Source organism: Aythya fuligula, chromosome 9 (genome assembly GCF_009819795.1).
Source record: "Aythya fuligula isolate bAytFul2 chromosome 9, bAytFul2.pri, whole genome shotgun sequence".
Classification (NCBI taxonomy): Eukaryota; Metazoa; Chordata; class Aves; order Anseriformes; family Anatidae; genus Aythya; species Aythya fuligula.
In genome coordinates this window covers 19584074-19728252 of record NC_045567.1, presented here as the reverse complement: position 1 = coordinate 19728252, position 144179 = coordinate 19584074, and the positions used below count along the sequence as shown (strand labels likewise).

The 144179-nt window shown below is 41.9% G+C and overlaps 1 protein-coding gene across 2 annotated transcripts; it reads right to left on the bottom strand.

Annotated features, from left to right (window-relative positions):
• Window positions 1-36528: 36528 nt before the first annotated feature.
• On the bottom strand, window positions 36529-140449 carry TBL1XR1 (TBL1X receptor 1). Of its 2 annotated transcripts, XM_032192939.1 has the most exons (17): window positions 140225-140449; window positions 94027-94091; window positions 69131-69198; window positions 52215-52317; window positions 49332-49477; window positions 47671-47890; window positions 45383-45515; window positions 45039-45180; window positions 44677-44740; window positions 44478-44575; window positions 42646-42706; window positions 41365-41486; window positions 40787-40861; window positions 39544-39671; window positions 39195-39360; window positions 38250-38351; window positions 36529-37125 (listed from the first exon to the last, which is right to left on the bottom strand). In XM_032192939.1, exons 4-17 carry the CDS (start codon window positions 52270-52272, stop codon window positions 37099-37101), a joined length of 1542 nt encoding a protein of 513 aa, XP_032048830.1. In that variant the 5' UTR covers window positions 52273-52317; window positions 69131-69198; window positions 94027-94091; window positions 140225-140449; the 3' UTR covers window positions 36529-37098. The 2 variants fall into 2 exon arrangements, with proteins under 2 accessions (XP_032048830.1, XP_032048831.1); XM_032192940.1 differs by lacking the exon at window positions 69131-69198.
• Window positions 140450-144179: the final 3730 nt, after the last annotated feature.

Genomic DNA, 144179 nt, shown 5'->3' with positions numbered 1-144179 from the left:
AACTTGGGAGGAATTTATCAACTGCTGAATTCATTTATGAAACTCTTTAAAGAAATAAAGTGAATCCGAGGGTTGTGGAATACTAGCTGAAGATGGGCAATGAAAAAGGCAAGCACCTTGTTGGAAGAGTTTAATGGGAGAATGGATTACAGACTATATCCCACGTAATCCTTCCTCTCAGTACCTTGCTCAGCATTAATAAGGTCTCAGCTAGGGCACTGTGTCCAGAATTTTGCAATACAGGTACCAAAGGTCAGAGGAAGGACAGAATGACCAAGAGTCAAATAAAAACGTTTCACAAGGAATGCACTACCTATTTTTCCTCCCATTAGAAGAGCCTGCACTGTGGTGGATAGATCTGGAGGTAACAGGTTTAAATCACAGTGAAGCAGGTTCATGTTGAATGTTAAGAGTCTCTCCAGTGGGAAAAATAAAATATTGATACAGGCTGCCAGGAGAATTGTAGTCTTATCACTGGTTATCTTTAAGGATGTTAAACAAACTCTGTAAGAAGCAGCACTGATGGAGCCCATTGGCCTTAGGACACAGGACATTGGACTAGCTGACCTTCTGAGCCATCCTCCCGATTCACTTGCCAAAAACCCCGACTCCAGAAGATTTTCTGTCTGAACACACATGTGCAATGAGAAGAGGAAAGCAGAGCCATACTGGCATCCTCTGAGCTGCGTGCTGCAGGTAATGCAGAAGCTCAGGGCTGTTTCCCCTTCTTCAGGTTGACATTTTGGGCCAGTCAGGCTGTTCTCCACTCCTTTCTTCATTTAAATAATCAAAGTCGCCTGTTACATTAACCAAATAGAACCCAGAAAAGGTAATTTTTTTCAGAAGCTCCTAGATGAGAACATAACACAGAGGGTTGCACTTTGATTGCCGTCTCCAGGTATTAGGAAATGCATACAAAATTTGTGCCTAAGGCTTTGGAATACTATCTAGGGAAACTATTTATAGTAGGTAAGGATGTCTCAGGATCAGGCCTGTAAACCAAGCAGCAACTCCTCTGAACGCCGTGAGCACCATGTTCATTTCATGTCCCATGCCGAGTTTGGAAATAAGGGTCCCTCACTGTGTCTGTGAGAGGACACGTCACCTTCCCCTGCTCTCAGCTGCTGTTATCTGAGAGGCTGTAAACAAATCCTCACAAAAAAACAAATCCTCCAGATTTGTTTTTAGCACAGGAAAAGAATAAAACAATATTGACCTGGGAGCAAATCATTTCTCTTTCTCCCTTTGCTCGAGTACCAGCCACTTCTCCGTATCTGTTGTTGCTGTGGTGCCCGAACCACTCATTGCAGCAATCCTCGGCTCCCTCTCGGGTGGCTGCTAGAGCCCAAGGACAATTTGTCTTCTGGGAGTGTTTGTTGTTACTCCAAACTGACAGAAAATGGATGGGTTGACTGAAAACAAATGCAAGCAAAGGACTGTTGGAAGACAGCAAAAGAATTTTCAAGAATTCAGAAAATTTGATAAAGCCAAGAGTCCAGATACAAACCAATGCTCACATTCAGAAGAGGCCCAAACTCAGCATGGGACTTGAGCTACTAAATGAAGCACACTCAGGGCAAACAAATTATTCAGTTCTGTCGGGTTTTGAAAGCAACTAAGAACTGCCTAACACCTTATTCTGTGTCTTATTATTCCAAGTCCAGTGTAAATCACTGGAGCAGTAGAGCAGCATACTAATCCTCCCTTTTGGACGCACACAGATCAACTCCTGAAAGCAAAGTCAATGGCATAGATTTATCACAGGGATACATGCTATCCTGTGGCATAATCAGGAGCTAAAGGGAATCAGCACCACGTACAGCCCTGTCCTTGCTGGAGACACCAGGCTCCCATCCTTACGAACACTCTCTCACATGGATGATGCCACTTTTCTCCTCCAAGGATTTTTTTTTTTTGTCTTTTACTTCAAAGTATTTAGGCTTTTCTCTCTGCAAGCTGTGCCAGAGCAGTGCTGTCCTGGCTGGTGTGCCTGTAAAATATGTGTTTAGCATGTGTCCAAACCAACCTGAGCTTGTAGGCAGAGACAGACAGAGCAGCTTCTCTGTGGATCCAAATTTTACATAAGAATGATTAAGCTGAAAGAATGAATCCTTTCCAAGCTGAGAGATATCTGTGGTTATTAATAGAGATTTTCAGCATCTTGAATACAACCTTGCAATATCCAAGCCCCGATTTAAGCATTTATGGCTCTACCTAGATATGAAAAATATCCAGACACGTTTTCAACAGCTGCAGTTCTACCACATCTAACTCAAACACAGACCACACTGTTTTCTACGTAAGCAAGTGCTCCAGCCCTGGCACACACTTTAATTCTTCCCCGACAGCCAAGAGCCCTTCTTAGTGCTGCTGTCCCAGCTATCACACAGTCACAGACAATTTAACAGGGCATGCCTACCGAAACCAGTAATAAACCCAAACATAGGCGAATAAAACAGCTGTGTGCGTGTTACAGCTCGGCACTGCCCGGAGTTAAGGAGTTGATTTTTCACAGACCCCTGTCTCTGAAATCAGGCCACCAGGCTCAGCAACTGTGTACCACAAACCTTCGCTGTCTCAGCTACCAGAGGTTCTCCTTGATTTACTGCTAGAGGCTCAAGGATCTGGAGCACAAAACTTCACTTGCTGCCACAGCAAAACTCAAAGTGTCAGGGAGCAAATAACAGGACCAATGGCAGCAAAATTACATTGTATTTATGATTTGCTGTGCAAAGCAGTAACTCTAACCAAGCACAAGCACTCCTATTTTCCTTTATGGTCTAATCTATACGTTCTTGCACACGAACATCACCTCAGTAACTAAAAGGTATTTGAAAACAACGACAGTGTATTTGGCTCCAAACAGAAATCTCTCTCTTATTTTATTGAAGTCTCCAGCTTGGGAATTCAGTCGTGAGAAAAAAGCTTTTAAGACAAGTGATTTCTCCTGACAATAAGGCTACAATGAACACCACTGTGCTGCCTGCTGTTGCCAACTGGAAGACCGGCTCAAAAGGCAGAAAATGCAGGGCTTCAGAAGCCAGTGCCTCAGAAATGATTCCATGCTCAGCCTAGTCACACTGAGGGGCAGATCTTCAAACACATTTGAAAGAGCCCATGAGAGAAACCACATGTGAGAAAACACAGGACAATAAGAAACATCAAAAGTTGTCCTACGGATTTAAAAGAAACCAAAACAATGCTCCCTGCCACTCACCAGGTCGGGTTGCCCAGGGCCTTGAACGCCTCCAGGGATGGGGCATCCACAGCTCCCCTGGGCAACCTGTGCCAGTGCCTCACCTCCCTCTGAGTGAAAAACTCTGTGTTGGAAAAGAAATTCAAGCTTATGAGTTAAATTTTCACATCCCTAAATTTAGAGGGGGTACAGAAATTAATATTCACTGAAAATCTGGCCACAAGGTGTGCAGATAATCAGCTTCTGTGGAGAGCACCATATGCTCAGTCTAACAAGCTGCATCTCCTTTTCAGGATCTTTGACTTACCACCAAAAGTAGAATTAAATGAGGTGCAGCAGAGCACGGGGCACACAGAACAGTACATACCTGCAGCCCCCAAGCCAGCCTGCAGTTTAAACAAGCACCATTTTAGGTCCCAGGAATGCCTGATCAGACAGGTCTGCCTCCTCTTTGTGTGGGTTTCTTACAAAGAGCCCCAGCCAGTGCTAAATAAAGCAGGCTTGCAGCTGTGAGCTCTTTCCTCGTCAGCACAGCGAGCAGGGTGAGGGAGGCACCATGAATTTCACAATACCTTTCTATGCAAAATGCTGAGCTTGTATGCATGGCCCCTCCTTGCTTTGGATGTTTCCTTCTCCTCCACAGCACGACTCCAAGAGGCCTCTCGGTGGCCTTTCCAAGCCTTAATATCAACATAGCAGTTATCTCGTTACACCTGAAGGATAATGCTATAATAGGGACTTGGGCTTAAAGGAAATTAAATGCAAGTCTTATGTGTGTGAAAGAGACAGGCTTTTGTTTGGTAAGATGCACGCTGCACTTAGCATTGTTAGCGAGCAATTACTTTAGAGGCTTCAGCAGCCTCGTTTATCCTTGGATGACACAACTCAGGCTTAGTGCTCAGTGCTAGGCTCACATTTAATAGCAGGATTTTTACTTCTCCCTTCCAAGATTTTGCCAGTGCTGAAAGTGAGAAACCCTGTGAACTTCCCTAGGCAAACAGATGCCATCCCGTGCTCCTTGCCCCGGGGCTTTTACAAGTGCCAAATCCCAGCAGTACTAAAACCAAGACACAGTTACCCTTGTTACCAAACTGGCCTCGTTTAGACCAGAATGATCCCACAACCAGCACGTTGCTCTCTATACTGAGAGATTTGTTTTCAGGTCTCTCTCTCCTGCAGACATCTCGTGCAGTTTGGGGCCAGTCACTTAGGATGACGAGCACATGTAGCCCATCCATAAAACAACAAGAATTACACCTTTTTCCCCAGGAGATTTATCCTCCTAAGATACTCCAAATTATGAGCTGATCTGGTGACCTAAGAAGGATCCCAGTCAGCCAGAAGAGTTTTGTTTTTAACACTGATCAGGGGCCAATTACAGTGAAGCGTTAAAAAGCAAGACCTACCTTGTAGTTGTGCTTTTCTCTCTGTAAATATCTCTACTATCTATGAGATTTGTTACACGGGAAATCATTCCCCTCCCTTTCTTATTCTGAGATGCAATTATCTTCCGATATTAAGATCACGTCAGCACACACTCCTGCCCTGCTCCTCTCCTTGCTTCCCGGAGCGCGGCACCTATAAACAGTCATTTCCTTGTCACTGGGGCCTGATAAGAGCTATTTTAAATGCTGAAGACTTCAGCTTACTCTCAAACAAAGGTTTCTGCGCCAACACGAGCGAGTTAGCCAGACTGCTCGAATCCCCTATTCCCATCTCATGAGACCCGTGTGTCTTTTATCATCTCAGAAGTGCCAATCCGATGCACCTAAAGCTGGCAGGCGCCTGCACCGCTGCCTGCTGGCATCCCCCTCCCAAGGGAGCCACCTGGAACAGCATCCAGAGGCAGGCAGGGTTTAACACAGCATCCCTGGTGAAGGGCCATGCACTTAGGGTGACATTTGGCCCTCAGAGTTTCACGCTGACAGCTCAGCTTGATTTATTTTGCCATCCTTCCACTCTCCTCCTGGTTGTGAGCACTTGTGTGGTTTCCCCAGCAAAGGAGCACCTGGCCTTTGGTTTTACCAGGGACCAGAAATTCAGCGCTTGCCCTGGCTGCTCAGCTCTGTCATCGAAGTATTGGGAGAATATTAACCTTCTCCAACCCTCCTGCAAACAGAATCCTCGCTAGGCAGTAGAAAAGCTATGATTTGATTAATGCTAAGCATGGGGTGGTTGTGGAAGGAGCGCTTCTTGTAAAGAAAATCAGCTCTTTCTTGTCAGTAAATGAATGCTAATGCTCTCTCCCTATTAAGGCAGACTACCTCTTTAAAACTTTTATGTCTTCTATATATCATGTTTTTGGAAGAAAGTTTTGCTATTTAAATAGCTGCCAGAGTGTTACGGGCTTATATGATTCCAATTTTCAGTACTTCATAAATCAGCAGACCTAAGATACATGGGACAGCTGAGGCTTTAAATTGACGTCCTGTCTTTTTATGAACATTAAAATGCTTGAACTCATGACATATTTACACAGAAGTATCCCTGCTGCCTTGGCCAAATTGTTCCCGAAGCATAAAGTACTTTACAGGAGTGAACATAATGACGACAACCTGCAGACGTGTCCATTAAATTACCAAAGTGTCACAGCCAGGCCAGAGGGGTCACCTTAGGATCAGGAGAGAGCTCTGCAGCGCCTGTTGCTGCCACATGAAAATGGTGGAAGTGGGCAAACCATCAGTAAGACCACAAAATAAGAACGACACACAGCAAACCCACGGGCAGAGGTGACCTTGGAGATGGGGTATAATACGTCCATCTTCATGTAAACGAGCTTGCAGAAGGCTGGGGCATCCCATGGCCCAAATCAACACGTGTTGGCATGGTGCTGTTGCCGTCACTAGATTCACTCACGTCAGAAACATCCGAGAGCCTGTATCAAGCCTCTTCCTCGGCTCCCTTGAGTAGACGGAAGAAATCTCACCCCAATGACATCCTGGGTGGGTTTTGCCACTGCCTCCAGCAGATCCTTGGCACTACCAGCCTCTTGGAAGCACCTGATAGCATATTCCCTTCTGAGTGGCTAAAGGTGACTATGGAAAATACTGAACTGAGAAGGTTTGTTGTTGTTGTTGTTGTTTAAGATGGAGAGAAAAGGAAAATGTAGAAGTGTTCACCTTCAAGAAGCTGAAGGATTTGGTATCTCTTACTGAAGAGTGAATAAATCAAGAAGCAGTGGAATATGCCCTGAGAGAAAACACCATCAGACACTGAAATCCAACTTGTTCTTACCCAAAATGTTTCAAATGATCAGGCTTATTTTCCATGATAAAGTTTTGGTTTGTTTTGTTTTAAATATACAAACACACATATATATACAAATACCCCAGAAATATCTGTACAGAGAGATACATATAAGAGCAAACACTGAGTGCTGGGGAATCCCAGTTCAGGTTCCCTCAACTTTTCCATCCTGCATTATTTTGAATGAAGATGAAATCGGTGCAATTGCAGGGACCTCTGAACAAAACGGAGTGACATCAACACCACAGAGCAGGACCCAACAAATGTGAGCTATCTTCAAGGGCCAGGTACACGTGTTCTTCTTCTAATTTACTTGTATCCTCCTGCATCTCTCTGCAATGGCAAATGCCTTTTCTGCCTCTAGCTGTCAGGATAACCTGTGCAAGCATCCCAAGTAATTGGAAACGCACAAACCTCTGAAGATTTGAAGAGCACATCTGAGTGCAGAGACACAACCCAGAGCTGGATGCAATCAACCCCATTTCTAGAAGAGACAAGAGACTTTCTTGTAAAACTCACTATTCTGAGAACACAGCTTCAGTCAGTGCTCTGGCCCACAACCTCCACATACATACGTACACAAGTAACTTCATCAAGCTCAGGAGCTTTGCTAAAGAAAATGGGATTGCTTACATGCATACAGCAGTGGACATTTCTTAAAACTGCTAGTATAAATGTTCTGGAAAAAGGGGAGGGTGACTAGCACATGACAAACTTTCATGAATCAGAGCACCTTTTGAGGTTCATGGACACTGTAACTTCCTTTCAGGAGCACAGTTTATTGCATGCAACTGCAGTGAGTCAGATCTTTTCAAGCTTTTGCCTCAAAGTCCCTTTTTTGGGCAGCTCTTTTTGCACAGCCAGTGATTAAACATTTATAGATGGGGATCTACCAGTTACCTCAGCAGAAACACGATCTTCAGCACCTCACAGTTCAGTTCAGCCACAAATCAATCTGATACATTTCAAGAAGAATCAGAGCTGAACATTTACATATATTACCTAACTGGGCTGGCCAGCTTTTAATTACTACGTACCTCCTAGAGAGGCTGGAGCCAGGTATTTCAGAGCTACTTTCCAATCAGAGGGCATCAGTCCACTTCTCACCATGAAAAAAAATAAGCAAATAAGCCAGGAAAAAAATCATCACAGCATTGGAAACAACCCCAGGAGGCAGATGACAGCCTTAAATGATGTGACTCCTACTGGCTGTCTGTGAAACGATACCAAAGAAATTATTTGGTTATTAAAAAACACCAAGTGAAAGCAAGCACCCTCTGGACTTAGTTGCTGGCTCTAATCAAATAAATATTGAGGCACATCCCTTATCACTCAGCCACACACTCTAAAACCTGAAAGAACAAAACTAATCAGCATTAATAATAAACTCTAACTTGCTCCTGGTAAGCCTCACTCACTTTTTAGTTATAGTTCCCCACTTAATAAGGTATTGCTTAAAGAAATCATACCCTCCCTCTCTCCTCCTGCCAACAAGCACTGCTAACAGAAGACATGTAAAATATTATGGCTATCATTATTGTCCTTGTATGAGCCAGCCATCCTGAATAGCTTCCCTTCCCTACAGCAACAGAGCTGAGTGGTTACAGCCAAGAGAAGAGGGAAGAGCAAGCTCTGCTATTAGTTACGCTCGTGCAAATGCCAGCAGAAGCCGAGCTTGTCGTTACATCGGTGGAATTACTGTTACAACCAATTCATCTGCTGGTCAGGGTGTGAGTTCATTTTTCTAAGCACCACCTGCTCACAGCCTCCTCGTGGACTGGGAAGCGCAGAAGTTGCACGGGACCGCGGCGTGCCCGAGCCTCCGAACACATCTGGATTATGAATGAGGGAACTCAGGCGCAGAGAGATGCTGAAAGGCGTTAGGTGCCCACATGTGCAAGGAAATGAGACTCTTAAATATGAATGGAATTAACTTCCCTGCTTGCCAGCCAGGCAGGTACATCTGCACTGCCTTCATTACACAGAGAAATAACAGCGTAGACAAGAAGCGCCTGCTTTTAAGGGTATTTTTGGCACTTCAGCCTGGGTCCGCCTATCTCAGGCGCTTGATTGAGGCTGTTAAATAGTGGCCATTTGGCAAGCCAAGCCCCTCTAGAGAAGCCCATCACCCTCTATTGACTACAGCACTCCTGACCACGGTCACCTCAGCTACGTGTCAGCAGTCTGATGGCAGAATTTCATCGCTGACTTCCCAAAACGTTAATTACCCAGAGCCGAGCCAGGCAGCTGTGCCAGGACGGAGGGGAGCCAGGGCTGCCCCTGCCCGCTGCAGGCTGCCCACCTGCCCCAACACCTCCCGCTCCTGGCCTGCCCCACAGGCAAAGCTGGCTCATGGCGTGTCTCACTCATTTGCTGCTCAATGAAGATAATAATTGCAATCACGGTTAAGTAATCTCCAGATAGGGCACTGGATGTATAAATTCTAACACCAAAACAGCCGCAGACACACCCACGCCATCATGTTCTCACTCATGTCCCCAGAAGAGGCTTTTTAGAAAATTAAACTTGGTAGAGGCATGTAAGAACCTTTCATCTCTATGAATATAAGTTCAGACTGCAAGCATAAGGAAATATAATAATTTGCATAACAAATATACACCACAAGAAAATGCATAATCAGCACACACTCAGTGGGTATTTTTGAAATGCAGGAGTGCAGAGGTAGCAAGCAGAACAGTAAAAAAAAATAAAATAAAATCTCGGTATATCAGTGCGCTTTCTCCTGATCTAGATTGGGAAATTTAGCAAGGCATTCTGTGCATGTGCTTTTTGTATTTAGCGCTAATTAGCAAGGTTAATCCAAGATCTGTCTGGATCTTCCCAGCTGCTGTGAAGCACCTTCACTGACTACACAACACTTTGCAAAGCACTGCCAATTTTTAGTGATCAAAATCTTAACTGCCGTTTTGTCTGCAGTTTTTGTAACGACACAGCACTGTCTTTAAAATCATAAAGTTTAAAAAAAATCCATAAATAATAATAGCATTTAACAATCATTTGCGGATGGTGTTTGCTCTTCTGGGTAGGAAATGACTTCTGATCTCTGAAATCCAGGGTCATATTTGGTTAACATTTTAAACTTTTCTCTGGATCAGGAAGATAAGTGCCTAACCTTTTCTTTTCATTTTTCTTCTCTTTCTTCTTTTCTTCTTTCTTTCTTTCTTCCTTCCTTTCTTCCTTTCTCTTTTCTTCTTTCCTTCCATCCATCATGTCTTTCTTTCTTTCTTTTTCTTTCTATTTTTTTTTTAATGAAGCTGAGATTTGCCTAAAATAATGTGATTACAGCAACGGGACTGTTGGACTGTTGTTTTTTTTACTTGCTAGACTGGTGATATAACTGCAGCAGAGCAATCTAACCACTTTGATGGCACCTTTGATAGCCTACACAACAAAAACTCTGCTATTGCCTATTTGCACTAAAGTAAGCCCAGTGTCCCATGGCTGATATCAGGTCCCTCTTCTGCTGCAGCTGAGTTTTTGCCTGATAGAATAGAATGCAACAGAATGGAGAGATCGAGAAAAGACATTTTATTGCCCCTTTGTTCCTGGGAAACTAAGGCACAGCAAAAAAATGTACGGTATGTCATTATAAATCTTTCCTATCAAGCAAAATGTGTTTCAGTGTTACCACAGGAATATTTTGCCCAGCTTCTCAAGAGAGTGTTGCTGTGGCTCTGCATCAAGCCCAGCCTCCCCTCATTCCTGGGGCCGTGCTGTGTGTGCCTTCCCACAGCCACCTGCTGCACATCACCACCAGGTCCACGCGTCGCATCCCAAGTGAGCACTGACGCCTCGCCGACCGGAAATATCTTGTGCTGATCTTCTCAGGCCTCTCTCATGGAGAAAACATCTTGAGGTCAGGAAAGCAAATGTTTCCAGGGTGCCCCCTCTGCAGCTGTCCTGATGAGGTTCAGGGAGAGATGCGAGGAGAATGCACTGTTTTTCCCCTCTGAGCTGTCCCTGTGGTAACAACAGTAACTGGTAGGGTCCTTGCCCCAGCACCACCAACCTTTATGCATTGTTCCACATCAAGACAGAGATAAGGGATGGCAGAAGCCTACACAAATCCTGGAGAAGGCTGTGTTATCTGTATGTGCATTGCCATGAAATGAATTCATACCGAGTGCGCTCACAAGCAGTCATTAAAGAACACTTCACTGAGCTGTTTTGCTCTTCCTCCCCATGCTGAAAGCTTACATCCTTCTGACAAGCGGAACATACAAACCTTCTGTCATTCCAGTGCAAACTTCATGAAATTAAGTGGTTTACATAGCTACAGCCAAAGGTTAAATTCACATATTTTCCTGCTGACTTCACTGGTTTTAACCTTTGAAGTTTGGTTGTGAAAATCCCTCGCCCTCCCACGTAAAACAAACAGAAAAACTCAGAGAGCAGTTCTGTATGGGATTACACCGGGATGTTTGAGAAGGTATTATCTTTGTTTCTCTCAAAGTGCTGCAAAAATGGTTTGCATCCCTGTAAAAACCCAAGACGTGCCTTTCCTACGCACACTTGTGTACACATCTGCACAGGGGCAGGGCGGAGGGACAAAGTGCAGACCCCCCAGTTCTAAGATACACTTGTGCCATTCCTCTGCCAGCCTACGTGATACACCGCCTCTCACAGCCACAGCTACTTATTTGTATCCAAAAATGCCTCTTGAGCAGGGAAGGCTCCCAGCAGGTCAAGGACAGGACCGGGATGTGCTGGCACACCAGGACCAGTGGCAGTCCTACACAGACCGGTGAGAGCAGCACCGGTATGGGGAGCTGCTGCACACCTCAGGGGCACAGCCCCGCAGAGGAGTCGTCCTGGTCACAGCTACCTGGAGGAGGGATGGCAAGATGCAAAGGGAAGGAAGTTTGAAGGTGTCTTCAATAGGTGAAAGGTTTGTTCTTGAATCAGGTTAAATAAACAGACAAGAGCCTTACGCCTAAACTAAAGTGTTTAATTCATGTGGCTAAACTCGAGACTGGGAAGGCACTGAGCACTCACAGCTGTTGAGAGTTCCTTGTCAAAACCCAGCACTGCCCATCTCTCATTAAGGGTCTCCTCTCACTCTAGAACATGTTTGTGCTAATAAAGACAAGGTTTTGTATGCCACATAGGCTGAGCAACACAGAGGGGCAGAGCTCTACAGAAAGGGCTTCTTGGAGATTATCTCCCAGAGGAGGGATGTTGGAGCAGGCAGGGGTTGTTTTCCAGGAATGTGGTACAGAAAATGGCATTCAGTGTTCTCCAGTGAGGGCTGCTGTTCGGAACAACAAACATATTTTTGCTCAGTTTAGGTGCATCCACCTCCTTAATCTTTAGCATTCTCCTGACAGGAACACGAAATGCCTATAAAATCAAATGTATCTAAATTCTGCCAAGATCTGCAGCATCTGGAGCTGAACACAATGTGCCCTGCGGCCTGGATCTGTTGGAGTTCCAGGCCCACTCTGATGCCTGCTCTGAGCTTGAGCAGCTCATTGAGAAGAGCTGAGAGCACAAGTGCCACTGCCTCCTGCTCAGAAAACATCCTCATTACAGAAAACATTAATATTGGTAGCAAACAGTCAATTAGAAGAACAAAGGAAGAGTTCAGAGCCAAGACTAGAAATGCAGCTGCATCTGTTCCTGGTTTGTCATGAGTGTCACTTTGTGTTTCTTGAAGGTCAGATCCTGCTCTCAATGCATAGGCATCGGTGAGAGCTGCATGCATGCAGCAAGAAGAGAGTGAGATCCTGTAGCAAAATCATTTCTGGGCACTTCTCGGGCCTGATGACAACGCTTCTGACAAGGGAAGAGATGCAGAAGCACATCCATCGATGCAGTAGATAGCATATGTCAACATCAGCTCTTCCCGTGTTTATGAAGAATTTGATTGAATAAAAGGCTTGGCAATAAACTACATGAGTGATTCCAGATTGCAGCACACATATCCATCACATGCCTTTTCTCCCCCAGAGGATTATATTTCACCAAATTGGTGACACGTGCTAAGTGCCGCAGACTGCCGACCACACACGCAGCACAACGGTTCCCTCACTGCTCCTTCCCAAGAGCAGAAATCCTCTGGGTTCCCCAAAGCCACTGCATTTCACGTAAGTACCTTCCTCTGCCTTCTGTGGGAACTCGGCAGGGATATATGAACTTGTGATAGTAAAACGTAATTTGTTCAGATCCTTGCCTTCAGGGTGAACACTAAGATGCTGCCATCAGCCAGAAAATTTGTGATCTAATCTAGAGGCAGCGAGGCATGCCTTTTCTCTGAGGCTTTTGGAAAACAGAGCTGGGTTCCCACTTTTACATGAGCTAGCAATTTTATTTTATTTTTTGAAGAGCTAAACACTGTTCATCTTTGCTCCACGGGGCAACGGGCTGAGACAGAAAATCAGGCACATTACAGAGGGCTCTTGGCCTCTCTATTGGCAGTTCCATGCTCCAGATGGAAAAGCAGGTCCCATGGGGACACCCAGTTTGGTGCTGGGGTCCTGCCAGCCCTGTACCTCAGCTGCTGCATGTGATGGTCAGTCACAGCCACCAGAAAGGGGGAAAAGTGCATTTTTGCAATTCATTTTTGTCATAGCTGCCACATTACATGTTTAGATGGCTGTTCTACAATTTTCCGTGCACTTTCTCCTTAGCTCTCCATTGTCAGGAGTGGTGCAGAATAATACAGCTATAATGAGTGATAGGAGGTTTCAGCTGCAATTTTAATGCACAGCATCCCATTTCACCTGTTTAACCCTGCCTCCTGTGGAGCGTTAGAAATGGGCTTAGATATCTCACGCAAACAGGCCAGGGATCTTTTTTTTTTTTTTTTTTTTTTTTTTTTTTTTTTTTTTTTTTCCCCTTTTTTAGAAGATTTCTGGATAAAGTCTGCTTCTTCTAGCAGAAAGAATCTTTCACTGCGAGGCAGCACTTGGAAAGGTTTCCTAAAGGTCACAGAATGGAACCGAGAGTTTGAGCTCCTGAGATTTACACTTAGCTCTTGCCCTGAGCAGCGATGTGTTACAGGGCTTTGCTCTCCTTTGCCCTGGTGTACAGGGACGAGTGAGAACCATGGGGTTGGAGGTGGCAGTCCGTCCAGGTTGTCCTTGCCTGTCCAGCTGCAGCCAGGACACAAGCCCCACCACACAGCCCTGGGATGATGGTTTTGTGAGGGAGGCACCACCCCAGACCCTGGCAGTTTGGATGAGGAGCTCCTTGGTAGAGGGGTTTTCAGAGATAGCACTGCCCTGTCCCCAGCTCATCTCCCACATAATTTCCTGTGGTGATTTTGTCCCTAGGAGATCACCCAGAAGATGAGCACTACAGAATTATGGCCTTCATCAGTAAGCACTGGATTTGGGGCAAACAAATTAGAAACATCCCACGCTTTGACAGATCCATCCCTTCTCCTAAGGGCAAAAGTTTCCCCTTTCCACCTTTTTTTTCCCCTAGGGGCTACAGGAGACTCAACAGCGAGGTGATGCATGACATCTTTGCTCACTAAGGTGGGCATATTTGCTCAATGCTGTACTTTTGGCCACAGGGAGCTCCCAGCTGTGCCAGTCACCACAAGATGGGAGTTTCACTTAAAATCATCACCATTCCTCCTTGCTCCCTGGGGTTTCTCCTGTGCAGGGTGGGGACACAGAGACCCAAACCTGAGGCACGGAGAGGAAACGGAGCTGGTCTGTGGCAGGAGCTCAGCACTAACTGAGGAGGAAGCGTTGTGGGTAGAGGGGGATAACGCTTCAGAGATGGAGGTGTCCTACAGCAGCTCCCTGCTGCTCGGAACCTGCACCCGTCCCCTGCAACTGCTTCAGTGGGCCTTCGGGACACTCTGGACTTAGAAAGAAAACAAAACAGACTATCCCTTGTGGATCCCAATTGCCAGAGAGTTTCTTAGCCACACCATAAAAACATTTTCCAAGCGTTTTTACATTCTTCCCTGCCATTCACCACACGAACACGAATTTCAGCAGGCATCGCGTGGTGGCCAACAAACAAGAAGCTACGGGGGGCCCCGCTCGGCAGCCGCCTCCTGCGCCCCAAGACCACCTCGAGGACCACCGGGACCCCCGGGGGGCGGCAGGGACCCGGGGACAGGGGGCCCGGGGACAGCGGGGCCCGGGTCTCGGCTGCCCTGAGGCGGGCGGCGGCCGCGGCGCCTCAGCGGGGGCCGGGCGCCACCTGGCGGCGGCTGCGGCGCGGGGCCCGCTGCCAGGTTGGGGTCTGTGAGGTGATTTTTTTTATTATTTTTTTTTTCCAGCCCTTTTTTCCCCTCGTTTTCAGTCAGCTGCCACCTCTGCCTCGCTCCTCTGGGAGCACGGTAGATGGGAGGCGAGGCTGCGAGGGGATTAAAGGGGTGGGGAGTGGGAGATGACCACACGCCACACTACAAGCACCAGGCATTGCGAGGTGCCACCATGGCAAGGCAAGGCCATGGCCAAGGGTGGCGATGGCAGCTGTGTGACCTCTCACAGGCACTGTTGTCTCCTCAGCACCCCCAGGGCCTCAGCTTTGGCACAGGTTGGGCAAAATTAGGCTGAGGTTTCTCCTCATGGCCACTGGGGAAGGAGAAAAGCTTCCCTTGGGCTGTGACCACCAGCACCCTGCTTAAGCCTTCCACTGCCAGCTTCACCTAATGAAAAACATAGACAGACCCCGTAGTACCGTTTTTATGGCCTCAGCACCTGAAGCACCATCCGTGGGCCTCCTGGCACTCCTCCACAACTTTGTGAAATGGGGGGAGAGGAGAGGATTCATACTAAATTAACAAACCCTCTCCACCTGAACTTCTCACCTTCCACAGCAGCACTGCCTCACTCTGATGAGCTGCTCGGCTGCCAGACGAGTAACCCTGATGATTTCCACAGCCCCATGGCCACTGCTGGCCTGGTGAGGTCTCGGTGGGCTCCACATAGCCCTCGTCCCGTGCCTGGGCAGGTGGCAGCAGCACGGGGCAGGGGCAGTGCCTGAGGCGCAGTCCTGGGCGCAGTGAGGTCAGGGAGAAATTTCACCACTGGCTTCAGTGAGCAGGATTTCACTCCTGGAATTGTACGTCTGGAACAGGAGAGACCGCTTGGGTTGTGTTTGTAAGACACTTTGCTCGGTGGCTGAAGAGCTTTTGCCAATACCAGGCTGGGACCACTCCTGGAGCACCCTCAGGCAGGGGGAGGTCAGCTCACAGGCATGGAGATGGGTTTGGACACTGAGACCTTAAACACCTCTGCATAACCAGCTGTAAGCCCAGCGGACAGAGGGGAGAGAGCTGCGTGATGCCCATTCCTCGTTTCCAATGGACCTTGTGCGTCTCATTCAGAAAGCGGTGGAATAAGAGCTGGCAGAAAGGACTTACAGGCGTTTATGTTCAGTTCCTGCTCTGAAGGAAATAAACTCTTCTGGCAATTAGAGGGAGTCAGCAGTATCCTGGAGAGCGTAAACACTTGCAACCAGTAATTACAGATACCACTTCCCCATCTGAGCTGCTGAATGACTGCTGCCATCTGATACCCCTCCACCCCCTCCACTTTTCTACTTATTCAAAAAACAAAAGAAAAAAAAACACACACACACACGTTATGCATTGCCTGAGCAATCACAACCCACCATCTGAGACACATTGGACTGTATCACTGTTTATATCATGTCAGTAAAGATGGTGTGAAATATACTGATTTAAGCCATTCACATGGAATTGTGTCATCCAACTCCACAGGCTAAGGGACCTAAGAATATGTTAGGCCCTAAACTGACGTTACTGAGGACTCATGACTATGCAGCACTGTTGGCTTTCAAGGTGAGAAAAGCTGGAATGTAGAAATGGAAATTTGGATTCAACTCTCTGCCATTCCCTGAGGCACCCATGGTTGATTTTGGAGACTCTTCCCAGCACCACAGCCTGAACATACAGACTAGATAGTCCACGGGGTCTAGAGTGAATATTTGTGATTTTGGGAGGGTTGCTCAGCCTCCTAACTGTGACAAGGGAATGCAGACAACTGCTGCAGAGGCTTTTGTGGGGCTCTCAGATAAATGAATTAAACCAACTGCAAAGTTTCCCCCACCACTTTTCAGACATCTCAGGGAACAAATCTGTCACCACAGCGCCTTGCTGCCAGCCCAGGAGAGCACAGATAAGATGCGGGATATGCCCAGAAGTAGCCTGCTTCCCTTATTGGCATGAGCTGGCCTGCAGCTGGGAAGCTATCAACTGACTTTTGCGGATGCCTTGTACAAACATTCACATTTCTCTGCTGACCCCATTCATATTTGTCTGTGTGTTTAAGCTGCTATAGCTGGTTGAGAGGGAAGGGGGTGATCCCAGACCACACAGTGCAATGCTACCGATGCTCTGAGCTCATGACCCCAAGGAGGATCACAGCTGGTGCAGGGCTGGGGCACTCAGCATGAACAGGGACTATAGCAAGCATGAAGCTTACCAGGTTCTACACTACATTGTGATCAGTGCTGTACACCTGAACAGTGTCTTATCTCAGAAGTGCTTTTTGGAGAGTGTTAGCACAATCTCAGCCCCTTCTGAGGATGCACTAAACAAAGAGCGCTGTTCCCATATAACAGGTGAGTGAGATGCAGACAAATGGACTCATTTGCCCAAATGTCACTCCACATGTCCCACCAGCAAACTCAGCACCAGCAGTTACACCCAGCCCCTATGACTTTGATTCTAGCTGTTTTCCACCAGATGGAAGTGGCTTAAGGGTTGAAATCTCACCAAAGTTGCGTGATAGAGGGTCTTTCCAGTACGGGAAAGTTTTCGTAAGATATAAAATTACAGCTTCCCAGAAAGCTGAATTTCCCTGAATTTTCAGAGGAAATACAGACATCCTTTTTTTTTTTTTTTTTTTTTTTTTTTTTTTTTTTTTCTCACAGTTAAGAGAAAAGTAAACTTCACAAGACAGAAACATGAAATTATTCTGTTTCCATACAGTTGAACCACTTCATTTTGATGATGTCAAAACAGCCTAAAATATTTATACGCAAAAGAGTAAACAGATTGACCATTTTAATAAGCCAGAATGAAATTAATTTGCACAAGGAAGTCAGAATGATTTGTTTTGACTTTCTCCTTTAAAAATTGTCAAATCACCAGAAACCTGAGATTTCAACACTAACAAAACTGTCTTTCCCCAAAGGTAATTCTTCCAGCCTGTGTTTTAGACCGGCTCTTCATAGAACAACCAGACTGACTTCAGCCCCATAAATACCCATTGCTTCGTGGATATACAGAATCATAGAATCACAGAATGGGTTGGGTTGGAAGGGACATTAAAGATCATCTCATTCCAACCTGCTGCCATGGGCAGGGACACCACCACACCCCCTGACAAAAAGTCCCTCCCCAGCTTTCCTGTAGACCCTCTTTGGGAACTGGAAGGCCACTGTAAGTTCTCCCAAGAGCCTCCTCTTCCCCAGGCTGAACAACCCCAAATCTGCCTGTCTTCATAGGAGAGGCCCTTCAGCCCCTTGACCATCTTTGTCTCTGCTGGACTCTGCAGTATGGCTTTTTCCCACTTTAGCACCATATTTTATGTTTCACAAAATTTCTTCCTCATCCTATCAAGTTATGCTCTGAAATATGAAAATAGATCAATTCAGAGAGGACAATTTTATTTCAAACCGTGTTTTTTGTTTTCATAAATGTCTCCTGTTTAAGGTTCTTAGCTGTTTGCATACTAAATAGCCTGCCTTGTTTCCATTTTGCCACATCTTTGTATTATATTACTTTTACAGCTGACAACCGCTTTTATACTGTGGGAACACTGTAGTGTCAAAAGCAGATTGAATTTGCTGATTGTTGGAGTTCTTTGTGCTGCTCGCACAAAATTCCTTTCCCCTATAATACATCTGTTGTTTGTATATTCGATAAAGTTAATATCTGTGAAATCAGTCATTTCCCCTAGGTCTAAATTATACTGCAACAGACAGAAGATTGACTTCATTGTATTGACAAGAGAGAACTCTCGATGCTTATTATTTGTGGTGACTTGGAGAGATTACAAAAAGCACACATAATGGCTTTATCAGGGGAGTATATTTCTATAAAAGCTGATAAGGTGATGTGTGCACAAACTTCAACTTTTCTTGAATTTTGCTGAGGAAGAACTAAAGGAATAGCATAAATCAATGTATCATACCCTTCCTCTCTTCATGCCAGTATCCTGTTTAACACTGATCTTGTGCAATATTTATGTCTACATAAATAATTCAGGAACTAATTAATCCAATTCTTTTATAATTGCCTCTTATAATGGCATACAGCCCAAATCCCAGCAGCTTAATTGCTACTTAATGGAGATATTTATGACACCAACACTAGTAAAGAGTATAGGCGCTCTCAGTTATTTCAATTAGGAATGAGGCTTAAGCTACTAAACTCTTTGGATTTCAAACACCTCTGAAGTTCTGATGTTTGGCGATGCACAGGTTTTTCATTTCAAAGCAGGAGGTTTTAGCTCTTGTATTTCATGTGACCATATTATCGGGGCACAGGACTCAGCACTCATTTCTTGCAAGATAACAAAACTTCAGTACCATTTCTCTGCTGCTTGGACCCTAGCAGGAGGGCTATGTGTAATTTTGGTCTGATACTGCAAGGTACAACCAGGTTCATCCAGAACACCTCGTGGACATAACCAGAGCACAGATCACCCCAAGCTCAATCTGTAAGCCTTGCTCAGCGCGTGGGAGCAGCTTGAACATTAAGGACATCTCAGATGGGAACAGGATGGCATACACCACCAATCCTGTCTTAATGAACCTCTTGACAACCCAATTAGATGCTTAGATGGAGAAAATCATTAAAATGGGGCTAAGTGCCTGCAGCAGGGTTCTCCTACAGGAATGGGAGCCCTGTGCCCAGTGGTTCTGCACCGCCCTGGCTGGTCCTGCAGAAGGGAGGATGAAGGTCTGGGATTTTTCTAGGCTGGACAAGTTTAGGAATTGGTTGTGTTTATTTGCCACATGCAAATACGAGGTTTAATAAAGCACAACCTTGCTGTAGATGCAGATAGAGGCTTAGCGAGTATTTATAATAGTTACCTGCAAGGATTGGATAACCAACTCTGTCAACTAACAGTAGATTAGAAAACACTTGGAAAGGTCAATCAAGTATAAAGGAAGCCTCCAGGGCATAGCATGGAGCTTTTGCCATTGTCACGTCTGTTGACATTCTGCTGTCTTATTTTATGGGGCCATTTAATTAGGGAATTAAGATCACAAGCAGTCATGAATAATCAGGGATCACTGGTCACAACCTTTTTTCTGCAGTCTATGTCTCCATAGTGGAACACTGCCTTGATTTTAGAAATAAGGGAAAATTAGCTCGCCGCTGTTTCAGCTCATCCCCATTTCAGTGTAGCAGGCTCATGATTTTCCCATCATCCCTTCAGAGGAAAAAGCAAGAGAAACCTCACAAAAAGAACAAATGTTTAACGGGCCTATCTAATTTGATAGTTGTTCTCTTAAACACGCTTTCAAGCGAGTAGGATATTTCCAGAGCACAGTTGGACACACACTGCCTGCTATACGAGCATCTCGCGAGGTTGTCTCGCACAACACTTAAAATAAACCTCCCTGAAAATATGTGAGTATTCCTCGGAGCGCCGTATAATTAAACTGGTGGCGTCTTCCCCTTGCGTACATCGCTCAGCTCTCGGGGTAGCAGCACACGTGCTCGCATGGCTCAGCTTCGAGAGTAAGGGAAGGGGGACAGCCTGGAGCAGCACCCCATGCCCTCCAGCTCAGGGTGCTCACGGCCTCTTTTAGGACTGTGTCACGCCACCAGCCTGGGAGAGGTGCATTTGGGGGTGATTGGGGCGATTCTGCCCTGGGTGGTTGCATCGGTTCAGCTTGCTTCAGCCTCAGAAACAATGAAGCTCAGGCAGTACCAACAGCTACGTGGTTGTACGCATTTTGGATTCCAAGGGCTGCATTTAGTTCGACTTGAATGCATTCTCAATTGATTTAAATTAAGGGAAAACAAACAGTTCTTAAATGAAAAATGAACACCCACATTGGCTGGCACAGGTTTAACTGTGCTCGCAGAAAATCACTCCTATACCAGTGCAATTTTCCCGTTATAAAGAAGTTCTAGAATGGTAATGGCTTTCAACTTGCAAAAACACAACACCCTGAAACTTTGCCCTGTTGCTTGCAAAGCGTGCTGTACCAAAAAGCACTTGGTAATTAGAGGGATGTGCCAGTATGAACACAGAAATCTCATTTTAAAACATTTAAAAGCTTAAGAATAGAGCATCAAACTGCAAGTTACTTATTTTTTATGATTGCTTTCATCTTTACTAGCAGCTAAAGACACCCTCTGATGCCTTAAACTAGTCGTAATCAAGTGGCTTAGTCAGTGTGTTGTCATGAGACCTGGCAAATTTATTCTATTATGCTGCTGTACCTGCTGGATATTTGTGTCAGGGTCCTACAGCCACCATTTCACGAGGGAAGGCTCCATAATCACACCAAGAGACTGGGAATTTGGATTTCTCTGTGTCTTCTGAGCTGTAGGCCAGACACGATGTGCTGTCCCCAGAGTGAGTCACCAAATCCCTCACCCACTGAAAGCCCAACGGCATTGCTAAGAAATTGCTGCGAAATACGTCCACAAGTGCTCAATAAAAGGGTGACTTTGGGGCATTTATCCCCTCACCTGCCTGCTCTCCCTAGGGCATTTTGCTGCTGATAAGGTTCTCTGAGGTTCACAGTGAAATGCACTGTTAAGAGTGTTTTTATTGGTGTTTACACGTGGTTAAAGATTTAATCCATTCCTCCCTGACCCCAGTCACAAAAATGGGAAGCTGAATTTGAACTAACAATGCTGGATAAGAGGTAGAACAGAGACATTTATGAGGAAATTCAAGATAACGATGAGTTGTTACTAAAGATGTTTTCAAATACACCCTTTTTATTCGGGGAGAGGATTTCATCTCTCTGGAACTATCCAGCTTTTCAGGAAGACAATGAAACAACCTGCACCCCCACCCCAGGACCCAAAGGCTGCAAACACCTCCATTTCTAATAATATTCCAGCTTTTTTTTTTCAATAAAAAAGGAATTTGACCTTCTACGTGCGTGGTCCTAGATCTTCCCCTTCCAGCCCCAGGTGAAGAGACAGGGCAGACAAGCATTGCAGATCACCTGGACAGGCATCACGCAGCCGTCAGGAGAGATCCCAGGGGACACCTCTTAGCCCAAATCCCAAAGGGAGCCTGGAGGGAGCCGGAGGGAGCATCAGGCTTCCTCTCCCATACCTGCAGAGCGCTGGGGAGACAACTCCTGCATGATTTTATTCTACTCTCAGTCTCTTTTTCTTCTTCTGTTTCTTAATGAAATTCTTCCCAGGGAAAAGGACATGAATAAGCCCTCAGAGAATCCCATCTTTTTTAGGATTATAGATCTTGTTCCTTTCTTTTTTTCTAACTTCTTCACCACTAGCTGCCATACCAGTGCTGTAGCATACCAGGACAGTCTTGGGGAGCTGATCTCCAGTGTCCTGACATATTCTGGGTACTAAATATCCACACTATACAAATTCAAGATATGGGAACAAAACTGAGCCCTGTACAAGCCCTCTCATGAAAAATGGGAAGAACCCCACGGCAGGGGAGCTCCCATGCCTGGAGAGCTCTCAGCTGGTATCCTCTCTGCTGCATCCCAGGTGGGCAACCTAGCCCGTGGCTGCTGCACGTAGCACCGAGTGCAAGAAGCTGTTGGGATGAAATTTTCATCAGAACAGCTCTATATGGCTGCAGTGTTGAACAAAGCACTTTGCAGAGACAGGTATTTTATCCCCCAAAATGCTGTGAGTTTAGTAACTCCACTAACTTGGGTGGGAGACGTCAGCTTTTGGAGCTGACGGTGATTTATCCGCTCTATTAAGCCCAATAACAAAGTGCGCTGTGCTTTCAGGGAGGCCAGAAATTAGGCTTTTTGTGAAAAGGCAATGGAAGGATAGAGGTTCCACCTCAGTTACTCTGATTTAAATGCAGAGGAGCTCCTGTGACGACTTTTGTGTTATTTCAGCTCCAAAGGAATGAAACAGAGCAGCGCTGTGCCAGCGCACAGCAGTGCTGCGCCTGCTTGTGCTGGAAATTGGAAATGGTTAAAACAAAAGCATTTTCTTTTGATCACGGAATTGCTAAGTATATCTTAGAAATTGCTTGTTCATTTATCAAAAATAACCAGTATTCCTTTTTGTCATTTAATAAAAAGGAAAACAACACGTGAATATACAAAAGCCTTTGGCACTCCTCACCTTAAGAATATGCTCACCTGGACGCGTGTGCCTTTTGTTTCTGCAACTCGCTCCAGGTACACTGCAGCTACCACTAAATAGCAATATCCTGCCCCCAATACTGAACAACCCAAATTCCCTGGTAATTTCACAATCAACAATGCCTGGCGTTAAGGATTTCATTATTAAATCTGATTGAATATGATTAAATATGGCTCATGCTTTCCAAAATGGGTTGCATGATAGATTTAAATGAACTCATTAGTGGTTAATGCAGCAAAGCGCTTTCTAAATGCTAATGTTTGGCTGCCTTTGGCTCGTTAATTAATTTGAAGATTGTGTAATTATCAGAGCTTTCAATTAGCATACGTCTACTTCTTTTTATTCCCAGATGACAGTTGTTTGCGTGTAACTATTGGAAATTCAATTATATTTATAATAAAAATAGGACATCAAACTGCCCAAACAAGCACACTCTGCATGGGAACAGCATCTTTTCCTTTAAAGTCCTTTTTTATTACTGTTATTTGCAAAAAGAACACAGGCTCAGCAGCTTTGTCTCAGCACAGAGAGGGGATAGGAAAGTACACGGCTTTGCCAGATAATTGCATACCTCTGAAGAGCCGGGTAAGGCGAGTAAGGGCTGAATAGTGCTCAGAGAGCAGCAACAGAGCCCGGCTTGTTTTTTCTCTCTTCTTTTCTTTCACCCCCTACTCTCTTTTATTTTATTTTTTTTTAATTCTTTCTTTTGGTACTTCACCTTTTGCTTTTAAAGACCAGCAGCAATGAAAGGCAGCACTAAGGCACAAACATCCCGTCCAGAGCTGATGAGCTCGGGTGTAAGGACGTGGCACAAAGTGGGCACGCGCCTTCAGTGCAGGCTGCGAAGGTGAAACAAGCAATAGATTTACTGGTAGCTCTACTGTAAATGACACCAAAGCATGGAAATGAAGCAAAAATAGTCTCTTAAGCAGATATTAGGCACAGCGGTGGGGCATAAACGCAATAGAAAATGAGAATCAACCCAATTGTCAACCAAAGCTTGTGCCTGTAAGTGAAAGGCACGGATGAGGAGATGCAAGCACTTCGTAAACACCAGCATGCAGTCAGGAGGATGTCACAGGGAGAACTTCTGTCTGAGTTTCTTGGAGCTGTAAGGCCCTTGGGTGGAAGGAGAACAGCTTTATCTCCTACAGGCATTTTGACTGACAATAGCTAAAAAATCAGATGGGTGCCTGAATCATTTCTCCCACCTTTTTTAAGAGGCTGTCTGATTTCTCTAACAAGCCTCTGTGGTTGTCTTCACAGCATGCACTGAATTTGCATCAATCCTTACAGCTTTAAAGAGGAAACTCATTTGTCATGGGTAGTTTTGTTTCTGCTAAGTAAGGGATTCTCTGCTGTTATTATCTGGGGCCACAACCAGCTGGAGCAGCAGCACTACAGCCGGCCCTGGGGGTTCGTTAGCATGCCTGCGAGTCCCTGAAAGGAGGGAGCCCTTCTCTGCCAACAGCTGCAAGAGCAGCCACGCAGTAACACATGGAATAATTAATTCCAGTAAGCAACTATTACATTTTCTAGAGAAACAGAACAACTTCATTTTTTCAAATTGTCTATTTGTATCTCAAAAAAAAAAAAAAAGAAAAAAAATAATAAAAATCCAACATACATAACTTACATAAATCATCAAATTAGTGGTGGGTTGTTTTTTTGTTTGTTTTGTTTTGTTTTTGTTTTGTTTTTGTTTTTGTTTTTTTTTTTTTAATTGCTATTAATCATGGCTGTTTTACCTATGTGCTTTTATATGAATAGCGATGATTTCAGAATGGGCAACTAGGAACCAGGCATGATTAAGTAGATAACTCCTTTTATAACTCCCCCAAAAACTCAACCTCCCAAATCTTGATTCAAATGAAAAAGGTAAAGGATGATTTCAAAGCAAGATGCATCACCTTTAAGTTCTAAGCTATTTGTTTTGATGCAGAACAGTGCTTAATTCTTTGGTTTTCACTAAAACAGGATGGGCAATGAACACAAAAACCACCAGGGCTTTAGCTGGGAAGAGAGAGGGAAGGAGCAGGGCTCCTGACACCCGCGGAGACTCTCTTGGGCTGATGAAAAATAGAAACAAAACTGACTGCTTGGATTAGTTAGTGTGAGGCTGCTGACATGGAGAGACTCAAACAACAGGCCATTCCTGGAAGATATCAGCATCTTATCTCCATGTTTGCCAGATGACAGCCTCTTGCTGCACTGCGATCCCTGTAAACTTCTCTAGCTCAGCTTTCAGCTCCAGCATTTCTTTCTCCTTCACGACCCTTTTGTGACATTTTCTCCCTGCTCCACCATTCATCCTCACCCCCATTCCCTTGCTGGGATCTGCTTCCCTTACCCTACACCTCCATCCTTCCTTTCCCCACCTGCCTGCCTGCTTCCCTCTCGGGCTGTTTTTGGGGTGTCCCTGCAGGACCATCGCCCCGAGTTGTGGCACGTGGGGTCCTTTTGCTCTGTGGGGACACAGCTGACGTGCAGAGTCACTCACTGCCAGGCCTGGGGGGCTGAGGTCTCCCCCCTAAGTATGAAAAAGATGCACCGTCCTTACTGAGCGGCTTCAGGGAAAGGTGCAGCACGGCTTAGCAGGACACCGCTGAAAAATGCCAGCAAAGCAGCAAATCTTAATGGAGAACAGGCATCGCTTTAAATCCTGCATTTAATGCTAATGGCCGAGGGCTGTGCCCCGGGGAGCAGGGGAGCGGAGCAGGCAGCGCTCCTGCAGGACAGGCCAACATATGGAAAGGTCTTCAGCACATGCAGCTGATCCCAAATCCCTGGTGACAGCTCTGCCTGGGGAAGTTTCCCTGATGTCCTGCAAAGGTGACAGCCTGGTGCTCTTCACAAAATTCTCCCCTGTCCACCTTACATCTACATCCACACCGATGCACCTGCAGTAGCAGCAAACGGGATTTCTGAGGAGCCCTCCACCCCCCAGCAGTTGCAGGGACCGCAGTCCCAACACATCAGCTGTTGTATCTGCCTCTCCATCTCCTTTTTTTTCTGTGCTTGCAGCACACTTCGGCATCTTCACTTCTGCAGGCCTGCACACTATCATTTACTCAGCAGCCGATGGATCTGACAGGCTAATCTTAACTTCTTAACAGCTGTGTTTATTTACTAAAGTAGTAAATTGTTTCCTCCAAAGCACAGAGGGGTTGGTTTGAACAAACTAACATCTCTGCAATTTGGTGAGATTTGGTGCTTGCACATGCTTTCTCTTGAAACTATACATTTTTCTATCACTGAAGTATCTGAATTATAGGCAATCTTGGGATCCAATCTTTGTTTTAATGACTCCTCCGGCTGCTGTTTTGTGTAGAGAAGAAGGCAGGCTGGAAGTACAGCAAATTGGCTCACAGGAAATGGGAAATAATAACGCCACTTATGCTCTGAATCTGACTGACTACATTTGCTCCCGTTCCGAGGCACTTTTCTGTTTGCGTGGCGCAGTTTAGCTCAGACTGCCCAACGCACCGCAACGCTGCAGTTCGTTTTATCTTTTTCCATGCTTACAGAAGCTGGACACCGCATCGCTGGGTGCCAGGGGCAGCACGATGGCTCAGAAGGGGCAGTCGGAGGCCTTGGGAGAGCCACCCCAGCCCAAATTGTTACCCATTTTGCTGACTGTGGCCTTCCAGGCACGGGGAGGCCTGGCAGCGGTACCAGAAGCACAGGGAGCCCAGGCACAGCATGACTGCCTCAGCACCAGGGGCAGGAAAAGACATAAGAAGGGCAGGGACCTGTTGGATCGAGTCCAGAGGAGGCCACAAAGGTGGGATAGGGGCTGGAGCACCTCTCCTGTAAGGACGGGCTGAGGGAGCTGGGGCTGGTCAGCCCAGGGAGGAGAAGACTCCGGGGAGGCCTCGCAGCGGCCTGCCAGGGCCTGAAGGGGGCTGCAGGAGAACTGGAGAGGGACTTGTCAGGGGTTGTGGTGATAAGGCAAGGGGAAATGGCTTTAAACTGACAAACGCAGCAGCAGCAGCCACACTTGGACCCGAGAGGATGGGTTCAGGTCGCTCTCCCAGTACAGGCAGGGGGGAACCTGGAGCTGGAAGCGATCTGCATGCCCAAGGCGCAGCACATGCAGCAGCACAGCTTCAGTCGTTCCCACATCCCTCAGACAGAGAGACACAAGAGCACCCTCAGGTGCCCGTTTGCTGGAGAATACCTCCAGAAACCTCAGCACGCCTCAGCTTGGAAACAGCAGCACTTTCCCTGCGTAAGTATGAGAACATCTCCACTCGAGCACATCCACGTGTGCTGCCGAGCAGCTCGAGCAGGGAGGACGCTCAGTTTGCTCTGATCCCGCTGCAACTGCTAAGGGGAACACTTGAGAGAAGTTTCATAGATTTCGTTTTTACAACTTGCTGTTTTTCCCTCAAAATCCCCATTTGGATTGAAATTATCTGTTTGCGATCTGAGGTGAGAAACATCATCTTGGTTAGTCTGCGGGTATCTGGAGTTCTCCACTTCTACAAAGTGGTATGCTTTTAGAGCTGCATGTTTACAGATTTGGTTATTTTTGTGACATTGGTCTGTTTAAAGGCAGCTGTTTGGAAGACAAAATAGCTGTGTGGGCAGAGATGAGGGACATGCAGGTCTCCCTCATTCCACCATGAGATAGAAGCAGCTTTGACTGAAAGATATTTTTATCACATTAGAAAATGTTTACTGCCTGAAAGCATGTTTATTAAAAAGCAGCAAAATTCTCCTTCTTAGTACTCTGACCAAGTACATTAGCATATCACAGGAGCATTTTATGAATTCATTTTTCCATTTTGTTTAAATGTTGGCATTGTGTACAACTTCTGTGGCAGGGCTGGTGTGGGAGGGTGGTCCCAAGTGGAAGCTGCAGGCAGCTGCAACCCTCAGCAGATCCTCGGTCCTGCTTTGTGGGAGATGCCTTCAGAGTAGAGATTTGAGCTTTATTCCTCACTTCACAGACTTGCTGGTGACTCTGGACAAAGCCTATCACTGCCTGAAAGTCAGGAGGAGTAACAGTGCAAACTAACCCTTGCAGAAGGGAAAAAAAAAAGAAGATGCATATGTAAAACTTCCAAAGAACAATTGGGCCCATCTTTGCTGGAACACCAGTAATACAAACCCACAAATTATTGAGCCATTGTTCACATTTATTACAGCAGAATTTCAAAACTGGGGATTTTACTTCATTTTCAGTCCCATCCCTCCCGCCTCCTTCCTCACTAATGCCAGAGACCGAATTTCTTACAAACAAGATTCTTATTTCAGCAGTCATTAGATTGTTTGTCAAGAAGAGCAGCTGGTGTTGATGAATTGATTAAGATGCACTGGGGATGGTTCAGCCTAAAAAAGAAAAGACACAATAAGAGATTTCAAATAAGTAAAAGGCTGCTACAAACAATAAAGAAACAGCTTCCCCCCCCCTCCGTCCTCCCATTCCGGGTGGACAAAATGGTAAGTTTTTAATTGCAACAAGGAAGGTGCAGATTAGACAGAAATGTGCTTTATCAGTACCACTATCCCAATGGTGCAATAGGTTGCCCAGGAAAGCCTCTGAGACCAGACCAGCAGCTGTCAAAGGTGGGCACGAGCACCCTGCCCAACTGCTGAGCTCTCTTCCAGGCTTACGAGCGCAGCCATCTCCACTTGCCTTCCTGATCAATTGATGACCCAGTTATTTTCAAACAGAACTCCCCAAAGCAACAGTATTCAATTTGATCTTGCTTATTAACAGTTCTTGTAAATAAACTGAAATAAAATGACTGAAAAGCTGGAGACAGGACTCTGACAATTCCTGTATCCACACACACAAGAACAACACAGAAAGCCACATAACACTGCGATGCTCGCGTACCAGAGCACTGTCAGCACAGATTTCTTAGCTCAGTTCAGAGGCATGACTTACCTGCAGCGGGAAAAGCATTTGATGGAAATAGTAAGTTGATCTATCCACCCTGCCAAGTAACAAGAACAGTAACAAGCCAGAACATAGATAAATAAATGGGTCAGTAGGTATTTCACATTTGGATGCTCTAGATCAGAAATCATATACCTGAAACTCAAACTGACCAGCAGAGCTGCTGTCCCAGAAACAACAAACTGCACCTCTGTTTGGCTGACATTTCAAAAGGGTCCCAAACAGGAAATTTCCTTGTTTTAAAAGCACACAGTGCAAAGCTGCTATTTCTTTTTTTATGGAAACTCTATTGAATGATTTCCTGGAAGATTAGCAGCGGAAACTGAACTCTCTTTTGAAATAGAATATTTAACAGAATACAATAATAGAGTGTTTAATCCACCACAAGCAGCAAAATGTACAGAATTGAGCATGAAATTGTAAGCAACGCAATTGCAATGAACTACACATACTTCTGCTGCTTTGCCTTGGGAATTGGCTTCTGGCCTCCCGTTACTGCTAGAACACAGTTTGCTCCCACCCACCTCATCAGCATCCGACTTTGCTGCACTAATCAGGCAAACCAAAGATAGATGAGATGTGGCAATAGGAAGTGAAAGAACTGTAAGCCTTTCAGCTAACAATTTAAAAAGTAAATTAAGCATCAGTAATTTCAATTCTTCACTGTTTTCCTGAAGCAGGAACTTCCTACCTTTTAAAATCATTCACTTACCAGAACTTAGGGGACACGTCAGGTCAAGTGCAGCTCCCAACTTAAGCATTAGGAATGCAGTTATTGTAGAGTTAAAAAGTCTTTTTCCATAATTATAAAATGTAAAGCCACAATGCAGTTTCAGTGTAACAGCTAGCAGGCATTACTCTCCTAGAAGTGTTTGTAATTACAACCCATCACCCCAACGCTGTCAGGAAGGACTGTAAGACCCAACACGGTTTTGGAGAACCAAAAGCCATACTCAGGTGGCTTACGTCCTACCTATTCCTCCGTGCCTAGTGGTTTATAGAGGCTGACCCTGTGCCTGTTTTTGTCAGTAGAAAACACTTGAAGTGGGGACAGAGGTAGAAATTAAACTGCCCAAATGGAGCCTGCAAATGTAATTTTGTCTATCAAGGCTAGGACAGCATGTGAGAACAACTGGTGCTTGAGACCTGTTGATGGGGTCTCCAGTACAGCAGAATGGAGAACACAGTATTTAACATACAGATTGTTAATGCTTGTCTGGAGGAGGAAAAAGAAAAAAAACACACCTCCTTCTTTACCTGACATACCTTTTTAGAAGTGCTGCCCCAAGTCTGCTTGCACTGAAATCACTGAAACTTGCCCTTAACATTGCTGTGGGCAGGGACCTGACTTTTTAACACCAAAGGGAAAAAACTCAATCTGAGCTGTCACAAGCCCACAAAGAAGTCTTGAAAGGTTAAAAAAACAAATAATCCAGAAAGCTCAGAATGCAGTGCTCCTCAGGTAACAAATCAGCATCCCCAGCATCTAGAACGAATGAAAAAAGTCTTGGTGGAAACAAGAGAAGAGTCTGTTGAAAGTACTTCACCTCCACACATTGACATCTTCTTGAATCCAAAATCTTGGCTTGGGATCTGAAGAATGAATCTGGGAGCTGAACATTTACACATTAAGTCTACTATGAAAACCTTTTTTTTTTTTTTTAATCCTTCAAACTACCCTCCTTTATGGTACCAATTTGCAGTTAGGGATATAAATAAGAAAGCCTCTGTACTGCAGATCTCCCAGGTCAGGTAAGGACAAGTTGTACTAACTGGGGCATCACCAATCTCTACACAATCATCATCAAATTTCTCGTAAATTATTGTTCTGTTACAGCTGCCCTGCCATCAGAGAAACAAAAGCATTGCTTAGACTTCCATTAAATCATTTCCCTGTGAAGCAGGGAACACGCATTTTATGAATACCCACGATCACAAGTTCCTAAAGAACTGCACACAGATTATTACAGAATAACTCAAACAGAAAATTCAAGCAGCAATGGCGTAATGAACCTACCTGGAGCAGGCTCCTCCGTGCAGGACAGAGGCAGGCATTGCTCCCATGTAAGCACTGCTTCGTACCACAACGCTCCTCTGCATTCCTCAGCCCGGGATGGCCACACTCAAGCATGGAGCATTTAGGCTAATGAAACTCCAAGATACCCAAACTTTCTGTATTATGACATGAATCAGTTAAAGTCTGTCTGAAAAGACACGAACTTGCCTCAGCACTGCTCTCTCAAAATTCAAACAATGGCAGAGAAATCCTGAAGCACGCTCAGACTCCAGATGAACAAAACCCATAGTTTTACCCCTTAAAAAATACAGTCCCTCCTCCTCCACCTTCAATCCAGCAGGGATGCTTTTCAGAAACAAGTTTCAGCACATTAAAATAAATTGATTTTGATAATGTACTCGCATTAACTTCAACAGTAAAACAAGGACTGAAAGCTATTACTTTTGAACTTAGGATAGCAAATAAGTGCATTATACGACAAAGCACTAATTCCACCATGAAGCTCTGAACACTGCCTGGGCTCGCTCTCCTCATTATGACACGATTCACAGTTCTAGAGGAATTAAATCATCATTGTGTATAGCTGGATGGATGTTATTTAATGTGCAAATATGAACGGTTTCAAATACCTGAAACACAGTAATAGCATTCTTTGGCATAGTGCTATTGAGTTACTCCATAAGAATGGATCTCTCTAGATGAGAATGCACAACTGTACAGCAACCTGCTCCCACCTGCCAAAATCCTTTAAGCAGCTGGAGTGGAGCTGTGAGCATCACCAGGCTCGGTTTCTCTTCCACAAGAGGATGAGTAGTGAAAAGGTGAAGTCCTTGAAGCACACATGTGAGAAAGCAGTTCCTCAAATTCAAAGGCAGAGCAGTGAAGGGATGCTGTGAACAGCCTCGCTGCTGTCAGAGGATCTGTTTGTTCACCCGGACTGTGTAACTGTATAACACGTTATTTCCATGGCCTCTTGCCTATTGTCTTACACGAAAGCGTGCCAAGATAAGCGTTAGAAGTGTTTAAATCTGTTAGTTTTCCAACTCAATCATCTGTAAGTTTTCCATACCAAGCTTTTAAAATTGTTATATAACATTCAGCCAAGGTAATATCAAAATATATTTTATTCTGGACCTCTTTCAGATCTGATTCAAATTACAGTTGTCAAAGCAATACAATGCAAAGGGAAACTGCAACAGAAAATGTGCCTAGAAGGGATATAAGGGCCTTGGGGACAAATCATTGTGATGTAGAACCAAAATACATCATAAAGTGTAATTAACATGGTCCAGGACAGTATAGAACATCTATATCAGTCTTCTTTAGACAATAATCATGAAAACTGAACAATAAAAGTCCTTTAAACAAGTACAAAAAACTGTCATGGGCTGGTTTACACTTTTACAACAGTTGTAATTTAACTGGATAACTGAAGAAATGATGCAGACATTTTAATCCAGTGCTATAGGTAGGCTCACAGAATTAGACCCAAAGGATTTGTAACTCCAAATGAAACCATTACAACTACAATGTCAATGTCAGGAGAGAGAGAAAATTACTTCTGTATTCTAGAATTACTGTTCTGCACACTGCAGTCTGTTGAGGACAAGATTGCAAAGTACACTGGACTAGCAACAACATGCAGACTGTTTTCTTGTATTTACCCACAAATGTCAAAAACATCATGAAGTAAAAATGAATGATTATTAAAAAAAAAAAAAAAAAAAAAAAGAGAAAACAAAAAGAAAACATGCCTTAAAGTTATTGTCAAGCTTCAAACTTAAAGGCAGAGAAAGAGAGTATGTACTCAAAGCTACTGATCTGAAGCACTATTAACACTAAATCTGCAATCCGTAGGAAACGGCAGATTTTCCTGTTTTGTCTGCCTTCGACCAGACTGACAGCGAAGGCAGCCACACTTTCACAGACCGTGGTTATTTCAGAGCTTTCTCTAGAGGGAGGAGTGAAGGCTGCTCCACGGCTCTCTCCCTACGGAAAATGTCAGGGATCTCGATGGAGATTTACTGCTGCCTCCCGAAGCCTTATCTGCTTCTAACATGCCACAATGTTGCTTCTGCTTTCTTCAGACTTCTGGAGAGTGTGAAACCGACCCCGCAGGGGAACGGCTCTGCAGGGCTTTGTGAAGGTGGAAGATACGGCTCGTCAATGGGAAGGAGCGCTGGGCCGAAGCCGGCAGCCCTGCTCCGGCAAAGCCCCTGCCGAAGCCCCGGGGAGCCGAGGCTCGCTCGCCCTGAGCAGCATGCTGTACGTACGGTGTGACACGGACCCCGAGCCTCCAGTGCTTACTCTGGCAAGGTTTTCTCACGAAGTGAAAGACAATGGGATTTCTGATTGAGTCAAGATTGGAAAATTGGGTCCCAAGGCTCCTCTTTGCTAAACAGACAAAAACACACAACCTTTATTTACACGCTGAAAAGCCCAGTTTGCGGTTTTAATGAAACTCCTTCATTCGGCAGAACTAAACGTGGCAGCTGCTAAAGCTGCTCTGTGGGCAAACTGGCACAGCCACCCTATTCCCCCTACTAGTCCTCCTAAACACAAAGAACATCTCAAAGGTACAACGTCCCGTTAAATACACCCTAGCATGAGGTAAGCAGTGTAAGGAAAAAGGAGTGCTTTTAAAATGAAAATTAATTAAAATTGGTAGAAATCTTTGGCCTTTCTCTCAAGATGCATTAAAGTGTCATGAAATCAAGAAACATGCTTCAAAATGCCATGTCATTCTGACTCTGGTAACTATTACCTCCCTCCACCCAACCCAGAAAAAGAGGCACTTTTAGTGTTTCATATAAGATCTCCAATCATCTAGTAGACACGCTAAATAACCCTGCACAATTGTAGTCCCAGAATAAACTGAGTTTATCAACATTACAAAGAATCCAAAAAAAGCTTTTATGAGGACCTAGATATTCTCTTAACTACACCAGCAAGTTCACTGGTCGGGAATCTTTACATCAATTTAAAAACGCAGAAAAAGTAAAGTAGAAAAAGAGGAACTCCACAGAAACCTGGACCTCATTATGCAGAAATGAGAAACGGCATTGAGATTGATGCACGGACAGACAGCAAACCCGAGAGCAGTTCCTTTCTTATTCCTTCATTAACTCTGAGCCCAGCTTTTCCCCTCCCGTTTATCCTCTATCTGGATATTTGCCCGTTAACGTGTTGAACTGGAAAAGATACTAACTTCAATGTGTGCCAAGGCTTATGCACACATTTGCCTTTACACTCAGAAAACAGGCGCAACAGAATTAACCAGGAGGTAAGGTTAAGCATGTGCATACATCTATACAAAATTAGGGTCTTACTGACATTTGGCGTACTCAATTTAGGGGAACAATTTGGATAGTCTACCTCACTATCGAATACGAGGTCTTTGTGCTATAAAATATAATAATGTCGTGGTTTTCTTTTTTTTTGTTTTTCTTTTGCTTCACAGAATCACAGAACCTAGCACACCTGGCATGCATGCATTTAACAGTGTATAAAACAAGAGGCGAGAAGAGGTGTGAGCAGGAGCAGCACTGTGGCATGCTAGTAAAGGACAACAATAAAATACCGAGTGGCCAGACCCGTCGCTACTGGGAACTGGCAGAATTCCACTACAGTGGGGCACTGCTGAATAACACTGGGTTGGGGGTGTTAGCCTGCGCGTCCAGAGCACTCACGTCAACAGATCTGGCATCGCTGGACTATGCTTCAAGCACTTGAAAACCCTAGACCTCTGATACTGAAGCTCTGTTTTATCTATTTATGAATATGTGATACTATGCTTAAGCAACTAGAATTACAACCAAAACAGCTGATGATTGAGAAAGAGGAAAATGGCAATACCCTAAAACATGGCTGTGTGATTTTGCAGCTATGTCACAGAATTCCACCACAATTGTTTAGATTGGCTGAAAGAATCATTGGATAACTTTTATGAAAATGAATAAACTGTCCATATTAAAATACAAAAGTACTATCAAGAATCACTTCTGACTTTCAGGTTTAAATTCAGTGCAATTGACAAATGCATTGCTAAATGAAAAATGCAGCTTAAACATACTCAAAACATTTGTGTCTATTCCTGGGAGCACAGTTTAAAATTATTGCACAGAATTTTTTTTTTATTTTTATTTTTTTCATTAATGACAGAGGTCAGCCACAGTCATGGACCTCCAGCAATAAAAGCAATATTTCAAGTGCCAGACACTCAATATATTAGGTTTCCTACATACTGTAACTCACAGGGTATGCTCTAAACATTCGTAATATGTTCCAAAACCCTAAAAACAGCTGGCACCAAACCATCATGGATGACTGCCTTTATGGATATGATTTTTTGTTATTTTAAATGCTGTATATGATAGTATTATATTCCTGGGGTATATATAAAGAATGTATTGACGACTTCTCTTTACCACTGGCAAATTGCTACCCTACCTTAGCCAAACTCAGACTTGCTTCAAGTCGTGTTTACTCCATGGAAATAGCAGAAATGAATGCCTAAAGAACGATTGTTAAAATGTCAAAGCTGCATTACCTTGATTAAATCAATTTATATGTAACTTAGGGGTGGGGGCGGGGAGGGAGAAAAAAATTAGACTACCAATCATAAGCCACAAAATTATTTGTGATTGAAATAGTGTTCTAAAACTGATAACTTTGTAAAGCTCTGTAATATAAACCATTCCTTAAGTAAAATGCCTGTGACATAAATTTGACAACCTCTCTTTTTATAAATTTACACTCTTGGAATCTTATGCAAGACATGATGCAACCTTTTCAACTACACAGACGCGTAAACACAACCTCATGCTATCATTTACAAATAAAATCACTATCAGTATACTTTTAATCACATGAGCAGAAAAAGGTTTGCCATATACATCTGTCATTGTAAGAAAAATACTTGATATTGTAAACAGAGTAAAAGACACTATATAGTAGTGATTATTAAAAAAATAGCAGCTTACATCTACCCTATATTTGGAAAAAAATGTAGTCACAAGATACAATAAACTGCAGGGCTGGAGCAGCAGGGGAATTAGTGCAAGTATTCATCTTTTAAATAAGCTGAATCACTGCTATTAAAATAAACTTGAAGCAAGTCTTCTGTTTAAGATTTTTTTTTAAATCTAAGGTAGTAAACATTTTGCCTCTTAATGGCAGTGTTATCAAATATATGCCAAAGATTTTATTTTAATAAAGAAAAATTACATGAGATACTTTTAATACTGGAGTTTGGTTACAATTATACATCTAAGCTCCTACAAATAACGATGGCCAACTCTCAGAGAAGCTGTGGCATGAACCCTTGTCCAGAAAGATCTTAACCTCTTAAAAGAACAAATCCCCCAGCTATATTTTGCTCCTTTTCACAATAGTGCACAATTTAACCATATTTTAGCTATGGTCTTAAAGCAACAGAAGATGCATTTTTTTCTCCTCCTTTTTGTCTTTTTTTTTTTTTTGCGCATCCCTGTATTTTTCTTTTCTGTGTATTTGTGCCCTTTTATTCTTAAGTTTGGCAGAATTATGTCCCAAATAAGAAACTACTGCATTTCAGCCATGTCACCAGAAAATAAAACATAGCATTATACCCATTACTGTCATACTTCGTAGATTAGTGGGATGTGAAGTATCATGCCTCAAAGAAGGCTTTTTTCTTCTCTCTCCATAATCCCTTTTCCACCCTCCCTCTGTTCACACAATTGTGCTCTGGGAGCCACAAAATGTACCAAACATTATCAGGTTCAGTCTACCTCTTCAAAGAATGCATTAAAATACGTTTCAAAGAAACATTTTTTTCAAGGTGAAAAAAAAAAAAAAAACATAAACAAGAAACTAATTCACTCCCTTACTTCATGCATCCGTAAACTTAACCAAAACAAAACAGAAAACCCAATGTTTAAAAGCAAAGAAAAAACTACTGCTGCAGATTTCTGTAAGTCCATTTTCTCTGTACACACAAACTGCTCAACTACTGAGAAGGAAAGAAAAAAAATTACCCCACAATCCATTGTCATAATGGATTTAGAGGGGAAAAGGGGTAATGAAGGCTGCCATTAGTATCTTCTGAATTTGGTATGTATATGGGTCTGCTCTTGTATACGGTATATTTCTCTCTCTCTCGCTCTCTCTTCTGTTTTTCATATCCAAAACATTTAAATGTTATTTTGGGGCACAGCAGATTCCAGCACTTGGTGAACAGGATTCACAAGCTGTGACAAAACTCTGTCATCCTCTTCAGGGTGTAATTTTTTTTTGTTGTTATATACAGTATATGTATATATTTCTTTTTGTTTGGCTGTAGTGGACTGGCCATGGTTCAATTGGGACTATAGCAGTACATGGGTCAGGGACAGTCATTTTGGCTATGTACACATTCATAGTCGGTCCATGGCTTCCAACTAGTAGCGCTATTTCCGTAGGTCTAATACACAAACCTGTAAGGGAAAGAAAAATACACATATGGAAATTGCACTTTGCACAGCATGACACGTTTATACAATTCTGTGTAAAATATCTAAGCAAAACCCATGAAACAGATTGTTCAAGCTTAATCTAAAGTCTATTAGCGACTTCGGGGGGAAAAAGTCACCAGGTGAGCACTTTTATGAGCACGCAGCCAGACCTGCTGCCTAATGAATTATGATTGGGACATTAAAAACATCTTATGTAAGCTGTTTGCTTGTTATTTAATATTAGAAAGCTAGGAACTTACTTGAATCTAATTTACAAAATTACAGTAAGATGAATTTAAACATACTTTGTGGGGAAATACTAGAACTGATCAGAATGATCTCAAAAAGACATTTAACATTGTAACATTATAAATTCCAGTTTTAAGCTTTCAAAAATCTTCACTAAATAGTGCTCCTAGTTCTGTCAGATACAGAAATCTACACATATAACAATCATAAACAAACTATGTTTTTAGTCATCAAGCAGTTCAAAAGTTCTCCCCTGCTTAGTTATTACCAGCATTATCTAAAACAGAGGTGCTGAGGCAAGCTTTTGCTAACAAGCTGCGTAAAACAAAACAAAGAAACCCACATATTTTAAAAAGAGTTGAAACTATATGAAAACCACACATATATCTGTTGCAAGTACAACCAGTCTCTTGGGTCAAATTAACTGGAAGACTGGAAAGGTTAGGCCACACGTATATAAAAGGGTAATTTAGGGTAGAATGATAATTTCTACTTAGGATATGCCTTGAGCTATTGTTGCTTCCACAATACTTTCAATAATTACATGACAAAAATGATATAAATAACATTCCAGGAACACTGAACAGATTTCCGTAATAAGCACCAATAAAGACAGAAAATTTAAATTTAATGCTTTTTCATCTTCTAACTTTGGAGGGTTTAAAACAGTGCCACATCAAGTTGGAATAAAGGCATCCTACTTTCAATATTACAGCACCTTTACATGAAAAAAATCTCCATGTAAGCTGGCTGTATTCAGCACCTGGTACATATGGAAATATTGTCGTCATTGTTAGCCAAAAGATTTCCAAACAATGTTTGTCATCAGACTGCCAAACAAGTCAAGCTACACTTACTGAACCATCTGAAGCACTTGCTCCAACTTTGTCTCCTGCTGCATTCCAGCAAACCTCAAAAATCCCTCCTGTTCCCCGATAACTGTGAACTAGGGCACCTGTCTACAAAGGGACAAAACACATAATTAATATAATAAAGTACACGCAAACAAGTAAATTTCCACAACATGCAAAACTTCCCCACTGTAAGCTGAAATTCTCAGAGGAAATGATGCAGATGAGCCTCATGGACAACCTAAGAACTGTGTGAAAAGACTTACCTAAAAATTATTGCATCTTGGTATCCTGTGTTTCAAATACGAAACCGTAGATGGCCATGACCACTTTCAATGACTAAAACAAGCCCTTCAAAAATTAATATCCAATCCCCAATAGCCAGAGATCATATATTGCCTTACAATAAGGTCTTTACACTTTCATTTGCATTCCACCCCTTTTTTTGCCAGAGAAACAAAAACAGTAGTAGTGTTCTTTCTAAGAAAAAGTTCTGTAGAAAGATCTGTCATCATCATCATGTCTTATTTTACATTCTCTTGCTTTTCAGTGAAATTTAATAGAATAGCTATCAGGTATCAGATTTGTGCATCTATATTCAGTCAACATTTTTCACAGCAAACCTGTTTTATCAGGAGTTTCAGAGTTAACAATTTTTGGAAGGAACATGCTATAAAAGACACTTTGTTGAATGTGTTTTGGGGTGTGGGGATTTTTGGTAATAACATAAAGACAATTATATACCCTTCACCACAGGCAGGCAAATTTCTCTGAGAGAAATTAAATATACATTCATTAATAAAAGAAACCTTAGGGTAAAGAGAAAGTGAATCAGCATGGTATCAAAGGCCAAGTTCTTTGCAGCCAAAACACGACAGAGCAGCAAAGGTTAGAAGAGCACAATGGAAAAGACTGAAAAACAAACTTTCTGAACAGGTAGAAGAGCTGTACCTGCGTATTCCAGATGTGTACACATTTATCAAAGGAGCCGCTGGCCAGGTACCTGCCATCAGGACTGAAAGCTACACTGTACACAGGTTCTTGATGTTTTGTCAGAGTATGAATACAAATTCCTCTGTCAACATCCCATAACCTAACAGTAGAATCAAAGGATGCACTATCAAGAGAGAAAAAAAAACAGATTATTACTTCTCAGTTATACACAATTTTGTGTTAAATACAAATATGATAAAGTATCCTATGTTCTTGGAAACATTTCACAAACATACATATGTAAAAAGTGAAGCAAACGTAATGCTCAATTTTTTAAAATGAATTTAAAAACAGGATTAAATAGTACCTTGCTAACATAAGATTGGCATTTGGATTATTTGTTCCTGGTCCTGTAGGACTCCATTTGATAGTATAAATTTCTTTGTTGTGTGCTTGCAAGTCATGGACACAACTGTCTTGTTTCATACTCCAGATCTACGATAAAATGGAAGACAACACAAAGACATTTAGCACGGTATTGTACCAAAATACTTTTTTTTTTTTTTTTTTTTTGTACATCTTTCTTCATCATTTGCAGCCTGACTGTTCCCTTTTACGCTACTCAAAACATTTGCTATGACTACTGGGTTTCTAGAGTAATTATTAGAAGTATTAAAAGTATTTCAGCTCCCTCCACTCTTTGATGGGGTTAATAAGTAATAAAGGTATTGTCTATCGAAACCAGTCTGCATGTGCTAACTACAAGCCACTTGAAAAATACAGGGATAATAACAGACGCTAAAATGAGAAGAGCAGTTTGTGTATGTTCATGTCTGAGTTGACAAAATATCCCGGTCTTATTTTTAAATGAACTCCTTGCTACACAGATTGAGTAAAATAAAGGGACAGTAAAGAAAAATGCTGTTTTTGTACAAAGCGGTAGATGCATACTGCAAAAACCATTATGGCATTTTCTTGGCTTATAACGATTTGCACTGGCAGGTGTTTGTTCATTACTTTGCACAGAGGAGGACTTAGGACTCCAACTCCTCCAAGCTAGCCTTCAACAAACACAGTAACTTAATTTAATTAAGATTTACATGTTAATTATTTTGGGGAAAACACGTTGGGGCAATTAAAACTGTAGAATGACTCTGGCTGAATCGGAAAAACAAGGGAGTACGCACAGACTTAAAAGAAACAATATGCTACAGCTTTTGACTAGAAAGAAAGGGAAAACAGAAGAAAACTAGGAAAGGACCTAGTCACCCATTCCTGTGTGTGTTACACATTAGATGCATTCCAACTATTCCTGTTAACCAAAAGCAACCAACAAGTGTGACAGCTTAATGATTAACAACCTAATTTTGTAAACAGCTAAAAGCACCTAATAAATCACGCTTCAAGTCTCAGGGTGGCAGCTTGTAACAAGTTCTCTGGAACAAAGCTTGGCTCTGATTAACAAAGATTTGTTGGGATTGCCTGTTCTTGTTATATTAAAAAAGAATACATATTAGACGATATGGAAAGTACAATGATGTCACTGGACTGCCCAAGCTAATGTGCATATTGCAGGACCCTAAAACAGCCGTTACCAAAACTCCCATTACCTTTAGAGTCATATCATCAGAACAGGATGCCAGAAGATTACCAGTTGGATCCCATTTGATTGCGTTTACTTCATTCTAAAATTGAACAGTGAGAATAAGTTGAAGTCTTCACTTCCATTACAAATGACAGCACACAAAAGACAAAGTTAGGCAGCAGTTGTATTTGCATAATACAACTATTAGTAGTATTTTAGTAGTTCATTTTCATTCCTAGCCTCCCCTTCAAGCACAACAACTTTTTGCTGCCTGTTCACCACATTTTCTCATGCATGCTCTTACACAACATGCACAACACACAGTAAAACCTAAAGTTAACGTGTTTCTTTTTCTAAAGCTCACTTTTAGTATGCAATCCTGGTAAAAGAGGCTGCACACAGGACTAAGTATTGTTCTAATGACACTACACTTCCCCATATGATGTTAACTACAGTTACCTGCAGATATATCCATCACTTGTTGCCAAAGACCAGCCATTGTGCAAGTGCTGTATACTTGCAAAATATTGACACTCCCCCCCTCCCACCAACTTCTAATTAATAAAAATACCATGCAGTAATCTGCCATTTTCCAGTACTTACTGTGTGACCCTGGAAGGTTTTGATGGGCCTATCTTGTCCTAGTTTACAGACATGAATACACATGTCTGTACTGCAAGAAGCAAATGTGTTGTTGCTCTGCCAATCAACATCTAATGCTGGTGCTAAAAGAACAAGATACATAAAACCATGACATGTATTCTGCAGAAATTTGCTTTACAAATTCAGCATGCACTACTACAAATGTCAACAGGAAGCAACTATTGATTGCATAGAAGTTCTTAAAGACAGTCAAACACTCAGAACAATGTGAAATGCAGCCAAAACCAATCTTCCAAAGAAAAATGAGACAAAATTTGATAGTCACTAAAACTATTTATCTGAAATGAAGCTCTTATGCAGAAGACAACAGCAAGACAATAAGCGATAGTTATCTACAAATAAATCTCCGGAGTCCACATCAGAAACAGGTTCCCTCAGCTTAGCACAGTCACACATAAGCTCATCTGCACCAACAGTGCATGGTTGTGCTCACAGATGGCAGACAATGAAAGGTGGTATGAGTTTTTTTTAACTTCAACATATTTAGGTGTTTTAACAGGAGGCTTAATTATAGTCCACATATACCACTTGGCCAGGCTGCGATATTTACAACAGACACACTCCAAACAATTCTGTGTGCTACCAAGAACTGATTTTCTTGATTGTTGTCATGCCACCAAAAACACGGGACAAGTAGAATAAAAAGTAGAAACGAGACACATTTCTTAAAGGCCTTTCAGTAACTTGTTTGTTGTTCGCTCTATTTTCCAGCTGATTCCGGCAGGCTTGCACAGCATGCAGCCCACAGAGCAATCTGTCTGACCTCCCCGAATGGCAGCACTCTCATCCCAGCTGGCCGGTGAACAGCCTTTAGCTGGTTTGTGTCCAAACAAATTGGGGATGGCACAGCGGGAAGTAAAGAACAATGGGATGTGGAGATGGGATTACTGTAGCAGGAAGGTGATGAATAGAGTCCTTGGCTGATAAACATAAATCCTCTGAGGCACAACCAATTGATATCTGCCCCTGTACTGCAGCAAGTTGCTAAAACCTGGACTGTCTCTTACGATTTCCATGTAACTGCAATAAAATTATGAGTTATAAAGTTCTAAAACTAGATGAGACTACAAATAAGGGAGTCAGTATCCAAAGGCTGCCTGTAAGACTTTAAAACTGTGCACATAAGCTCCATAAACTTCAGGTACTTCATTTTTTAATAAATACCTTTTTTTTTTTTTTCCCCCCAGATGACAAACCTGAATAAGCAAAATCTATACTTACCAGAATGAAATGGAAATTGCTGCTTGGCTTCACCAGTGTGGGCATCCCAAATAATTGTGGTCTGTATTAAACAGATAAATTAACAATAAACGAAGTTGTACAACTTTCTAATTTTCCACAACTTCCACCATTCACATGTATAAAATTACCTAGCCTACTCCCCACTGCCCTCACCTACACAATTAAATGTTTCTAGTGTTTTATCCACTACTGAAGGAAATAGTGGTAGATCTACAGACAACAGAAGAGAACCTTAACACCTAAACAGGTGTTTTATCATAACATCTTAGGGTCTACAGGGAAGAAGGGGTTTGTGGTTTTTTGTTTTGTTTTTTTAAATAAATATCTCCCTTCAGTTCTACTTATGTTCTTCTAATCCACTCCACACAGTTAATTTAATTTCAGATACTTGCATATTCAAATTGTCATTTCAAATCCTTATTTGTCCCTATGGAGCTCTTTATACAAACACAGCCTCATAAACCAAATCTTTCAGATTCTTTCAGATTTTGCAGTGTAATTTTGTTCTTGTTCTGAGTCCTTCTCTGCCAATACTCCTGCTATCTTTCTGATAAAAGAAAACTTTGTAGTATAATTGGTATTTCATAATCAATATATTACATACCAATATTCCTGATCTACCTTATCAATGAAAATTTTGAGACTGAAGTCAGCAGAAGCATGAACTGACCACGAGTTATTTATGAAAAAGAAACATAATGTTGAGCCAATCTTTCTGCTAACGCAGAGTATTTTTCAAAGCAACATCTCAGCTGCTTTGTCCAATGAGTCTTAGTGACTGAAACAATTAGGCTTTTATCTCCTCCAGCATATTTTTCTGCAAATTAAAGCTGAAGCCCCACAAAGGTACAGGTTTACGTCTTTTACATCCCCACAAAAAATGTAAAAACTGGCATGAGCCAGCAGAGCTGTCAAAAGAAGAAACCCATCCTTTCCATGCTTTGAAACATTTACTTTTTTCATTCCTTTGTGCCAGCACAAGCATTTATAAAGCTGGGCACTAAGGCAAACCAGGTTAAGTCAATGTGGGGAAAAAAGGCCATATAAAGAGAGGAAAATATATGAGAGTCTGTTACTACTTTAAAGGGTACTGCCAGTTTCAAGTATTGCAGAACTGTGGTCCTACTTCTGCACCCTGAATCGGTTATAAACAGGAAAAACTAAACCACTTTTATTATTCTTTGAACTCATCTTAGGTCTGTTCTTCATCATTATTGTATCCTTCCTACCATTTATAAAATCTCTCACAGTAACTGCAGCTTTGAACTTAAAGACCTTGCGAGTCTTTAAGTTTGTTTAGAGGCATGAAATAAAATCATAGTTAAACAATGGGCTTCACGGCATTATGCTACGAGCACCTCCCAATCAAATATATTGACTTTTCTTATGTTCCAGCTCTAACCTTTTTAATCACTTTCAAGCTTGAATGATAACCAAATCAGACTGAATCTATTCCTCTACTACGATTTTTTTCTGAGGCTTTGCATCAAATGCTTCACTAAATTGTACCTGATTTGGTTTTCCAAAGGTTTAATGTTACTACGTTCAATGCACTTACTTTGCAGCTTACACTAACCTAATTGGGAAGAGACCCAGGTACATTAAAATCTAATGAATTAAAGTATTTCAATAAACTATTATAAAACACAGTGAAACATAGCTAGCATAACAAGTTCTTTGTAAGTACATATTTACGTCCCATGCCTTTAGTTTAAATTTAGTTATTTACTTTCTACAGCTTTGTTATTATGTTTACAATTAGATTATAACGGTGAAGTAAAGAATTTTAATTTTACCAAAGATTATCTCACCTTGTCCACTCCTGCACTTAAAATGAAGTTTCCTTTCTTGTTCCATTTTAACGCAAATATAGGACCTTTATGTTGCCCTAAGGTGCTGGCAAGATTACCTGAAAATTTATATTGATATGAATACATTAAAAAAATAAAAAGCTATGTTGTGAACCACAATAAAGGAAAAATACTGGAAATTAAGAAGTATTTCACATACCATCTTTAGTCCATATCCTTGCAAAGCCATCGTAAGAACCAGTTGCTAGAAGTGTACCTTCACTCTGCCAGCAAAAAGGTTATTTTGATTTAATTTTACTGTATAATTCAAAGTTAAGGAGCACAAAGCAAATTTCAGGTAGAAGACATCTACATAAGACTAATGATATTTATTCCACAGACTACAATTATTAAAAAGAAGTCCCCAAAGTACAACACAAGCAATTAACATGCAACTCAAAGTGAGATATACTTTGTGTGCAGCTACAGATGACGCATAGTTGCTGTCACTTAAAATTTGACTATTCAAAACTGTAGGCACAATTTTCTTGCAGTACTTTGAGCACTGTCGTTTTGACTTACGTTCCAGTCCAGTGATGTCACGTCTTTGTTGCTCGGTACATCCTGCCCTCCTTCTCGTATACAGTGTCGAAGTACCAGCTGCGTAGAGCCACTTGTGCTGTTTTCACTGAGGTTCCATATCCGTGCTGTTGAATCTCCGGATCTACAAAACAGTTATGAGGATTATTACCCTTCTCTCTGATTTGTTTCAATTAAAAAGGTCTTCCTTTCAAACCAGTGAACGTTGTGGCATTTGATCTAGAGGGCACTGAGGCTGGAATTCTTTTAACTTGTTACTGTACCCATACAAAAGTACATCAATGAACATCACTATTATGTATATCCATAGCTAATGCAGCACATACCCTGAGGCCAAAAGGTCACTAATGGGATTCCAGGCACAGATGAATACTTCAGATTCATGGCCACGCAGTACCACTGCTTTGTTGGGAGGGATTTCAACATCTCCATCTACTTCCATCATATCTGTGTGATTATCTGCATTATGGGAAACAACAGTAAAGAGAGGTGGATTTCAATATTTTGGGATAATACAGTTTAATTACTGTATGATTAGGATTCTTCTGGACTAAGTACAATTAAATCACAGTGTATATGGACCAAAGCTGACAAAGCTGCTACATTCCTTTAAAAAAAAAAAAAATCCCAATCTGTTTATAGTGCTTCATAAATTGGAACTTGGAAAAATAAAGTGAGAAACCTCTCTTCTAAACCTCAGCATCCAAATGGACTTTTTATGAAACTTCAAAATTTGATGCCAAAAATGACTTTATGTTAAAATATAAATGCTGATTTTAAAAGTACTCACAGTTTTTCAAGAACTATCTTGCTTAGTACAATATGCTGCTAGTTAATCTCGTACTTCAAAAATACGTTTACGGCACATTAGTTTACAAAAATCAAATTCAGAAATCATCAGAGAATTCAAACAGGTTTTAAAGCAACACTTCTGACACTTCACTTCTAAAATGGCTTTGATTAAATATAGCAACATTTGGTGATATGGCAAACTGCTAACAGAGCTTCTTAAACTGCATTGGCAATTACTGCAAAATTGAGGCAATACACAGCTTTTTGTGTGGAAGGGATGTTGAATCCATTTTGTTTTGTAAAATGTACTGGGGGTAATTCAACTGACAAAACAGTTTTCTTGCCAGCTATCATCAATCATTTTCTATTATTAAAAATATTTTCACACTGAGGATAAATGCAAAATATAAAAAATGCTAAACAGTTCACCTGCTCCATATTTACTCACTGTGATTAAATAAACTATTTCACATTTATTGCTTAATTTAACATTAAGGGTTTCTGTCAGTGTTTGTATGTGTGAGAAAACAGAAAAAGCTATTAGAAAATGAGCATTTTTAAGACACAGTACCATATAAAACCCTGTCTCAATTAAAGAGAATCAATGCTAGTATAATTCGAGGTTCCAGCCAGTAGGGGTTGCTGGTATATCACATTTAACAGGAGCTGAGATCTCAAGTTCAAGCTTACTCATTCCAGTTCACAATTCACAATCAAATCTTAGAAGATTTTTAAATGAAAGCACCAAAGTTGAGAGCTTATTTGTTTAAACCAAAGATTATATTTCTAAGTTTACTTACAATACATAATAATGACAAAAAAAATCCAGTTGTAAAATGTAGAACTTGTACATGACCTGATACGAATATTCTCTCAAAAAGGCCTTTTCTTCAGGAGCTGTTACAGCAGAAGCTGTAACTCCTGCTCTCAACTCAAATTGAGGCTTCCAGAATAATATTTTCAGAACCTAATTTTGATGTCTTACCTTAACTTTTCTATAATAAGCCTGATTGTAAGTTATGCTCCTTTGACCACTGATGACAAATAAAGCTCACTTGTTTCACCCGTCACAACTAAAACCATGCAGTGTAATGCTGCATAGCGAATCATGAAAACTGATACTGCTAAAATAAGACAAAGGACACAGGATTTGTCTAGGCAACCACGATCTTCTCAGCATGACAAGGAAGTCTGTCCAACAGAGAATTAGTTACAGATCTCTGATTCAGTTGGTTAGCAGAACCTGGCAGAAGTAGTGCTTGCTGGAGCACGACAAGCAGTACTGTGTTTTAGCCAGCTAAGGACAAGCAGGCTCCTCTCCTTGCTCCTTGTACAGGGCTCACGGCTGGGGAGGTGTAATATTTAAAGAACTGTCTCCAACATTTTCTCTTCAGTTTAAGAACTCCCAGGGCAATGTGGAAAATCTTCAAATGACAGGGAAGTAGCAGTACTGGAAGTAAGAGACTGGTCAATGGTACATTGTAAACTAATGAATTCAGAAGTTCACACCTCCTCCTACAACTCTGAACATCAAAGCAGGGACAGTCAAAGGTGAGACACTATTAAAGTATCACTTGCAAAGAAAGTATTCTTTGCAAGTTGAAGGGTTACTAATACCTATACATATTTATCACATTCTCTGCTAGCTAGTACTAAGGCAGGTGAAGAAGTTGTATGAAAAAGGAGAAGGAAACGATGTATCATAGAATCACAGAATGGTTTGGGTTGGGAGGGACCTTAAAGATCATCTAATTCCAACTCCCTGCCATGGAAGGTTGTGAGGGAGGGTTTAGTTAGGCCAAATTAATTTGTCTCAACTTACTTGCTATAGTATGTGCTCCGTTCTCTTCCCCATTTGCAGTATTTTCACCATTTTTTGCTGATCCCTGTTGGTTAGTTGCAGCTGCGGCTGCAGCAGCTGCTGCCTGCTGTTGTGCAAGTTTATCTCTGTAGGCCTGTTGTCTTGTCTGTACCACATCAGGCATCACTGCATCTATCAGTGAGAGAGACTCTATCGGCCTACCATCAAACAAGGTACCATCCTAAATCACAGCAGAGGGAAAGAAGGAAACAAAGACAACATCAAATATGAATTAGCATAACTGGCAAAAACTATAAACAAAAAATATAAACAAAATACAATAAGAAGGCAACAGTTTACAAATGGTGCTGGAAGTGATTTCTCATCATTTCTGTGGTTAGAATTGGAATTTTACTCTAAAATGAAGTGGCCACCATAAATATGTAAAAAAGCCACTGCAGGCCTCTGGCAGAGGTTCTGGAATCGAAATTTATATGCTTCAGGTTTGCTAAGTTGTCTGCTAAAGCAAAAAATTCTGTAAGCTATCTATGAATATGATTTCAAACATGAGTGGTTGTAACAAAGTCTAATGGTTTGTTTGAAGAGCAGCAAACATTGCAAGTCAGGTCACTGGCTTGTGAAGTTATTCTATCTTATTAGACTAATACTTTCCATAAACATATTATCTGGAGAGTTCACTACTTTTCTTCCTTTTTTTAAACACTGTTGGCATGCTTTCAAACAACAAAGAAGAATTTTATCCTGAAATGGACAAGACCCAGTTAAAAATACCCTTATACATATGCTAGGGCTTTGCAAGGATCTATTTTTAGGACCTAGAAGGATTCCTTGTGATAAATATAGGTTCTCCTTCTTTTATTCCGATCACTTGGTTTATTTTTCTGAGGGAAAGGATTTGCCTCATTGGGACTATGAAAACAACATATAAACAAAAGACATAAGGGAGACTGGAAAGATAGCAGAATTAGTGGAAAAATTGTTTCCTTCTGTAATAGAACTGGCACACACAAAAGCTGCTAACCTTCCAGGCATAAATAAGAATGAAAATCGAGGGTGAGAATCTGCAGTCTCCGGCAGGGAGACACCTCGCTTTCTGTGCTGATGGAATAACCATTTAAACATCAAGTTCAATAGATCCCGTTCAAAGATGAATTAGCCAGCAGAGGCAAAAAGCAAACTGGCATACTTCATCCTTCCTGCCACAAACTGAAACCATTTCTCTATTTGGAAATCTTGCCTTTGGGCTCTCATTATCTCATTATAACAAGTCACCCAAGTGAGAGCTGCGGAGTGCTCTCCTCCCTCCCTAGCGAAAGTCTACGAAAACACAAAGTAAGAGGTTACTCGTCTCAATTATTATTTTATTGCACTTTTCTGGATTTACTGCAACATTATATTAGGGTAAAAACTCTACAGACAACGGACCTTTAAGCAATGAGCCAGAACACCATGCCTGGTGTTGTGTGGCTGCACAGGGCAGAACCCCTACCCAGTTATGTCACTCCATTCTGGTTCCACCACTGGAGTCATGGTGAACACCAGCAGTGAGGAATCTGAAGTAAAAGTAAATAAATAGGATACAAGAAAGTTAAGAAAAAATACTAGCATTGAAACTTACTGCAAGCAAGGACATAATGCTCCTGTAGGCAAAGCCTGCTTACCTCATTAATACTGACTTCTGCCTCTACATACTGCAGACCTTTCTGGATGATGGAAATCAAAGCAGCTGGTGGCACCAGAGCACCGTTTATATTGGACTGGCTGATATGGCTCTCTATACCAAAGGTAAATGCTGAATGGGAAAACCCTAAAGACGAGGCAAAAACACCAGAATTGATTTGTAGATGGACAATGCTACGCACCAAAGAACAGTAAGATCTTCTGTTTACAAATCTAAGCAAGTTTTACGAAGTTATTGCACGCTTACAAAATACGAAAAGCTCATCATAACACCTCTGTTTCCCTCTTAATGCTTCTAATTTAAATGTATAAAAAATACAAAAACTAAGTTTGTATACAAGCACAGCAATTATTAATTTTACCACTGGCAAAACATTTATGCATACGTATAAAAATATAAAATATAAATAGACAGTTTTATTTAAATAGATGCAGTTGTTATTTTTTTCTCAGTGATTTGTTACCCATGAAAATAAAATGAATCTGTACATAGAGCAGAATTTAGTTCATGTTACAGTGCTGTCATAACTGTGCATGTTTTAGCACTTAGAACTCCACCAGTACTGTGTGCTGATTAAGAAGTGACAAGCACATTATGGTGCAGCACTGGTGGCTGCTTCCTATTTATTTAATTGCCCTGGAAACACAAATTTAACCTAGAGAAAAATAATTGTTTCAGCAAATTAACTTTACTGTCATATATTTTTTTTCTTAAACTACTGCCTTTTTTTTTTTTTTTTTTTTTTTTTTTTTTTTTTAATCCTGTCAGATAACTAAGAACCTGCCTGCAAACTTTCAAATGAAGATAAAGCAATTTTTAAGTTTGGCTTCTCTGACAAAAGCAATCTGCAAGTGGAACAGGAATGTATAATTGCTTTCTGCAAATTCAGGTGGAACAATGAGTTTCTTCTTTCTTCTGACAGAGACTGAAAAACCCTGCCATCCACCACTATTTCTGGTGCGTCTGTGTCTCAACATGAGAAGTCTATAAGCAGTGGACAGATGTTGCATCAGCCTCCACCAGCTCTGAAGGAGAGGTTTGGGGTGTTAGAGCCACAAAACCTCTTTTGAGCAAAAATAAGACAGCTTCAGGTAAGTACTCAAAGAAAACATGTATGTTTACACACGCATCTACAAGGCATGACTGGTTACTGACGCCTGCATAGAAATATAAGAAAAGACAATTACTTCTAACCCTTAAGAGTTAGTTATCTATGACATTATTTTCCAACACCAAACATCTATCCTGTGCCAGTGCAAAAATAATATGTATATATAATCAAGGTTTAGCCTCTCTCATCATCAAAAAGGTTTCACCTGTCCTCAGGTCAGGGTCACCAGCAATGTGCTAGGATGAGATTTGAAAAACAGAATCTGAGAAGCTAATAATAAACCTGTTAAACTAATCACCTGGAGCAAAGAATTCCACTCATCTGGTAAAACTAGTAAAGTGTGTTTGTTTTATTTTACCCCACTATTCCTAAAATTCTTGGATTCTTTTCTTCACAAAACTCTAGTAATCTCAACAGTTACTCAGTAAAAACTCATCAGAACAAACTTGGGTAAAAGGGTTCTTAACATTGAATTTATTTTTAGCATTGAATTTATTTTTAGCATTATTTTATGATGCATAACCATCAAACAAGTTTTAAAGAAGTCTGAAGCCACCCATCAACAACAGAAAACTAATAATTAGTAGATGCTGAAAAGTAACATGCACACTGAAGTTGATCCCTTGAACTATTATTACCTTAAGATTTGAGTTTACTTCTGATTTAAAACACAGACTTCTTTTATATATTGGTAAGACCATATTCCCTCCTGCTAGCTGACAATCTTCATTTGTTCAAAGACTGGAGCATGCCCTGATTTCCAGTCAATTTTGCCTATTCTAAACGTAGACTGCTTTAAGCAATCAATATTATAGCTGTAAGTAAAAGCTAATGTTGTTTCTAGTCTTAGTTTCAAGAGCATCCACCACCACAAAAACCACTGCAGCCATATGGTCACATCTAGAAACTCAAACATGCAACCCAAACTGCTGCGCTTTTGGAATTTTTTTAAAATAAGCCAAGGGATCATATAATCACTACAGTATTCTTGCTCATGTTTTGCAGAAATAGTTCAGATAAAAATGACAGGAAAAAAAATTTCTTTGCAAATTTGACAATATTCATCTGTTTTGCTCTTACTCCTAAGCAGCCGGAGACTTTGGCTAGCCTTACACAGGAGAAAACCTTCCAAGAAAGCGTCCTTTGGGAAGGCTTTTCAGAATCCAAGTCATACTTGTAAAAATAAAAAAAATAAAGCTGTTCATCTGTATGTATATTCAAATGATACTAGTAATACAGTCACAGCTGCCATTTTTTTCCCTTGAAATACAGCAATGTCTGCCCTTCCCCAGTCACAGTCAAGCAAAATGTTTGGTCACACAACACCAGCTCACGGGAGCACCATCCTGCATACTTCATGACAGAGCAGGAAATCACTGTATTTTTGGTTGTCATCCTTCCTCCCCTCCGAAGAATATGGTGCGAAGTGTCGTTGTGAACCTGTAGCTAAAAAGGATCACCAGGAAAAAGCATTTCTAGTAATCAAGTGAGTTCTTGGTTGACTGCCATCTGAAATCTCCAAACAACTAAATCTGATTAAGTTACAGAAGGTAACTTGGCAGGAGTTCACTCTCTTGTTGAGAAGAAACACCAAGAAACAGTTCAGACAGAAGCACATGCCTACTGGCAAAATAATTAAATAACTTGGCATTGGTTAAAGTCTGTTGCATATGAAAACCAAATAAATTAAGCATTGTTAGAACAATCAGAATTGGAAAAAAAAAAAAAAAAAAGGAAAAAAACACAACTCACCTGACTCTTGTAAGTATCTATATACCAGGAAGTTAACCTCATCACTGCTTATACTCATCTTTATTCCCAGTTAAACCATGAGGTCACGACAAAGGACACAACCCTAAAAATAAAAAGTAGGTCAATTAGACTTTTTTTTTTGAACAACTAAAACATATTTCTCAACAAATGCTATATTTATAAACTAAGTAGCTCCTTGGCAGCACAGACAATGATTTTATTCGATAATGTGAGGAAGTCTACCATAGCCGTTAAAACATCATTTATCTCTCAGCAACATTAAGGTCAGTAAATTAAATACTGAAGGGCCAGATTCCCAAATGACGTAAATTGGTATGAACTGAGAAAGCATTCCTCTTAACGCCGATATTAAAAATGCCTCATTTCACAGGTCTTTAAACAAATAATCAAGTGAGTTCCACCTAATCAACAGTATTGCTAGGAAATACATTTTTCAAAATCTGAATTTCTCTATATTGGGTAACAAAGAGCACTTGTTTTCACTTCGGTATCCAGGCAATTTCTCACCTTTACTTCTAATCTGCTTCAATTTTCAGGTCCTCCTGCTCTAGGAAAATTGTGCAACATAGGCTAAGACACTGTATATGCTCAAAGAAAGCCCATTTTTTCCACTAAAAATTAGAAAAATGCCTCGGCCGTATATTTATGCTTTGCAAAAATAATTCCTAAAATTAGAGACAAAGTTTAAGCAGAACCTTTTTAGTAAAATCATTTCTCCATGTTATTAATCAATGTTTTAAGAATATTTATGGATATAAACAGATACACAGGTATATACGTACACACAAGGATTTTGCTCAATTTTAATTAAAGTAAATATTTAGCAAGAGAAATAATGCATCAGAATATATACACTTTTGATGACAAATTTTGAAAATAAAAAGCATCAAGAGCCTTTAAAACATGAAAATAAGGCCATACTTTTTTTTTTTTTTTTCTTCCTCCTTACTTTAAGCTTCATTTTTGAGAACATTCTCCTGACTTCTGAATGTCTGAAAGTTAAAATCCTGGTATTTCCGTAAAACCAAGCAAACACAGAAAGACATCAGCTGGCAGAAGAGTATGAAATAAGGTGCACCTCCTGCCCCTACTGCCTGCCTGGCACCTCACGCCAGCCAGCAGGCCCCTGTAAGTGTTACACCCAGCCGCCACCATCGTTTTCTGACGGAAGGCAGAGAAGGTGACTTCCCTACTGTTATTGGACAAGGCTTGACTGAACCTCATTTAAGTAATAATAAAAAACGTCTAATAAGTTCTTGGTGTTAACTATCAGCTTCATTTGCTGCTGCTGCTCCAAGCGGGAAAGCTGCGAACGCAGCAGCACACAGCAACTAAAGACTGACTTGCATCATAGGGCTGCCAAATAGTAAAAGGCTTTACATATTGCTTCCAGGCATTTTTTTCCCAGCAAGATTCCCCAAGGAAACAGGACAAAATAACCACGCCGCCTCTCAACATCTGACTTTTGAACTTCACCGTCCCATTTCAAGCGGATCTGACAGGGGAGAGCTCTCAGGGACGAGGCTTTCCTATGGGCTCCACAGCCATGGCAGCTGGGAGAGAGAAGAGGCCCAGCCAAGCTCCCTCACAAACAGAGAGGCTACAGACAATTTGGGCAGCAAAGGGGTGCATTTGCCCGAAACCAGGCAGGGCTGCAGGGCACAGGGACACCCCAAAGAACCAAAGGGGAGCGCAGAACATTGGGGTTGCGAGACAGGGAGCCGGGAACCAAGCCAGAGGCGGCCACGGAAATCCCGGCCTTGTGCCTTCCAGTTCTCACTGAGAGGCTTGGTCTTGAGGGCTGTGCTAGGGAACGGAGCAAGATGCTCAGAGTTTCTTAAGGAAATAAACAAAAAGGCAGAGCTATCGAGAATCTTCTCATTTCTATTTAAGGGAAGAAAATAACTGGTTCCAGTAAAACTTTTAGCTAGTGAAGCTCAACTTTTAAAGGTACGCCGGTACTATGCTCACACTACCCCCATGCACAGCCCCTGGTGGTGCTGGGCGTACAGTGTATACCTGGCAAATTACTGCACATTTTGGGGAATCACTTATTGAGCAGCATGTGAAATGAATGCCATTTTCAGCCATTTCATGCATTAGCAACCAGTTCTTGTTGTCAAGCCTGGTACAAATCATCTCCAGACACTCCTCATTGCAGAAAAGTTCTGCAGAAGCAATATCCTTCAGAAAAAAAAAAAATAAATAAAGGTAATTAAAAGTAATTAAATTTAAAAAGGCTTGTAAGAAGGCTTTTTACGTGAAATACACAAACAGCATTGTCTGTGACATGAGTCTGTTACTGATTTTTAAAATCTCACGGTGCCATCCAAAAAGATGGATCAAGATGCAAGAAGCAGATACGAGCACTACTTGCTACATAGAAAAGATCCATATTATTAAAATAAAAAGGGTTCCCCCACTCAAAGCAGAATTGTTGAAATGCCGCAAATTTGTCTGTCACGTGTTATGTAGCTGGATAACTAAAGAAAAAGCTAACATTTTGCTTGTCTTTCAAAAGTGTTATTCACCCTGCCAAAGTCAAATGAGTGTAATTTTTCAAGGCTGGTTCAAAGTGTTTCTAAACAAGCTGCTTGGTAAGGTAAGGACAAGTACTGCCACTCAGCTCCTGGAAACTTGCTTTCCTACCCAGCTATCAAGAGGTGGCAGTGTAACACTGGCTTTGGTACAGTAACAACTCCAAAAATACAGAAATGTGTTAAATAAATACACAGCTTGCCTGATGAGGGCATGAAACTGAAAAGGCTGCAAAAGTTTCCCTTTTTTTTTTTTTTTTTTTTTTTTTTTAAATCAAGATATTGCTTTATCCATTTTTCCAATGCTTGTTTATTTGTCCTGCAAAGCCTTTTCCTAGCGCCCTCTCCCCACAAGAGCCATGGCACACCCATGGCACCCAAGGGAGGAATTGTGGAAGGAACGAGCAAAGCCAAAAAGCCTCCTTCCATCCCCAAAGCAAGCTGTCAAACTGAAGAGAGGAGACAGCAGACACACAATAGGAGGGGACAGGATAACTCTCCCCCTCTGACACACGCAAGGCTGATGCCAGGCTGGCTGTCAGCCTGCCCAGCAGCAGCAGCAGGTCAAGCCCCAGCAGCAGGCCCTGTAGCGTGGCCACCTACAGCCTGAGTTGCCAGTCGTGTGGCCATCTGAAGCAGCAGCCGTGACCTCTGTTTCACGTGATGGGGAAGCTACAACACTGCTATTACCAGCCCTGGGGACCAGGCTGCCCTATACCTTCCCACAGGAGCTCCCCACGGGACTTTGGGGAAAGTAAGTGAGCAGGAACAACCTGAGCCCCCATCCAGCCCCAGGTGTAGAGGGGACTCACCTCAACCACAACGTCAATGAGCCCCGCAGTTTGCTGTTTCTCAGTTTGTTTAGGAGCTGACAGATTTCAGACAAGTGGCATCACATGAATGTAAACAGAAACAAAGAGAGAAGGAAAGACTGAAAATAAGAAAAATCAGAGGGGTGGAAGTAGATTTATCTTTATGTGTGAATGTACCCATGCATGTACACACATACCCCATGTACTAACAAATATACATCAGTAATGGCACTTTATTTTCCCCAAATCTGCTGTTCCTGTGTGCAATTAACTATTTGTTTGGGGCAATTAATAGCATATTGATATTGCTCTTTATTTTAGATACAATTAAATAACAGAAAAGACAAAAAAAACATCCAAAAGTAAGTAGAACTGACACAGAATTCCTACCAGTCTTCCATGTCCAGCCTAATTCGCAAAGGGCCCACTAAATTTTTTTTAAAAATACTTGTGACCACGTATTCCAAATACATTCAGAAAATTTATCAAGATTCTTGTGGCCCTTTTTTCTGGCCCTAATAAAAATTCCAGGTCTTCCTGAAAACATGCCAAAGGTTTACAGGAAAAGCAAACAGGCAGACACATCCCCACTACTGCTCTGGTTCCAAGCACGCTTTTAAAGGGAAGCCTCCCGCTTGCCCTGACATTTCTTCTGCTCCTTGGAGCAGCCCCACTGCACGTGAGCTCAATTCCTTGTGGGTAGAATCGAACCCAGGATGTGCACAAGGGCCTGCTGAACATGCCCAAAGCACTTGTGGACTTGCAGGCCCTGGGACCTCACTGGGACCAGTTCAGTGCAAACCCACCTGAAAGCAGCACACAAACGCGCACCCTGCTCATCTGTTCCTCCTGCATTTCAACACTTGTTTACAGAAACATCACTGAAAACTCAGACGCTATTCCAGAAGGCAACAAAAGACAAGTTTTTCCAAACCAACTGTGACATTTTTAAATTCCAGCCTAGGGCAGTCTACCCCAATGCAGCCCTGTAACAATTCCACATTTTCCTCAAATGCTCTTCCTTGGTTTACAGTGAATTCAAATCAAAGGTATCCCAGGACATTCTCAATGTTACTACAGAAAGTCTCCAAACTGCCAAAATTAATCAGGCATAAAAGATGCCAGCCCCAAAATAAAAAATCAGCTGTCCATACTTAACACTGGCCTCAAGATCTAGTCAAAAACTCGGTGCATCACGCATCAGTATAAAACAGATGCATGTCTGTGCCTTTGACAAATTGACCCAACTCAATCAAGTGGTGAATCAATGGCTGGAATCAAGCAAAAAGTCATTTAGAAGCTACTTTTTTCAAAGGAAATTAGGTTTCTTGTCCCAGAGCCTGCACACCAACTCCAACTTAGCTTCCACTTAGCAAAAACATGCCTGTATTTCTGCAGCGTGACTACTGTAAGTCAAAAAACAGCCTGCAGCGTCTTACAGGGGCTTCTCCTCCCCTCGAGGACAATCCTCATGCTTTCATACTTTAGGTAACATTTTGGGTAACAAGCAGAATCCATTCTAGTGTGATCAAGCTCCACTATCATGAACGCTGGATGTGCAGACTAGTGGGTACCCAACAGCACAAATCTGACTGCGTTTCTGACAAATTATTATTCTACTATACATGTTTACGCTAGCTTTGTACTCTTATTCTAGGTTCATGCCAAATGCTAGAGAACAGATACCATCTGATATGGCACCTCGCCCAATAGTTGGTTGTTTTTTCTTAAATGAACGTGAGCTGGCAGAGAAAGTTTATACATCAGATTAGCACTTTTTATCTCTTAATCACAGTTTTATAACATATAGTAGATTCACTCCAGTTAGATTTACTCTATCATCACACAACAGCTTAAGGAAAAAACAGTTCTGCAGTTTTAGGTGGGCTCTAACACATCCTAATTAGGTAGGATAACAGAGAAGCCTGGCAGGCTGCTGTGAATAATAATTCCCCCAAACATACCAATCATTAATTTGATACCAAATATGATATGTTAAAGGGAACAGCTAATGCTCTGGGCAGCTCTGAAAAATGTTTAATGCTCGGATATAAACAGGCTGCTACATTTATCCATGGAAAACAGAAGCCTGGATACAGACACAATAAAATCTCCTACAACAAAAACATTGTCACTAGTGCCTTTACCTTTTCCCTCTTCCGTAAGAAACCTGACAAACAGCGTGTCAGCTTATATACACATACACAGGGGTACCTTTTTTTTTTTCTGCTTAAGAATATTCCTTTTTTTTTTCTTTAACCATAATAGTCCGAAAATAAATAAATTCTATCAACTGACCTGGACACGTATAGTCTTTTAATTGCTCCCAACAACCTGAAGGTGCATACAAGTCCCTTGGATAGTTTTATTACAATTCTGCTTTACCCTTGCTGAACCTGACAGCAAACTGGAGAACCCCATATTTTAAACGGATGTTGGATGTCCTGCATATATTATTAGACATTAATTTCAATCAGAATGAACATTTCCTCATCCTTTACATGTTTTTTTTCCTTCTTTTAATTGTATTGACTAAATGCTCTAAACAACCCCATTTGCTCTTTCATACCTTCATTTGAGAGGCAGCACACGATAAGAATGAGCCCTTATTAGGATTCTCCAACTACCTGATAGATCTGTGATTAGGAATTGTTTCCAATCTTTTGAATTTAAAGGAAAACTTTTTTAAAATTACATGTGTAAGCTCAGTTGTAATACATTTTAACATTATCTCATTGTATGCATTTTTACTTTATCTCTAAATTGCTATTTTTAAATGCCCTCTCCTTTTTTTTTTTCTTCTCAATAATCTATGTCAAATGTCAACCTGCATAAAAAAATAAATCTGTAATTCTACCTAATTAACCTTCTTCGTGATTTATCGTATGGTCAACCTTTGGTAGTTTTCCTTAAAAGCAATTTGAAGCAAGAGAGCAAGAGATGCTTCTTACATGTTCATCTTTTAACTCTAGTGCTTTGTTTTTACTTTTAATCTCAAGAACACAGCTTCATTTCCAAATACAAAAATAAATAAATAAATTTTCCTTTCCTCATCTGAATTGTTTTCCTTAGCTCAGGCAATAAATATTTGTATTCTGTACTTCAGCTTTAGTGACCTAATTTATGGCAACAGTCTCTGTCTTTCCGTGCCAATTTGAGAGTATGAAGCATACGAGATGACAAAGCCAGTTTCCAATTTTCTGAAGAAAAAGAATTACAACCCTGAAAGGGGAAAAAAAAAAATCACCACCCAAACCCTCAGCTAAAAATAACAGTTACTGTCTACTTATCTGAGTACTCAATCCCCAGAAACACCAAGCACAGTCCCGAGTACTATTGCAAAATAAGCTGCAGATGAAGCCTATTTGTTGGTTTTGCCTAGAGCAAAGTAGTATTTAATTACTGAACTATGAATCTCCTCCCCAAAGTCATATGCTGTGTGACCCAGGAGACTGGGATTCTGGCTGTTCCAGCAGAGACCAGTGACAGTATATTCAATATCACACATGCAATGGCTAAAAAGCTGCAACTTCCGTGCTTTCTGGAGTTAAAGACACAGCTTCCTGGACATCTGATGGTGATTCTTGGCAGTCATTTTTTTGTAAATCCCTACAATGACTGGAGATATTTCAGCTACTGCTACTCAGCGCTGTTTAGGTTCTTAAATTTTTTTTTCCTGTTACAGTGCACCACAAGAAGAAATGTTGAGAGGCAGGTGGGAGATTTTTCTCCTGATTTCCTATGTCAGAATAGCAACGAGAAATCACGTACCAGTAATTTAAAAACCTTTCAACAGTTTTGGGGACAAATAAAATAGGCATTTTTTCCAAAATAACTTCACTGCATGATAATTGCATAGTTGTTGAAATGAAAGTAGTTTCAGTACATCGTTCTTCAGGACCAAATGTTATTCCTTCAAAATTTAGAAGTCAAATCCAGCTGCTTAGAACATACATCCATATGCCAGCAAAGTAACCAGAAAGAAAGTTTTGTCCCAATTTTGAATACTTTATGAAAGCAATCCCTGCTTGACTCTCCACAAGATCCCAAAACCAAACATCCCGTCTCACTCCAGTGAAGACAGACAAAGAGGGGGCTTTTAAGCACAGAGCTCAAATCCACTGATGCAGGAAAACTAGGATAAAATTAAAACTGTCCAGGAAGTACTAGTTAGAAAGTCACACCCCTCTTTCAATACTTAAACCATTTTTCAGAGGACATGAGGAAAGACAACCAAACATGAAAATATAGATGGACCACCTAATCCAGACCAAAGCAACTGTTCAGATAGGAAGAACCAGCAGCTCTATGGGAAGGATCTTCATGGTCAGAGTGTCCTGTACACAAGCTAGCCAAATGCTCCTGGCAGCAAAACTGGCAATGTGGCATTTCTAAAACTGATTAGAAGCAGTTAGCTCTGACCAGAATTAGCACATTTACCTGAGGAAACAGTAGTATAGCTTTGGTCAGTATGGATTACTTCAAAACATGACCAGCAAAAGCCACCTTCTAGGTTCTGTGTAGTAACTAACCTGTATGTATTCTGTACGGGAGAAGGAAGCACCTGATAAATGCTTGGCATTACTCGAGAGAGACACATTTGCCCCCAGAATGGAAAATTTCTTACTGGGGGGCCATCACACAAACAGTGGTATCAAGCAAGTTGCAGATTCCATTCTTAGGCCATGTCCCTTTAGACCAAGTTACAAATCCTCAGGAATACCTAATTTAAACAAATTAAGACTTTTGCAATCAACTATATAGACCCTGCCTCAAGAAAGCTTTGTCAAATTGCTAAAGAACTTCACTGAATAAGCAGGTTGAAATAGCAACCTGCTGATATTCTCTGGATCTAGACATATAAAAGCAATAGATTTATCAAATGCAAGAAAAAATAAAATTGGAATAAGTGTTACCTGCTACGTTGCATAAAATCCAATGCAATACACCTCTTAAACATCCACCCAGTTTTAAGCATGCAAATATAGGACTGCTAATGTTCTGTGCTGCATAAAGCTCTAGTGAAAAATTAATTATGGATGAATGTGGGAGCACACCCCTTAATCCTCACTTGGATCAAGCTGTGTAAGAATTTCAGAGAAAATAAGTGAATGAGAAGAGCACTTGAATCAGTCAAAATAAGCCTTATCAAGAGCTTCTGCTGAGACTAAGGGAGGGGAGGGGCATCATCCAAAAATGTCTTCTATTTGTGACTACACATCATCAAAAAATGAGCACAAGTGCTATGGTTCAAACTTCTTGATCAAGAATGGGCAGAAATCAAACTACTGAAGCTAAAAATGGAGTTAATGATCTCTGTACCGTGCTAAGTTTGTGCTTTCAGCTGATTTATTCTCATTTTCACTGCTGGAAAACCCACTGAATCCCATGGCCTGTAAGCCTGATCAAGAACATTCCATTTTTTTTCCAGTATGTTGTTCCTGGTGTTCCCACAATAGATCATTCAGAGCTCTAAGGGACTGTGTCAACTGAATTGAATAATATGGTCGCCTGCTGGTACATAAATGCAAAGGCAAAGCTGAGGGGGTTTATTTTCAAAACAGGAGACATTGATCCTGTGACAATGTTCCATTACCCTGACTTCACTTCTATTAGAGACAGTGATTACATCTACATCAATCGCTTGAGCTGATGGATATTGGTGCACTAACAGTGACACAGTTTTTCACTATGCTGCTGACCTGCATACTGATGGGTTACAAAGAAGATTCATTCTGATCCTGAACTAATGCTGCTTACCTGTCAATGCAAACTACTTAAGTTTTAGCATCCTTTTGTAATAAATTGATTTTCAACTTTGTTGTTTTGAGGAATGGTGCTCAGTGACCATGCAGCCTGGCACCAATTCTGTTTGTTATGACCGATATATTTATATTGCTACCTGAAGGTAACAGAACAGCACCTGCAGTTCTCACAGCAAACTGTGGAAAGGTATCTCCACATGCCTAGAAGAGCATCCCTATCTCCACCAGGGATTTTTTCACAAAAGATCTACGGATTCCTCTTGCATTTCACAGTATGGTCAACCTTTTACATCTTCTATCCATTGTATTTGCTATCTTCAAGCTGGTGATCCATCTTCTGGCTTTCACCTCCTCATCTGACATGCGATCTTGAGCCTGTGGTCACGCATTTGCCCTGTTTTTCACCTCCCCACCACACGTTGCCTACACTAACTCTGTTCTCCTGCATTCATCTCTCAGAACACTTGCAAGAGCACTGAATTTATCTGTACATCCTTCAGTAATTTCTCTGTTCTTCCTTCCCTGCTTTTCTGTTACATGAGATGGGTTGCTAACAATTTGCACAATAAAATCTAGTATTTGAATAAGATTCAATTAATCTTTAACACCCATTAGTTTTATTCCACCTAAACTCTTTTCATTTTATTTGTCCTTGTTTGTTTAGACTTGCACCCTGAGCCACATCCCGAAGCACCTGCAGGACACCAGGCCTCTGCCTGACTCACTTCGGTGTTATTTACCACAGAGGGCTTCTCATTACAAAGTTTTTTTTTTGAATGCTGCCCATAATAACAGTGAAAGAAGGTGATTCAAAGCTGTGCCTGCCCAGAACAACAAAGCCCAGCAGAGATACAAGCCAGCAGCACAAGCATGGGTGCAGGAGTGGGGCAGGCAGAGCGGCACACAGGCCTGGGGCACCATGGCGCCCAGCAGAGCAGGCCTGAGCCTCCCCACAGAGCTGGCCTCTGCAGCCCGTGGCTGGGCACTCCGCTCAACTCCACGGCACCAAAAGACAAATTAAAACCAACCACTCTTACACAGGCCTACATGCAGCTACACAACCTTATCCAACAGAGGACCAACCCCCTTGCATGTCCTGCCCTCGGTGTACACGCCTGAGCGCTCACCTCAGCTTTCTAGCAAGAGCTAGCATCAAGTACAGGTTTTATTTTTGACATGGAAGTTAACAGAAGTACACTAATCCTAACCACATGCATGGAGCAAGAAAAGCGTCTCCTGTAGCACGTGGCAGAGGGAAGAGTTGTCCCATGAACCTGTCTGGAGTAAAGGATTCACAAGACTGGCTGAATGCCTTTCCTGGCTGCTACACAACTTCAGAAAAGCTTTTGGGCTATCAGTCATAGCACATAACTTCTGCAGTGGGGATACAAACATAAAATTTGATCATGGAGGGAAAAAAAAAAAAAAAAAAAAAAAAAAGATTTAACTATGCGTTCCGCTCACAGAGCAGGTGAAGAGGTGTTGACCTATTCTAAATGTAAATTAAACTGACTTGTTTCCCCATTATTAAGCCTAGGCTTATATACCTTTCCCATGACAAAAGAAGTTTTGGAATGATGTACTCTGGCAACATCTAGTTTGGGGATAACAAATAATTTATTGAGATTCCCTTGTGAGTGCATGAAAGCTGCCAATTTTTTCCTGAGGCAGATGTTTTGTGACTACTAACAGCTCTGAGCCCACTGTTTCTGAAAAACAGAGGGTGAAATGGAAAACCGCTATGAGAAAACAGAATAATGGAGTATGGAAAATAAAAAGAAAAAAATCTAGCAACCTCACAGGACACAGAGAAGATCTTTCTATTACAACTTATTACAATTTCAAGTCAGGAAAATATAAACCACTAACATGAAAGGTATCACCCCAGCTCTAGTGATTGTTCATTAAGAGCAACTACATCAGAGCCTGCTACTTACTGGAGAGGAAGCCTGATTTATTTCTCTCTCTTTTTTTTTTTTTTTTCCTAACTGCGCTGAACAAAAAGCCAACTGTGCCCTTCAGATAGGGAAAACAATGAATTAATGGTATTAGTATTACAGTACGTTTTTATAATGCCTCCTGACTACTTGGGACAAGGCCAATATTACTTATGAGTCATGGACAGGTAGATTGGTACTTATGAATGTCAATAGTAGAAATACACTGCTTTAGACATGTTATTCTATATTAACCCAGATATTAAACATGTTGAGAATGTCACTGCAGCTGAACGGTGGAATTTGGTATTGAAAATATGTGCCAACGTTGATCATATTTAGTGTTAAAAGTTCTCTATAGCCATGAAACACATCTTAAAAGCCTGGAATAAATTAAATGTAAGCTGACAAGTTTTTTCTAGCCCCAAGATGTTCACCAAAAAGATTTAAAGACATGTAACCCACGATTGATTGTAGCATTATGCATGAATGAGGAAGGCTTAAGAAAGTTTACTCTCAGATTAAAAACTCGACTCTATTTCCTTTACCCAAGTATTTTCACATCTACCTGGGTTACTAAAGTAGCCTTAAATGAACCAGTGGGAATATGTGGGTAAATAACCATTACGAGCTGAGAACCTAAGAAAAAAGGAAAAAAAAACTTCTGCAAAACCAGAAGTAACATATATGTGCAACTGGCCATATGAACATTTAAAAAAAACGAACTTGTAAATCTACATTTGATGTGTTTGTCCCCACATCGCTACAACTATCTCTGCATTATTAGATCGCTGATCTACAAAGCAAAACGTACTTTCCTCACAACTACTCCACCTACAACACTTTCTTTTCATTCCCAAATAAAAGTCTAATGAAACTGAACACAACAACAGTATTAAAAAAGGAGCAAACTGCTGCTCGGGGTCTTTAAAAGCTGTCTTACAGCTAGCATGCACTTGTATAAGAACAATCAGATTGCAGTATCTGAGCTTAAATAACTAATTGGTTACCAATGCAAACAAAACCATGTACACCAGGAGAGTATGTAACCATATTCAAGTTTTTTTGTTGTTGTTGTTTTTTTTTTTAAAGACTAATAAGTAGGAAGAAATAACTGTATCAGAACACTCCTCAGAAAAGGGAGACGAAAGAATTAAAATGAATTAACCACTTAAAGATTGACTTCAGAAAAATGAGTGTTAAAGGGGATCATAAACCTAATGTATTTACCTTAGCACCTCAAGATTTAACTTCTGATGGATTTTGAAATTAGGCAGCTAAATTTTCCAGAAACACATACACACTTAGAAGCCTTATTAAAATTTACATCCTGTTCTTCATTAGAAGTCAAGTACTTGTCTTCCTTGGGTACTTTCTAAGACCAAGTTCACATCTCTCTCAAAAAACATGAAATTAAAAAAAAATAAATAAACACTATCTGACAGACATTACATTGTGGCATTCAAATATTCAAAGAACTTCTCATTTGTTAAATTTAAATCAATTATTTTGATAGGAGTTTAATACCATGATCTTAACCCTCCTAATGAGGCTGGGTATGGTAACACACGAAGCATCAGCCACAGGCACGATTACCGCACGCAATGACCCGTCTGTGCTGTGGCACACAGTACGATCAATGCAATTGTCTTGTTTTATATTTACAACCTAAAAATAAAAAACGAGACTGAAGTAGCATTTTCATTTCTGCTTCCACTGCCCTGTATACTATTCTGCAATACTGGTGCAATCTATTACAGAAGAAATAGAGAAATAAAGCCAAAGCCAAGCAACCTCTCAGAACCACTGCACAGCCAAGGCACTAGGGCAAGCACGAGTGTGCTGAGATGGGTCTGGAAACATCTGTCCAGAGGCAAATGGAGGTCTGGTGGTATGGGTCGTGGGACAGAGAACTGATTTTGGAGGTGATGGATCCAAGGCAGCAGTGTTTGAGCAGGTGGAGTTAAGGACTGCTCAGCAGCTTTGTAACTGCTCAGATGGAGCACGGCAGAACTAAAACCCTTGTGACAGCACAAGCAACATATGGTAAAAGACTGACATGAAAGATTGGGCATTCCTGGGCTACCGTTCTCTTATCATCTCTTTCCTGCAGCTGTCGTCTCCACCACACACGCTCTAGAATGAGTCAAGGAAATGACTTGCGGAGCAGATGGCCCGGCTTCCACTGCGGGACATGCCACTGCACCCCACAAGGTGAGCTGCACACACGGGGCCCTTGCGAGGACACAGGTAGCTATGACAGAAACACCTCCCCCCAGTACCTGTGCAACAAGGGTCAGAATGTTTCTTAAGCCTGCAAGTGTCCCTCCAGAATTTACGTAATTTTCCGGTTCCTTGCACATGATAACGCATATACACATTCAGTCTCAGCATCTCCACATCCCACTCTGTACCGCATCTCAAAGCTTGGCTGTTCCAGTTGTCGGGAGCAAAAAAACACTACCTAGGTCTTACTACTGTGTGTTTTGGCAGAGAATATCTCAATCTATGTTAGCTGTACCTCTATTTCCATATGAAATAACTGAAAAAATCAGTGCTAAGTATTTAAAAGTATATACATTTAACAAAAAACTTGCTTATGCTTCCAGAGGTCGTCTAGCCATCGATTCAATCCCCCTTCCTACCTTCAGCATCTGCTTGTTTTTGTTCCCCCCTCTCCTTGATAAGCTGTATCAAGGGTCTTTGGCCAAAATATTAGGAATAGTGTATATGCTGAGGTGATATGCCTATAAAACACAGAAAATACGTACAGTACAGTCATCATCCTTGACAAGATCTTCCATACCCTGCAATATATCCTTTCTTTACTGGGAGCTGTTCCAGTATCTCAATCATCAAGAGCAGTCTTTTCTTTTACTGAACACTCTGAAAAATAAAAACAAGCTTCCTTCCTTGTTCTCTGAAAACGAAATATTTTACCTAACAGATTATCCTAGACTATGGGCAATGCTGAATGAGTGCCAAGATCTGATTCTTCATTGGTTAAGTCTAGAGATATATTTACAGTATGGGAAAGGAAACATTCCCAGAGATGCTATGAATATGCCTGCCCAGATGAACAGCCCCAGATGGCTCCTACACAGTGTAAAGTCACCTGTATCTATAGAAGCAAATCGCACAGGTTTTCTCTGAAGATTAAAGAGATGAACAAAATGTCCTTCTTGCTCAGTTGGCACTGCACAGAGGGTCTTTGACTGACTAATAAAAACAATCTGAACACACCTGTAGAGGGATACAAAATGTATTTCAATAAAATATTAAAAGATGTGTTAAAAGAACGCTATTTACACTATTCCATATAGCATATAGTGTGTATATATATATATATATATAAAAAAAAAAACTATACCAAAGCAACCTGTTGTATATAATGTTTTTTTGTTTGTTTGTTTTTGTGAGGGAAGCACCCTTCAAAGCTGTATACAAATGCTTACATGAATGCCTATACACATACACCAAAAAACTTTAAAAATGTAAACTGGTTGTTTTGTACAGTAGATGCAGGAGATGCTCAAAACCAGGACATTTCTTTCTGACTGCCTTGGCCAACATCAAACATCTGTACTCAAAAATTTTTAAATTAATCCCCCTTGAAACAAACTATTCAAAACCTGAAGATACATCAGCTACATGATAAGGCCTCCCCCCTCCATTAAAAGGCAGTATTTTGAATTAAGCAGTCTCCTCTGCTGGTACAGTTCGAAACATGATCATGGTTTCATCTTTTGTGTAGGGAAAACAGTTTCGCTCGGAGAAGTTAAACATCAGCAGAGATGGAAATGTATCATGACTTATAACTGGAGGCTACTATTACATAAGCAGCTGCAGTCAAATTGTCTTCACATTGTCCCATAAATGACCTCTATGCTATCTTTTGCAGAATTAAGCTACCACATTAACTACTGCTAGTTCAGATTTAAAGGAAGTTGGTAGGACAGCTTTTGAAAAAAAGAAACCCTCCATGCTAAATTATCTTTATGTCACCTCCAGCACAAGAATCACATGTTCCACACGTGAAAAATTCTGCTCACCCATTTCCAGTAATAGGAGTGTTATTTGAAAATCAAGAGATGATAGAGGTGAAGAAGTCCATGACTTTGTCAGATTACATTATACTTTAATAAGGACTGCACAAATTGCTCGCAACATTTTGAAAAATTCTCTGTATTTTTCAGACTCCAAAGAGCTCCCATCATCTTTCTTTTCTTACAATATTTATAAAACTGAGATGTTTTTACTTTACAGAATTGCCTTTTAATATTGAGTAACGCTACTCAAAACTTCATGATGCCATTGCCCTAGAATAAATCTGAAAGCCTATTTTTCTTCCACTCCAAGATTTAGAAACAAATGCAAGTCTACATGTGTTATTTGGGCATGCTCAAGGTATTATCTATCTATAAGGCTGCAAAAATCACACTGTGAATACTACCTTATTTTAGCTATACCACTCTAATGCAGCGACAACTGGGAAAATAATTTCAGTCTTTACACCCGTTCACTTGCATCTTCTAATGGCAACCAACACAGCTGGACTTACTACTAGTTCCTTAGGTTGACTAGGGAATCCCTTTAGGAAATTTGTGTGTACCCCATCTTGTTTTTAGAAGATGTAAAGGAACCTGGGAAAGTGCAAGGAGCTGTGGATTAATCCAGAAGAATATTTCAAACTTGTTACAGTCCCGTTGACTTCAATTGCTTAAGTGATTTGTTGGAGCACAGCCAGTACAATAGTACCTTGCAAGAGCAAGGCCATAAAGAACAGTCAGCAATTTCATTTTCTAGGCTGTGGGGGCCTACTTGCAAGATAAGGCTTTTTAAAACCAACTCCCTCTGTCTTTGAGTGCCCTCTATAGACCTAAAATAGTACACAATCAGGGCTTGCTTAAATCACTATCCCTGAAAGTTTTTTAAGAAGAAAAAAAGAAAGAAAAGACATCTGCTACACCCACAAGCCATTTGTTAAATTACAGCATATATTAACAATTCTACAGATACAAACGCAGTATCAGTTAGCTGCTGCTGAAAGAACAAACACTCGATTGTGCTCTTGCACAATACGTAAGCACTGCTGCTGCTAGACGGGTTCAGAATGAATTTTCCCTTTGGTAGAAGAAGTAAGGTAATCTCGTCTGCCTTGCAACCCTAGCCATGGAGGAGAGAGGAGACTGAAGATAAGAAAGTACGTTTCAGAAAAGTATGCGAAGTTTAGAGGAGTGATAGAGGGATTACAGTTACATACATTTTAAGCAAACAATTGCAAAATCATTACTGTACATTAAACTTAAAAAGAGACTGATAACAGCACACAGTCTGGATATTTGCCCTCTGAACTACATACTCATATTTTCCTTTAGGAAGCCAGGACATTAGTACTTGGAAAAAGAAAAAATAAAACACACCACCAGACCCATACGATAACGAAAGCCCAGTAACTTTTCTTTTGCCCTTTTTTTTTTTTTGTTGTTGTTGTTGATACACGCTAAGGATCCACGTATCACGTAGACAATATACCTTTTACAAGATGTTTTGTCAAAAGGTCTATTTATTAATATTTCCATGCTGTGAATTGATGTGTTATATTGTAACAACTCTCAATAAAATGAATATGGATTTACACATTAGACAATAACAGCTCCAAGAGGAGCTGTTAAAATACTGTTGAGTAAAAGAAGGCTTAATGTAGAGATTCAGTGGACTGCAAAAACCAACACCTAACATATACTGTAAACGCATGTAACTGTAATTACTAATACTAAATTGTACCAAATTATCAGTCCACTTTTATGACAAATAAATAGATAAATCATTGAGTGTCCTTACCAGAACTACTCTCTGAAACCCCACAATATTGTGATGTGGCAGCAGTACAGCCCTTGGTATTACACCACCTGTAACACAAACCATATTATGATAGTTTCTATCAATATTTATTTTAACGGATGAAAAAAGGATAAAAGCTATTTTTCTACCAGTCTTTCTACTGAAAGCATTAAAACAACATTCAGTTTCCTATGGGTTACAACATACGTTTACATAACAAAATAAATCAACAAAAATTAAAGACCATCTTTGAATTACTTACATGGAAAACGTTAAAAAAAAATTACAGGCACAGTTTCAACTCTATTCTCTTCTCACCCTTAGTTGAAAACAAAACCCTAGCACAGAACAGAGCGTTAGCTGTAATGGAATTTCTGTTCTTTTTGGCTGCTCATATTGACAAATGGGAGCTTTATGAGAATCCAGATTAAAGTTTACAAACTGCTAAGTACTGATGTGGTAGCTTTTCCAGTGCTAGCTGATGTATATAACTAAAACGTTTCGACAGAAAGATAAAAAACAGGAATCACAAGGCCACGATCAAACCATCCAGTGTTTTTCAGAATTGACTACCCTGGATCTGAGTTTAAAATCAACACATTAAAAAGAGCGTGCTTTATGGGAGAATCCTTAAAATACCCTCTTGGAATTAATTTCCACAAGTGACTTCAAAGCTTAAACGCTCCCTAGGAGTTAGGTACCTCATACACCTGTGATCAGAACAATTACTGATCCTGCATTCACGTAACACAGTGATTGCTACCACGGATATTCATTGCTCTCTAATGATTTCATCCGTAATCTCACAGAAACTACAGGATTTAGAGAAAGGCTTGAAGGTTAAAAAAAAAAAAAAAAAAAAAAATGTGCAGTAATGCTGTCTGGGCACAGCAGCAGCCACGTATCCAAAACCTGCTGTTCGAACCAGCTCATTCTTAGCAAAACAGAAAATCTTGCCCCAAGATGGAAGATCGGGAAAACAGTATACTATTTTTTAAGTACTAAACTCCAGCTACAAAGGCCCACAAAATGTATCACAGATAACATCAAAACTTCCCAAAGTTAAAACATGTCTCCTTTAAACATTAAAACAAGGACTAAAACCAAGAAAGGCAACTCATGCCTTAAACAGCACGTAGCATTAAAGCTTTACATCACTTTCAAAACAATCACTAAGAAACCCTCCATTATTTAGTCTGTTACCAAGTTTAATAACATTGGAATATTTTTTTTTTTTTTGCTTGTTTTGACCAAGGAACTGCAGAATATGCTAATGTTCCTTTTCCCTAATTAAATTCCCCAGAGGTTCAAGTAATCCAGGATCTGCTCTTTCCTCTGCGCCCCCCCAGCTGGTGGGACAGCCTTGGAAGTAACAAGAGCTGCAGACGTGAGAAGGGGAACGTCACCGCTCCTCAAGGTACACAGACTTCAGCATTTGTTTTCACACGTTAATGGTTCTCCTTTTCAGACTGGGAAACAAATGCTAGGACCTAGACGGATGAGAAGTAAATGCAGACTAAGATCACCAGCTTCCAAACAAGAAAAGTCAGTTTATACATTACTGGCTCTGCCGTTGCTTACAAAAACACCCTAAATCCACCAGCCTGGGCTTGAAAAGTGTCCTGGTCCCTCTGGGTAGCAACACTTACAGACACAGCCCAGGAGAAGCGAAAAGGTCCCGACCTATATTAATGCAGGTTTAATTCTCTGCTAGGCTATTACACACTGCTTTGATCACGTTCTGCAAATTTAATTATATATATCAACTCTACTGCTAAAATTGAATTTAAAAATAAAAAATCAGAAGCAAAAGTTTAAAACAGTTATAAAATTTTAACTCCGAGATGAACGATAGTGCAGAGGATCATCAAAAGGGGATGCCGGTTCCACAAACGGGAGGCAGCACCGAGTCTCAATATTTACACGCTTTGAACTTTCTGCATCTGGCATTTGCATTAAGCATGTATCACTCATTCATAGTAAATCCTGTTTCAAGTAACTAGTTAATATTACCCCCCAAATGATGCCAAGTAGGAGAAAGAAGGAGGCCCTGAAGGGAAGCAGCGTGACCCCACCGCATAGAAGCCGGTTTAAGAGGAATTCCTTTCCCCTCGACAATTCCCCGCAGAGCGTACATAAAAACAACGCAAACAGCACCACAAACTCACTGCTCTATTAGCCTCCCCTCCAACAGCAACAGGAAACCTGTTTACAGTTAGCTAATTTGCCATGGGATGGAGAGGGCTGAGAGGGCGCACAGCACGACTTCGAGGCAGGGTCCAACCGAGCAGGGCTCTGAGCATCACTGAGCAGCGCCAGCAGCCCTCAGACAGACCCCAGCAGCTGCCCACCTCGGCATCACACAGCTCCAGAGAATCCCCCAGACTGTACTAATCCTGGGAACAACTTTAGCAGGTTTCAAATTAATAAATACAGTAAAAATTATGACGTGTCCTGCAAAGCCTTACACATTACAGAGAAAGAACAGGGTTGCTACCCTTTCTGCTTTTAATTTTTAATATCAAGTTAGTGACGTGTATAGAATTCGTAGCATGTAGGATAAAAACTTCACCTTTCATTGTATTGCTACCAAGTGATGTGGTGAAATGAAGCACATCACAGGGTGGAATTTCCCTTACTATATTTAGTCTTCAAATGTTCATTCCACAGTAATGCTGTGGATTGGTTTGCAGTTGCATGAGTTGTCTTTTATTTCTCTTTCCTACAAGATGCCTTGTTAGAAATATTTCAGGGAACCTGGAGGGAAAAAAGGAAAAAAAAAAAAAAAGAGCAAAACCAACCAAATAAAAAACCCTGCAAACCTAACAGCTGGGGAGGAATGGAGCAGCTAAAAATGTGCTCAAAAACCAACAAACAAAAAAGAACAACAGCCTGAGGGAGAGGACAAGAACGGGAACCAATTCAAAAACATGGATGATTTTGAGAACCAACATTTTACGTGAGGCTAAACGTCAACCTTAATGATGGTATCTGTTATGAAAATGCTCACAGGGTAAAAATTCATGATCATGATCTTTCTCAACACAGCATAAAATATCTGCCCATTTAAAAACTATACAAAAAGTAGATAGGTATTACTTCCACATTTCAAAATTAATTACAGAGCAGGTATTTTATCAGACCACTACTAACAAACATGACAATGCATAATGTAAATACACCGTGTTTGTTTTGGCAGAGGTCAGCAACAGATGTGGTAAATTAAAAATAAACAAATAAACAAAAACCTGTTAAAAATCCACTCTTTTAGTTGAATTAGCATCCAGCAAGCTGCATGACCGTGTATCACAATGCCAGGCTGGGTCAGCCTGCCACTAGGGCGTGCTCCTGGCTCAGCCTGGAGCCAGGCACCCTTGCTCCAGAAGCACCTCCTTGCTTTCAGGAACTGGCACACAGTTACCCATATCATCCTGCCTTGTTTTCTTTTTTTTCCCCACCACCTTTTTAGTTTTGCCAACTTAAAGAAATATAGGGAAAAAAGTCCGTCTTGCATTTCTCTAAATTAAAAGAACATCGCTACCCAAACTAGACCAAGTTTCTCTCTTAAAATGCTGTTTGTTTGCAACCCTCCCAAGCTTTTGGGCAGCAATTTTGGTTACAGATTCTCCACTTCCTTGAATTATAACTGAAATCCTTACTGCTATTAGATTTGGACTTCTTTAGTCAATGTAATTTTTCTTTTAATAACAAACAAATTTCATTTTTTATTAAAAATCCATTAAAACAAACAAACAACTACCCGTGTGTTTTACTTGTTTTGATCATGCACACTTAGGAAAAAAAGAAAAAAAGGTAAATGATGTGCTCATAAAAAGTATTGATGCACATTTTATAAATTGAATGTGTCCCATCAGGGAGAGAGAAATTATCCACTTTTAAGTAGTATTGTTTACTGCTTTCTTCCACACTGGAGTACCTGCTAATAGTATTTGACGTTGTTTTCTTTCTGTATGATAAGCACGGCTGTAACAAAGAATGCAGCTAAGGCAATGAAAAGCTTGTGTACAGAAAATCTGTATCATGTAAGTTGACACTGAATAAAAACCTGAATCTTGAACTTAGAGCAACGCACGCATTTTGGATTTTCAGAGAGCTCAATGCATGAATGAGGCCTTATCTTTAGTTTGTCCTACAAGCACAGCATAACTCCTGGTCTGATTTTCCCTCCATCTGCACAAAAACAAAATGTCATCACCGAGACATTCGATCTGCTCACTACCACTTATTCCCTCTAATCCCTCTATTTCAAAGACCATCCAACCAACAAATGTCACCAGCAGAGAAACTGAAATTCAAGTAATGCAGTCACTAAACAAGGGCTGGTTCGTCTATAAGGACGCGACTCGTTCCTGCATTTTGTCCCTGCAAACAGCCCTACGGATTCCTTTTTGCCGTACCTGGGGAGGGGGAAAGAGAAAAAAAATCATAATAGGAGAGGCGGCTTTGAGAAAACCAAACTCTTGGGTTGAAAAATTCATGTCAGCATCTTAGAATTGCTCCACAAAACATAAGCAAATCCGTTTAATTTTTTAGTATGATTGCACTCACTGCTAAATATTAAATATTTTGCTGTAATTCCCCAGCTTCCAAACAGCACAATCAAAGTATCAGAAGTTAAACTGACAATACATCATTTATAGCAGAAGCTTAAGATCGCAAGTTACTGAATAGCATTTTTAATCACAAAGTAAGCGTGATAAAAATGACATTTTCTTGACAACAGCAGACTTAGCAATTTCAGGAGAAAGAAGGAACACCCATCACAGCGAGCAAGACTCCAAAGCCCTAAGGCTGCTGAACGGTAAAAGCGTGCCGATGCGGGGCTTGGTGAGCCTTCAGTGACCATGGGGAATTGCTTGAATTGTTATCCAAGTTGAAATAAAGAACCACAGAAAAGGTTTTAATGCAGGGTAGGTCAACACATGATCCACCCAACCCCTTGCACACGTGTTGCAGTACAGGGGACGGAGCAGATGGGGCCGGCAGCAGCAGTGGGACGTGCTGGGGAGCCACGGCACGAGCCGTGCCCCCTGCCCACCTCTCCTGGTCATGGAGATTACAGCCCCACCAGCACGGGCTGCCTCCACAGTTAACAAAGCTTACAGCATGGTATGCTAGGTCCAACCACACCTGCGCCCAGCGAGGCCCCGCTGCAAGAATCCTCTGGCGCACACACACCAAATTTCCTTAACTCACCCATTTAAGAAGCCATATATTACATTGTACATGATATTTTCAAAGACCACTGAAGGTACTCCAGGAGTCTTACGTTCCAGTAGCTACTGAAGGTACACCAAGGAAGCGGTACGCACATCTCTGTGTGCTTTGATGGGTGCATACATTCAGCAGACAGGTTTTTGAGCTGTATCATGCCATGCAACCTTCATATGAGACACGTCTTTCAAACATAATTAAAAGCAACCCAAGAAATAAACAACTTAGAGCGGCTTTCATTTCCTACTGCCCAGTACTCTCTATGCATGGAAGACAGGCTCTCTTCCTCCCCTTTTCTCCCCCCTTTTTTCTTTTCCTTTAGTATTCTGTAGCACGCTCCCAAGGAACTGATGTGTATTGCTTATAGCTTTCATGGGATTGCATATAGTTACTTGGTCTGGCTATTTTGGAAACAAGATGTTGAAGTTCTCATTCTTTCTTTTTAAGTTATTCCAATTCTTTGGCCTGGTCATAATTCAAACTATTTGGGTTAAAGCCATCAAGTTTTATATGTACATTCTTAGTGAAAAATCAAACACGGGGATTTTTTTTTTCCCCTTTTTAACTAAACTGGGCAAAAGGTCAAAAGTATTTAATTATTTATTTTTAAAGGTTGCTTCCACTTGCACTGTTTTATGGATGGTACTGCAAATGCTACTGGAGCTGCTTCACATACTCATTAAAAATGATCATATGAGCTTACATCTCTTTTTACTGAAAATGCAGCCTTTAAAAAAAAAAAAAATTTTTCTTGCCATTTTGCACAATCTCTAGCAACTTAGCTTAAGGCAGCAACCTGCATCGCTATCACCATTCCCAAAGCAAAAAAGCCACCGAATACTTTGTGCCTGCTTCTGAATTCATGAGGTTCACCCACACCACAAATAAAGATAAGAACTAAGAATCTTAAAACAAAACAACAAAAAAAAAAAGCTGAAAAATAGCACCTTTCATCTTTCCAATCACCCCTTTTAACTAAGTGCCACCACATTCTCCCTGGAGAAAAGTGCAAGCACCACCTGTGACAGCAGACAAGGACACGTGTAAATGAGATCTGCCTTTAACGCTCTTGGACTGTGAGAAGGTTAGAGCCGAACTGCTGAGCAGCTACCATGTCTTGGAAGAGCCTTGCTTCCTTCCAAAAAGGAAGAGCCAATGCCAGAAGTTTTCCTTCCTTTTGTAGGAACCATGGGGAATATATTCATACTCAGGCTGTACATTACGCCAGCAGTCCATCAAGTGTGGAAGGGAATAAAGTGGCACTTCAGGGATGGAGCACAGACCTCAAACTGAGGTTTAATTTGCTTTTACGCATATAAAAATAGTGTGACTTAGTTCTAAATTGGGCTGAAAGCGAGTTATCTAATTAATATCCATATCACCAAAAATAGCGACTTGCTAAGGCAGACAGATACAAACGTCATTTGCCAGCCACAGGGGTTTTCAAACCTGCAACTGGAACATAGCTCAGGATATGGAAGCACAATAAAGCTACGGATTGAAGAGTAGGTTTTCTAGAACTTTTCCAGATTTAGCATTATCTTACAGCATTCCAGTAACACTTTACTAGAGGGAAAGCAGCTCTTGGATTTCAGAGTTGCAATTCAATAGTCATATAGAGTTACAACATAGTTGTTCCACTGTCTCAGGAGACACAAATTAAGTTCTTGGCTCAGGTCTGTGGTGAAAATAAACAGGCAACATCAATCTAATCACCGTTTATTCATAAATTACATGGAAAAAAGAGAAAACCTTGGTTTACTAAATGCCAAGCCCAAAGATTACATTTGTCAGAAGTAACAGAATACTTAATGAGAAGAAGGTGCCAGAGTTTTAAAAGTAGCTCTTTATAATATTCAGGTCATCTGCTTACTGAGCCAAAGTTGTCCTGGGACAGACCGGTTCACAAAATAACCCAACAATTCAAAACAGGCTTACGCACACTCATGGCCCCGCTTTATGGAAAAGACTTTGACATGGAAATATAGTTTATTTTTTGCCAATTTTGGAAACACTGCAGCTGCATATTGCTTAACAAGTTAGTTTATTAAAGGCAACAACTGTCAAAATCTATACAAACTAATTTGTCACACAGCAATTTTACATTATTAGAATCTTGTTATAATCTGACTAATACGCGCTATCACTTTTTAACCATGCCTGTAATTGGTTTCTTGGCTGTAAAGGCCTAAAGACAGTATTTCAAAACATCTTCCAATTACACGGAAAAATACTTATGTTTGTGGAAAGCCCTATTACTTCATTTTCACACTCAAAGGGCCTTCAGTAATTTAAGATGAAAAAAATGTTTGCAAACAGACACCAATCTTTGGTGCTATTCAAAAAGTTAAATGTTTCTCCAGGAAAATACCATACTGAGAACTGTAGAAGCTGAAGACACATGTACTGAAGTACTTATGGAACACAAGAAAATACAAAAAAAAAAAAAAAAAAAAAATCGAGAGAACGGGTAAAAAATTCATTCATATGGAAGAACATATTTCAATACATACATGCAAAACAAACCAGAAAATCCGAACATTACAAAGTCTCAAAACTTACTTGTAACAGTTACTCAAGAACTTACTTCCAAGAAATCAGGCTATTTAACGTCTTTGCAATCTTTCACAGGCTATGCGAAGATCTTAGACGTTGCTGCTGCCACTAGCTCAGTGGCACTTCAAAGCAAGAGAACTTTGTACAGAAATTATTGATCGATATTCCTAGAGCATGGTATGCTTTCATTTCATTACCAGAACTGGCATACAGATAATTTTCAAGATCCTTCAAGTGTTGTGGCCTGCTATATTAGTACTTTGATAAATATGCTTTACTATTTTTGATAGAAGAGATTAGCAAGCAAACACTACAAGGACAAGCAGAGTTTCCCAGACTCAGATATGCTTCTTAGCAGACTGGAAAATATTTAAGTCATCACTTGAAACACGAGAAATTTTGTGAATTTTTCATGTGTTAGATTAAAAACTTATTACAGAATCTCGATCTGCCAAGATTTATAGACAGATTTTAAATGTGTACCTCATGACTGTCTGCTACACTGAAATTAACAGGACTACGCTAATTACAGGACATGCAGTAAGTATGCAGTAAGCAGATACATCAATACAGTATTCCTTCAATCACATGGAACTGAGAATAAAAGTACTGTCATACAGGAGTCACAAAAACATACAGCGTCAAAAAAAGTGCAAAATAAATCCTTGACCAGTCTCCTGCAGCATTTAAATTAGTGCCTCATTATCTGCCTTTACACACAGCTCCCATCACCAGTGCCACGAGGGCCTCGGCGGTGCCAGTCCCTCCTCAGAAGACCACTGTGAATCGGACAAGCACCAACAACATTTTGCACATGGAGAATAATTGAACCTTCAGCACTTCTCGAAGCGGTGGGACCCAAAAGCAGCGCTTCAGACACCTTTTCTCTCTGCTATGTGCCCCACATCAGTAACGCCACAAGCTGCTTCTGCTTGGGTCCCTGCCCAGAGCTGTGTCACACACAGCATTAGAGCCAGAAAAAAAAAAACGATTGATGTTTTTGGATATCTGGAAGAAAATGCAAGAAGCATGCTGTTGAGGGTTCTAGCTAGTGGCATAATTCTGTCCCCGGTTGTTTCTTTCACAACCAGACACCACGAGCTGCAGTGCAGCGTGCGTCGGGGCAGGCCTGGGGGACAGGGCAGGCCCAGCCATGAGGGACAGGGCAGGCTGCTCACCTCCTGCCAAAGGGTGCTGGCAGTGGCCAGGAGGGCTTTGGAAACTCCAAGTCCCACACCACTGCTACCTTCAAGCATGCCCTGCAGCAAAGGAGCAGCTGCAGCACACTACCCTCAAGTGTATCAAAAAGGCAGAAAAGTACATCTACTTATTACAAGTTCGGCACTAATGATAGGTTTATCCCCATACTTGAAACAAATGCTGAGGAAACCTTAACACAGAAGATGTAGTGTGCTGTCAGAGGCCCCTCTGATGCTTTCTCTAACACGTGAGTTTCACAGATAGCAGCCAGCAAGGTTTTAATCCAGCAATAGCAAATGCTTTCTAGGACACAGCTTAAATCTCCTAGGACAGCTAGAGAAATGAATAATGTGAACTCCACAGATAGTGGGAAAGCAACTTTTGTTCCTTGCGAGTTACTCATTTGAGTGCTGACAGCAGTTACTAGCAAGAGGGACGAGATACAAACACGACACAAACTCTGCTGCCAGCAGGCAGAGCCCAGCAACTGCTCCACCACATTTAGAGGAACGCGTTTAGAACTGTTTGGGTATGTGACAGAACAGATTTGAGAATATCAGGCACATGCGAAGTACAATGCACCTCTCACGTAATCTTTCCACCCTACCACAAATGAAGATTTCAGTAAAAGGCAAGAACCACGCCAGCGCTCATTAATTTGCAGCCCAGTGTAGGTGTGCCAGAGGCAGCAGGAGGCCAGGGGAGCAGGCAGGAGAGTCACAGACCGGCCACGTTCACCTACCTGAGCCAATGTTGCTGCTCTCTGCTCTCAGCCAAGCTTGTTGTGAGCTGCCCCTCTCTTTTCACTCCTCTTCAGTTTGTGTACGAGCTATCTGCTTTCGACAGAGGCCTAAGAATTTCCCTGCATTTTACTTTATACTCAGGAAAACAGACGGTACCGATGCTGATTTGGTAATTACAATTTAAGGTGATACAAGGCAGGCAAATACATTGTTGGCCTTCCTCTCAGGCCTTGGTTCAAGAGGAAGGCTTTTCTTAAGGAAACATTTTTAAGTGCCATTCTCATACTTCCAAATCATCCTCCTCTGAAAGTGGTTTTGAGATCTGTGACCGACTTGCCTTTGCATTCCAGCTTTTGTTTGCAAAAGCACACAGGCTTGAACGTTACTGAAGCAAAAATTTCAGAATAAAACATGTATATGCAAAGAAGGATACACAGCACATGAATAATATATGCCTATAAATAAGCAGAAAAATAGACTTAAAATATCCGCATAACTATTAATTAGTTATTAATATTAGATCTCTGGTCTATTTCCCTTCAAATTAGCAATTAGCCACCCACTAGCAAAATGTCAATTGCAAAACAAGAGGCTATATTTATAGTACAACCTACTTTGAGTTTGAGAGACATGTCAACCACTGCTAAATTACAATACTCCTATTGTGCACTTTCCCAAATTAAACCCTTACACCTAACTCTCATTATAGGCAACTATACGTACAGAAGTCATACTGTATTTTTACAGTCTTTATTACATCACATGAGCTGGTGCAGACGTTTTTCCTTACAGAAGTCTATTCAGAGAGGGGGAAGAAAAGGTATCATGAAGTAATTCATCTGCATGAAGCTAGGTTGGACACTGACTGGGCTGTGTCTTAAAGTTCCTGTGCAGCATGGAGGAGGGAAGAGTGACTGTCCAGGTGACACTGGTAAGAAATCCCTGATCTTAATTATTATAATTATTATTTCCCATCCAGAGACTAGCTTTGACTGCTAGTACTGCAAGCAACTTGCTATGAAATGTAAGACTGCAACATACTATTAGATCTAAAGTTACCACTAGAAGAGCAATAACTCTAACAATACTCGTTATTAATCAATAACAGAAAGATGTAGGCACCTGCTTAAGGTATCCTGCACAAAACCACCCTTGTTCAGATCAAATCAGCTGGTGACTGCCAGCTACACAAGTTGGAGGAGTGCTTTACATATGGCCATATTCCGACGTCTCTCTCTGGCCTCTCCAGTTCTCTTCTAGCATGGAAAAGAGCAGTTGAGTCCAGCCAGCAGGGAACTCTCTGCCACTTTTGTAAAATCACGTAATTCAGGACTTCTCCAGCAAAACTGGATTACGTTGAGTTTTTCAGACGAGGTCAAAAGTCACTGTGGTCAGTCACATTTTTGAGAATATGGCCTATTCCACTGAGTTTTCTTCTGGTTTGTGTTTTGTGACATGCCTTGAAAACAGTCCTCCTCCCCTTCTCTCTCCAGATACCTGACACTATCCACAGAAAAAGTGGGAAAAAAAAGAGAGCGTGCTGGAGAGGCTCACTGTAGATGGAGAGTTGGCAAGAGAAATCCTGGCAATACACTCTGGATTGCCTCGAGTCTTCTGCTGAAAGAGAAGCGGGACTCATTGTTTTGGATATATCTGGGCATAGAGAAGAAACAGAAATAGAGAAAGAATTACATAGAAACCGTTCCCTAAATAAACTTCAGACTCTCTCTTCAACAAGAGATAATCTGAGCTCCCATTTTGGTGGATACTAGTACATTTTACAGTTTTATAGCAGATTAATTTGGAATAGTAAGAAATCTCTGAAAGACAGACTTGAAATGAAACAGTAATCACTGCTGCTTGTCTTTCCTCTTGGTATAAAGTCACATCACCTTTTATCAGCTTGCAGGAGCACAGGCTTCTTAATAACACCTCTTACAGAACATCCTTCTACAGCTCCTTCTTTTACTGTGTCTTGTAAAAAAAGAAAAAAATCCTCCTCTTAGCCTTAAGATTCACCCAAAACCTGGGGCCCTGTGCCACCTGCTTAATTTCTTATGTATTTATCCATGCCAAACTACTGGTACAAAGAAATCAACTGTAGCTGCAAATAACTTTGCACGTGGCTGGTTCACCTTTAAATCCACGGGGAGCGAAGAGAATCCTGGATTATTAAAATCATCATTTGCTATCTGGGCAACAGGACTATGTTTTTCATTTCCTAGGTTTCCCTTTTATCTTAAAAAAAATCACTCCAAGACTACAACTATTAAAACCTAGAGGAGTCAAAAATGAGAAAAGAAAACCAGCTGCAAGAAGAAACAGAACACAAAACCAGCTGGGATCCAAAGCCACTTTCATCACATGGGATATTTTTATACCCATTGTACACTCTTTTTTTTTTCCCTAATAACTGTCACACATGTAAGCAGGATAGCTGCAGGGTACTTCTGAAGGAGATAAGTAAGGAAAGATGAACGTGGTCCCATCTATACCTTGCTGGGCTTTTCCTTTTTTATATGCTGAAAAATACTTAAACCCTAAGCAGATCATTCAGAACATTTCAGGATTAGGATGGGCTCAACCAGCTAAGTGAAATTTTCCATTATCAGTGAATTTCATTCAAGCAATGGCTGTGGGGATCAGCGTGCCCTATAGCTACAAATAAATACCGGAGCCCAGATTTGATAAGCTAATTTCCCTCTGTGGCTGTAACATTGCAATCAGCCTCACAAGGCCTGGTTGATAACAAACTGGCACCAAATCAAGGCCCAGTTTCTATAATTTTAGTTTCTCCTGTTCCGAATCAGTTTGGAACTGCAGCAGCTCATCTTCAAACATGCAAACACTATCGGCAGAAGGAGAAGATTATTTTCATTTAAAGTTATTTTTTAGTTACACTTCTCCTTGGTGAAAAAAAATGACATTACAAAGTGAAAGGCACTTGACAGGGTTTCTGCATAAAATTAACAGAAATAGGGACAGAATTTATAGTTTTGGGTATGCTATGAAAATGCAGACAAGTGGTTTTCTGGGAGGTGCTGGTTCATACACACCACACAGAAAACCCACAACAAAAACTTCTTCAAAACACAGCTGAAATAGCAGAAGAACAAGCCAAGAACGGGCACTTAACCCCTGCTGCTGGTAGGCGAGCATCCATTTTGGAGCATGATGGCTTTGGATGCTTATTCCAGACCCCACAGGTTCCTTGGAGCTGCTGAGACAAACCACAGACCCGGGCATTCAAGCCAGCCGCACCTCCTGATAGGAGCATCCCCCTCAAGGATGCCTGTGAAGCTGCCTTTCCACGGATTTTAACTGAATTCATTCAGTTAATACACTAAGTGAATTATTATAACCGAATATTACATTATGTAATCACAGAAATGATGAATCCTTTGCCATCATATCCTTCCCATGAACTGCAATTAAGAAGAGAGAGAAATCTGATGACCCCATGCAGTACAAAAGGAAAAACACTTGTGTTATTTATGTACACCACCTCTCTGTGGACAGAGAGCAAAAAGTATTATGCAGACTACGTAAGGCAGTCAGAAGAATAGGATAGCTCTGTCAAGTGATCAGGGGGTTTAACTCTGGCTCCTAAATCTGCTAAGCTTTCTAAACTGTTATTCAAAAATAGATCCAAAATGGATCTACCTCAGGTGAAGCAAATTTGTCCGCTTATTCAGAATAGCAACATTCAGGTGAGAAGGGGCAGCCTGCAAGCATGCCACAGCAGACATTATTGAGAATACAGCTTGTTATGTCAACAAGAAAACTGAGAGCACTTGCAGGCAGGAAAAAGTTTGTAGGACTTTCTAGACCTATTGCAAATTATATTTATATATATACACACATACACTGTATTTTGAAGTGCTGGAATGAGACAACAGCAGATCCATTTTTGTTCCTGTTTACATTGCGAAGCAAACTATTTAAGTCTGAACTACCCCCAGCAATGTAATTAAAAAACGACCCAATTTTAGACCCAAATTAACTGTGTTTACATGGCAGCGTTTCTCACAGCACAGCACTGTGTTACCAAGTCCACCCCTATTTACTTTGTCCCTCAAATCATTTTGTAACACGGGAATCTGAACCAAACCAGAGCTCCTGGAAGTCACTTGGAGGAAGGTGACCGTGTGGGTGTGCTGGGGAGTAGGTGGCAACCTGTGTGGGTGTGCGGGGCAGGAAAAGCCAAAGTAGCCCACGTGCAGGCTTCACAAGGCTGAGCTGCCTGGCAAAACAGACAGCAAGTGCACTACGAGGCTGGAAGGCCAGGGTTATACAAAACCTGAAAAAACCCTGTTAGTCGTCATCTTTTATATCAGAGTACAGCTCGGTATGCATTGATACAAAGCCTTACAAGAACTGCGATGTGGTTATGTACACTTGGATAAAATGGAGGTATGCAAAAGGTCTACCAAAACCCATGGACGATTAAAAAGCAACACATGCAACACATCATGGGATTTTACTCATTTCACTAACATTTTTCTATTTCACACAGCTCTCTCGTTGCTCAAGGAACCTTCCCAACAATTAAAACCAGACATTATGAACATTACTACCACTATTTATTTGAACAACGGCAGCATCCCAAAGACCCCTTTTCAAGATCGGGGCCCCATTGTGCTAACATTGCATAAACATATAAGGCTTAGTTCCTGTGCTGAAGAGATTGTAATCTATCCAGACAAGGTTGATAAACAACATAAAAGCAGAATGTCAACAACAAAAAAAACCTCCTGCGCGGGACTTTTGTTGTTTTGTTTTAATATATTTTCCTTAGACCATCTGCTCCAATCTTTCTTACTGATCAAGGTCCTGCAAATAGCCTACATCTCTGCTGCTGCTGATTATGTCCTCCTGGCACATCCAATTAGGAAAAAGTGTTTTAACAAACATGCAAAAAGCATCCAACACTCTTCAAAGATAAAAGTGCTGAGATGTAACACAGCTTTTCTCATCGCTCCTAAAGCGCTCGTTGTTTCTGAGTCAGGATAAATATATTGTTGAATATTGCCATCTTTATCTGAATTCAGTAATATCTTCTCTGGGCCATGAAATGAAATATTCTCGTACTGTAACAGGGCTAAGCGCTAACCCTTGGGTTATGTGCAGCAGAGCTAGATAAGGAGCTGTGTAACAAATCCATCCTGGGTTCGGAAAAAAACGACCTGTACACAACTAACAGTGACAGTGCATATTGCTATTATTTTAGCAGCCACGTAACAGCCTCCTACAGATGGGTCCTTCCCCTCGTCCCCACGCTCGCGGCAGAAACGTGAGCACTGAGCTAGACTCAGCGGGCAGGGCAGTGCTTGCAGGGAACAGGCGGCACGAGGAGGGGAAGAGGCATCACAGGAACAGGCACCGCGTCTGCTCTGGGCTGAGCTAGGGGATGCCTTATTACACAGCTCAAACTCTAGAAAGGGATAGCGAGGCAAAATATTATACGTGCTCTTGTCTTATCTAGAGTTCTTTCTTCATTTGGCAAATATCAAAATAGTAGATTTAGATTCCCCAAACAAATGATTTCCTAGGTGTGACCAAACCCTCCAGACTGCCCGGATCTGGTTGCAGGTGATGAACAAGATGCCTTTCCTACGTCCAAGTCCACACCTCAGATCTCCTGGCCGCCTCTCCCATTGCGACCCGGTTCAGGAAAGCAGCACAGCACTCGGGCTTGGAGGATTTCTCAGCATCCGCCTGTCACTCCAGAAACAACCGCTCCCTTCCCCCTCTCAGCATGTTCCTGCTTTTCTACAGCACTGCTCTTTTTGCTTAACCCGAGATGTCTGCTATGAAACTCTCAGCATACATGGCCAGTCAGGGGGCTCTCTGCCCTACTGACGAGTCAGCCACGCTTCAGGAACACACTCTTCACTGCAAGTGTCTCCCCCACCCAATCCTTTAACTAAGCTTCCTAATTACACCGTTCCCATCACAGGATTTCAACGCGTGATAGCAGAGACACTGGGTGAGTGCTCTGTGCATTTAAAGCAGAGTGAGCCATGGAGTCACTCTGCAAACACCCTCAGAGCACGCAGGCAGTGGCTGCACAGTGTCAGCGCTCACCTCGGGCACAGCGTGCGGCGAGCTGCTCGTGTGAACGCGCCGCAGTGTTATCTTCCCCACTGCTCTGCGTGATACCGAGCTCACACGAGGCATCCAGGAAGGACGACGAACACCAGGCCGTCACGTTTTCCCCAGTTGTGCTCCCAAACAGGCCCTTTAGTTGACCTCTAGGCAGTTTTCAGGGGTGTAGCCAGCAGAGATAGGCGAGGGTTAGGTGTGTTTGTGTGTAATTTATGTGACACACATTCATTTCCCAGTGGAAGATTCCCAGGGAAGTGGCACTGTTCGAAACACAAATGAGCATGCTGCCTGGGCAAGAAAAATGGAAGTGTGTTATTCTATAACATAAATCTCTTCTTAGTATCCCAGTGCACCTTTCCCTACACAGGACACTGCCTACACACCACGGTGGACTTTCCACTGGAAGAGTTACAAGTCACAAGGGTATGCAGAAGAGTTAACTTTGCTTAGGCTGCAGTGCTTTTCTTCAAAAGCAAGCACTGGGGTTGCTAACTTAGGAGGCTTGCATAGTTGAGATCTTTTTAAGTAAACATCACCCACAGCTGTAACTTGGCACTTCCAGAGCCACTCTGCTCAAGCTTTGCCTTTGCTGACGTTTCTCCACTCATGCATAATGCAAAAAGTCCCACATTAATCTTGGGATAACAACAGAAGCTAAGGAACCCCGAACGAGTATTTTTGCTATAGGTTTGGTATGTACAGATATTATGAATTCTCTCTGGATGGCTTCAGACTTGAAGTACGTAACACTCCTTTTCAAAGTATAAATGGAAAGATATTAACATAACTGATTAACATAAGCAGTCTTCCAAATCAGACCAAGAGGAAAAAAAAAAAATGGAAAAGACAGTCCAAGACCTGCTACGTGCTTCTGAATTTGCTGAGCTACGGCGTTAGCATTCATTCTGTTGTTTTCTCCCAGGGCCACAGGACAAAAACTGCTCCCTAGCAGGAGGGCATGATTTACAAGTTAAACTTAACTAATTCAGCAGAAAATAGCTGAAAGACAGCTGATGCAGGTTACAAACGTTAAGCTCCCTTATCTTTCAAAGGCAAAAACTGTAATGCCACAAACAAGTGCTTGTTAGGAGGACCAGTGCGCAATAACAAGTGCTCATCTCAAAACTAGTGAGGCTTTTTTTTTTTTGGCGTCCCATTATATAATTAGAAGATTATCGCAAAATCTTTCTCCCTTGATGGATGAGATCTGTTTTCTAAATTCCAGGCTGAATATACTCCTTGCCAAGATATATTCATTTCTTCTTGTCCGTCCTAGTGCTATCTTCAATCTAACATAAAAAAATAAAAATACTTGTACTCACTGAAGTGTTTGGCAACCCCTCATATATGTAGAGAAAGTAATTAGATCTGCCTCTTACTGTCCTATTGTGAGACAAACTCTGCTCTTCCCTCACCATTTTGTGGTCCCCTTCCGCACCTCCTTCCCTTTCCATTCATCTTTCTTGGACAAGGTCTACCAGCAGTGGGATTTAACAGTTCTGCCTTGCATGTGAGCAGCATAATCACTTTCCTATTCCTACCATAAGCCCCTCTTCACCTTACAGATCTTACAATGACATTTTTCAAAGCAACTTGTATGGCATCTTCCGTTTAGAGCAAAACCTCAGCATTTCTAGCACAGTTTCCAGTTGCAATTTATATAATTAACAATAACGCTTCCTTGGGTTCAAACACCCTTACCTACTCCTCAGGTTACTTCCGAAATCCCAGATGGTCAGTCTCTAGAAAACACCTTCTGTGCCTCACCCATGTCTCGGTTAAATCCATGCTAACAGCTCGTTAGCAGAATAATTTATCAACTGTTGCAAGAATAGCTGTTATAAATTTGCTTTCTATGTAAATCAGGTTCCATGCAACTAGAAAGGAATTTCAGTCTTTTCAAAAGCATTTTAATGTGAAATGCTGACATCAAGTCTTAAGTTCATTTGATTATTTCTCTGTTTATGTTATTAGTAATCAGTTTTTCTGGCACTCTTCTCTGTTCCAGTTCAATCACTCAGTTGAATTACTTGAACTCCTGGTGAACTGCACCAAAAAAGGAAAATTAACTAATGCCTCATTTGATCTTGTGACCATAAAACTTGTGTTTTCATTCCCTCTTTAACCTTTGACCATCTATTTTTCCCGTTAATTTGTGTGTTATGTACCTGATAGTTTTAAATTTGTTTCTTTTATTCATGAAAAAAGAATCCGCTGACAGTTCATCTGCCCTCTATTCATTTTAACTACCACTGACTTTTTTCTAGGTCACCATTAATAAGCACGCACTTAAAATCACTTCTTCATAGTCCATCTTACATGCACATTGACTAACTGTATTATTCTCTTTACCAGATGTGCATCACTGCTTTCAGAAAATCTGGTGACTACACTAACACAGAACAACCTTAAAAAAAAACAGTGAAATGACTATTTTTATTTTATGAAATTCCATTTGCCAGGTTATTGAAGTTTATATTCTCTTGAGGGACTTAATTTCATTTATGTTACTGGCTTTAACTTTTTAGTTTTTGGAAACGGATGTCAAATACCTTAAGATATGATAAAACATTTTTAGCACCCAAGGAGACCATAAGAAAATACTGTCCATCTACAACAAAAGAAATTAAATCAACAGGGAAGATGCCGTGAACATCTGTAATGAGGACAAGGAATCCAACGATGTCTCACATTTGACATCGACACCCTCCGTTTGTGCAAACACTAAATTCATGGACATGGATCCTACATGCATACATGCAATATAAACCCTGGGAGGATTCTGATCCCTTGTCCTGAATATGTTCATTACATCACAGTAAGAAGAAAATACGTGACCTCCATTTACTCCCATCTTAAATTCTATTGATATGGAGTACTAGAGGCTTCACATCCAAGGACACGTTTCCAGGTCTGCCATCCATTCTGATGGCCATGCAGACGTAGGGCACCTGGTCTTCGGTGGCTAGCAGGTGGCTATCTCAAGTCTCTCCTGAGCAAATAACGTACATATATTCAATGTCATTCCCCCCAGCCTACAGACTTCCTGTTGTTTTGCAGCAATATTCATTATCGCCTAGCATCTACACCACTGAAACTAAGGGGAGCTTTTACTTTTGTTGAGTTGAACCAATATCAACTTTCTGTTGACAACAATGAAACCAGGATCACAACCCGACTGCACAAGCGGCGTACTAATATGAAACAGCACTGCTCCTCTCTGGAAGGCAACACTCGTGTGCTCAGACAGAAGGGGGCCTGCCCTTAAGTCTTCTCCAGAACATCCTACCTCACCTACACCTCATAGCCAGTTTACTTTTTTAACATGCAACAAACCTAGTCACCATCAAGAACATTTAACACTACATTTCTTATTCATTTTACGCTACAATTTTTTCGTGCAATCATTCACAGACTGGAAGAAGGGTCATTCCAGGTTACACGACTCCACCATGGGCATATGGCAGTGAATCCACAGCAGAAACACACGATCTCCCCCTTCATAAAACAGACGGCATGCCGATCAAGTCTGATATAATCCAGTGCTAGCTTCACTACTACTGCTGCTATTAACTTGTGAACCAAAACCAGTGCAAAGAAGTAAAGACAAAGAAAAGCCCAAGGCAGCGGAGGCAAAGGGGGAGGAAGACGATGAAGAACACAGAAAACAAAAAGTGGTAACAAGACAACCTATTGCAGCAGAAACACCCTGTTTTGGGTGCTTTTAAGACTAAGAAACTAGGAATGGCAATAGGAAAGAAACAGCAATGGCCCTCACCCTATTACAGAGGACGTTCCTCTAGTTTGATACTGGCCCAGTTCCCTTTGCTCTTGTGATTCACTGCACTGGGTACTTGCCAGGGGCTACATATCCTGGCTGCTTACATAATTACATATTTATGATTCTGCCGAGAATTCTTAGTCAAAGCTTATTTCTGAACTGTAAACGCTTACAGAATCAGCAGAGAAAGTTCTCCAACAAATGCTACTTCAAAAGAGAGCCACCATTTCTTGTAATTTTTAAAGAGCGGTTTCCTCTTCGGTTGAATCATACAGTAGTGAACTTCAACTAATGGTAGAAAAAAGGCAAGGGGGTGTTTTCCCTCCGAAACAGAGAGAGATCTTACTTGTGGCTTTAACTTGTTCTTTTTTTAAAAAAAGAAAAATATATATATATATATATAATTAAAAAAAACTTCCAAAAATATACCAGAATGCCGTTCTATATAAACTCTCTTATCGCAGTACACACCTTATCATAGTAGACAGTCAGTATTTCCTCTGTATCATATTACTAGCACTTCCTTTTTTCAGTGCATACACCACTAGATCGGCTTATTCATGCTGATCCAATAAATACGATTTATGGATGAACACTCTGGAACACAATTTTTCAGCTGTAACCAATTATCAGACAAAAAAACACTGCAATCCACCTTTCTTCATTGATAATAGCATCCATTGATTTGAGAAGGAGCAAAACAGTCCAAAATTTCATGTCATCACTCAGTTTAGACTATTTCAGGAACTGCTAGAAATACACATATATAATTTCCTTTTAAAAGCGTACTCCGTAAGCTGTACAGCCAAATCCCTCAACAATAAATTTTATGAGCATTTGTAGGCTCTACCACTGAAAACACTTTCAAGCTTGGTTAGCTTTACGCACTCAAGTATTTCTTTCTTACACCTCAAAAGAACAATTCCTACACCTGAAGTCACACATACACACATATGTATTTGAAGAATAAAGGCTTTAGTCTTGCAGAGCTATTTATTTTGAAGCAACTATTCACGGGCCTTGTGTCCAACGTCTTAAGTACTGCCAGGTTTCATAACCCTTTGAAAGCAGGGGTCACGGTTTAACAAAAACCCACCTTCTCTCTCCACTCTTTAAAGCTCTTCCACTCTTTAAAGGTCTGTCCGTCCACAGAAACTCTTTCACACATATATCTGACGGTGACATGGCATTCAGCTTCTGTTGAACCAGTCTTTGGGCCTACTAACATTTAGCACTCCCGTGACTTGGCCTAAACCTGGCATACAGACTCAGGGCAACAACTAATAATTTTTCACTTCCCTTTGCACTGCAATTCCTGTGCAAACCCCAGGGCCCTGGGGCTGGTGGCACAATCTCCTACTGTTCTTGGCAAGCACTGGCAGAGGCAGGACTTCCATGCCTCACCCAACTCCTCCAGATCTGGCTGCAGGCTCCTGCCATCTCCCTTGCCTGCCTTACCCTGCGTGGAACCATTTAACTGAATGGACTTGCAGAAAGTTAACCCGACAGGAAGCGTTTAGATGAGTTTATCTGTTGTGGAACCACAGGCAACAGCTACATTCGTTTATTCCTTCAGCTGTCTTTAAAGGAGTGGAAAGGTCACAGGAAGACTCCACAGATGGCACCACAGTAGGGTTCAAAGAAAAACTCTTGCTGCAGTCTTGGAGAATTTCTGTCAGATGTCTTCTAATCCTTTCACTGAATTTTCTTTGGAGTGTCCTGTTCATTCTGCCCAGCTCCTCCAACCACTCTTGCTGTTTCTGAGCAAAATCTGCTGGGTTTGAAGCTACACTACAGTGTGGTACCCATGGAAGTTCCTGACCTAAGAGACTTAGTGCCTGCAGAGTTGTCCTCCTAAAACAAGTCTCTTACCTGTAAGAACAGTTGGCATAACGTACAGTTGGTGTTACACCTTCAAAACATGGTATGATATATTCACCCAAAAATAAATGTCCAGAAGAACGGATTTAAGACGCCTACGAGTTGTAATGCACGCTGTATTTTGTATTCCCCCCAAAGGACTATGAGGCCATGGACTTCGCTGCGATGACCCTGCCTTTCTGGAGACTCAGCAACTCTGCTCGCTGCGTATCCTCAGACTTTGCCTGTGTCAGCTTGTAATAAACGGTAACATACTTTATTTTCTTCTGCAGGGAGACCTTTTGACGGGTCAGTGTGTTGATTTTTGACTTGGTCAAACCATCCATGCATTAAAAGAACCTGGAAAGAGTGTTTTTCAGGACACCTCTTAACAAGCCTCCACGTTGCCTTTCTTGCTTGATTCCCTCACAGCCCCTCTGGTTACCTCCTGTGGAATTAAACCCATCACAGCAAGCTGCTGTATGATAAAAAAAAACAGATACTTCCCAGCTTTTTGTAAGTTTCTAGTGTTTCTGTACACTCCTTTAAATAGCTAGACACACATATGCATGTATATACACAAACACACCTGTATATAGCCACGCATTCATGTATACACACACACAGGCACAAAAAAGAAAGAAAAAGAACACTAATTTCATAAAACAAAGGCAAACAGCCTTGCTTCTAATACTCACAAGAGAAGCCCTGCAAGGTACAAAGGAAATATCTCTCAGGTAAGCTACCTCTTCTATCACATAACAAAAAAAATAATAATAATAATTTGCTAAAACATTTATGGAAAATTTGATCTGATCTTGCCCTTAGGCCAAAGGCGCAGGACTTTTGATTTTTATTTCCAACACATTCATTAACCCTTGTGACCTTGAGTAAGCAACCCATTAGCAGCCTTGAAATTAACCTTTGAAATCCTAGAAAAAGTATTCTTAGATACTAATTTCCCTTGCCTTCGAGGCCTTTTTTTTTTTTTTTTTAAGCTTTCACATCTTTCCTTTAAGATGCCAACTTACTCCACCTTACACTTAGACCACAGCCACACTGTTTTAAAAGACCTGATCACAGTATAAATACACGATTAAAAACAAAATGCTAACAATTCCAATGTTTAAAGATTAGCTTATATTCTACCCTATTTGTGTTTACACACCATATTCTATACAAAAAATAGCATCTTTTAATCATCTTTAAAATAGTAAAGCAAAGGAAAACCAAAAGAGGATGTGTAACTTCTGCATTTTAGTGTTGTTTTTTTTTTTTCCTCTTTCTTTAGTGGTGATTTTTTTTTTTTTTGACTAAGAAGAAATGGAACTGACAGTCATGATTAACAGACTGATCAAAAATGTCAGTATCGTTTCTCAAGGGAATCAAAAATGCATTTCTGATTGAAATACACGTATTGAATCTGGGAAGCCATGTTAAACAAAACACTCTGGGAAGAACACAAACTGCTTTCTTCAGGTCAACCCGTCTCATACTTTGTCTACACACATCAAAGAGAAAAACATAATACAAACCTGTGAAAGTAATTTTTACTATAAGCCAGAGTAAGATATGATTATTTTGGGGATGATGATTAATGTGTCTAGCTTGGCTCTTAAAACTACATTCAAACCGTTTCAAAGTTTTAATTAAGAGATGAGTAATTGTTTAGGAATCTCCAGAATAGGAAAATAAACCCTCTTATAACAAATGCAGCTCTTAAAGAAAGGAGTGAAGAGTATTTCACTTCACTACAAGTAACAGTTGAGTATGTTTTATGATCCCTGTAACAACTAGTGTGCCCTTGAGACTGTGCAATTCTGAATTTCTAACATAATTTGCAGGGGGAAAAGTAGGACAAAACGCAGTAACATTTCAAATGCACTCTCTCGGTATTTTAAAATTTTATGAAGTATAAGGACTAGGTTAATATGGAATGAGTCATGTTTTTAAGAGAAGCAGTAACACCAACCTGTATTTCTAATCATAACTAAAAACACGCTCAAGTAATACAAAACAAAAGTAAATCAGAGTAGCTTTCTCTTGGAAAAAGGTCAACAACAATAATGAAAACTTAGCAATAATGGAAAAGGTTGAGCCCACTGCTAGTTTCAGTTTCAGAAAATTAAAATGCCAGGCTACGTGACCAGGTAAAAACGGCGCCTTCTCACTCAACAAATCTGTTCCCAACAGCTGAAATTCATCCCAAGTGAATATAAACTTTACACATATAAGCTGGATTTTGAGCTTAAACATCAGGCTATTAAATGACATACACACTTGTGCAGATCTTCTGATTTCTGAGTTATATTTGCTTTGCTTAGTGGCCAAATACATGCTGCATTACATTTCACTCCGTGATGTTCTGAAGAGTCAAGAGAATCACTTAGTACATTTCAAAGTAATCGGTTACATCCGCACAAACTCTGAGTGCCGTTTTGCTCACAGGACAACGACAGTGGAGTTGCAAAGGTACCACTGATTTACAGACTCTTCAGATCCATGCTGCCCCCCAAAACAAAGGAATCCAGATAACCTCCTGGATCCCAAATTCAGTTTCAAAGTTGGTGGTTAGAAATACCATCCCTTAGGTTCTGCACTCAACATAATGATCTAGAGATGCCCGAAATGCAAGCTGGTAAATTATGCATTTATTTAAGTCTAACACTGCATTTAACACCCTCATAATACACCTCACATGTAACAACACAAGATACCAGAACTGCTGAAAGACTATTTGAATGTAATCAAAGCCAGAGCATTAAATTCCAGTCCTCTTCAGAGCTCACCTCTGCTTTTCACCTGTGCAACTATTAGAAAGCATAAATACACCATAAAGACAGTCTGCAAATACCATTCTCCAATAATCTAAAACATTTAATAATGTTCCAGAGATGAGAGTAAGAAGATTGCAACAACCAAGCCTATTTCTAGAGGAGCTCAGATTTTAACTTCACTAGTCTTGTACTGCCAAACGCACTGAAGCAAAATACACCTGGCACTGTGTAGATTTGTAATAGGAGAAACTGTTAGTATTGAAACAAGATGCAGAGAGCACCCAAGGGGAGGCAACGGAGCACTCAGCTCATCTACAGCTTGCCCCGAACAGGCTTTTGGCCAAAAGAGGAAGCAAAAACAGTTACCAACAGGATGAGCTATGTCATTGTCAAGTCACACTTCTTGCTTCAAAATTAACATGCTGCCCTACTTTCCGCTGGGTAAGAGAGAAACAATTTCAATATTTTGTCAAGCAGAATAATGGTCTAGATTTTTTCTTAGGAAAAAAAAAAAAAAGAGTTGTCAACTTAAAAAAAAAAAAAGTAGCCACTCTAAAAATACAATTTGCAACAGAATCTGCCTTACATTTGCAGGAAGGAACCACACCACCATTAGTCAGTTAAGAAGGTACTTACCATTGGCAGTGCATTGATATGAGGAAGTTTTCCTTTCAGGTGTCTCTTGCCACAAAAGGGTGATGCTGAAAAAGAAATGAGACAACAGAGGAAAAATTAATATTTATTCTTCTGAAACCAGTGATGTTATCATGATTAGTATTATCAAGCACACGCCCGCATGGCCCTTGCAGCCTACTCTGTTTAAGCAGCTCAGTTATCACCGCCGAATTTGTATACAGCCTAAATCAGAGGTGATCAGGAACAGAACAGCAAGCGGAGCTGGCTTTTTGCATATATCCTGCCACATCACAAGAACTGCTCCTGCGGGGAGCCTGAAATACAGACCTTTGAACAAATAAGCCTGTTGAATGAACACTTAAACCATCAGACCTCTAAGACAGTTGCACCCATTCAGTAGGAGCACGCATAAACAAAACAACCTGTGTATAAAAATCCTGATGTCTGGATTTGACTTAACTTTCCAGAAAAGGCTTTGGGAAGCTAACTAGGCAAAATAGGCAGCTTAAAATACCTTTTGCCCATGCCAAATCTCTTCTGGAAATAAACTTCAGCTACTGACTTCTAAACACCCTGAAAAGCCCCAAACAAAAATTAACATTCCAGTGGTTTGACTGAGGACCTCTCCTCCAAAACAGTTGCATCCCCTGAGAAGCGGTTAAAAAAAAAAAAAATCTGTTTTCCTAACACTTCTTGCACTAAATAACTCGGTTTATGTACACAGGTGTGCCCGTGCACCCAGACAGTTTATCACCTCCTGCAGTGCCCTCAGTAACTGAGAGAACAGCTCACCCTAGCTGCTGGCTACATTTGATGTGTACATAACAGAGATCTTCCCAGGGGAACATTCACGGGAAATCTTTCCCATCTTCAAAAACAGAAGAAAAAAGTAGTCCAAAAAAATCCATACTCTTCTGTATTTTAGTAATTTTCTTGAAATATCAATAGTAATTATTTTATGCACCTAACAATAAAATAGGTAAGTAGAAGCACTCTTCCAGTATGCATCAACTCCATGCACAGAAGTACCCACTTTTATGCATCAACGACAAACAATTTTTATTCACACTAATATTTATGAGTGATTACTCTCTGTGCAAATACTTGTACACTACATTTCTTGTTAGCACATAATTTAATCGCCTACTCAAAGAGCAGAAAGGGGGACAGATGGACATGGGTGACTAATAAAGCATTACCCGCTTAATCTAAAAATAGGCTATTTACAAAACATCTGTAAACTTTTCAAAAACTTTTACTATGAGGGAAGAGTAACTACAGCTTCCAGGGCTCTTGATCAACACAGAGCTCTTGCATGCCATTTCCAAGCTTAACCAGGAAGAGATGGCTTATTATAAAACAGTTTTCAGAGCCAGTCAAGAAAAAACATAACCAAAGACCTGCAGCAATTGGGCATATTTTATTCTTAGAATATCTGACCGTGCTGTCACGGTGGGCAGAACCACATCGGCGCGGTAGAGGAGCTGCTGCAGAGGATGCTGAAGAATGCAAGTATGCAGGGAATTGCAAGAATTTGCAAACATGCTCTTTTTCCCTTGCGTAGCTGTGCTGGTACCGCAGCAATTATGTAAATAGGCTGAGGAAAGCTCCACTCGCCAAGTGGCATGGTTTCCCATGCAGAGCTAGTCCGAAAGTTTGTTTTATCCCGAGCTGTGGGCCAGCACTGAGGAGAAGGCTTTAGCAGCCCACTCAGCAGCCCCATAAACAAACGTTACACCTTCCTGCAACCAGAGTTTTCCTTAAAAACAACACAAAGCAGCACACAACCACTATCTGTGCTCTTCTTTAGAGAGCAGTTTAAATCAGAGCAAAATTTGGGTGCACAGGAAGGCGGAGGAGAGCTGTGCTGCCCACTGCTGAGCGCCACGCTTAGCTTGTGTTACTTCGTTTGCGAAGGAAGGTGGCAAACATACATAATGGGCCAACTGCACAAACATCAACAACCCTCCTCAATGAGAAAAGGCTTTCTTCAGTCTCCACTACACCCAGACCGCCTCCTTCCAACACACCCTTGGGCAACCAGCCACACACAGCCCCTGGTCCAGAGCTGGTGAGGGAAGGCAAGGGCCTTCTAGGCCTTCACCTTTGTCAGCGTGCCCCGCACAGGAGCTGAAGGCAAAGACCACAGAGAGCAGACAGCAAGAAAAGAAACGGTTCACCAGCTCATTCCTTGCTTGTATTAGCTGGTTGTAGGCTCTGGTTTTGAGTAATTGTGCTTGAAACGACACGGAAACGTTCAGACAACACTGCCATGTCCTTCTGCAGACTCCAGCACTGAGTACAAACGCCTCATCAGCAGATCTTTTCCTTCCAAATTTATCCTATTGGATTCTGTTATTTTGGCACACGCCTTGAAATAACACAGGTGACGGGTGTAACTTATTGATTTTAGCCTCTCTCTCTTTATATACTGACCGGTTATAGTGATTTAACCAGGTGACCAGGTGTAGTAACAGGTACACTATGTGACACCTAAAAGAAATCCACCAAATGCCCTTGAAGCTGGTAAAACACCAGTTGAAAAAGAAATAAAACTTGGCTGGCGTTTTCCAAAAAAGCCAATCCTGCAAGATGGCCGCAGATAACAACACGAAGTACCTTTGGCCAAGAAGACAATACTGCAGGGCTCCAGGCAGCGGAAGTCCAGTTACAAACCCACCGTGCGCCCTTCCTTAACGCTATTCTTTACCTGGCTCCGAACACAAACTCCTCAAAACAAGGATTTCTCTAAAAACTACTTGCATAAACTTGTCACCGACTTCCTCTACAAGTACTGCCACCTAAAATTTCCCCCATCTATCCAGCACCCAAAGAATTGCAGTGGGAAATGCTGGGTGAGCGCGACGGCTGGGAGAAGGCAGCTGCGCGAGTTCAGGACTGCTTCTGCTCATCTTGCATGCTCCCTTTTCTTCTAATCCTCTTCGGATCACAGTGTTTATACTGCTTTCTGAGATTTTTTGTGCTATTTGAGCTTTAACAACAAATTTACTCGTTAAACATTGTGCTTTGTGAATTACAAAAGCCTTCCAAGGACACGATCTTTTCTACTAAATTCTCCTCCATTATCCCACTTTTATCTGGCCTCGGTATCTGGAAAGAGCATCCCAATCAAAACAGAATTAAAAATAACTAAATCCTGGATATTCCCCCCAGTAACTAGGCTGCAAAAAGCATCAGACAATAGCTTTAAAAGCCTAAATTGAAAACTAATCACTCCATTGAATCCTTCCTTTCATTTGGTTAATAGGCATACACAAAACTAGCGGTGATTCTACCACTGCCATGCCTGGAACGTACACGGAGAGAATCAAAAGTTACTTCTTGTAAGCACGCTTCCATGACTATCTATGAGATTTTTTAAAAACTATTCAGCAGTTCTACAGTAACATCTGCTTTTTGGATCTGACACAGAAGCTGAATTGAGATAAATGCCAGCTCCAAAAAAATTAAAGAAACATGTATGTATGAGTGGGAAGAAGAAGAAAAAAAAATACTGGACCACATGCAAGACTGCACTGAAAGCTGTCATCACTTGCAACTGGCTGGTAGCAAGAGTTCCTCCCCAAGGACACGCAGCAGGCAGCGACAGCCCCGGGGCTGCTCTCGGGGTCCCATGGCCATTTGACAGGGAGCTGCAGCAGGGATCGCTCACAGTGTCCCAGAGCTCCCCACGGAGCATCCATCCACCTGTTTGCCCAAACTCTACCTGAAACAGCTTTCCTCTGCTATTAACTGAGAAATCATTTCGTAATCTTTGTTCTGTTTTTAAGGCCTTTATTATGTCAGAAATAAGCAAAAAGCTGATGAAAGCTAACTTCCTGGATTTTTGGAAGAAATTCCTTATATATACACTTGTATCACGTAAGAACTGCACAACTTCCACACTTCAGAAATGCTCTGTCATACACCAAACTCCTGCACACGTACACAGGTACATGAACCAGCTATCAAAACAAAACAGGATATCTGAGGGACAGAGGATAAAAAAACAGCTTAGCAGACAGCACTACTCTAGGGAAAAAAAATAAATAAATAAACCTAGATATACAAACCACTCTTCAAAAGTGCACAAAACAGGATTCACTCTGGCATGACAAACACAGGCAAAGCAAGACCAAAGTGAAGAACAGTGTAGCATGGCAGCAGCTACCTGCAGGTTTAAACACCAATTTCCAGAAAAGTCAAAAATTGAGGAAATCACAGATGATAGCTGAAAGGAAAGGAAGCTAAATTGCTGGAGAGGAAACCATCCTAGCCAGCCCTATTAAAAGCACATAAAACACAAGAGTAATCTTGTCAATACCAATTAGCTTGTACCATTGGGGAAGGAGGGAGGAAGAGCCATGCTGCAGCACAGCTTCGCTTGCAAGTCATTTAAATGAAATTCATTAGTAAGTAACCCAATTCACAGACTGGAAGTTAAAAGATCCTAGAGCATGAAGTAAAATCCTGTCTAGACTAGTAAAGAGCAGAGCCATTACTCCAAGGGCAGAGCATGATGCGGAGCATGACATGGCCTCCACCCTAGTCCCCAAATCCCTCCTTCACAGACAATCACATATATGATGGTGGCCCACAAATGAAAACACAAAGTAGTTTTTAATTTGTGTTAATAGTTTTATTTCTTGTTGATTCACTGACAACAAACAAAAAATTGTACCTTTATTCCAGACCTGAGTTTTAAGGTCAGGCAAAAATTCATTGGATACAGGAGCATAACAACCTATTGACCTGGCTGCTCTCAGCAGACTCTGAACACAAATCACAGAGTAAAAACAATTCTCCTTGTGTATAAAAAAATTAGAAAATTAAAAAAAAAAAATCTGATGCATAGCATTTAGGGGTCACTGTTATTCTCAGCAAGTTTATTACAGATTCCAAACTGAGACATGAAATATACCACTTACCAAAATATAATTAAAAAAGAATAAGTTAATTTCTTTTTTTTTAATTCCCTTTCCTGGAGGTAGGAAGAGCTGTACTGCTTGCTGTACTGAGCCTGCCCCAGTGATTCAGCTGTGCTCGGCGACAACCCGTCCCCTCTCCTGCAGAGCCCTTAGCTCTGATCGGCCTTCGCAGCCGAACGGAGGCAGACACCCGCTTTTGTCAACATGGCAATGTGTTCCTGCAGCACTGATAGCTGCAAGGTTACCAGGACTTCTCAGCCGGTCTCTGGTCTGGGGAGATGGAACAAAGCTCCAAGTGCAGCCTTGGGCAGAATACCTTCACTGTTCGTTGTTCATGTTTCTGCTACCGCCACTGCCATGATCGCCTGTTTTCAGATCCTCAGGACGAGATGTTCCTCTGCTTTGGGACTAACTAACGGTGGCCTTGCAGAAGAAAGTTGTAACTTGCATAACTTGCAGTCCAAGTTATGTAAGGCATTAGAAATCATTAGAGTAGGGCAAGGGTACAACTGTACGTGTTTCTTAGACATTTATTCTTAAAGAGCTTAGTTTATTGAATTCGTTAAAACAATCTCTCTGAAATGTGCCATGCTTTGGGAGGTGTCTTAAGCAGACATCACATTTGTAAGTGGGGTCAAAACGTTCCAATGAAGACTTCCCTTCAAGTAACAAAACGACATGACAATATTATTGATATTATACGTATTATTTTCAACCCCAATGAACATAACCACCTAACCACCATTTGAGCTCTGGCTATGTCTCTCAGTATCGGTACCACTATTCCCATTACTTTTTGGGCAATCAGAAATCAAACGTAGTATTCTTTCAGAGCAAAACCTCAATCTATGTTGCATCTAGCCAAGCTAATGAGCTACAGAGCGCATGCAGGCAATGCAGCAGGGCCAGAACTCTGCTGCAAGACACAGCCTTTGCAGGCAGCTTGGTGTCCACAGGCACAAGAAGTCACGTTCTGGCCTCTGACCCTGCTCACCGCGTGCTGCTGCAGCCATGCCTCAAGGAATGTCGGCTGCCTTCTGCCTGCCTTCTACAGGGGCAGCTTTTGCAAGAGCCACAGCAAAGCATCAACAAAATGGACATCAAAATGTTCTACAACCCTTGTTACTTCTGTTCCTGGGCACATCAAAGTGCTATCACAGTCTGAAGAACTCAGATGCAGTAATTCTTTTAAAAAGCTCTCAAAATTCTGAGTTCCTTTTAATACCCCAAATTCCTTACAATTCGCAGGTACAGAAATATTTTTTTCTGAAAATGGCATATCAGAGGTCAGAAATAAGGTCTGTGGTGGAGCTTGGCCTCACATACTCCAGACATTCCTGGAATGCATTTTCTCTAAAATAAGGTGCTTACAGTGCTTTCGAGATTCTTCCTGGGATTACTACTACTATTACCATTTTGCACAAAGCCAGAGGAAAATCTAATAAGCCTTGCTCTCTACCAAAAAAGAAAAAGATAGGTAACACTAGTCACTGTGAAGTCATCCATTAAACGTATCAAGGAACCATTACGTATTTTTTCCAAAAAACATTGCTCTTCAGAAGCTCTTGCACTCCTGCTTACAGTTCCCTCTCAGTTCCCCAACTGAGAGGCATTTGGTGCACAGCAGCACCACTTTTCCACACAAATTCTGTGTCCTGTCTGTGTTTCCAGATGAATAACTTGCATGGAAGCTCGCTCAGCAAAGGTGAACCCCGGGACCATGCAGCAGCTTGCACTGCATGGGGCCAAGCAACACACAAGAAATTTTACCCTCTCTTCCTCATGTCTGAGAGCCCCCTTTGCTCTCCACATCCTGGTACCCACAGACACCCTTCCACGTCTCCAGGAGGGCAGTTTTGGGGAGTTAAGCGATCCACAAAGCACTGAACCTCTGCTGAGCCACGTCCCGGCCAAGGCCAACCTGCCGCTGGGCCAGGAGGTGCCAGCACCCCACCTGCGGGCTCCCAGCTGGGCACTCCTGCCGCTTCCTTCACCCTAAAATAAGGGAATTAATTGTCTTAACTCAGCTCCATGAACCACCTCACCACGAGGGCAGGAGAGGACAGAATTGGCTGGAGAGACAGAGGGAATGCAGCCCTGAAAGGGAAGAAATGCAGGAGCCGAACTGCCCTGACAGCCACGTCGTCAAAATACACCTCTGTCTCCAAGGGGCGTCCGGGACGACGACGGGAATCCCAGCACGAGAGCTCACAGCAGAGCAGAGCGAGGGACTGGGTGATGTGAATCATACCCGAAATAGCACAGACAGAAACGGTATTAAGAGAAATATTATTCTGTTGACTCTTCAAACCATTGAGACACCAGAACTGAGAACCTGTGTTTGTCTGTCACACCGACTGAATGGGTTCGTATTTGCATTGATATTATACTTATTATACATGCAGGAAGAGACACTGAAACTTGTTCCAAAGAATAAGCAGCCTACAGATAAACATAGCAAAATATTTACATTAGCAGCGTGGTCGAAGAGAATAGCATTTATTAAATAAGAGGATCGAAGTCATTAATCAACAGCAGCATTAAACCAATCTAATCACGCCACTTCTTCACCTAATTTTCTGAACAACAGGACCTACGCGTGATCACGGAAAACAAATATATTTCATCTATCAATGACAATATGCTCAAAGGATCTGATGAGCATCGAGACACAGAGGCACAGCAGAGAGGCCCCATATCACCGTCACTAGGTTGTGATTAATTGATAACAACAAAGCAGTGCCTTATGCCAGTCTGCCATAAGCAGTAGAAGGAGCTTACCAACGTCTACACTGTCCTGCTGTTACGGCTATACCACGTACCTCCCACCCTACGTGGTCTAGCTCTCAAGAGAGCTTTTCCTTAAAATTCTATTAATTACATTAATTAACAGTTTGATTATGTTGGGTTTTCCTACTGTAGGAAAATATCTTTTCTTACTGTAATGAGAGGAAACAAACAAACAAACAAAAAAAAAACAAACAAAAAACACACAAACTTAATTTGTTGCCAAAACGACTGAAGTCAGTATTTTTGTTTCACTGGAAATATTTTCTGTTGAGTTTCCTACCATCGCTGCAGATGTATGGCTCAATTTATAGCCCTTCTAAACTAATGCACTGCATGTGCAGCACACCACGTAGCAGTTGCTTATCCCACAAACAAATGGAAGTATGATTAGATAACCCATTATGCTGCTTCGCAGACAGTTAAAAAAAAAAAAAAAAAAAAAAAAAAAGTGAAAGGGATTGCTGATGTTAGCTTGCCAAGACCTTGTATTTTCCTTTATACAAGATAAAAGATTTTACCCAGAAGAATTCCCAAGAGACCTGAATGAGAACTAAAGAATGCCCACACCGGATCAGACCGACGGGCTCCCCTGCCCATTACCCTCTCTCCAGAAGGGACTTCAAGGCAGGTACCTGACCGAAGAGTGAAAACTGCACGAACATATGATCTAGTTCCCTAAATTATCTCCTAGCCTCCAGCTATTTTCAACTCAGATGGCTTCTCTGAGCACAATTTGTTTAGTTTCTGTGCATCCAGTAATCTCTACAGAATTACCTTCCATTAACTTGTGCAGTCCCGTGTCAGAATAATCTGACATCCCTGTAAGAGAAAAGGAGCCTCCGATCCCCATTCACCCTCCCCGTGGTTTTCATGGCTCTGCAGAATTAACTGTGCCCCATTCCCATGCCGGAACTTGTCCTTAACCAGTGGCTGCATTAAACGGGTACCTTGGCTCTACAGTGCATTTTAATAGGACAATTACACACTCTGCATGACATTAACTGAAATCTCCCACTGTGTTTCCAACCCTCCTTCACTTCTGATCTTTCTCGCGTTACTGCCTTGACAGGGTGGTCGGTAACACAGCTCCCCTTCCACAGATCACTCACATACCACCAAAAAAATAAAGCACCCAACACACTCATTGAGAAAGTGCCCATCTATACAGGTGTTCAGAAATGGGGAACTGAGCAGTTCATGTGTTATTTGAAGGAATGGTGTTACACTTCAGACTGTACTCTTGCAAGAGCATCGGCCAACACGTGCTCATCAGCATCAGCTCACGCTACAAAGAATTCAGTTTCACATACCAGTTTTTATTCATGAAGCTGTTAACTTCTAAATCTTACCCCCACAGCATTCTAATATTTTCCTCAGTGTCTCACCTTTCCACTCTTATTTTCTCTTCTTTTCTTCAGCAGAGCTCCCTGTAAACAGGGTTAATAGCATCTTGTTTTCTCTGTAATGCGTCTGTCCTAACAGTAACTGTAAAGGATGTGTCAATGCTATCAGGACTGACTTGAATTCAAGCTTTCTTAAGCTTTTCTGAAGAACTGATACTAAATTCACTATCTTTTGAAAGACTGTTTTTCACTCTTTCAAAAAAAAAAAAAAAAAAAAAGTTTTGCCGAGCATGTTATTTATCATTTTCAAAAATCAATACAAAAATGGAACTAGTTACTACCCTGTACATTAAATAGATATTTAAGCTCAATGGAAGTGTACCCAATAACTTACAAAGCTGTTAATGGATCAGATCTCACTCAGGTAAGTAACTTAACTTCTCTGACCAGGAGAAGGAACAAGGCAATTTAAAAGGTGCAAAAGTCAAGGGAAAGGAGAGAAACTAGAAGATACTGCAACTGGAAACACATTTTAAATAATCTGGAAACACCTTCCCAAAGCAAAATCACTCAAGTAGAGAACAGCTGTGGGAAACAGCCTGTGCTATGGGACTTCTGCTATTTCAAGCAAGAGTAGAAAAGACCAGGGCAGAAGTAATTCTGCCCAAGGAGACACGTAGTGCACCGTGTTTGATCTACTAAGTCTTTCCCCTTTCTTTATGATTCTTATCTCAACTGTTCCACACCAGGAATTTGAAATCGGCTGCGCTCCACATCTTGCAAATCTTCCTGTTCAAACTAGATTAGGCTGAAAATAGCATTTTACCATTTGGGAATTTCATTTATAGAATTCTGCCTCTGAGGTTGCCTGCAGAATTCCTCTGCAACTGCTGTCAGGTCTTCGGGAAAAGGGTGTTGTCTTCTTGGCTTTTTTTTTTTTCCCCTCCTCTAAACCAATGCACATTTATCACGGTGATCTACTAGATTCATCGAAGATGTAATGAAGAGTTCAAGTCCTCATGTCTTTGGGGGGAAAAAAAAATCAACTCCTTACTCTCCATTAAAATAAATTTGTGTACTTAATCTTCTAACTTGTGAATGATAAAAAACTTACCCAAACTTTATTTTTAGGATATGCTACATGGCTACCATGACTGAATTTACTTGTTCCTTGAATGCTTTTTGCTGCTCTGATACTGTTTTAGTAAAGCATCCACAAGGTACCCCATAAGTATCAGCTGTCAAGAACTTCATTTTTTTTTTTTTAATAAAAAAAATAAAAGCACTGAATGACTACAAATTAAAAGAAATAAAGAAAGATTAAACAACAAAAAAAAATCTATGCCTGTATTTTCAGCTTGAATCAACAGATTTTTAGTTCTTGTTATTGATAAAGACCATGCTAAAGGCCTGTATATTCTGCTAATTTTGTGATCATGCTAAAACACACTAGTTAACTAAGGAAACTACCAGCATATTCTTGAGCCAGGAACATCAAATAAATGTGTTTGTCAAAATACTCCACCTAGCAAAAGCATTTCCACTCCGTGTCAGACATGTCAAATACCAGGGGCTGGTTCATCTCCAACAGAACACACTGCAGATATTACTGTAGTCACACCTAGTCAAGGGTGATTCTTTTCCGTTTTTTTTTTTTTTTTTTTTTTTTTTTTTTTTTTTTGAAGTATAACAGTATGTCGTATTCAGCACTAATAGATACACAGAACCTACACAGCACTGTAATAAATGCACAGAACCTGAGAGCACCGTAATGACCTATATTCCATCAGCCCGTGAGTAATAGCAATCTAGGTTTACGTGCTGCTGCACTTCAGAAGAGACTGTTAGACTGTTTACCAAATCCAACAAAAGCGTTATCCAACATCTATCTATTCCGTTGCATGAAGTTGTAGAGCTACAATAATTTATCACTTTTTTTTTTTTTGGTCTTATTCTTTTCACTGCCTAAGGAACCAGAAAAATCTTGCATTACAAAAACGTCTCAAACACTAGCACTTCTTCCCATTTAACACGTTACAATTATTTTTACACTAACTTTACCCAGAAATAAACCCGCCCGGCGTATCCTCCCAGGAATACTGCTACTAGACTCGTTCTGACACCTTTCCAAAGCAGTCTCATCTGACCCTCTTGGACTGGGCACATCGGGGGCTTGGTGTGCACACCACAAACACACAAACTCTCCCCCTCCCATGAAGAGGAACAGGATGATGCTTTTCTAGCAATACTTCTAGACTAAACAAGCTAAGTTTAAGAGTGATTAGCACTCTTTGTTCCTTTGTCAAGTTAAGACACTTTCCTTGTGGTATTTTTAATTAAACAAAGCGTCCATACAATGGTTCAAAAAACATTACCGGTTTTATCTTTTTACTCCTAATAATAACCTCTTGTAAAGTAGTAAAAATAAATATGAAATTACATTCATTTACGTTAGTACGCATACAAAGGCTTAACTTCGATTACTTCAATGCATTAAGACTTTACGACAAAGTCCTTAAGCGATCTGGATCGCCGCCAGCCCTCGCAAGGACACGTCCAAGCGCTCTCACCACACATCGAGGACACCGGCTGTGTGGCACAGTGACACACCACGGCCCAAGGAACCACGGAGTGGGGATGGAGACATGTAGGAGGAGTGGAGAGCAAGTATTTTGTCAGAGAAGCAACAATAAAGTGTTAGAAATACATGTACAAGGCGATCTACAAGCTTCCCCATCGCTGTGTAGAATTCCACTCTCCCAGCACAAAATATATGTCCAGAAATGGTCAGATAAGGGAACAGAAGGGAACTCCAGAAACACAGGGTAATGAAACGCAGTATGTGCACATATATGTGAGGGGAAACAAAAATAGATGGAGGTTTACTTCTTGGCTTGCAATTTCAGCTTTTTTTTTTTTTTCTGTTAGAACATAATAAATTTGCCATTAAGGCACTTAGAGTCCAGGTGTAACTCGCCCTGTAAAGATCTCTCACATGACACATTTTAGAAAGAGATAATGTATTTGTAAAGTATTAAAGGAAACGTTTGCACTTCTTCTGCTTAATGAACCAGAAAGGTACCACTAAAGATCCAAACAGTCTGCTCATCCTTAGTTACCAGAAGACGACCTGGTGAGGCCACTTCACCAGTCACACCTGAGGCACTCCTCCCAGTTCCTCCCAAGTTGTTTTTTTCTTTTTGTTTTGTTTCTAATTAACCACTTCTCACTTCTAACCATGAATTCACAGCCATATAAATTACGTTTAAAAGAGAGAGTTGCTGTGCCCCCTGAGAGAGAGCTGCAGCATCGCTCCTGCCACCGCCCTGTCAGCTGAATGACATTTCCAGCACTGATTTACTACGGCTACACGTAGCTGGGATGCACAAGTGTTTGCAAGCTGTCTCTCACAAAGGAAAGGTATGGACTCCGGCTGAGATAAGCACTGGAGTTATTCATGGAGAAACAGACCTAAAAAGCAAGAACTGAGGCCTGGTGACACAGTGAGCTTAGGAGTTCTGGAAGGAATACAGATCAGCAGCACTTTCATGCCATCAAAAATGGTGTTTTAAATTAACAAAGATTAAAATATAAGTTACCATACAATAATTTTTAAACACCACAGCTTATTATTTTAACCAACCCAAAGAAAGCAAAAATAAATTCAGGGAGTGCCTAAAGACAACTGGCCTGCAGTGCCTCCAGCTTTGTTTCACAGCTTCGTTATGAGCAGAGTAGAGGAAAAGAAAGGGGACAGCCACAGAAGAATTTTTTGCTCTTTTTAAAGATTTTTTTTCCCCTCAGGGCTGCACCACAGGCACACACCAGGACTACAGCCCTTAACACTAGTCGGTCTCCACCTGATCCGAAGTCCCGGGTCTCTGCTGTCCAGGGGCTGATAGGAGGCTGGGTGTCTGACTGGGACCTGCACTGACACCACCCTTCAACCTCTGCCTCTGGGGCAGGCAGAGCAAGGGAAATTGTGTTTTCTAAAGCTGCACCACCTGCTAACATTGAGTTTAAAGTTTAATTTCAAAATCAATTTCAAATTTTGGCAACCTATACCAAAATGTGATTTAAGCTACTGTAATCATTTCGAACAAATGAAATATTAAAGTAATACATTAAGTTTTAAAGAAAGCTAAACCACTGATGGAACTGTTGGAAATCCCTGACACAGCGTTTACAAAGAACATTTGTTCAAAGTGTTAAGCAGCATGCTTTTATGGGTGCACAGAGTATTTTTTATACCCCAACCAGTTTGTATTCAGCTACCTCCAGTACTCTGAATGCACCTCAAACTTTTTATCCTTGGACATGTACCTGCCAATTCTGAGGACCAAACCCCATCAATTCTGAAATCATAAAGAATAGCATCAGATCATTTCACTACTTATAAAACAGTACTTTTTCCTAGCTTTAAATTCAGTAGTTTTCATGGATAGTCTCTCTTTAGCCAGTACACCGCAAAAATAAACACAGTAAACATGAACTGCACTATTCATCAATTTCCTACTTCATAAACAGTCATGTTTAAAGAAACTGCATTAAAAAGAGGCTAAGTTACCTAAGTTAACAAAAGCACAGCAAAAGCGTAAACCTGCCCAATTAGGAAAAGAAATACCAGATTTACTGAAAAAAAAAAAAAAAAAAAAAAAGAAAAGAAAAAAAAAAAAAGCCCTCAACACTAGTAGCAGATAAATGTTTAATGATTTCAGCACAGTTATTTCAGTGGAAAAAAAAGGATTTGTTTTTTCTAAATCCAAAACAAAATTACAATCAATTACATGAAACAAGGGCTTCTGCACGTTGATTTGAATCATTTTCACTTTGATCCACCCTGGGCCTAGCAGACATTTCTTCTGCTATTAAGTACTCAAAGGTGTAAATTACGGCTTGAAAGACCTACTTAAAGTAACAGCTATAATAAGCTTCACTATTCCAAGAGCAGTCCAATCCTTTCAAAAGAAAAAGATTTTAAGCCGCGTAGGAAAGGCTTGCAGCAACTGACACAGGGAGCATCTCTATTTCTGGATGCGAGTCATTGAAAACTGATTAAAGTAAAACGCCGCAAGGACACGTCCGCATCCTGAGGTATTGTTCCTTCAAAGGTAAAACAGCAGGCGTGAAGCTCAAACGATTAAGGAAGTTTAACCACCAAGCAACAGAACAGGAGCTCTCGTATCGTGGTATTCTGGAAATTCTGCTGAATAAAAGTGAATATAATCTACACGGTGATGGTATGCATCACCATTACTTGCACTGTGATGGGACTGGGCTCCCAGTTGTGCCAAGCAAAGATTTCCTATACCTGGAACCGAGGCACGAGGCAGGTTCTGCAGAGATGCCCGGCCGAGAAGCGTCCCAACCACCCCAAGCAGAGAAGGGAAACCGCGTGAGGCTGGACAGCACTGCTGACAGCCACCAAGGTGAGCTCCTTGCTGCTAAGGCGGCCAAATCTACACGTTCAATACGGCACCAGGTCTGGAGGCTGCGCAGGACAGGCACGAAGGTATCACCACCCTCCTGCGAGGTGAGGGACAGGCTGTCTGGTGGAAGCCTATCGACCGTGCGGCAGCTGGGCTCGCGCTGGGATTTACGCTGGAAGAGAGAGACACTCATAATATCCTCTACGCATTCATCTTGGCGCTTTGGGGGAATCAAATCAGCACTTCAAGAAAAAGAGCAGGCACTGAACAATTTAAAGTACCTACAAATTGCATTCGGAAATGTTCAGGTGTTGGAATTGCTCTTTCTGTCCTGATAAAATAAAGCTTTCTAAATGAATTTTAACGTATCAGATTGTCATGTTTCTACGATTTGTAAGGTTGATCTATTTTGAAATAGTCAATTTTGCAGCCTCGTTTCCAGTGATTTGTATTAACATATCACAGATCAAAAAATTAGAAACAGAGGTCGATACCCAGGCATTATCAACAGAACAAGCAGTCATCTTCAGGAATTTTTGTTAGTTTTGTTTAGCTTTGTCATTTAATTCTAATCCAGCAAACACTCAAAATTGAAATAAAGCACAAAATTGTACCCAGACTATATGAGAGCCTCAAGTAATTACACTGAGAAGGAAGGAGAGAGGAAGAGAGCAGTCACACATAAGGCTGCCTATCTTAATTGTACTACAGTTGTTCTTGTTTTCCTTACACATTCAAAACCAATCCTTTTGTATGCCACTTCGATAATTCATATGCAAGTACTGCCCACTTACTCTAGCTTCTGCAAGCAAGCTCTCCCCTAAAAGCTCACTGTGGATATCATAAGATCTCAAGTCATGGACAAAATAACTTGTACCTCTCATCCCCCTCTGTATGACTTCTGGAACATCAACAAGGAAATACCCATTACTACATCAACGGGACTTGTTTTTAACTACAAACAATATCAGAAAAATAATAAACTCATTCCCATTTGTACAGTAAGAAATAAGGAATCAATAGTAATATAAAACACATAATTACAGAAAATCTCAGCAACCCCCTTCTGAATTTAGGTCTCACTATCTTACATACTTCCTAAATGTGAAGGACCCTGAAAGATCCGTATGACCCATATGATACTAAAGTGCAGAAATCAGTCTGGTTTTTAACTACAGTAAACAGTATGGCAGCAAAAACAGAGATAAACCAAGTGGACCTTCCAATAAGAAGCAAAACGTTACATATCAAGCATTTCTAACCCTCCTACCTGTATCTTCAAATAGGATATGAAGTGAAAATGCATACCTGAGAAATTGTTTTCTATAGGGCATTCAGGCTTTTTCCACTTCACGTAAAAACTTTTATTAAAGGAATGTGATCTCTAACGATTCCTCTCTGTTTTTTCCCCTCTTTTTAAAGAACTTTTTTAAAGAACTATCTGAAAATTCACTTTGCGTTAAATATCACTGGTTGGAGATGCCAAAGCAACACAGCAGTACCCTTTAATCAGCAGATACAAGCCTTTTGCTAGTTCTGGAAGGATTTTACTTACAGTAACTTTAAAATCTTTGGATTGCTGCAGCAAAATCTCATTTCAGATTATTCCTGGTTTGGAGATATTAGGGATTAGCATTCTGCCAAGTCATTCCTTCTGAGAAGTAATCAAGCTCAGACACCGGAGTCCCTAAACAAAAACTGCGTAAAAAGATCCAACAAGATGGGATTGGCATCTAATTGCCACTCTGGCTCCATCAACTTGCTGTCAGATTCAGTTTTATTCAGCTCAGTGCCTGAGAAATTTCCAAACAAGGCAGAATGAATCTGCCAAAGTCTGATGTACATCCACACCACAAGTACACTTACTGGACTGCTTCTAAGAATGGGACACCATTTGGGAAAGCTAAGAAAACAACTCATTAGAGCACCAGGAGAAAATCCTTTTCTCCTAGGAGACTGCTGTGCCCTGTAATAGAAAATGCTATTAAGCAAAAATGATCTACTGCAAACAAGCGTGGACAATTTACTGAACAAAAAAGGAGTTTGCAGTTAAGAAATAATATAAATTACCATATGGGGACAATTGGTATGCAGAAAGAGTATGGGGCTTGCTGCCCCACAACAACAGCAAATACAAGAAGAAGGTTAATGACAACCTTTTGAGCAATAGAAAATGTTTAACTCCAGTACTGTCAGTATCTGAGATACAGTGTAAAAAATGTTTTAAAACTAACAAAAATCCTGTGCATTTCTACTTGTTTGTAAGAGAATCAAAACCAGCAAGAGGTTCTAAGGGGGAACGTGAATTTTGTTCATTCACCCCCTGCTTCCACTGACTCCTTGAGTTCATAAAGGAATCCCCAAAGCCTTTGGAAAAAACAGAAGAGCCCAGTGGGTAAGGCTGGGGAGTGAGTACATTATTTAATATCTGGAAACTATGCATGAGAGACCTTTCCAGTTTTATTTTTAGTACAACATATCCATACGTACAAAGAGCTTTAACGCTGAGAGGAATGCAATGGGAAATTTGTTTTAACCATACAATTCTAGCAGGTTATTAAGATTGCATCATTATCCTCCTTGGACAGTAATTGGCAATAAGACTACATGCTCTACTCTTAGCTTTTGTTTCATTGATGAGTTGTGAGGAAAAAGAAATGCTGTTCATCCAACATGCTGTTTATTTAATATTCAGCTTTCTTCAACTCTTCTTCTTATGCAAAGCACAAATGCTGATGATCAATTATTTTAGCAATCATAATTCAAGCTGAAATTTTACACTCTGTAAACACATTATCATGACCACCACATTATGCGTTTGAAAAATTCCAACTGCAGCAACCCATACAAATGAACACGCTGCATTAGGTTTACAGTAAAATCCTGTTCTGACTAGACACGCGAGGCTTTTCCTAACAGTAAAATGAATGAAGCGCACACGCACTCAGTATTTTTCCATGCAGTGTCCCAATGCACTCATTTATGCACAAAGACATTCACACACTTGCCTTAAATCTTAAAAATAAAAATGTTACTTAGCAATAATGGCGTTACTTCTAATATTAGAGTTTGTGTTTTAAAAATTAAACTAACAGATAAGACAGAAATCATAGAAGAGTTGCTGTCATTGTAATAGGAAAACCTCTTATAAACTTCATCAGATTGACAAGAAGAACCAAGTTTTCAGAAGCAACGAGTAGATGTTAAGAACAATCTGAAACACCATCGCATGTAGTGGTTGGCCTGACACACCCTAAAACGTAAGTCTATAATTAATAAAACTTTCCAAAATTTAGTTTATACTCTTTATGAGAACACTTCACGCACGTGTATTTGGGGCATATGTAACATACACTGCATTACATTTCACTGATATAAACCACAACTTTTCATATCAATGTTTCATGAAAAAGCTTAGCAAAGAGTTTGACATGTCATGGTGGGAAGAATGTAACAGTAAAAGGCTGAGCAGGGAAAAAGTGGGCCTGCATCTGAAGGTGACAGCAGATGGATTATTTGAGACAACCTGGCCCAAGGGACTAGCAGGGCTGTGCCCAAGGCTGCTGAGGGCTGATGCCATAGGGAGGCCACAATCATCCCAGAAAGGTCCTGGGGCCTGAGGGGAACCCTGATGACTGCCAGGAGGCAGATGTTGCACCAGCTTCAGATAAAGACCTAAGGGAGGATTCAGGGATCCACTTTGGTCTCTGAGAACACCACGGAGCAAGTCCTCTTGGAACACACTTTTGGGTCACAAAAAAGGTGCTTTGGACCACACAGTATTGATTGGTGAGGGGTGAGTTACCCCTGGTCAATCTGATTGCCTTATCTGAGGAAAACGATTGGATTTGTGGGCAAAAGGAAAGCAATCCATGCTATCATTCCAACTTTGGCAAGGCTTTTGACACTGCCTGCTACAATCTGGTATGTCACCTTCTGGATGAGACACCACCAGGCAAGTAAGAACCTGACAGACTTGCTGGGCTCCATGGGCAGAGGTTTGTCAGCTCCTCAGTCACTCTGTTTATTGCCTCTGGAATATTCAACTTTGAAACCTCAATAATGTTATTTTGACTTTTTTTTTTTTTTATATATACAATAAGGTGGCCTTGGTAGAGAGAACGACATCAGCACGTCCACATCCAGCAGTTCCTGACAGCTATGAATTTTTTGTTTCCAAGACATGCACACCGTCTTGAGATAAAATCAGCGCAGAGTCCTCAGCAAAATAACTGAAAATTGTGATTCCCATGTCTATAAATAAGCCACAAATGGCACTTTAGAGGACGCACTCCACAGTAAATCCTGTGCTCACAAAGAAGAGCCACATGGTGACTGCAATGAGTATTTACACGCATTCACCAAAGGATGAATGAATCCTCCAATTTGTATTTAACTGATTCCTTATCAAGCACATTAAAAAAAATCAGGTAATTGTAAAGTCCCAGAAACATCAGTCACTATTTGAATTTTCAATAATATAATACTTAGCACACAAAAAAAGCCCAATGAATTCATTTTGGTGTGTAAAAATTGAAATGTGTTGGAGAGAGTGCGCATGCTCACACATACTTGGAACTGAGCAAACTGTTACAAATTTACTGGAAAAATTGTATACTGGGCATATGCAATAGGCAGTTTGTGAGCACATAAATGCTATTTCTAACCCAAACCAAAGCAAATCAATCCAAGAAATATGTTCATACAAACAGACTATTATATATATGTATATATGCACACACACTTTTAAATATTGTATATAGAAGCACATTTTGAAAGCATGAAGAAATGCATGCCGGGGGCACGAAGAACACTGCTTTGTTTCCCCTCCATGCAAGGAGAGCTAAGCTCATGCAACCACACTGTCACCACAGCCCCCAACACACACAAAGTTATCTTCTGGTGAGGAACAGAACAGCTGCACAAAGGCTAAACCATGAGCATCTGGAGGGAATAAAAAGAGAAACTTCAACATGAGCATCTTCCCGAGCTTGAAGAGCTGCCCTACCTTCAACATATCCTATCTTGCAAATATACCAAGATTTGTTGTAATATTCATAATGTAAGCATATGGTATGGAGAAATTTTAATTTTACTAGCACAAGGCTTCTAACACTTATGTAGATAAAAATTGGGTTGTTAACAGGAATTCTCTTGAAAATGTTAAGGCTTAAACCACTTTCATCTGAGGTTAAAGAAGGGTTAATTTGGCAGAGTGGTATTTAGAGTGTTTCTAGATTTTTGAAATACCTGCAAAATTCCTCTCCCTTCTCTTCAGGCCAATTACCTGCTTAGTGCAAAATTTCTTCCCACAGTGAAGTCTCAATCTCCTAACAGAAATCATAAACATTCATAAATTGAGGTTTCAGGAAAGAACCTATGACATGCACCTGAGCAAAACTTGGCAGATCACAGCATACTCCATTTCTATAATGATCACTTTGGAATAGAAAAGGTTAATTGAATCATATACTTGGAATACTGGGTGACAGTCAGTCTCCTTCAAACCTGACATACACCATCATTCAATTTCCATTGTTCTTCAATATAAATCATGTTAACTAAGACTGTGCAATCTGAACGTTCACTCAAATAATCAAGAAAAGTGAGACCAGTCTCGCTCTTGGAAGGCTCAGTGTACAGCCCAAGGCTACTTTTACTTTAAGCAAACAGACAGGAAAAAAAATGTTACTTTTACTTTGAAATTGGTTCGATATGCTTAGACTGTGGTTGTACATCTTCAGTATGCTCAAGTATATACATAATATGCAAAACAGCAGTGTTATTCATTAAAAACAAAAAAAAAATACTGGTCTATAGTCTCTATCTTTATTTCTGACTTCAGATTTAACTAGGTTATATCTCCATTTTGCAAATCTTTCTGCATAGCACTTCCAAAGCATGCCCTATTCTGTCCAACAATTCAAGTGAAGTTTTTACCTAGATTTTCATTATCTTTTGCCTGAGCTTATGCTGGGCCTGGCAAAAGCAAGCTTGCCCCACTCAGATCCACTTAGGATCCTTCTGAAAAGATCATTATCTTTTATTTTACCCCATCTCTTTGTATTCCTCCACCAGCTTCACCTTCTATTCCCTCAAACATAACACACTTACCAGGCTTCCTTATTAATAGCCAAGAAGGGCTTTTGCACTTTGCTTATCACTGATTTGGTACTAAAGAGCCAGCTTCAGCTACCACCAAACGGCTAATGATGCACTTGATATATTTTCAAATGAGCATCAGCATGCTTTCTCACATCGTGCTCGTTATGAGAGGTGCTCCCAAATTCACAAGCCTTCTTTGAATCCCTTTTCAAAAGTCTCCTTTTCCACGTCAACTACAAAAACTGTGTGTTCAGTAGCTCCAGGTGAATTTTTTTCCATGAATATATATATATGGCTTTTTGAATTCACAAACCTTTAGCATTGTCATGTTCTGAGACAAAGAATTCTGCTCAAAGAATATTCTAGGAAAATATACTTAATTTTCCTTATTTTGGACATCACCTTCTAGTTTCATTTGATGCCTTTAGCTTCTGCTTTACAGAAACAACCATCACTCCCTGTTTACCTTCACCAGAAGGCTCACGATTTTACAAACCTCTCCCACAACCTCACTCAGCTGTTGCTGGGTTCCTCCCAGTGCAAACTGAAGACCACTGGTCTGCTTAGTGCAAATCTTACGCTACCGATTCTGCCTGCAGAGGTGACCTCGCTTTTTGTTCTGCAGGATATTTCACTAAGTTTCTAGTAAAGACAAAGAGAGGTGAGTTTGTTTTCTCTTCAGCAGGACAAGCTTCTGGAACTGTTCTACTTCAAGGACGTAAAATGCTGAGTCCAGTGTCAAGAGTACAAGGAAACATGCCAGCACTGTAAGTTTCTGCTGCGAGGAAAAGAGATGTTCCACATCACCCATGCCAGCAGAAGGGAAAGGAGAACAAGGTAAACTGATCTGTCAAACTTTCCCTCAGCTGCTATGGTTATTTAATCTGCACACCTTGTCTTACTACCATGACAAAAGAATTAGGTTTTCTATCAAGGGCTGAACTTTACCGAGAATGAAGAGGCAGCCGTGACGAACCAGAAACCTGCAGGGCAGCCACAGGCCTGGTTCCTGTGCACTTTGGTGGCAGCTCTAATACAAGCACTGTTAGAGCCTAATCAGCCTCCTGGTCCAATTCCTTATTCTGCAGCAGCAGTTAAAAAAAATAAAAAGTGATCTAATTCCAGCTATAAGAAGCAAAAAGGGATGGAAAAGGAAGTTCAACATGCATGCCTCCATTAATCCACTAAATGAGCAACCTCCCCATGACACCCACAGCACAGCAGTAATGTCCTAATAAATTCATATTTTTAACTTTAAGTCAGGAAATCCATTTTCAGTAGAGATTTGAAGCTGACTCAGGCCCAAACTAAAGAGATTCTCTAGCACTGGTTTTGCTTTCCCTGAAGTGTGAACCTGCAAGAACTTTGGTAGGTGCACTGGAAGGTTTTATGGTTTCAGTGCTCTATGGTTAAAGCATTTTCTGTTCTTTTCTGAGATGTCTTACATCTGTTTAAAGAACCACTGCTCACTGAGTCACAGATATTTCCAAGCTACTAGCCACAGTCGATCGCTGTTATTTTTCACTCTCCAAGAGAAGCAAGATAATCATCAGGGAAAATAAAATCCGTGGCACCTCACTAAGTTAACACCGCACATCCAATAAAAATAATCACTTCAAAAATTATAAAACCAATCATAGCATTTTATCTTTGATGTTGCCTATAGTTTCTCTTACTACTCTTAGCCATTTTTTCATATTTCTCTTAACAAGGCTTGCATGAGGTGACCTAGTTTATTTGCACTCTTCCCAAACCGTGAAGAAAAACGTGTTAACATAAACCAACTGGTCCCAGTCACTTTGAAACGAGCTTTTTCCCTGCCAGCTACTCAGCCCCTGCCACCCGTCTACTGCCTTGACACTTTCCAGCCATTTTTTCTCCCAGGCCATTGCTGCTGCCACCTTGTCCTCAAACCCTACCTGATGCCTCCTAGCTCTTATCCCGGGCTGCTGCCACCTTCTCTCTCCCATGTTGAGCCAGGTAGCAGCGGTGCTCCTCAATGCTCATGTCACCAAATGGCACCATGTGGCAACCTGCAGCTGATATCAAAGCCAGGAGCTGCTCATCAGGCACGTGGGAGCTGGTTGTGCTGTTGCTTCAAGGAAGGTCCTTCCCTGTGCAGCAGCCTGCGGACACCAGCAGAAACCACCGCTGCTTTTCTTCACGCACTGGTGGGGAGCTGCTGAATGCGCTGGGCGTGGGACAGCCCAGCTCTGATTTAACACCAGAACAGAGAGGCAGACACATTGCCTATCCCCCAGCTAAACAGTAGGGTGAAAGCTTCAAGTCCTGATCCAGCAAAGGTAAGGGCCTGTGCCATCCCTGGCATATGGTATTACTCAGGTTACTATTTTCATCTCGGCTAAAGCAGTACGTCTGGTAAGCTAATAGCCCCAATATTGCGTAATACGACAAGGGTAAAAAGGAAAAACAAACAAACAAGTAATGGCAGGGAGGAAAAGGACTTTAAAAGTGGTGTACTGCTGTGACTTTGTTCTGCTATTCAGAAAAAGAAAAAAAATTAAACAACCTTGCAACAAGCTGCCTGGGGCAAGCTAAACGCGAGCTTCCTCTAGGTTAATGACTACTTACGTGCCCACTCCAGAGGCAGACCCACAAGTGCCATGGGCAAACAAGCACCTCTGGTAGTTACAGCAGGGAACAGTCGGTGAACACTTTCCAGTAAGTGCGATCCTGAAGGACAGACTGAGAACTGTCAATGGACCCAAAGGGCACGTCATACGGAGATGCAAGAGCCCACCATCTGCACCACGTAACTTCAGTTCCTTAAAACTACCTGAACTGCGCACTCCTGTCAGAGGTTCACTTTCAGAAAACACTGTGAAGTTTGATTCTATATTAAGCAAACTCACCTCTCAGTTGTCCTCAAGCTTACCAGAAGCTGTTCCAGCTTTTAGGGAGTTTAAGAGGACACCAGACAATTTGCAAGAGTCTGGAGCCAGAGCCTGGGACCACAGCCTACAAGCACACACAGCACACAGGGGCCGGTAGGTAGCGAACACGACCCCAAAAATGTGATCACAGAGTGCATCTCACCTAGCGTCTGCCGGAGCAACACGCCGAATCCCGGGCAGCAGATTGGCCCTCTGCAGCAGGACAGCAGGGACAGGCTTCAGCGTGCCTTTGCTTTTACATCTGGCACAGAAGGGCTTGAGAAGGATACCAGAGATATATGATGTCATGTTCTATTACAGGCTAATAGAGATGTTCTCTCCTCACGCTTTGCACAGTAATGATTTAAATTCCTACAGTGATAAATGCTGCTCCTTGTTTTGCAAGTTTTTTTTTTTTTTTTTTGCCACAAATGCAATCCCCTTTTCCCATTCTCTCTGCATCTGCGCTGAGGACCCCAGCAGAACCAAGCCAAGGGCTCCTTCACCTGAAGGTGAACCACCACAACGCACAAGGCAAAGGTACGAAATTATGCAGCCAGATTGAATTTGGACCAGGAAAAAAAAAAAAAGAAAAAAAAAAGGTAGCTGTGACGTGGCACACACAGTGTTTGATCAGACACCCAAGGCAGAGATTTGGTCATGTCATGTCCTTGCTGATTCCCTGGAAATGCGACAGTCAGAAGCACACGGCCAACTCACCTGCTAGCCCCCACCTAAGTCTAGCTCTGCTTGGGTTTTTAGGTAGTTTAGGTAACTTGCCTCATCTTTACATCAGACTAAAACAGGGAAGATGAATGAGAATGCAGATGGGATTGTTGTTTCCCATTTGGCCACATACTAAGGGCAATTACTGCAGGAGGCTTGAACCATAGTATTTAGATGTGGGGTTGTTCACTAACTGCTCTCTGAAACTGTTCAGCTGCCTACACTTGTTGCTCAGAGTAACTACAAAAATAGCAAAGACACCCACTGCCACTCCAAGCTTGCCATTTCCAGGAACAAGCAGCTCAATAAAATGCTGCAAGAAGTCATCACCGATGAAGAACACGTCCTGCCTAATACCTGGCCGTGCGCTGCTGCACAAGACAGGCCAGAAGCTGAAGTCACAAACAAGTTAAACTAATTCAGTCCCTGCCACACAGACACAATGCTTCATGTCATCATCATTTGATACCGATCATGTCATCATTTGATCAGTATTGAATTCTGCTGTTCGTGCCATTTGAGCAGTTTCATTCTGAATTACGCACAAACAACTGTGACCGTTCAGCATGGCCTCCTGAGATCTTGCCTTTGCTAATAGGATTAAAAAAAAAATGCATTTCCTAAACAAAATTAAAAACACAGAAACACTCCAATGAGCCCCAGGTGCTAGGGCAGGTATCCAGGCTAACACAAGGCTTTTTTGCCGGCTCTGGAGCTACACCGAGTTTCATGCAGCTTGTTCCCCACTTCTCAAGGGAAGACCTCCAAAAGCAACATGCCTCAGCACAGTACAGCTCTGACCGCACGTTCTGTGAAGGATCAAAATTATAACGTGCCTACGTCAGAAGCTAGGCATACAAATGAAAAATATACTATAATAAATACATGTATCAATTACAAAGTTCCAGAAACTCTCTCCCACAAACACACTCACTTAGTCTAATTTCAAATAAATTGAGGAGTGGTGCTGCGACCATCAATACAGCTGCTAAATTGTTAGAGGCTGCTGCTGAATAATGCAGCGGATTCGCTTCCAAATGAGATGCCATTTTTTCCCTTAAAATTTGACTGTTTCATCCAGCTCAACAAGTACAAGGATACTTAGAAAGGCTTCAAAATATCAAACAAAAATTGCCACCACAACTTACTGTCTCCAGAACATATTCCAAGAACAAACACCGCTATACAAGAACAACTTTGTCTTATGGGTTGTCTAAAACTGCCAGAGCTCTCACATGTGGAAGGTCACTAAAAACTACCAATCTACATGTGAAAATGAAACTACAATATATTCTGTATGCTCAAGTTACCCACCGTCATCTAGAAATTAATTTGGTGAACTAATTTAAGCAAGTATTTTTCTAGCTCTGAATAGTTTGCAGTGAAACCATTACGTGTTCTTCTTAACTAAGCCCATCGTAAGCAAACACGTGCTGAGAAATCGCCTTTCCCTTCCTCCTTCAAAACCACATGCCCTGTGTGTTACTGAAATCTTGGACCATTCATCCTCAACTAAACAACCCTGAAACCAGCTATTAAACACACACACCCACTGCAGTCCAAAAGCACAAAAAGTAATTTCCTTCAATTGTGGTATAGCGATAAGACAGTTAGAAAACACTCAAATACGGTTTCATTTAATGATAGCAATGGGCTTCGCATATCCTCCAGCAATAACCCCAAAAGATCCACCTTCGCAGCCCTTCTTGAATAATTTCTCACCCCACAGCTGTTCCCAAAGCCAATTCAATTCTTCCCATGAGCTCTTTTCCCTTCAGTGATACCTACTCACTCCATACTTAAAATCTATGTCAACTCGTATTTCTGTCAATTCCAGCCTGACCTGTTCACGAAACATAAGAAACCGCCTCTTATCAGATCTGTCCACAAGCCACCCAAACCATTACAAGATTTTCTCCCAGTAAAGGCTGGGATCAAAGCCAACCCCGCTGCCAGAACGAACTCACGACACAAAGGAAGTCAATACAAGATGGGACTTCTCGAGCTATGAAGTATGTCTCATCACCACGAGTGATAAATGAAAATAGAAGTCCTTTCTCCTCTGGGAGCCACTTATTTTCATAAGTGAAGTCAGATTTTAAAAGATCAATTGTTCTAGGACACAGGCAGATCTACACTTCAATACGGGTACGATGATTGAGATCAGCTGAGGACAAGACACAGTGGTCTGAGCCTCAGAGGACACAGCCACAGGAGCCAACCGGACCTAGAGGCCCCCAGAAAGACACAGATCTGGCTGTAGTTTAACATCTCGCCTACTGTTATGGGCCTAAAGAGCCTCCCCTACTCCTCAGACACCCATCCTCCCCAGCTCCAACCTCTTCCCGAGCTGTCCCCAAGCTTCAGGAGCAGCAGTGACAGCGGGACACGGGCAATGCAGCTGGAGCCACTGGTACCGGCCTCCTCTTCCCAGGCCCGGTCGGAGTCCTGGTGTGTTAACTACAGCTCACATCTCCACTGTATCTTAATAATTACCTGCATGTAGCTTATTTCATTTATTTGCATGCCTATCAAAGGAGTTTGGATGTTCTAAAATAACTAAAATAATTTTTCACACAAATTTTATAGGAATCACACAGTGAATTAGTTGTAAGTCAATGTAACGGACCGCAAAATAAAAATGACCCCATAAATAGCAAAGTCCTTCAGTCTTTATGCTACCCCCATTCTAGTCGTCATACCAATTCACTAAATACTAGAATAATCTCTGCAACTCGAATTAAACAGAACGCAACTATTATTTCATTTACACATATAGGAAAACCAGCATCCACATCCACAGAACATCAAAGCAGATATTGCAGCCGCAGTCAGAGGGTCACTGAGTTTTCTGGTCTGCATTTGGACAACATTCAAAATGTTGCAATATTTCCACCTCAAGAATATACCTTGTAAATATGCCTTTAAAAAAAAAAAAAAAAAGTTCAAGGTACAATGATTCAGAGATCAAAAAAATTTTGTCAGTCTCCTCCAGTTTAAGCTGCCCACAATGGAATATTATTGTAAAATCTCTAACAATAAAAAACCACGATCATACCTCCACTAGGGTCAGACTGGAGAAACAGGTGGGTGCTCCACAAGAATCTGGTTTTGGTATTGGGCTTGGATAAAGCTGAATCAGTGGGGAATGTGCTGGGAGAGCTGGCTGTTACACTGGAAGTGGATGAAGAATGTTTTTTTATTGAGAAAGGCTGACACTAGAGAGAAGCGACAGGTGTTGAGCAAGCATTACTGCTGCTGTAATCGATAATTATGTGGTCAGGCAGCGAGGAGGAGTTTGAATGGAAAACCGTGCAGCATTATTCTGCGGGTTTGCGTTTTGTTGTCATTGTTTTGTCTTGGAGCATTTTACTGAGATGCATTTACTGTTTCAAAAAATAAAAATAAAAACATACTGCATCATAAGCAACAACTGTCTTTCAAGAACAAATTCTGCAGGTGTATAAGCAAGTGGAGACAGATAAACCTTTTATTATCTGGGCTACCCCTCCAACCAACCCAGCAGCACAGGGAGCTTGGCACTTCCAACATTTATTCAGCAGATACAACTCTCACCAGTGCCAATCCAATATATTCTCACCACTCCTACATTCACTTAAAGAAAAGCGTAATTAATTGCCAGATGCAAGGATTTCAGCAGTCATGTTTATTCTGTCATGCCCTTAAAACAAGCCTAAGTAGATAAAAGCCTAATACATTGAATAAATATTATGCAACTGCCTTCTTGTGAAAATACATTCAGAAAACTCTCCCACTGTTTGATTTCCACTGTTCATTTCATTTGTCTTGCTTCTTCCCATCACTCCACTACTTTCCTTCTCAGCTCTGGGATTTATTAACTTGAGTAAAAGTGATTTCAGTATTTCTACTAAAGCAATACTCAGCATATGTCTAGCATCTATATTTATACAACTCTAGAACTGGTAATAAACATGATTTTTGTATTGGCACAATACGTTTTTTTTAATGAGACATCATTCCTCATCTCAGTTTACCAAGAATTACATTGGCCACAACTAAGCCCTCATCCCAGATTACTGCATCGCGTAACGAGAGCCTGGGAGGCTGAATGGAAACTTCTTGTTATTTATGAAGGAACTTTTTAACAACCGAGGGCTGGCATTATTCCCCCTCCATCTGTGGCCAGCAGGGCTACTCAAAGGGGAGGGAGACGCCTGGGAAGGCGTTAGGTGGAGAGGCTCAGGCTTTGGAGCTCGTTTCCCTGCAGAATCCAACCACAGAGGCACTCCCAGCGCCAAGCCAAAGCCATTTGTCCAAGAGCGAGTATGCGGTTCCTGGGTGACGTCAGGCCCGGGCAACCAGCCAACTTCCTATGGAAGTGATTTCAATTTAATTGCATTTATCATATGATTAATTATGTAAGGAGCCAGCAGCCTGCATAGGTGTCCTTATATTTTCGAATCTAAACGAATAAAATACATTTTGAAAGTACAAATAAAGAGTTAAATTGAGGTGAACAGAAATCATATTCAAATTTCAAGCTTTCTTCTAAATCACTTATTCCAAAAAGGAACAGATGTTAGCCAAGACAAATTCCATCCTTGCTCAACAGGGACTCAGCAGCCTGTGATGCAAAGGATAACATTTTCTCACCTGCAACTTTACATTAGTCCATACCTGTAATTATACACTAAACATAAAGCCTTGCCCTTCTACGCATGCTTCATAATAGGTTCTCACTGCCCAAGGCCTTCCGTGAGCATTCACAAGTTCTTTTTTTTTTTTTCCTTCTTTTTCCCTTCAAGACCTTTCTTTCAAAACATTTCTCTTTGGTGACGTGCAAAAAAACTCCACCCAACCAAAAAGCCAAACCTACTTGAAAACAGTAATGTGGCAGGTTAGTGAAAGCAGCATTCCTCTCCCCGGACAGTACAAAACCAGCATCTCCGTGCACACTCCCATCTCCCTGCCCAGTCACCCGTTGCCTCATTTTTTTATTGAGGAGGTAACTGTACACAATCAAGCAGAACTGACCCCATTTGGTATCACAACGCAGGGATTACTGTAGCACAGGCAGCAGGCAGCACACGTCAGGTGGCAGCCAGCGCTCTGTAATGCTCCTGTCACTAAATGGCTGGCTGCTACCGAACAGAAATAGGAAGCTGGTGACGCTCCTGTCCCGCTCCAACAGGGCACGGAGCTCAAAGCATTCACACGTCAGTGCTCGGAGCGTGGAGACCGCATGCTCTGGGGTATGCCTGCTGAGAAACAGAAGCGTGGAGTTAACCCAACGCTCCCCTTCCTCTGCATCCTGCCGGCCTGCTCTCCCCTCCCAGCCTGCAGAAAGGAATTGTGTGCTCCCCGCTCCTCAGCTCCGACTTCAGGTTCTGGCAGGGTGTTCCCAGGTCTCTGCTGTCCTTGCTGACCACCATCCCTCTCTGCCAAGCGGCCGCTCGGGGCTCAGTGATGAACAACAGGGCAGTGACAATGGCACAGGCCCTGCCCTGCCTGCAGGCCCACAGCAACACAATCGGGCAGCCTGCTGAGATCCTGCAACATTTCCACGGAAATCTCCACTTTGTTTCTGTAATTTGATTTCAGGCGGTTCCCTAAAACTGTAAACTGAGCAGACAAAACTCAGCGAACCCTTCCCTCCATGGTATTGCACAGGACATATTTGCAGTACCACAAATCACTGATCACTGTGAAGTACATCGTGCGACAAAGTGCTCGAAAGCATTCTGAAAATTTTGAGAAAATAAATTCAAAAGCATCCATCCAGATAAGGAAAATACCAAATTGCGAGTTCTTTATTATACCAAGCCATGTTTAAGAATCTCAATCCATTCAACATATGAAAAATGTTTTGTCATCATTTATGGCATGAATGTTTGTGAATATTAACACAGTTTATTCTGCCATCTTTACATTTGCTTGTGTACCCATCAGTGCTGTTTTAGCATTTATAGCTTTTAAATAATATTACCTACAACCCCTCTACAGTGAGTGATTCACCAGCCTGAACAGTCAAGTCCATCATATTAGAAACACTAAAGTTAAGGTTCCCTGCATCAGCTTATGGTTTAGAGAACAGCCCTCCCAACACCAAAAACCAACAACAAAAATCCCTGACTAAAAGGTCACATCTTTTCCAAACTTCCACCATGCATTCTTAAACAGGAAATAAAGCTTTTCAAGAAACATTTTCACTGGGTTAAAAAAAAAAAAAAAAAAAAATATCTAGTGTTTTCCTCGCCCTTGTTATCACACCAGCTGACCTGTTCCAGCTAATTTGGCAGGAAGGGGAACTTACTGTATCTGCTTGGTACAACATCATGAAGTATTCCAGCCTACTTATAAAAAAAAATAAATGCGATCCAATTTCCCAAGCACAGTTGTTTTTACAAAGCTTTTCCCCATTGCAACCACATTTCCATGGGGATCATAACCCCAAATAATCAAACAAACGACTGAGTTTCCGCAGGCTCCACGTCCCCACGCGCAGCTCCCTTCACCCCACGTGGAAGCACAGCCTCCCCAGGGAGGGAAAGACAGCTTTGTGCCCAGAGACCCTGCTGTTCCCATTTAAAACACCAGGAAACAAAGCACATTTCCAAGTTTTGTCAATGATTGCTAGGATTAAGTCCAAATTAAAGTCCCAGACAAAAAATAAAAATAAAAAGAGTAGAAACTGAGGTCTACACAACTTCAGACTGTTTTTTTTTTTACCAATGTAAAATGAAAGTTATGACAAGCCTCACTTTGGTAAAATTTAATATAAATTAATACCTTTAGTTGAGCCTATCTTCAGTCATTGCAATTGTTCTGGTGTTACCAGCACTTGTGTACAGAGGGGCTCATACACACATTTATAGTAAATCAGTATAAGTAATCTCTATATGGAGGAGCCACCTATTTTAATAAATATCCATAAATAGCCCCTTAAAGGATTCTGCATTATATACATATCCAAATATTGGGCTTTTAAAATTATTCTTGGCTAAGTAAGATGTTAAGAAAAACAGGCCATGCATATAGACTAGCAATCCTTAAATGCCTCACAGCACTGAACAGCAACACAAAGGATGCTTCCTGCATAAATTCAGAACAGCAAGCACTTAATAAGTTGTACACCTTGTTTTATAATTCATTAACTCCATTTTGCTTTTGATTTCACATATTTTGGGACTAAAGTTAAGCAGGAAAAGAAAAAAAAAGACATGCAATTTTTAGCAAAAATTATAATCACACAGATCTACTCTTCTTAGGACTAGGCCCAAGGTTGTGTGCACAGACCTAACCCTGCCTTCTGCACGTATGCATTATGCAATGTGATGTGATAAATATGTAATTATGAAATCACACAGTGTATTGCAAACAGAATACAATGCTCTTCATTGACCCAGGAGAAGGCAGACTGCACCATGTGCTGCCTGTGCTCCCTCCCCGCCCCCCACCCCCCCACATTTCATTTTCATAATGGTCCAGCACTTATTTTGCAGACTTTTTATACCATCTCCTCTCTAAGGTATGTAAATAATTTAGTCAACAGTAATGCATTATGCAATTTATTTTCAGCCAACAGCACAGCCCTCGTTAGGTGCAATTCATGGGAAGAAGCAGTTAATTATGGTAATTCATCTGCAGACCTAGGTGAGCAATTTCACCGTTATTCTGCTATCCTACTTAATATGCGTATGTTGTATAAGAGCAGTTAAATGGCAACTTTCAAAAATGACATCCCAAGCCCTGATTCTGTAAGGAGCTCTGAACCCAGGCTTCAACACAGAGCTGCAGTAAACACTGCTTCTGGGAGGAGAGGGAGCCCATTTACACCTCACTTACAGCTTGCGAGATGAGGGTTTAAGGTAGTCTACTGAATAGACCTCTACAAGATCCTGGAAATAATTCTTTGCTATTGTATCGCACTATTTGTGGAATGGTATGCGATCATATAATTAGAAATCATATAGTACATTCACACAAAGAACACTTCAGGGTTTGTTGGGTAGGATAGGGAGAAGGCTCTTCTTAAAAGGAAATTACATTATCTGGCAATTCAGAGCTGATCTCAACAACTCAGCAATGCTACCAGAGAGAGATTTTCCCTCTCATACTTCAGAGGAATGCATTTTCAGGTCTAATTTCTGCCTGAGGAAGAGTCATTTCCAAACAAAACCGGCTGAGGTTTTCAGTCATTAAGATGTCAGAAGTCTAAACAAAGTATTTTAGGAAAATAATCCAAAATGTGTCAATATAAAAAATCAGAATAATAATACAAATCATTCCTTAACCACAGCTGAAGGATTACAGCGGTGGGGAGCAGAGACAGCATTTGGTTCAGAACCAACACCAAAAGAAGCACTTTGGAAAGGTGCAGAAAAACTGTCATCGATGTAGTACTCGGTGCTCACAGGGGAGGAATGGCGAAGGGGGGCCTCAGCCACCAGCAAGTGCATGGCAGTTTTGCTGGCACAACGACCTGCTCAAGCACACACTGGCTACCTAACCCGTGTCCTCAGGCAGGTTCCAGCCTTGTTCTCGGCCTGGAGGCTGTCCCGACTGTCCTCTCCATGTCCTCCCTGAGGGGCAGCTTGAGGAGCACCAGCACCCTCCCAGGCACGGAGCAGCAGTCCTTCATCTTGTGGCTCCTCCGCACCGCTCCTTGCCTCAGCCCTGCGATAGTTGGTCGCAAACCAACTGGTAGATGCTCCAGCTTATTTAACGTTGGAGAGTGGGCATGTACTGAATGGCAGCCCTCTACCAAACCCCAGCTGTCCTTAAATAGTGCAAAAATCATATAAGTCCCACACACTTTGAAGAACATGGCCGACTCAGCGAGGTGTGTGCATGCAGCCCTGGCCTTCAGGCATAAACCAGCCTGGAAAGCTGCAGTGCAGCCCCTTCCCCCTGAATAAGGCCATAAAATCATAATCAGCTTAGGTGCCAGATGCCCTACTGACAGAAGGCAGAGAAGTCCCCCTCTACTATGGTTTTAAACCAGAAGAGGAGAGATTTAGATGAGATGTTCAGAGGAAGTTCTTCCCTCAGAGGGCGGTGAGGCCCTGGCCCAGGCTGCCCAGGGAAGCTGTGGATGCCCCATCCCAAAGCCAGGCTGAATGGTGCTTTGAGCAACCTGGGCTGGTGGAAGGTGTCCCTGCCCATGGCATGGGGCTGGAACTGGGTGGCCTTTAAGGTTTAAGCAGCCTGCGAATCTATGAAATTTCCTGTGAGCATCCTGCACCGCGGGTCTCCTCCAAGCCCCACATGCAGGCACCCGCTTGGATTTTAACCTCGTGTGCTTCGGTGCAGCTGCAGGACCAAAGCGTTAGAGATCTGCAGCTTGTTTATGGCCAACTACATGTGCTAGGATGTGTTTTGCCAAAACTCATAGCTAAAATAAAAACCACTGTTCAAACAGCACAAAACTTCATAAAGCAAACAAACAACATACTGCAAATATTTGTCTTCCAAGCAGAGGCTACTTTCCTTAAATTTCAACATTTAAAGTGGCAACAAAGCATTTCAGACACTGAAACAAATGACTGGTCAAAAAAAAAAAAAAAAAAGCTACCCATTGTTGTCATCATTTTAAGGTTTGGTCTTCTGTTCTCCTTAAACATGCACTGCACTCAAATTATAACTTAACAAATGTACATGTCCCTAGACAGTTGAAACAAACAAAAAAGAAGCATTACATGTAAATCTTTCTGCTCAAACCAAGCCTAGAAAAATGCCAGCCCCAAAAATGAGTTTCACAGCGCCGTAATGCATCTGAAAACAGCTTACTGGCTAAACATGACAAGCAAATTCCAAAGTAAAGGGAAACCCTTTCCCTCAACACATACATTAATATTTTTCTTTCCTGAAGGTTGGATCACTTCCAGAGAACCTGATTCGACTTCAATACCGTGATAATATATTTCTTACAAAGAGCACGTCGATTGCCTCAGAATATGAGAAAATGTTTCAACAAGGAAAGCAATTCACTCAGCTTTTTTAAAAATATCCAAGGATCACACTTAAAAGCTTTTTTCTTTTTCTCTCTTTTTTTTTTTTTTTTAAACAATTAGGGCTTGACTACAGCAACAGTTATATCTGCTGAAAATGTATTACGCTAAACAGGAATGAGACACTTTCATTCTGGAGCCATTCCAAAAATAATGTAAGCGCACTGTAAATTCCCTCTTATAACTTCAAGCCATGCTACCCAGCGAGTGTAAATGTCTTCTTGCAAAGTTTAAGGGATTTATTACAGTGTGATCTTTTTAAATTAACCGAAAGATACTTCTCAGCGTAGACTATGGTGAAAATAAGAAATAACCCACAGGATTAAAGTGTAAATTACACTAGCAGAAAACAAGCCTACACAACTTTGAGTGCTCTTCACAAACTGAAGACTTCCCCAAATCAGAAAAACAACAGACGTAAAATTTCATTTTCCAGCAGATGAAAAACTTCCAAACTATGGAAACAAAATATTGTAAAAAAAAGCGTGTACCACCGTCTATACCACCAGAAACCTGCAATGTGCCTTTCAGAGCAGCCCTGCCTGGCCAGGGAAAGCCAAGTCCCATGCCACCATGGCACCTCTTGCTAAGCACGCCTCACGACATGACCTGCAGCACGCAGCTCGGACGAGCGAGGAGGGTATCACTGGTTCTTAGTACAGGGCGTGAAAAAGATTTTCATACAAGCTCATAAATTTGCTTAACTGTATACATTTGTAAGTAAATCACTCTGATAAGTTATTAAGGAAGGCCGGGCCAAGTGGGACTGTGCCCACATGACAAAGATCACGTCACCATTTCCCATTTTATATATGGGCGATGCAAGCAGCAGGATGTTAGGGGCAATATGGCCACTACATATGGAGAGGCTGGTGTCAGGCGGGCTTTGCTATTAGCTGGCCTGCTTCAGTCCACAACCATTTCATCAGCTCTGCTCTCAGACACAAGAAGTTCACAGCCCACCGGTCCTACGATGAGCAGTAGCTGACCACCACCTTCATGGCAATGCGGGTGTTTGTGGCATCATGCTGGCAACCAGCTAAGGAAAAACATTTAGATTTTAATACCCCCTAAAATACCCAATGTTTTTAATGCAAATGCTTTCAGAGCTGCTGTTTGCAGGACCAATAAACCACTGTATCAGCATGACAGAGCCAATAAGCCATGGCACAGGACAGAAACTTCCTTTCCAGACAGAAAAGTGTAGGAGAGCTCCATGCAAGCAGAGCCAGCCGTGGTCCCACCTCCTCCACTGTGACAAGGAGCTGCCTGCAGGGCTGTGCTCCAAAATTGATCCCCAACACGGCTCCCTGGGGAAATTCAGCCTTCCCACTGCCACCCCAAAAAGAGCTGCAAAAAGCAGGTGCAGGCTTCTATTAAAACTCCGTATACAATTCCATTTCCACATTACTAAGGACACAAACATGCCTGATGTCAACGTGACTCCCCACCACGTATGGGCACTATCAGCAGGTACCTCCAACATGGACCGTGTGTCACCCAACAAGCAATCCTCAAAGGCTAGGAAAGCAGCACAAAAGTAACAAACACAAAAAGAGCACTTGCCTGAAATAAGAGTAATCAGAGGGGAAAAATAAAACAAAAGCCACTTTATACTGCTATGCAGCCTTTCACCAGAAGATCTCAGAGAACCAGTCTCAAAAAAACTCCTGTGAAGTGTTAAATCACTGATGCGTGGGTAAATTTGTTAATCCATTAGCTAAGGTCACACAGCAGCAGAACTAGCAGATAATCCTGACACCAGATTTCTGTCCTATCCACCGTGTGGACAGAAAATCTTCAGAGATGTAAACGAAAACAATTTAAACACAGCTGTCTATTATATACAAGTATATTAGGTCAACACAGAAAAGATAAATTTGGGGCATGTAGGGTGTCTCTGGAGATTCACCACCGATCTGTAACAGCCTACGAAGATGTATATCCAGAAAGTCATTCCACAGCACCCTCTCTTCTGGCAGTGCCAGCAAAGGGACCGTATAAACAAAATCAGTGGTGCTCAAAAAGACGTCTGAAAGCTTTACACAGTAACGCACAGAATATATTCCAGTATTGTAGAGCACCTGCTTTAGGACGCCAAAAGCTTGCCATTCATCCTGTATTGAAATTTAAGTAGTATTTTACAGATTGCCTGCAAGCCACCACAACTGGGGAACTCTTATTGTATCGGAGGGCAGGCAGGCAGGCAGACACACAGCTGACATTCTCAACACACAGTCACGACAGCGGTGAAAATTTCTAGCAGCGTCAGCAGTGTTTTATGTTTAAGCATCCCGGTAACACCTGTTATGGAGCTTTCTCTATTCAAGACCATTTTACTGAATGCTCTTGTACCGGTACAAAATACACTGCAAGCACCTGTTTCTGAATAGGGAATAAAACTATCTCAAGCAAGACGATGAGCTAACAGGAAGAAAAAAAAAAATATATATATATATATTCTAAGAATTAAGAATACTAAACCAGACAATGAGCTACACTGGCATTACTAATGTAAGCTAAGAAAAAAATAAATTGCTGTAGGCAGGGAAGACTAACCTTCCTGTTTGTCCCTAGGCAAAACTGAAAATGATTTCAGTGGGATTCCCCCAGGTACAGCTGGATGACCACAGGCTCCACATGCCAAGAATACTCCTGCAGCAAGTCTATTGCCTACACCCTAGTTCCACTGCATACATCCTGACCGTAGGAATTCATAAACATCAAGAGTAATTCAGAGGTGATCCACAACCTGTGACTTCAGCAGAGATGAGGGTCACTGTTATCAAGTGTCAACAGCGTTGTAGTACAGGACTTGTATTTGAAAGACTTCCAAGAGAAAATCTGTTACCGACGTTCTCAACAGCACATCTTGCATTCTTGCTGGCCCGAGCACATCTATGCCAGAGGCGCAGTAAAAGCTTGTTATCCATGGGTTTTGCCGGGCAACAAAGCGCGAGAGTTTATGATGCATTAATCTCTTCATTTATTTTCTTACGTTCTGCAGAGCAAGTTACCAAACAGAAAGATGGGCCTGGATATTAAGCAACAGAGCATTTGATGTATTATGGTGTTCCTAGACTAATTTAAAATGGGAACTCTTTAAAAACAATCTTCCAGCTCCGAAGTCACAATTCTGCAAACTCATCCGTGCACCACAGGACAAAGGAGGCTGTCCACACGTATCAGCTTGCAGTATCAAAGCTATATTTGTTCACCTCGAACAATGGGGCATGTGACTTGTCAACACTACCCACAATAAACACAATAAGATAAGGCTGTGACTGATTTCATCACGACTTTGTTTTTGTTCATTTTAAGTCACAATGCCAGTAACATTTATGGCATAAAATCCCTTATTTTGCAGAGCACAAAGCTCACCTCACAGCACGCTGAGCTTTCCATTCAAACTTCTGCAGCTTTTTGTGCTCTCACTGGCCACCCATGCCAGCTGCCCCCAATGTCTCCCTTTGGCTTCATCAAGCCCTGGACCGACACTTGGCACGTGAAGCCAAGATTATTTTTATCAAATGAAGACACTGCCAAAACCCGCCAGCCCCGTCTCCCTTTTTGTGGCCATGTCCCATCAACCCCATGTCCCCACCAGGTCCCCTGCAGCAGCACAACATGCCAGCTGTAGTGCCACAGGCCACACGGGATCAGCTCCCAGACACGTGCTCAACTGAGGTTAGGAGAGGGGGGAGGAAAGAGGAAACCAGGAGGAAAAAAAAAGGTGATGGGGAAAAGGCATGGACCTGGTGCAAACCACTGACGAAAGTGCAGATAAGGAGAATGTGGAAGAATAATCCAAAACAACAAAAAACAGAGAGAAAGTAACGAACAAAACCAAAACAAAAATGGGAGATTAGAAAAACAAATGAAGACTTAGGAAGGGATTACAGTGAAGTGATGCAAACTGCCATGCCCGAGACAAACCCCCACGTGCATTCGGTGAAGCATGCTTCAGCAAACACCGGGACGCAGAACCAGAGAGGAGAGAACAAGAGCACGCTGCCTGCGGGAAGGGGTTAATTTTAGCAAGAAAGAGCAGCACAATCTAGCACCACTTGTGCTTTATTACACAGGGGGGCTGGGAGGGTTATTTTAATAACACAGAACAGCAGTAGGCCCAACAGCACTCCCCTGTTCTTCTGGACAAACAAATAAAAGCAGACAGCCATGGGCAGGGGGACGTCCATCACAGTTCCAAACTTTCACCATTTCCAGTAACGTTCCACAAATTAAATCTGATTAATTGGATCACTGAAAAGGTGGTTTCGGAAACGCTGCTTTTCTTTCTCTTCACCTTGACCAGGCTCCATCGCACAGGAGGGCAGGTGCAGCGGGGAAGGCAGGCAGCACGCTGACAGATACACGTCCCAGCCCCGTCTGACACAGCCTCACACCACGAACACAGCTCTCGGGAGCTCCTTCGCAGGGTCCAACGTACACAGGCTTTGACATTGGCAATCCCGGTAATCCAGCAGAGCAGAAAGCCTCACAGCCTGCCCGATGGAAGCACTCCTGGCTGCAGTCTGACGTCTCCCATACCCACAGGGCCTCTCGTACAAAGTCACCAATGAGTTGGAACAGCAGACGCGTTTGTCCTGGCTACCTGAATTTCTTTTACCCTTCACCCAATTTTTTAAATTCTCGTTAGCATTTGTGTCCATCCAAACAGGCTCGTTACCCAGTTTCACCCCCCTGTACACCCAGCATACCAGCTGCTGTTAGCTCCAGCCAGGACGGATGGCCTGGGACAACACGAGGAGCTGCCAGGAACATCCAGCCCTGCAGGAAGCAGAGGACTCACTTTTAGGATCTAAGCCATGCCCATCTATAAGCAGAGGGCTCACTTTTAGGATCTAAGCCATGCCCATCTCTTTTACCAGAAAGCAATGTACCCGGGAGGGCTGCAGTGCCCAGGGACACTAAGAAATGGCCAAGGAGGGTTTTATGGTTGAACAGAACAGGCTCTAACAATGTAATTTCTAATGCATTGTGTGTGTACTGTACGTATGGTAGGACAGGCACTTAGAGAGGCCCTTGATGAACTAGAAATAAATAAACCGTATCGAAATAACCTTGCATGTGCAGACAGCAGAGGAACCAACTAGCTCGGCCCCTGCCAACAGTCAGATAAACACGTTGATATTCCTAATGTAATCAAAGGCCATTCAGGATCCGCTGTGGAAGACAGTAACAGACATACAAAGCATTTTCCTTACAACTCAACCACTTGAGACAAGTATTTACTATAATGGTGAAAACTGTACAAGAAAAGTTGGTTTACATTAATCAGCTACATTTAGACATCCGTTTCGCTATCAGATTAAGCTCACCAGAACTGCTTAGTAGAGTGTTTCACTCTATGCTTAAGGTTTTTTTTATAGCAATTTAACATACCGAAGTTTTGTATTTTCATCTTATACAGTGCTAGAAATTTACAGTTTAAGCAGGGTAAAAGCAATCTAGCTGTGTGTTTGAAATAAAGTGACAAGTCAGGTACTATGTCTGCATCAGCAAAACATTTCAATTTTACAGTGAGAACAAACCCCGCTTCTCTAAACCACAGGTCTGCTGCTTCAGCTACAGGAAACAGTTAATCTGTTGCTGTACGATATACAATTTATTTGATGTCAACATTAATAGATGGTTTGACAACATTGTTCTTCATTTTCCTCCATACACATCTGCGCTAACTTTGCTTTTAAAGTACATTAGAAAGTATTAAATCTGATCAAACGCAACTCCAAAGTAAATATGTTACAGATTCACAAATAATCATCATGGCAAAAATCCATATTTTTTACAGAGCACTTCCTAATTAAAATTTATCGCTAAGAGCCTGTATTTTAGGAATGCATGTTTGTGTTAATATCCAAGCAAAAATTTCTGCACTGGAGAAGAATGTTGACATCCGTACAAAAATTAGCTGTGATTCATTGTTTAACAGTTGTCTTCCCTTCACAGAACACCGCAGACTGAAGGACATATTGCCAAACTGAAAGCACCAATACTTCCTTTAACCTAATATAGGACAAATAAATACACTTCAACAGCTTCTAAATCTTGCACGCCCTACTTTTTTGACCCAGATCTCTTGTTATTTCCCCCATAGGTCTATGCAATATCAAAACTATTTTTTCCCACAAATTTAGACGTAACCTAAAAGAGGGAAAGTTCTCATCGTTGCTGTGAGCTCAGCAGACCAGGATGGGGGATCTGCAAACAGACTCAGCTTGGTTAAAATCAACTGGTATTTTAACGTAAAATGTTCAACCACACTTAACACCACTATCAATGATAAATTTTATATATATATATATATACACACACACACACGTTTTACCATTTTTTACAAGGGGAAAAAAAAAAAGTATTTTCAAAAGTCATGCTGACTCTTGAAAAATAATCAGCAAGTCCAAAAAAAAAAAAAAAAAAACACCACAGAAGACCTGCAAAACTCACTCTTCTCCTCGGCCAGCCTGGACAACTTCTAGGAAATCCAACTGCCTCTCCTTTGACTGGCATGTTCAGGGAACCACCAGGGGACCGAAATCCACCTCATGTGTGCTTGCTGTCAGAAGAATTCCCAGCTCTGAGTTTGCCAGTGACAGGTCAACCCGTGGGCCTCAACTTAACACTTAACAGCAAGGGGATGCAACTTTGGGGACAGGTTATATTTAGGGCTCTAAACCTTGACAATTTCTGTGGTTTTGGCACCCAGCATAGCATTTAGCACCACATTTTCATGGACAGTGAGTATCTGACCCTTAACCCCTACCCTTGGAGAAATGCTCCGCAGGCACGCTGCTCACAAACCTCTCCGGTACGCTCGCAGCCAAGGCTTTTGCCAGCAGCCACACTACCACACACAGGAGAAGGAAGTTTCCAGAGGCGCTTTTCCAGTCCCAATCCATACAATCCACAAACAGCGTGACACCAGCGGGGTCCAACAGCATCTTCACACGAAGCCAGGGAAGCGATTAAATCCTCCTGCGAACCCCCCAACAGGTTAAAAGGAGCACCAGCAAAGCCACAAAGACAGCTGCTTGCCTGCCTTGCTCCGCTCCACCAGCGTGGCCAACGCCACCAGTGAGGCAGCTCCAGGCAGCCCTGAGCTGAATCTTAGATTGCAAAAGAAAGGAGGAAAAAAAAAAAAAAAGGTGTTTTTTCTCTGATTGATTCTGATTTTTTACTGCTGGACATTACTAATAAACCATATTGCTCCTTTGCAGCATGGAGACTTCAGAATTACGACAATAAACACAAGCCAGAGTACACAACACAGCCTTGCTAATGCTACTTCCAGAAAGAAACAGAAACTACACCCTAGCGGGATTTGGCAAAAGCCAGCGAGCCACACGTGAGCCTTGGTTTTCAGAGATGCCGAGCACATGCAGTGACCACCAGCCCCAGAAACATAGGCGGGGACCCAGCGCCTTAGCCCAGATCCGTGTTTTACCCCACAGAGACGTGCTCTCAAGACAAGAGGCAGCACAGCACCGAACCACCATGGGCACAGGGAGCTGCTCCCCATGAGCCCGACACGAAGGCCTGGATGTGCTGGTGTGCCTAACAGTGCCCTGGCACCGCCACGTGGCACCAACTCCAACACGGCCATCAGGGGCCCTGAGGGGACACTGTGGAAGGCACAGCGTCTACTGGCAGAGGCGGCTGCATACAGCTCCCCGTCACTTCTGAAGTAAGCTCTTGCAGTAGGTTTTTCAGAAAGCAGCACCAATTCACCAAGCACTTTACTACTATTACTAAGGTAAGGGAATATTTCCCAAGCCGTCCCCATGAGCAAAAAGGGCTAAGCTACTTATGCGCCCGCCAGCCACCCAGGCCAGTTCTCACGACCACTCGTTTCCTAACAAGGAAGAATTTTTTAAGGTTCCATAATGATTTAAAAAGAGAGGCTAAAGGATGTCACCGAAACTGACACGGTGCTGGTATTCAAAATCAATGTTTTAGAGGAGATGTGGAAATACGGTTCTATGGATTTTTCACAGACAAAAGAAAACTCGACGTCAAGCTCAAACCCGGCCATCAGACTCCATGGTGTTTTGTGTGATTTCAGCCTTGTTTTCACTATGAGAAGGACAAAAAGGGCCTTCTCATCTTGCGTGAGGTAACAGAAGGCAGAACCCTAACGAGAAGGCAGCTCACAGTTTTCACACAAACTGGCACAGTGATTTCTAGACCAGGTTTCCGCACTTTTTTACTCAACCCATCGACTCCCGACGTGATGAATACACTGCCCTGTCTTCACGACTTTTTACCTCCAGTTAGCTAACGCGATTTTGCAAAATTGAAAATAAATAAAATGGAGTCAATGTACTCCCGTACAATTTCATCAGAAAAGATCATTCTTATTCCATACTTCATTGTCATATTTTATCTCAAAGGAAGCTGGTTATGAGGTGAATAAAGCCATCTCCATCTACTCTGCCTGGGATCACCGAATGAACTCGGTTCTAGTAAAGTCACTCTTCTCATAATGCTACGTTGCAGAAACTCAGAGCACAGTGCTTGGAAAGCTGCAGGTGCTGGGGGCAGGGATAACCAACCCCATAGCAGGACGTAGGAACTGTTTCTTCAGCAGCTGCTGATTTGAAGGTCCCACGTTAACACTGCAGCAAAACTCACATACACCGAGAAGAGCTGTCGGTCACATTTCCTAATGGAAAACTTCAGACACTTCTTCACCTAACACAAACAGCTACATTTATATTAAAAAAAATGAACATGCAGTAACTATATTCTCGCAGTAGGCACTTTTTGTAGGAGCCACACATGGATGCAGTGTGCACACACATTTTCACTTCTCTCCCAACCCACAGCTACTTGCGATGACGTTTACGGGTCCTGGCCTTAAATACAGACATTGTTGTACGCTCTGCCCTGTGTGCGCACGTGTAACCACACGCTAAGGGCGATCACTACACATGACATTAATCACAATTCTCAAGATAAACATGAGTTTCTTTAGAATTTAGTGGTACTTCAGGAGGATGGATTCCAGCCTTGCAGCATCGCACGCTGACACCACACCATCCTGCTCGGCCCGGTCCTCATCCTCCTCCCAGCATGGAGACCACACCGCGACCTCCCGGTCGTGCTCCAGCAGGGGAAGGGCCAGTGCCACATCCACACACGTCTCTTTGCCCCTCGCAGCCTCGTCACAACTCACAGAACCACAGTCCCAAGCAGCCGCGGGCCCAGAAGGGATAGGAAATTCCGGCAAAGCAAACACAATCCATGGTCATCTCGTGTGGCTCTAGACGAAGAGGATTACCGAGGAAGGGTGTCACATTGGCCGCTGTCTCGGCCTTCCCCATAACATTTGACAGCACTTGGATACCGAGAAAACGTGTCAGTGTCGTGGAAGATCCACATCCCATCGGCTGCCACTAACGTGGAACACACTTACTTCTGTGTGCAGCTCCACAGGCATCTGTAGAGCTCATTGAACCAAACCAGACCACTGCTGCTGCTGCTGAAGTTGTGTGTGTTGCGTTACAGGACTTCCTTGCTCCTGCACAATTACATCCTTGTAGTTTGTGGGTCTTTATTGCCACTACAAAATTTATAACAGCAAACACATTCTGACTCAAACGTGAAGTCCATCTTAAATTAGATTCCATAAGCAAAATCAGGTTAAGTAAAATAACTCAGTTTGCTTTACATTATTTGGATCTGCTCTTCCTAACTAAAAAATATTACCTGAAAACAACATTATAAGCAATTTTGACCATTTCCCCTAATCCATCCAGAGTCTCTTTATGCTTAGGGCTGTAGCATCAAACTCTTTCATGATAGGAAAATAACTATGAAGTGCTGTTGCTGGGTACTTAGCACTTACACGATGCCTTACAACTTCAAAGCATTGCACAAACATCAATAATTACCATATATAGAGTCAAACCGAAAGAAGTATTCATATAAAAGAAACACGGAAAAATCATAACTGCCTGTTTGAAGAGGGGAAAAAGCTTAAGCAACAGAGTCCAACTGTAATTATTGCATTCTTTATGCTACGCACATACATTATGACTATGCATATTTAAATGAACAAAAATCATAAACTTTTGCACAGCCTTAAAAAAAAAAAAAAGCCAAACCTCAACTCCTTTCATACATTTAAGTTACATTTCCTTCTCCTTTCCCTTTCCTCGTGCAGTGAAAACTAAACATCTTCCAGGTGTTCTCAATAATAGCTCGGGAGGCACGCCACCAAGTTCCCAAGCACAGCAACGCGTGGGCCCTTGGTTTCATGGAGCCAAATCCACGTTCCCCCAAGAAAACTGTGAGCATGGTCTCAGGTGACCTCAGGAAAACAACACCACACCGTGCTATTCCATCGGACCTTAACCAGGCCAAAGGAAAATTAAAAGGCTATGAGAAAACAGCAAAAGTTTGGTGCCATCACATACACGCCACCACCTGCCTCCTAAGTCCAACCACCTCATCAGAGCAGCTCTTTCTTTTTCCTCTGGCTAAGAGGAAAGCGGCCTTCATGCTCCTCTCCATGAACACTCATCCACTCACTGAAGTTCAAGGACCTGCACGAGAGTTTGCAGGATCAGGCCTCGCTTTCTGAGAACACCGCCAACACAAACACCTCCAGGGAAGGCCCCAAACCCAACAAGACCTCACGAGGCCAACCGAGCCTCCACTCTGCCCAGCTTCACGTGGGGCAAGGCCCCGGAGCTCCTAGTGCTCAGGTGCACCCCAGCACCCTGCGTGCACCCAGCTGAGCCCACGGGGAGCGACCCCGACCCCAAAAGCCCCCGCTGCCATACTCAGCCCCCTAGTACAGCAGGATGGGGAGGGTGCCAGACCAGCCCAGGAGCTCTTGCTCTGCACCCCAATCCTCCTGCTCACACCTCCCATGCTTTGATAATAAAGAAGGCACACGTTTCGTGGTCTCTCCCACAAATCAGCAAGGAACCTGATTTACACAGACAGCAAAGCGGGGAAAGCCGAGCACGCTGGAGAGCAGTAAAAACTTCACTCGCAAACTTCACTTTCCTACGCAGCGCCCTACAAACCAAACTTTCCTAAAAACTCACGTGTGCTCTGCAGCAACAAGGCTCCAGCAGGGCTCCGCCGTGCAGCGCACCCAAAGTTTCCTGCTTGGGGGGAGGGGGGTGGGGGGTGCTTTTATCCCCTGGGGCCGCCTTACAAGGCGATTCTGCGACCCGGGATTAAATTCACCTGGCCGAGATTAACCCCCACACCCCTTGCTGATGGTGGGGGACCCGGGCCTGGCCCGTGATAGCCCAGGGGTTGGGGCCAGGCCCTGCAGAGCCCCCACGGAGCCCCACAGCCTCCGGGCCGAGCCACCCCACACCAACCCCTCCCTGCCCCCGGCCCCGGTACCTCGCACGGCTCCGCTGTCTTGATTTTTTTTTTCCCCCTCGTTTTATTTTTTTTTTTAAATAAAAAAACACCACCTCCCTTTCCCCTCCCCCCCTCCGCGCATATTTACTTCTGGCGGGTGGGGGAGGGGAGGGCTCCTCTTTACACAAATCGGGCTAAAAATAGGTTATAAAGCAGCCCGCCTCGCCATGGCTCCTTTATTTAATTCGCTGCCGATGCCTCGGTTTATTTTATTTGTTGTTTTCTTTTTTTTTTTACCCTTTGAAATCCCTTAAAACGGAGCCGGGTGGGGGGGGGGAGGGGAAGGCAGCGGCTCGGAGCGGGGAGGTGGGGGGGGGGGGGACGGGAGCTATTCGCAAAAAAATAAAAAAAAATAAAACACACACACAACAACCCCCACACCCATCCCCACCCCCCCCAGCAGCGGCACCCCCCTTCTCCCCAAAACCACCCCGAAACCCCAAAATAACAGCGGGGGGGCCGAGCTCCACGAGGTTTTACCCATCCCCCCCCCCCCCCCCCCTCCATAAGCCGCCTCCGCCCGGCGCCCCCCGGCCCGGCCCGGCCCGGCTCGGCCCGGCGGAGCGCCCCGGTCCTTACCTTGCGGGTGGCGGCTGCCTGGCTGCTTCCCCCGGGCACGGAGGCGAGAGAAATTCCCCCTTGTTTGTCTCCGCTCCCGTGGTGCTTGGTGTTTTTTTTTTTTTTTTTTTTTTTGGTGGTGGTTGGTTGTTTTTTTTTTTTCTTTTTTTTTTTTATACAGCCATACGGACCTACATGCACATGTCTCTGTGTGTGTGTGTGTGTACGCACGGGTAATGTATAAGTCTTTTTTTTTTTTTTTTTGGCTTTTTTTTTTTTTTTTTTTAGCTGAGGTGTCCACCAGGAGGAGGAAAAAAAAAAATAACACACACACGCACGCACAGGAGGAAAAGGGAAAAAAAAAAAAAAAAAAAAAAGCAGCAGGCACCAAATAGTGCTGTGATATTCAATTATATCCCGAGCCAGAGAGCGGGGGGAGGGGGAGGGTGGGGAAAGAGGGGGGATTAGAGATGAAGTCCCGAGGAAGGAGGGGAGAAGGAAGAGAGGAGGAAAAAAAAAAAAAAAAAAAAAGTAATATCTGTGTGTGTGTGTGATTTAGATTGAGGAGGAATTGAGGCAGAATGTAAAAGCTGTTACTAAGGGAAGGAGCCAAACGGCTCGGAGCAGCCAACGGCTCGCAGACACACTGCGCGCCGGCAGAGGGTGGCCAGCCGCACCGAAATGGCAGCGGGGGGAGAGCGGCGGCCGCCGGGGAGGGAAGGGAGGAAGGGGAGGAAGGGAAGGAAGGGAAGGGGAGGACGGCGGGGAAGGGAGGCAGGGACACGGGAGGCCGGGCGAGGAGGAGCGGGGCCGGCCTGAGGCGACCGCACGAACCCCGGCCCGGCCGCGCCGCTGCGCTGCGGGGGTCGGCGGCCCCCTCCTCCTCCTCCTCCTCCTCCTCCTCCTTTTCCTCCTCCTCCTCTTCCTCCCAGTCCTCCTCTTCCTCCTCCTCCTCCTCCCGCAGCCTCCCCGGGCCGGCAGCGTGAGGGGAGGCTTCGCTTTCGGTGTGGCCTTCCCTGCTGGCCTGGCTCTGGGCTGTGTTCATGGCGCAGCTCGATGCCTACAGCCCGGTTACTGCACCTACCCCGGTGATTTTATCTAATAAATAAAGCCCTCCACAATAATAACGCGCCCTACCCGCCCGCTGTTCGTTTTTAGAACATAAAAGCCATTTGTCATTTCTATCGCAGGTTTGTTTATTTTCTTAAAGCGGGCTTTGTTGAGCTGAACCACATCCATGGCGGGGCAGTCCTTGCCATCTTAAAAATGTCCTCGCAGTAGCCCTTGGGCGTGGGTCCAGGCGGCTGTGCTGCCACTGGCACTCGCAGCGACCACAAACCCTGCTCGGATCCGACTGCGGCACCGGGTGCTGCTCCTGGTGGTGCCGAGCACCCCACAAACATAGGGCCAGGTCTGACACTGCCCCAACAGGACCCCCACATCACATCTCCACGCTGCTTGCCTTCACGGTGCCTGGAAAACCAGAGTGTAGAGATGGGCCACAAACGTAGCACTTTATTATTTTTTTAAATAGAGCTCTAAATTGCCGGAGAATCACGCTAGTCCTATCTAGAGTTAAGGGTGTATTTCACTTCCAGCCTACCAAGCGGAACACAACGTGGGCAGATTTCACCTACCTGAGCTTCGTCGCGCAAGCAGATGGGACCCTTCTACTCCGCCAAACCCTGAGGAGAGCAGATGGGTGGGTCTCCGGGTGTAGGATCCCCTCACGGTGCTCATTTTTTTTCAGGGTCAGGCCCGTACGCTTTTCATTCTTTTACGAAGAATAATATTGAAATATTTGCAGAAAGCTGATTTTTTTTTTTCTTACATTGCAAAATTGTTTAATTTTGAGAAGGCCCTGAGCCTGTTTGCTTTAAATTGACTGAATTATACAAGGAAATTGACGTCTCTCTGGAAAGTATTTGTGACTGCAAACCCCTCAAAGCTCGATGTTTTCTGATGGCCCAAGTGGGCAACTTTCTCTTCTCAATGATAGTAAAGTAAAAGATGGGTTGTAAATAAGCAATTATTTTTGAAGACCATATCCAGTTCAATTTAAAAATTTCAGAGAATGTTGTTGTCATTTGTAGACAAACCTGACGAGTTTGCTGAAGGTTGAGAAACTTAAAATGGGGGGGGAAGAAATGGCAAGGGACTAATTAACAGCTTCCTACGGGGTAATCTCAGATCTGTCCATGCTTCTAAAGGAGTTTAACCTCCTGATACTCACAATGACTTACTTCCTTGTTAAAAGAAGATAAGAAGTAACAGTGGGAGGAGGAAGGGGGAATGGGAGTATGCACGTAGCCTAAGGCAAAAGGGAAGACGATAAGGGACCTCGTGTCAGGGAGTGTGGGACACCCGGCCCTGAAGAAGGATATGGGAGGGGCTGCAAAAAGTCCACGAAATAGCAATGGGAGGTGTGATGCTCAGGAGGCTTGTGTGAGAAACGGAGGAGGGAAAACCCCTCAAGTGTGCGTTGTTTGGCCCACAGAAATTACAAACACTGTCTTCCCATCCATCTGCCGAGCAGCAACAACATGCTGAGCTGAAGTCAGCTGGCTGAAGGTTTCCGTGGTCTACTGTTCACCAAATGTTCAGTCACGACTCCAGTGTGCCAGGCTTTCGCTTTTACTGTTACTGTGTGCTGGACTGCGTGATTACCTGAGTATTATGACCCAAATCTTATGCCCTGTACACTCTACAAATAATATATACAAATAATATCTACAAATAATAATTTTACCCTTTCAATTTTGTTCCTTTTTTTCTCCTCACTTGAGTAAGGCTCAGTGAACACCTCACAAGGCCACACAAAAGCATTACTTCCCATGACTAGCTTACGATTTCACATTTCCATTGCCCAAACATACAGCTGGGCACACACTTTCTGGGGTGATTTCCAGAGCCTGGCAGGAGGGACGTTCTCACTTTCAAAGGTTTCCAAGAATGGGTGACGTAGGGCAGCTGAACAGGTTATGGAGCACGACGGGTTGTTCAGCAAATGATCTGAGCATAAGGGTTGGCTGCAAATTAAGCCAGGAGAGACAGTTTTAAACAGCAATTACTGATGTGTTTCTGTTCCCAAAGTCCAAAAGGCAGGACCAAGCCCAAACTCCTGGATGTAGAATTGAATTGGATCTGTACTCTTGGTTCATTCACGTGCTTGAATAAAAACGGGCCTTTGAAGTGCTTCAGTAACGCGGCTGCTCACTTTCCGTGGTCCTGGCACTCCAACTTTAGGGAAGTCTTCTCACAGCCACATTTGTAAGGTATATCCTTAAAATAGTTTAAATTACTTGTAACAGTGAGTGCTCGGCCTACTAAGCACATATAAGCAAATATTTGCAATAACTGGACCAGTGTTTGCACAGCACCAAGCACACTGCCTGGACTCCATAAATAATAATACTTGGCACTCACAGAGTGGTTTCCATTTTCAAAGCACTTTAGTCGTAACCCTTGACACCTATATGGCCTTTTACATCTTTACAAGAATTAATTAATCCTCACAATGTCCTGTGAGATAGGTATGCATTGCAGTAATAACAATAACAATAATTAATAATTCATGTGTTCTACTCAAAAAATCACTTCAGGGATTAAAATGCATCTGTAATACTTGTTTTTTTATTAACATTTTCCCGCAAATAATAAAAGGCATGGTATTGTGTTAAATCTGTATAATATATAACTATAAATCTTCTGCAGATTGGGATGAAACTAAAGGCTCAATGAGATAGCAGTGTGTCAATAGGAACTAGACTACTGACTTCAGAAAAGCAGGCTCGAGCCCAGTCCACCACGCAACCTAGGTGCCAGAATGAAACTTCCCATGTGTGGCAGTGCATAAATAAATAAGAGCAGACCAGGAACGTTCTTTGTTCATTTTTAGCTCCTGTTTATGCAAAGACTCCCTCAGTTACAGTACGTGTGCTATGACCCTGTGCTTTATGAACACAGCACCAGTGAA

Bases quoted from the DNA above. Each gene is read 5' to 3' on its own strand.
- TBL1XR1 (XM_032192939.1), bottom strand. From the start codon at position 52,272: ATGAGTATAAGCAGTGATGAGGTTAACTTCCTGGTATATAGATACTTA. The intron at 45,516-47,670 runs GTAAGTTGAGAC...CCCATAATGCAG, and splicing joins CGGAGCACATACTATAGCAA to ATAATCACACAGATATGATG. The intron at 41,487-42,645 runs GTAAGTATAGAT...TTGTTCTTTTAG, and splicing joins GCAATTTCCATTTCATTCTG to CACCAGCATTAGATGTTGAT.